Source organism: Lampris incognitus, chromosome 8 (genome assembly GCF_029633865.1).
Source record: "Lampris incognitus isolate fLamInc1 chromosome 8, fLamInc1.hap2, whole genome shotgun sequence".
In the NCBI taxonomy this organism is placed as follows: domain Eukaryota; kingdom Metazoa; phylum Chordata; class Actinopteri; order Lampriformes; family Lampridae; genus Lampris; species Lampris incognitus.
In genome coordinates this window covers 61,488,616-61,630,535 of record NC_079218.1, presented here as the reverse complement: position 1 = coordinate 61,630,535, position 141,920 = coordinate 61,488,616, and the positions used below count along the sequence as shown (strand labels likewise).

The 141,920-nt window shown below is 45.8% G+C and overlaps 2 protein-coding genes across 3 annotated transcripts in view; both read left to right on the top strand.

Moving 5' to 3' along the window:
* Positions 1 to 14,469, top strand: part of ik (IK cytokine) — a 72,034-nt gene extending 57,565 nt beyond the window's left edge. The window contains exons 15-20 of the mRNA XM_056284549.1: positions 2,088 to 2,174; positions 3,927 to 3,984; positions 4,286 to 4,374; positions 7,314 to 7,422; positions 8,890 to 8,924; positions 13,997 to 14,469. Of these exons, the coding sequence (XP_056140524.1) occupies positions 2,088 to 2,174; positions 3,927 to 3,984; positions 4,286 to 4,374; positions 7,314 to 7,422; positions 8,890 to 8,924; positions 13,997 to 14,024 (406 nt within the window). The 3' untranslated portion in view covers positions 14,025 to 14,469. The remainder of the gene's footprint in view (positions 1 to 2,087; positions 2,175 to 3,926; positions 3,985 to 4,285; positions 4,375 to 7,313; positions 7,423 to 8,889; positions 8,925 to 13,996) is intronic.
* A 13,037-nt stretch (positions 14,470 to 27,506) lies between these two features.
* chm (CHM Rab escort protein) lies at positions 27,507 to 134,102 on the top strand. Of its 2 annotated transcripts, none has more exons than XM_056284492.1 (17): positions 27,507 to 27,570; positions 35,211 to 35,277; positions 41,283 to 41,358; positions 43,607 to 43,731; positions 44,062 to 44,162; positions 46,636 to 46,694; positions 46,805 to 46,933; positions 53,053 to 53,169; positions 58,101 to 58,221; positions 59,314 to 59,536; positions 66,459 to 66,536; positions 102,744 to 102,851; positions 109,541 to 109,604; positions 113,660 to 113,756; positions 124,180 to 124,278; positions 130,682 to 130,827; positions 133,648 to 134,102. In XM_056284492.1, exons 1-17 carry the CDS (start codon positions 27,519 to 27,521, stop codon positions 133,894 to 133,896), a joined length of 1,911 nt encoding a protein of 636 aa, XP_056140467.1. In that variant the 5' UTR covers positions 27,507 to 27,518; the 3' UTR covers positions 133,897 to 134,102. The 2 variants fall into 2 exon arrangements, with proteins under 2 accessions (XP_056140467.1, XP_056140466.1); XM_056284491.1 differs by having other exon boundaries at positions 43,604 to 43,731.
* The last annotated feature ends 7,818 nt before the right edge of the window (positions 134,103 to 141,920 follow it).

Genomic DNA, 141,920 nt, shown 5'->3' with positions numbered 1-141,920 from the left:
CTTACTGCAGGTGTCCCCACTCTTATAAACAATACAGTGTCTCACCTTACTGCAGGTGTCCCCACCCTTATAAACAATACAGTGTCTCACCTGACTGCAGGTGTCCCCACCCTTATAAACAATACAGTGGCATAACAACTGAAAACAACAACCCGTTTCATATGCAAATTGCAGTGCCCATTAACTAGAGTTACAGTGGCCATGTGTACTATTCAGAGAGGGTTGGGGAATAGTTGCAGTCAGATGTACAACAGATGTACTCGTAGCCCCCCCTCGGTTCAGGGATGGTTGTTCCTTCACACAGATGGCCTCTTTGTCTCCCTGTTCAAACCAGTGGCGTTCATCCTGATCAAGGATGTGCACATCCTCATCCTTGAAAGAGTGGCCACTGGCCTGTATATGGGTGTAGAATAGAGTCCTGGCCTGACATGTTGGCTCTTTGTTGCTCCATCCTCTTGGCCAGTGTCTGTTTGGTTTCCCGGATGTACAAGTCATGGCAATCCGCCCCGATGTACAAGTCATGGCAATCCGCCCAGCACTTAACAGCGTGCACTATATTGCTCTGTTTGTGCCGGGGAACGTGATCCTTCCGGTGGACCAATTTCTGGCACAGCGTATTTTGGGGTTTGAAAGCAACTGATAGTGCTCGGTCCCCTTCTCTTCTCAATATACACCACCTCACATGGTGCAATCCTCTGTTCCCATGGTTTCTCATACCATTGCTATGCTGACGATACCCAGCTCTTCCTATCATTCCCGCCTGATGACCTCACAGTCTCAGCACGGATATTGTCATGCCTTGCTGATATCTCTGCATGGATGAAAGAACGCCACCTTTAGCTTAACCTATCTAAGACTGAGCTTCTTGTCATCCCAGCCAGGCCATCCTTACAACAACAGATCAATATCCAGCTCGGATCAACCCAACACATAATGTCTGCCTGAAACCTGGGTGTCATGACTGATGACCAACTAACCTTTAAGGTTCACATGGCCTCGATTGCTCGGTTGTGCCGATTTGCCCTGTACAACATCAGGAAAATTAGACCCTACCTGTCTGAACATGCTGCACAACTCCTGGCTCTTGTTATATCACACATTGACTACTGCAACTCCTTACTGGCAGGTCTCCCTGCATGCACTTTCAAACTATGCTAATGATCCAGAATGCGGCGGCGCGTCTGGTCTTCAACCAACCGAAAACACCACGTGTCACTCCACTGTTCATATCCCTCCTCTGGCTCCCAGTTTCTGCCCGCATCAAATTCAAAACCTTGATGCTCGCTTACAAAACAGCAACTAAAACGGCTCCTGCCTACCTGAACTCCCTCATTCAGGTCTACACTCAGTGCCGCTCACTATGCTCTGCCAAGGAAAGGCACCTGGCACTTCCGCCACAGCGGGGCCCTAAGTCACTAGCCAGACTCTTCTCTTCTGTAGTTCCCCAGTGGTGGAACGAGTTACCGAACTCCATTCGATCCGCTGAGTCCCTCTCTATCTTGAAGAAGAAGCTTAACACCCAGCTCTTTCACGAACACCTCCACACCTGATGGTCTCATCTCACCATCCCCGAGGTTGGGTCATGGTGCACCTGATCATATTAATAAAAATACCAAAAAAAAAAAATCTCTTCCATGCACCCTATGCATTGCCTTTGCGCACTGCCTGTTGACACCTACTATGTCCTATCAGACTTGGACCTAGTTTTTTGGCACTTACTTGCGCTGCCATCTCCTGACTAGATCCTTGCTTGTGTTGTATTAACTCCCAGATGTACGTCGCTTTGGATAAAAGTGTGCGAAATGAAACTAGCATTGGAAATTGTAACATTATTTCCAGTACTTGGGGTTGATACCGTGTTTACAGCACATCGCAGTAGGGGCAGTAATAGTACTATGATTACTGCTTACAATTTCTGCAGTGTACTAAAGTAGAGAAAGGTTAGAAGTGGTATTTAATAATTCTGTCAGTAGCAGTGGAACTATTTTGACCTTGGTACTGTAGCCCAGAGGTATTATTGGTATTACTATTATTATTAGCAGTAGTAGTAGTAGTAGTGGGTAGTATGGTTCTTTAACTCTTAGCACTGCAGGGCAGAGGAGAGACGCCGCCAAGGAGCAACTTGGAGATTTCTTTGGAATGTCTAATTCTTATGCTGAGTGCTACCCTGCTACGTAAGACACACACACACACACACACACACACACTCATATACACACACACACTCACTCATGCACACACACATACACATACACACTCTCACACACTCATACACACACACACACACTGACACACACACTCATACACACACACACTTTCATATACACACACACACACCCATACTCACTCACACACACACGCGCACACACACACACACACTCGTTTCACTATCCTTGTGCGGACCCCTCATTGACTACATTCATTTCCTAGCCCTTAACCTCAACCACGCAAACTACATGCCTAACCCTAACCCTTACCCTAACCTTAACCTAACCCTAATTCTAACCCTAACCCTAAAACCAAGCCATAACCCTAAAATAGACCCTTTTACTTGTGATGACCTCGGAAATGTACACACAAGGTAGGTGGTTTCTGGTTTTTCTATCCTAATGAGGACATTTGGTCCACATTAGGATAGTTAAACATGTACACTCACACACACACACACACACACACACTCACACACACTCATACACACAACACACTCATACACACACATACACACACTCGTATACACACACACATACATACACACACACATGGACTCATATGTACACATACACACACACAGTCACAGCAGACAGTATAGTAGAAGACATGTCCAGCTGTATGCTTTCAGAGGGAAGATGGACATGTAAAAACACTAAGGGAAGACTGTACATGTAAAGACAGTATGGGAAGACTGAACATGTAAAGACAGTAAGGGAAGACTGGAAATGTAAAGACAGTAAGGGAAGACTGGAAATGTAAAGACAATAAGGGAAGACTGGAAATGTAAAGACAGTATGGGAAGACTGGAAATGTAAAGACAATAAGGGAAGACTGGAAATGTAAAGACAGTAAGGGAAGACTGGAAATGTAAAGACAATAAGGGAAGACTGGACTTGTAAAGACAATAAGGGAAGACTGGACTTGTAAAGACAGTACGGGAAGACTGGAAATGTAAAGACAATAAGGGAAGACTGGACATGTAAAGACAGTAAGGGAAGACTGGAAATGTAAAGTCAGGAAGGGAAGATGGAAATGTAAAGACAATAAGGGAAGACTGGAAATGTAAAGACAGTATGGGAAGACTGGAAATGTAAAGACAATAAGGGAAGACTGGAAATGTAAAGACAGTAAGGGAAGACTGGAAATGTAAAGACAATAAGGGAAGACTGGACATGTAAAGACAGTAAGGGAAGACTGGAAATGTAAAGTCAGGAAGGGAAGATGGAATTGTAAAGACAGTAAGGGAAGACTGGAAATGTAAAGTCAGGAAGGGAAGATGGAATTGTAAAGACAGTAAGGGAAGACTTGAAATGTAAAGACAGTAAGAGAAGATAGAAATGTAAAGACGGTAAGACTGGAAATGTAAAGACAGTAAGAGAAGATAGAAATGTAAAGACAGTAAGACTGGAAATGTAAAGACAGTAAGGGAAGATGGAAATGTAAAGACAGTAAGAGAAGATGGAAATGTAGAGACAGTATGAGAAGATGGAAATGTAAAGACAGTAAGACTGGAAATGTAAAGACAGTAAGGGAAGATGGAAATGTAAAGACAGTAAGAGAAGATAGAAATGTAAAGACAGTAAGGGAAGATGGAACTGTAAAGGCAGGAAAAGACAGTAAGGGAAGATGGAACTGTAAAGGCAGGAAAAGACAGTAAGGGTTGTAGATGCGGCACGGTGTGTTTCTGTGTTGACCTGTTGTTGTGTTGGTCACAGGATGGATGACCTTGCTGTTGACAGTGATGAGGAGGTGGACTACAGCAAAATGGACCAGGTGACTTCAACCCCCAGCATGCATCATTTCACTCCAGTTTTATTGCATCAACATGCTGTTGTTAGGTCCAGTTGCTCCCTATTTTAATGATCTTTAGATGAGTATTTTAGTTTTGCTGAGTCCGCTTAACAAGGTCTGGACTTAACAAACCCATGACCTTGGTAGAGCTGGCATCTTAGTCACATTCCACTAAACTCTACAGGGAGGTGTGCCAACCTACCTGACTGTCTGTCTGACCTCCTGTCTGTCTGACCTCCTGTCTCTCTCTTGCACTCTCTCATTTCATCTCATATGTTGCCAGGGTAACAAGAAAGGTCCCCTGGGCCGCTGGGACTTTGATACACAGGAAGAATATTCAGACTACATGAACAAGAAGGAAGCCCTGCCCAAGTAAGTACTATGACATCATGATTCTTCTAGAGTCATAATACTACTTGTAGTGGTAATAGAGAATAGTAGAAGTCATGGTAGAAGTAGTGGAGATAGTTGTAGATGTAGTAGAAGTAGTTATAGTATTAACTATAGTTTTTACAATAGTAGTAGTAATATTATAGTAATGCTAGAAGTCAGTATAGTACTTCTAGTAGCGCTATTGGTATAGTAGGTTAATATAATACTTCTAGTAGTCTTATTAGTATAGTAGGTAGCTATAGTACTTCTAGTAGTCTTAGAAGTATAGTAGGTTAGTATAGTACTTCTAGTAGTCTTATTAGTGTAGTAGGTTAGTATAGTACTTCTATTAGTCTTAGAAGTATAGTAGGTTAGTATAGTACTTCTAGTAGTCTTAGTGGTATAGTAGGTTAATATAATACTTCTAGTAGTCTTAGTAGTATAGTCGGTTAGTATAGTACTTCTAGTAGTCTTAATAGTGTAGTAAGTTAGTATAGTACTTCTAGTAGTCTTAGTTGTATAAGAGATTACATTACATTACTTTACAGTAATTTAGCCGACACTTTTATCCGAAGCGACTTACAATAAGTGCATCATTTAACGTAGGAAATCAGAAGAACTACTAGTCATCAGAGGTCATAAGTGCATTTAACAGGAAATCAGAAGAACTACTAGTCATCAGAGGTCATAAGTACATTTAACAGGAAATCAGGAGAACTACTAGTCATCAGAGGTCATAAGTACATTTAACGTAGGAAATCAGAAGAACTACTAGTCATCAGAGGTCCTAAGTACATTTAACGTAGGAAATCAGGAGAACTACTAGTCATCAGAGGTCATAAGTACATTTAACGTAGGAAATCAGGAGAACTACTAGTCATCAGAGGTCATAAGTACATTTAACAGGAAATCAGGAGAACTACTAGTCATCAGAGGTCATAAGTACATTTAACAGGAAATCAGAAGAACTACTAGTCATCAGAGGTCATAAGTACATTTAACAGGAAATCAGTAGAACTACTAGTCATCAGAGGTCATAAGTACATTTAACAGGAAATCAGGAGAACTACTAGTCATCAGAGGTCATAAATACATTTAACAGGAAATCAGGAGAACTACTATGTCTGTGATTGTTCTCATTCATCCAGGTCATGGTTATCCAAAGGAGTTGAATCAAGTGCAACTGGACTTGGTATATATCCGTGAAGACGTTCCGCCTCTCATCCAAGAGGTTTCCTCAGTTCGTGCCTTTCTGACTAGACCAAGCTAGTCTGACTGGCTGGTGATGAGACTAGCTTGGTCTAGTCAGAAAAGCACGAACTGAGGAAGCCTCTTGGATGAGAGGCGAAACGTCATCACAGATATATACCAAGTCCAGTTGCACTTGATTCAACTCCTTTGGAGGAGAACTACTAGTCATCAGAGGTCATAAGTACATCTTCTCTCCAAACAAGCATCTAATAGCAAAACCAGTGCTCAAGTAAAAGCGCAAGAAAGATTTTTTTTTTTTAATGAGTGAATACAATAAGTGCTAAGAGCAAGTAACAGGGTAGTAGTTAGGGTTAGTATAGTGCTTCTAGTAGCCTTAGTAGTATAGTAGGTTAGTATAGTACTTCTAGGCATCCTGGTAGTACAGAGGGTTATTATAGTATTTCTAGTAGTGCTAGTGGTATAGTGGGTTAGCATAGTACTTCTAGGTGTCCTGGTTGTATAGTAGATTAGTATAGTACTTATAGGCGTCCTGGTAGTATAGAGGGTTAGTATAATACCTCTAGGCGTCCTGGTAGTATAGTAAATTATTATAGTACTTCTAGGTGTCCTGGTAGTATACAGGGTTATTATAGTATTTCTAGTAGTGCTAGTGGTATAGTAGGTTATTATAGTACTTCTAGGCGTTCTGGTAGCATAGAGGGTTATTATAGTATTTCTGGTAGTGCTAGTTGTATAGTAGGTTATTATAGTACTTCTAGGCGTCCTGATAGTATAGAAGGTTATTATAGTATTTCTAGTGGTATAGTAGGTTATTATAGTACTTCTAGGCGTCCTGGTAGTATACAGGGTTATTATAGTATTTCTAGTAGTGCTAGTGGTATAGTAGGTTATTATAGTACTTCTAGGCGTTCTGGTAGCATAGAGGGTTATTATAGTATTTATAGTAGTGCTAGTGGGATATTAGGTTCGTATAGTACTTCTAGGCGTCCTGGTAGTATAGAGGGTTATTATAGTATTTCTGGTAGTGCTAGTGGTATAGTAGGTTATTATAGTACTTTTAGGCGTCCTGGTAGTATAGAGGGTTATTATAGTATTTCTGGTAGTGCTAGTGGTATAGTAGGTTGTTATAGTACTTCTAGGCGTCCTGATAGTATAGAAGGTTATTATAGTATTTCTAGTGGTATAGTAGGTTATTATAGTACTTCTAGGCGTCCTGATAGTATAGAGGGTTATTATAGTATTTCTAGTAGTGCTAGAGGTATAGTAGGTTCGTATAGTACTTCTAGGTGTCCTGGTAGTATAGAGGGTTATTATAGTATTTCTGGTAGTGCTAGTGGTATAGTAGGTTATTATAGTACTTTTAGGCGTCCTGGTAGTATAGAGGGTTATTATAGTATTTCTGGTAGTGCTAGTGGTATAGTAGGTTATTATAGTACTTCTAGGCGCCCTGGTAGTAGAGGTGATTATCATAGTATTTCTAGTGGTGCTAGTGGTATAGTAGGTTAGTATTGTACTTGTAGTCATTCTAGTAATAGAAACAGACACACACAGGGTTTGTTAACACTGTTCTATTGTTAAATCAGGTGAATGGCTGAATGACGGCCGTTATTCGCTGACTTGCTGACTGACTGTTTCCCCCATTTGTCCTTAATGTCCGGCGGTTCACCTTCTGCTTTATCAGCTGTAGCTTTTTTACGGAGTTGTGTTTGTCCTTTTTGTCCCTGCAGGGCTGCCTTCCAGTATGGGATTAAGATGTCAGAGGGCAGGAAGACCAGACGCTTCAAAGAGACCAATGAGAAGGCTGAGCTGGACAGGCAGTGGAAGAAGATCAGCGCGGTGAGGGAGCGAGATGGCCCAATAAAGCACTTCCTGCTAGTTATACCCGACAAGCGGGCAGCCTGGCAGGGGTACTGTGTTTGGTCGTGTGGGTTGTATTTTTGGCACAGTTATGACTGTATGATCAAAAACCTCTCGTGGTTTGCTGTGATTCAGAAGCTTTGGAAAAACATTTGTTCTGGCTACCGCCACTCCCTCTCTTCATTCACTCTCTAGCTCAGTCGATCAACGTTGTTCTCTGTCGCTGCTTGACCCCCCCCCTTCTTTTTTTTTCTCCCCAATTGTACTTGGCCAATTACCCCACTCTTCTGAGCCGTCCCGGTCTCTGCTCCACCCCCTCTGCTGATCCGGGGTGGTCTGCAGACTACCACATGCCTCCTCTGATACATGTGGAGTCACCAGCCGCTTCTTTTCACCTGACAGTGAGGAGTTTCATATTGGTCTTGGAGACATGCATGCAAGGGTCCACGTAGGAGGCTGCACATCCACAGACTGACAGGCAAAACCTTTTTACTAGGTAGATTTTTAGCCCGAGCGCTGCAAATTAAAACCTTTTTTTTTCTTCCATATTTGCTGTTCAGTTGACTTGGGCGCTGTGCAAAAGTCTTACAATGGCAGGAACAGCACTGGTTTTCCTGTCCCCATGTGCGTGAATCTGTCTGCTGCTAACCTGGCATACTACTGGGCCTGTCAGCCTGATGGTGTTTGTGCAGTTTTGACTGTAGGATCAAGGACCTCTTGTGGTTGCGGTGATTCAGAATCTTTGAAAAAGCTGTTTTATACTGCAACTGAGTGCTAACTCCTCAGCTGGTTGGTTTACACCTAAGTCCGAGCACCGGAGAAGGAGCAATACGCCTGGTGGGGATCTGCACTCTACTGAGAGCACTCTTCTAGTGTTAATGTAGAAAAACTGCGGACAGGTTTCCTACACGTGGTTCAGACGGGTTCTGATTAGCACTTTGTTCTCTGACAGTGAAGTTATCTTCCACATGAAGTAACAGATGAACTGTGCTGGGGCTTCCTGCCGTCCTCAGTTGTGGTGAGCCCACAGGTGTTTGGTGATGGCTACCATGCAGCAGTTCTTATATCTCTGTCTCCTAACCAGTCGGCTAACGGGTCGGACCCTTTAGTCGACTGGCTAACGTTGTCGCCCGCGGTGCAGGAGATACGAGTTCGCGTCCCGGCTGTAGAATCGGTTCCCAGGCTGCCCCCTTAATTCGCTGCATTGGTCTGTCTCTGACACCGAGAGAGTCTTAAGGACAGGATGAGAGGGTCTAAGGACAGGATGCTGTGTTGCTGTTAAGCCCACTGAGGCAAATTTTTAATTTGTGATATTGGGCTATCCAAATAAAATTGATTTGATTTGTCTAACCCACTATCTGTCCTGCTGTCTGTGTCTGTCTGTCTTTCTCCTGTCTGTCTGTCTGTCTGTCTGTCTGTTGCTTTCTGTCTGTGTCCCTCCCTCAGATAATTGAGAAAAGAAAGAAGATGGAGGCAGATGGGTGAGCATTTCCTTTTCTGACCTTCCTCTATTTACACTTCTTACTTTGTTCCCCTCCTGTCCAACTGACCTCATTATTTAACCAAGTGATATATGAACAGCACGTCACGTGACCAGAACCTGGTTCTGTTGCGCCATACATGTCGTGTCACATACAAGTGATATATGAACAGCCCGTCACATGACCAGAACCTGGTTCTGTTGCGCCATACATGTCATGTAGCATACAAGTGATATATGAACAGCCCGTCATGTGACCAGAACCTGGTTCTGTCACGCTATACATATTTTGTATCACATACAAGTGATATATGAACAGCCCGTCACGTGACCAGAACCTGGTTCTGTCACGCTATACATATGTTGTGTCACATACAAGTGATATATGAACAGCCCGTCACGTGAACAGAGCCTGGTTCTGTCATGCCATACATGTCGTGTCACACACAAGTGATATATGAACAGCACGTCGTGTGACGAGAACCTGGTTCTGTCATGCCATACATGTCGTATCACATACAAGTGATATATGAACAGCACGTCACGTGAACAGAACCTGGTTCTGTCACGCCAAAAATATGTTGTGTCACATACAAGTGATTATATATAAACACCGTGTCACCTGACCAAAACCTGGTTCTGTCACGCTATACATATGTTGTGTCACATAAAAGTGATATATGAACAGCACGTCGTGTGACGAGAACCTGGTTCTGTCATGCCATACATGTCGTATCACATACAAGTGATATATGAACAGCACGTCACGTGAACAGAACCTGGTTCTGTCACGCCAAAAATATGTCGTGTCACATACAAGTGATTATATATAAACACCGTGTCACCTGACCAAAACCTGGTTCTGTCACGCTATACATATGTTGTGTCACATAAAAGTGATATATGAACAGCCCGTCACGTGACCAGAACCTGGTTCTGTCATGCCATACATGTCGTGTCACACACAAGTGATATATGAACAGCACATCGTGTGACCAGAACCTGGTTCTGTCATGCCATACATGTCGTGTCACATACAAGTGATATATGAACAGCACGTCACGTGAACAGAACCTGGTTCTGTCACGCTATCCATATGTTGTGTCACATACAAGTGATATATGAACAGCCCGTCATGTGAACAGAACCTGGTTCTGTTACGCCATACATATGTCGTGTCACATACAAGTGATATATGAACAGCACGTCACGTGAACAGAACCTGGTTCTGTCACGCCATACATGTCATGTCACATACAAGTGATTATATATAAACACTGTGTCACCTGACCAAAACCTGGTTCTGTCATGCCATACATATGTTGTGTCACATACAAGTGATATATGAACAGCCCGTCATGTGAACAGAACCTGGTTCTGTCATGCCATACATGTCGTGTCACACACAAGTTATATATGAACAGCACGTCGTGTGACCAGAACCTGGTTCTGTCATGCCATACATGTCGTGTCACATACAAGTGATATATGAACAGCACGTCACGTGAACAGAACCTGGTTCTGTCACACCATACATATGTCGTGTCACATACAAGTGATATATGAACAGCACGTCACGGAACAGAACCTGGTTCTATCACGCTATCCATATGTTGTGTCACATACAAGTGATATATGAACAGCCCGTCACGTGAACAGAACCTGGTTCTGTCATGCCATACATATGTCATGTCACATACAAGTGATTATATATAAACACCGTGTCACCTGACCAGAACCTGGTTCTGTCACGCCATACATATGTCGTGTCATTATTTAATCACCTGATATATAAACAGTGTCATGTGATCAGCACCTGGTTCTGTCACGCCATACATATGTCGTGTCACATACAAGTGATATATGAACAGCCCGTCACGTGAACAGAACCTGGTTCTGTCATGCCATACATATGTCATGTCACATACAAGTGATTATATATAAACACCGTGTCACGTGAACAGAACCTGGTTCTGTCACGCCATACATATGTCGTGTCATTATTTAATCACCTGATATATAAACAGTGTCATGTGATCAGCACCTGGTTCTGTCACGCCATACATATGTCGTGTCACATACAAGTGATTATATATAAACACCGTGTCACCTGACCAGAACCTGGTTCTGTCACGCCATACATATGTGGTGTCATTATTTAATCATGTGATATAGAAACACTGTGTCATGTGACCAGAACCTGGTTCTGTCACGCCATAGATACATCATGTCACATACATCCCATATGTCACATGTCAGCTATATAACATTCACATACCAGACATGTCATATGTAGGGTTGGGTACCCAGCTTGGTACTTTAGGGTACCGACCGAATTACGTCAGTACTACCAAGTATCGATTCACGTTAAATCAGTCGGTGCCGAATTTGGGTACCTTGAGAGAGGGTTCTGAATTGAAGTAAATATTGATAAGATTCCTTATGAGCCTATCAAAAAATCCCTCTAAGTTTACCGCAAATGCACATGTGGGTGAGAGAGTATACGTTAGAGAGAGAGACTCCGTAAACCTACAGCTTGTTCAAGTCCAACACAGTCAGAGCAACGTTGAGCTGAAAACCGTCACAAGTTTGACTACATTTTTCCAAACTAGTCCCAGACAGCACTCGCTGTTATTTGTGATGCAAAATGCAAAGCTCACAGTGCCACGCCATGGGCGATGCATCGCAAGCTGTGGTCACTCACTCATGGACGACCTGAGAGGGACACTGTAGTAGGTGATAGTAAGGTTTAGTAGGACGCAAACACGTGCTCGTTAGTCTTTGATATATTAACTATATATGTGTTGAAATTCCTCCGAAGAATAATAATCTAACTAAAATGGAAGGAATCTGTGTGTCCTTCCGTTTTCTTGGTTCATCCAACTGTTCATCCAGTTCACTTCACACCTGGCAGGTGCCCCGTGGGTCTGGACAGTTTTGTGCTTGCTTACTTATTTTATAGAACTGAAATTACATGTTTGTTATTACGGAGATAATAAAGTAAAGAACAGAGGTACCATTGAGTACCAGTACCGGTTCAAATGTGAACGGTACCCAACCCAAGTCATATGTCACAGATGTCATGTCAAGATTATATCACACATGTAGTTTCACACAAGTCATGCTAGATGTCCTGTAGCACTATGTCCACGTTCACGCTAACATCAACCAGGAAAATTTAACATGGCAGGAACTTCTCTAGCATGTTCCCTCTCTGTTCCTCAGGAACTTCTCTAACACGTTTCCTCTCTGTTCCTGAGGAACTTCTCTAACACGCCCCCTCTCTGTTCCTGAGGAACTTCTCTAACACGCTTCCTCTCAGTTCCTCAGGAACTTCTCTAACACGCTCCCTCTCTGTTCCTCAAGAACTTCTCTAACACATTCCCTCTCCGTTCCTCAGGAACTTCTCTAACATGTTCCCTTTCTGTTACTGAGGAACTTCTCTAACACGCTGCCTCTCTGTTCCTGAGGAACTTCTCTAACATGCTCCCTCTCTGTTCCTCAGGAATTTCTCTAACGCATTCCCTCTCTGTTCCTGAGGAACTTCTCTAACACTTTCCCTCTCTGTTCCTGAGGAACTTCTCTAACACGCTCCCTCTCTGTCCCTGAGGAACTTCTCTAACACGCTCCCTCTCTGTCCCTGAGGAACTTCTCTAACATGCTCCCTCTCTGTTCCTGAGGAACTTCTCTAACACTTTCCCTCTCTGTTCCTGAGGAACTTCTCTAACACGCTCCCTCTCTGTCCCTGAGGAACTTCTCTAACACGCTCCCTCTCTGTCCCTGAGGAACTTCTCTAACACATTCCCTCTCTGTTCCTGAGGAACTTCTCTAACATGCTCCCTCTCTGTCCCTGAGGAACTTCTCTAACACGCTCTGTCTCAGTTCCTCAGGAACTCCTCTAACACATTCCCTCTCTGTTCCTCAGGAACTTCTCTAACACGCTCCCTCTCTGTTCCTCAGGAACTTCTCTAACACGCTCTGTCTCAGTTCCTCAGGAACTCCTCTAACACATTCCCTCTCTGTTCCTCAGGAACTTCTCTAACATGTTCCCTCTCTGTTCCTGAGGAACTTCTCCTAACAGACTCCTCTCTAACACGCTCCCTCTCTGTTCCTGAGTAACTTCTCTTAACACACTCCTCTCTATCACGCTACCTCTCTGTTCCTGAGTAACTTCTCTTAACACACTCCTCTCTAACACGCTCCCTCTCTGTTCCTCAGGAACTTCTCTAACACGCTCCCTCTCTGTTCCTGAGGAACTTCTCCTAACACACTCCTCTCTAACACGCTCCCTCTCTGTTCCTGAGGAACTTCTCTTAACACACTCCTCTCTATCACGCTCGCTCTCTGTTCCTGAGGAACTTCTCTTAACACACTCCTCTCTAACACGCTCCCTCTCTGTTCCTGAGGAACTTCTCTTAACACACTCCTCTCTATCACGCTCCCTCTCTGTTCCTGAGTAACTTCTCTTAACACACTCCTCTCTAACACGCTCCCTCTCTGTTCCTCAGGAACTTCTCTAACACGCTCCCTCTCTGTTCCTGAGGAACTTCTCCTAACACACTCCTCTCTAACACGCTCCCTCTCTGTTCCTGAGGAACTTCTCCTAACAGACTCCTCTCTAACACGCTCCCTCTCTGTTCCTGAGTAACTTCTCTTAACACACTCCTCTCTATCACGCTACCTCTCTGTTCCTGAGTAACTTCTCTTAACACACTCCTCTCTAACACGCTCCCTCTCTGTTCCTCAGGAACTTCTCTAACACGCTCCCTCTCTGTTCCTGAGGAACTTCTCCTAACACACTCCTCTCTAACACGCTCCCTCTCTGTTCCTGAGGAACTTCTCTTAACACACTCCTCTCTATCACGCTCCCTCTCTGTTCCTGAGGAACTTCTCTTAACACACTCCTCTCTATCACGCTCCCTCTCTGTTCCTGAGTAACTTCTCTTAACACACTCCTCTCTAACACGCTCCCTCTCTGTTCCTGAGGAACTTCTCTTAACACACTCCTCTCTATCACGCTCCCTCTCTGTTCCTGAGGAACTTCTCTTAACACACTCCCTCTCTGTTCCTCAGGATGGACGTGAAAAGGCCGAAGTACTGAAGAGTTCTCCGTCATCTTCTTCCTCTCCTCCTAGGAGATGCTCTCCACCTCACTCTCACCCATCCTGGGCCCTAAGCTCACGCTGTTTTACACACACACACACACACACACACACACACACACACACACACACACACACACACACACACACACACACACACACACACACACACACACACACACACCATCATCATCATCGCAGGAACATGGTTGCCACGTCCCTCCAGACCAGAGTTTTTATCTATATGCATGAAGTGATTGTAAATGAGTCTCATTCAGTTTCAGTCCAGTCCTTTAGAAGAACTAGTGGTTAGTTTTTTCAGACATAGAGCCACCAGTAAAACTGAGCTCATGTTCTTTGTAGATTCTGTGTGAATGTCATAATTTCCACATCAGGTAATATCTTCAAATAATAACACTCAACAATCAATAAATGACTCCAAACTCAAACCAGTGTGGCCTCAAGAGATTTCATCTCGACAACATATGGAAAGATGTATGTTTACTGACATGTGTAAAGGACATACAGATGAATCTTTGACTGACAGTATTTAAAATGTGTCAGATTTGGAGACAAAGCAAGAGAGACAAGATTGAGATGGTTTGGACATGTGTGGAGGAGAGATGCTGGGTATATTGGGAGAAGGATGCTGAATATGGAGCTGCCAGGGAAGAGGAGAAGAGGAAGGCCAAAGAGGAGGTTTATGGATGTGGTGAGAGGACATGCAGGTGGCTGGTTTGACAGGAAGGTGCAGAAGACAGGAAGAAATGGAAATGGATGATCTGCTGTGGCGCCCCCTAACGCTAGCAGCCGAAAAAAGAGGATTGCAAGCAGTTTAGTCAAGTCCAGTACTCGCTGAGTTCCTCATGTTGAGCATATAATGATTTTGAAGTACTGCTGCAGAAGTAGGATCAACATAAATATATGTCCCTGATGAGTTCAAGTTTAAGTGGTTGGACAAAAGAAAATAAGGAAAAAATCAAAGACATCAGTTCAAAGTTCAATCTGAAATAAATGGTCACTACAACAAGAATCACCAGAAATTGTCAGACACTGATTAGTGTTTTTGTTTTTAAACAATACGGCATGTAATTAAAAGATACAATTTGATCACAGGTCTATCCGGTCATAATTCATAATCTGACTTTATTTGCTTACAATTTTACAAAAAAAAAAGATTCTCAATCCATGCCAGTAATTCAATGACATTAAAAGGCATTCCAAAACGCAAGCGGACACAGTTACGAGTTTAAGCAAATTAACTGGAAGACGTTAAAACCTGATGATCTGAATAATGGCTGAAATAACTTCATTGGTACTGTAAAAAACAGATTTGGAAAGCAACCCAGGAAAATGAACTGCCTTGGTTGACAAAGGGCATTAGGTTCTAATGAAAAAGAGACCAGGCGCTAAAAATCTCCCTGAAACCAAAAAGTAACACTGACAACTTTTAAATCTTTAAAGAACACAGTGGTTGAGGAAATGTGAACTGCAAAAGCATGACTCAAAGATACAGCCTAGGATACACTGGGACACATCATCAGTGATGTTTCCTGAGGTCCTCGGCTGTTTTGGGTCTTTCAACATAATACCTCCTCGCTCAAACGGCCCAGCCAGGGTCGATCAGGCCCTGGCTTTTGTCCCAGCAGCATTGGCCCACATATCATTCCTGATCCAAAGCCATCTGGATGCCCTCTCTGCTGCCTCCATGGAAGATGATAATGATGGCTTTCCTTTTTGCAGCCCCAGTGATGCCAAGTAGAGTGCAGACCTTGCACAGTGAGCGGCCAGAAAAGCCTTTACACCCTACTTCAATGGGCTCACAATGTGCCTTCCAGCCTCTCCTCCGTCACTGATCCACCAGCTCCTGGTACTTGGACCCTCTTCGCTCATTTGCCTCTTCCATCCGTTTCTCCCGGGGAACTGTCAGCTCTATAAAGAGCACTTGCTTTGAAGAGGCTTATGATAGCACTACATCTGGCCTCAACAAAGTTGTCATAACGGGGTCCAGGAACCTGAGCTGCCCCCCCAAGTCAACTCGCAAATCCCAGTCTGATGCAGAGGTGAGGAGACCGGCTGCTGATCTGGGCTGTCACTGAGGCTGCTCATCAGCCTGGAGGCAATGTTCCTCTGTCCGTGGGCTTGCTTGTTGTTGGCCAGAGTTTTGGAGATGGCCTCTCCAACTGTCTTCAGCACACGGTCATGTTACCAGCAGTATCGGCCCTCCCCTATGGCTGATGGGCAGCTGCTGAGGATGTGCTTGAGTAAACTTTTCCCAGGGCACAGAGGACATGATGGAGAACCAATCTTGCCCCAGAGATGGAGATTTGCTGGGCTAGGAAAAATATCATACACGGCTTGTACCATGAACTTGATCCGCTGTGGTTCTGCCTGCCAGATATCTGCCCAGGATATCTTCCTCTCCAGCCGACCCTCCCACCGTGTCCATGTTCCCTGCTGCCACATGCCCACCATTCTGCTGGTCCGCCCCTCCGTGACACCTACCTGCACCTCCTCCAGAATTAAAAGGGCATCTGTCCTTGCCATTGGCCTTATCATAGCAAGGTTGTGGGATGGCTCCCAGCCCTGCCCGTCCAGTTACCACTGTGCCCACCAAAGCCCCATGTCTCAGCCAAGACTCTACTATCCCTTGCCTTCCTGGGCTCTCCACTTCCTGCCTGTCCACACCATAATGCCTGCTGATGCCACTCTAGAGTCCATGAGTCCAGATAGAGCAGTGCCTCGCTTGTGCGAGAAACACTGAACTCCTTGTCGACGCTGCTGATAAGGAGCTAGAGTTTGTTGCTCCTCCCGTACAATGCTGCACTACTAAGACTGCACTGCACTGCAGACCCAGCCATTTCCAGAGGTAGCTACTGATCTTCCTTTCCAAGGACTCCACTGTCGACAGGGTTACCTCATAAACCAACAGAGGTCAGAGGACTCTGTCTGCACCTGAGTCTGAATCTCAGGTGGTTCCTGTAGTCTGCCATGTTATGCGCCGTTTGCTCGTACTCACAAGTTTAAGATAATCCTCGCCGAAATGAGTCCAAAATGTCTTTATGCATGCTGAATAATTCCACCTCCACCTTGAACCCATCAGTCACTCCTACTGCACACCTCACCACTGTCACACTTCCCTCATACATATCCTGCACCACTCCTACATACTTCTCTGCAACTCCCGACTTCCTCATACAATACCACACCTCCTCTTTCGGCACCCTGTCGTATGCTTTCTCTAAATCTACAAAGAACCAACATAACTCCTTCTGGCCTTCTCTGTACTTCTCCATCAACATTCTCAAAGCAAACATCACATCTGTGGTGCTCTTTCGTGGTATCAAACCATACTGCTGCTCACTGATCATCACCTCTCCTCTTAACCTAGCTTCTGTTACTCTTTCCCATATCTTCATGCTGTGGCTGATCAACTTTATACCTCTGTAGTTGCTACAGTTCTGCACATCGGCCTTATTACTGAGTGCTGCTGGCGTCGTGTGTGGCTGCCGCTTCTCCCTCTCGTAGCCCGCCCTCCCCATCCACCCCTGTATGTCTGTGTTATGTTTTTCTGTTGTCTTGTTTCACCCAAGCCCCTTTGAGTATTAGTAAAGCGCTATATAAGTTTGATTTATTATTGTTATTATTTAAGTACAGTACAGTACAATTCTTCTTCGCTCCTCAGGCATCATCTAACTTTCCAAGATTGTGTTAAACAATCTAGTTAAAAATCCCACTGCCATCTCTCCTAAACGCCTCCATGCCTCCACAGGTGTGTCATCAGGACCAACTGCCTTTCCACTCTTCATCCTCTTCATAGCTGCCCTCACGTCCTCCTTGTTAATCCACCACACTTTCTGATTCACTATCCCCACATCATCCAACCTTCTCTCTCTCTCTCTCTCTCTCTCTCTCTCTCTCTCTCTCTCTCTCTCTCTCTCTCTCTCTCTCTCTCTCTCTCTCTCTCATTTTCTTCATTCATCAGCCCCTCAAAGTACTCCTTCCACTTTCTCAGCACACTCTCCTCACTTGTCAGCACATTTCCATCTCTATCCTTGATCGCCCTAACTTGCTGCACATCCCTCCCAGCTCGGTCCCTCCTTCTTGACAATTGGTACAAGTCCTTTTCTCCTTCCTTAGTGTCTAACCTGTCATACAAACTTGACATATGCATTACGCCGCATCTCCTTGTACTCCTGTCTACTTTTTCCATCTCTGACTATCCCACTTCTTCTTTGCCAACCTCTTCTGAAAACATTCCTGAACTTCCTCATTCCACCGGTGCCGATATGAACAGCGCGCCTGGCCATCGCTGAGTCCGGCGTGCGCATGTCATTCATGCATGTGAACACCTGCAAAGCGGCCGGCCCGGACAGCATTCCAGGCCGGGTGATCAGAGCGTGCGCAGCACAGCTGGCAGATGTCTTCACTGATATTTTTAACCCCTTCCTTTCTCTGTGTGTAGCCCCCTCCTGCTTTAAATTCATCAGTCATGCCGGTGCTGAAGAAGACCAAGGTTACATGCTTGAATGATTGGCATCCTGTTGCTCTCACTCCCATAGTGAGTAAATCCTTTGAGAAGCTGGTTAAGCCACTAATCTGTAGCATGTTACCGCCCACCCATGACCCCCACCAGTTTGCCTACTGACAAAATTGATCTGCTGATGACGCAATAGTCACTACACTCCATACCGCCTTCACCCACCTGGAGAAAAGGAACGCCTACGTGAGAATGCTGTTTGTAGACTACAGCTCAGCATTCAACACCATAGTCCCCTCAAGACTCTACACCAAGCTCAGAGACTTAGGATTCAACCCCAGCCTGTGCAGCTGGATCCCAAACTTCCTGTCGAGCCGACGCCAGGTGGTGAGGATGGGCTCCAACACCTCTGCCCCTCTGCCCCTCCAACACCTCTGCTCCTGAGTCCCCTCCTCTACTCCCTGTACACCCATGACTGCGTGGCCACACATAGCTCCAACTTGGTGATAAAGTTCACTGACGACACGACAGTGATGGACCTGATCACCAACGATGATGAGACGGCATACAGGAGAGAGGTGAACTATCTAACAAAGTAGTGCCAGGAGAATAACCTCTCTCTCAGCGTCGACAAAACCAAGGAGCTGATTGTCGACTACAGGAAGAGAAGGAGGAGGCTGTATCCCATCACCATCAACAGGACTGCTGTAGAGAGTCAAGAGCTTCAAGTTCTTCGGTGTCCACATTACCGAGGACCTCACCTGGGATGAACACACCAGCCATGTGGTGAAAAAGGCACAGCAACGCCTCTTTCACCTCAGGCGACTGAAGAAGTTCAGCATGGGGCCCAAGATTCTACGGGCCTTCTACAGAGGCACAACCGAGAGCGTCCTGGCTCTCTGGATGGATGGATGAAAGGAGAGAAATAATTACTCTCAATGCCAAAAGGGGGAGACAAAACTTCTGCACTGCAGTTTTGATAATAAATGTACAATTTTATGACTTAGGCCATCTGTCCCTGGTACCCCGGGAAAACTACTCTGGTAAACACTGCAATTTTCACATGACCGGAGAAGGGAGAAATACGAAGGCACCTGTTGTATATTTCTCCCTTCTCCAGTTGTCCGACTTCAGGCTGCCTGAGGAATGCAATCCGTATCGGTTCAGGAAGGAATGCATAATTTCCTTCTAAAATACAGGACGATTCCATATTTTAAGGGACGGGTGGCAATACAGAATTGTCATGGTCGTGTGACCTCGGTCATCAAGGCTCACCTGTCCCCATTTCCTGATTGGCATTTCTGCTCACCTGCGCCTCATTTACCTGATTGTCTCCCCAGCAGTTATATTCCCCCGGGTTGCCCCAACTCTTTGTCGGATCGTCAGATTGACTTTTGGCAGCCCGATGCATCACGTCTTGTCTCGAGCCTTCCTTGCTGTCTGTAAGTTTGTTTGTTTAATTAAATCATTGTTCTAGACTAGCCTGTCTCTGCTGTCTGCATTTGGGTCCCCAGTTACTGCTCCCGGTGTGACAGTATGATCCGACTAAATATGGACCCAGCAGATCTTCTCAGCCTGCCCTTTTACTTGGGAAGATTTCGGTGTGACGAGGGACACTTTCTTGAACAAGGAACCAGGGTTATTTAAAGTCCTTACGGCCATCTGGAGGAGGGACCCTGAGATTACCCAGGGGACAGTTTTTTTTCAGGTGGCGGTTCTTTGGTGTGTTGTGGTTTCACCACTCCGAGCTGCCTCCCCGGCACGTTCAAGCCACTCCCCCAACTCGGACGCGCCGGGAACATCCGAGCGCTCGGTTCGCGCTCTGAGGAGACAAGCGCTGCGCTGCACCAGGTGTTTGCCATCATCCATCAGGCACACCTGCGGCCATCAGGCAGCCCTCTACAAGAAGCCCCCCAGAATGCCTCTCTGTGCTTCGATGTACTGAACCCTGCGGTCCTCCCCCCGCGACTTCCACAGCTCCCTGCGTCTCCTTCGCTCCTCATCCCCAGCGACCATCACGTTTCCCCGGACCTCTCCAGCGATCTCCCTCTGCGTCTCTCTCCCTGGACCCCTCCCTTCGGACTTGACTTCCTGGATCACGGACTCGGACTGCCTCAGATAACCCCTCACTCAACGGATTTGGACTTTGGTAGCCAGGCGCACGCACATCATCACAACACCCCCACCTGAGATTCCCCTGTTATTATTTTGTGACAGTTTGTTTATTTTTTTCCCTGCATTAAAATTGCCTTTGGGTCTCTCTGTTCTCTGTGTCCATCTGCCTTTGGGTTTCGCTACACTGGTCTCTGGTCTTCATTCGAGATTTGTAACATGGTGACCTGGTTCCTGATCCTCTCAAGCCCGGCATCTCGGCCTCCAATGTTTCCCCAGAGTCTCAGCTGCCTAGCATCCCAGAGTCTCAAGCGGCCTGGCCTTCCATGTCTCAAGCAGCCCCGACACATGCACCCCAAGCGATCCAGCCGCCGACACCTAAGCCCCAAACGGCCCCGCCTCTGACGCCCGCGCCCTGAGCAGCTCCGCCTCCAATGCCTGTACCCCGAGGGTTCCGCATCCAATGCCTGTACGCCGAGGGTTCCGCCTCCGATGCCTGTACCTCGAGGGTTCCGCCTCCGATGCCTGTACCCTGAGCGCTTCCACCTCCGATGCCTGCACCCGGAGCGGCCCCGCCGCCGACGCCTGTGCCCCAAATGGTCCGGCCACGACGCCTGCTTACCGAGCGGCCCTGCCTCTGATGCCAGTAACCCGGGCGGCCCCGCCTCCGATGCCGGTACCCCGAGCGGTCCCGCCACCTCCGGTGCCTGTGCCTGGAGTGGTCTCGCCGCTTCCGATGCTTGTGCCCCGAGTGGCCTCGCCGCTTCCGATGCCTGTACCCAAAGCGGCCGCCCTGCCTACGTCGCCGGCCTCCCGAGCGGCCGCCCTGTCTACGTCGCCGGCCTCCCAAGTGGCTGCCCTGTCTATGCCGCCGACGGCGGTCCTATCTGCGTCGCTGACCTCTGGAGCGGCGGTCTAGTCGGCGTCACCGACCTCCCGAGCGGCCGCCCTGCCTACATCGCCGGCCTCCCAAGTGGCTGCCCTGTCTACGCCGCCGCCGGCGGTCCTATCTGCGTCGCTGACCTCTCGAGCGGCGGTCTAGTCGGCGTCACCGACCTCCCGAGCGGCAGCCCTGTCTATGTCGCCGGCCTCCCGAGCGGCGGTCCAGTCTGCGTCGCCAACTTCCCGTGCAGTGATCCTGTTTGTGTCGCCCACCTCCCGAGCACATTTGTTTTAGCGCTCATGCTACCTTTGTGACCCAGGAGAAGTTTGTTTACTTGTTTGCCTTGTTTGCTGAATGTTTGTGTACTGTTAATGCTCAACGTGCATCTTTTTACATTTTTAACTTTTATCACCTTGGAGCTTATGTGGAAGTGTTTTTAATGAGGGGAGTCTACTCAGGGGTCTTTTCTGCACTTTGGACTCTTAAACCGATTTGCCTGTGGACCTCATGATGGAAGCGGCGAGGCTGTCAACAGGATCACCTACAGCCGTGAGTTACACCTTGCCCTTCGATCACTGGCAGTAAGTGACAAGTCTTTACCCATTCACTGATCGCTACGAAGTAGCATCTTAAATGCTGCAGTGAGCAGAATATTGTCCAAAAAGTATCAGAGTAAGAGGAAAGAGGGAAGGCGTTCAGTGCAGACTGAGAAATTATGGACTAAGGGACAGACGCTGGCTCGCACTGCTCCCAACAATTCTTCCCTAGAATGTACAATCCATGTGCAACAAGATGGATAACTGGAGACTTATGAGCATGGTCTTAGAGAAACATGCCTACTGGCTTTTACTAAGATGTGGCTGGGAGATGCTGATCACAACGAAGATCTACACATAAGTGGCTTCGGGTACCCTGTTTGAATGGATCGGTTGCCTCATTGCAAACAAATCCACCGGAGGCGGCATATGCTTTTACATTAATGAGAGGTACTGTAACAGTGTCATGAACCCAGCCACTGAGGATGCACAAGCCAGCGCATTCTTAGTGCTGGTCCCAAGCCCGGATAAAGGGGGGGGGGTGCGTCAGGAAGGGCATCTGGCATAAAATCTTTGCCAAATCAGATACGTGGATCATAAATAAGATTTCCATACCGGATCAGTCGAGGCCCGGGTTACCAACAACCGCCACCGGTACTGTTAACTAGCAGGGTGCCGGTGGAAACTATGCTACTGTTGGGTGAAGGAGAAGGGGAGGAGGAAGGCATGTCCAGAGACGGTGGTAGAGGAGGAAGGGTAGGAGTTGGAGGTGAGAGTTGGAACCTTGAATGTTGGCACTATGACTAGTGAAGGGAGAGATCTGGCTGACATGATGGAAGGAAGAAAGGTAGGCATACTGTGTGTGCAAGAGACCAGGTGGAAGGGGAGTAAGGCCAGGAGTATCGGACGTGGGTTCAAACTCTTCTACCATGGTGCGAATGGGAGGAAGATTTGGTAGGGGTAATTCTGAAGGAAGAGTATGTCAACGGTGTGTTGGAGGCAGAGGTGGGTGTAAGTCACACAGTTGCAAGTCTCACGTCTTAACCTTCAAGTCCAAGCAAGTCCTAAGTTACTGTGGTGAGAATCAAGCAAGTCCCGTTGAGGCCCTGCTGTAAGTCAAGCAAGACAAGTCAAGTCATTGCTCAGGTCAAGCAAGTCACAAGTTCGGTCATACGAAATTCCCATGATCTACCCCAGTTTCCACATTTAAGTCAGTTAAAAGACAGTAGTCATGCAAAGTTGAGTTTTATTTCAGCATTAATAAAAACTGTTTTATTGCAGCCTGCTTCCAGTTGCTCACTGCTGATTTACCCCCTTCAGGAGGGTCACACCATTTCTCCTTGGCCTATTAACGCATCGGTCTAAGATGCTCCTCATATGACTGTCATAGTTTTCCTACTTATCTATCTCTGTGCACAAAAAGTATTGCATCAAAGCCAAACACAACTGAATAATGTATAAGATAAAAACAAGTATATAAAATAAACAAAAAAAAAATAAAAATATATATCCTAAAATATAAACATTACTGACATTACTTCAAACACATGAAAACTTATTCAAACTATTCTAAATACTGACATTACTAAATATTACAGCAATCCATGTCATGAGGGACCTGACAGCTGGGAGGAATGGTGGTGCTGACTCGTTCCTAATCCTGTCCTTCTTCGTCACTCCCAGTGAAAATCTTATCAGCTTCATCTCTACCACTTCCAGCTCCACCTCCTGTCTTTTCATCAGTGCCACTGTCTCCAAACCATATAACATAGCTGGTCTCACCACCATCTTGTAAACCTTCTCTTTAACTCTTGCTGGTACCCTTCTGTCACAAATCACTCCTGACACTCTTCTCCACCCACTCCACCCTGCCTGCACCCGCTTATTCACCTCTCTCCTGCACTCCCTGTTACTCTGGACAGTTGACCCCAAGTATTTAAACTCATATGCCTTCGTCACCTCTAGTCCTTGCATCTTCATCATTCCACTGTCCTCCCTCTCGTTCACACATAGGTATTCCGTCTTGCTCCTACTGACTTTCATTCCTCTTCTCTCCAGTGCATACCTCCACCTCTCCAGGCTCTCCTCCACCTGCACCCTACTCTCGCTACAGATGACAATGTCATCCGCGAACATCATCGTCCATGGAGACTCCTGCCTGATCTCGTCCATCAACCTGTCCATCACCATTGCAAACAAGAAAGGGCTCAGAGCAGATCCTTGATGTAATCCCACCTCCACCTTGACCCCATCTGTCATTCCAACCACACACCTCACCACTGCCACACTTCCCTCATACATATCCTGCACCACTCCTACATAATTCTCTGCAACTCCTGACTTCCTCATACAATAGCACACCTCCTCTCTCGGCACCCTGTCGTATGCTTTCTCTAAATCTACAAAGACACAATGTACCTCCTTCTGGCCTCCTCTATACTTCCCCATCAACACTCTCAAAGCAAACATCACATCTGTGGTGCTCTTTCTGTATCCTTTCACTACTAATACATACACACACACACACACACACACACACACACACATACATACATACATACATACATACATACATACATACATACATATGTGTATATATGTGTTTGTGTGTGTGTGTGTGTATGTATATATATATATGTGTGTGTGTGTATTTACACATACCTATGTGTGTGTGTATATATATATATATATATATATATATATATATATATATATAGCGGTTTTTTCTGAAACGGTCAGTGGTGTTGAGTGCTGAGCTAAGGAGGAGCGGAATATCAGCAGGGCACAGGAAGAGGGGTTTAATACATTGCAGTGCAGGCCTGTTTCGGTTCTCTCCTGCAGGAAGCAGACTGAGTGCCAGTGTGTGTTTGATTTGATCAGTCTGCCACACCTCTACTGCATTTTTGCTGATAATGTTTTTGCGTTTCGTAAATTGTATTTTATACTTTATAGTACTGCTTATATTTCGCACTTATGTGGTTTAGCCTCTGGACTTTCCGTTGCTGCTATTTTACATGATCCCTTGTGTGTGCACCATTCTCAGGTTGACACACCTGCCCCTCTCTTGTGCTTGGCACGACGACAGTGAAGTCCGTCTTCATTCTTCTCTTTCATTTGCCGATGTTGTTCAGCTGTTCTCAGTTGTTATCACTCCGAGAGGCACTCCTTCAACTTGGTTCAGCTGTTCTCAGTCGTTATCACTCCGAGAGGCACTCCTTCAAATTGCTTCAGCTGTTCTCAGTCGTTATCACTCCGAGAGGCACTCCTTCGACTTGGTTCAGCTGTTCTCAGTCGTTATCACTCCGAGAGGCACTCCTTCAAATTGCTTCAGCTGTTCTCAGTCGTTATCACTTCGAGAGGCACTCCTTCAAATTGCTTCAGCTGTTCTCAGTCGTTATCACGCCGAGAGGCACTCCTTCGATGTGGTTCAGCTGTTCTCAGTCGTTATCACGCCGAGAGGCACTCCTTCGACTTGGTTCAGCTGTTCTCAGTCGTTATCACTCCGAGAGGCACTCCTTCAAATTGCTTCAGCTGTTCTCAGTCGTTATCACTTCGAGAGGCACTCCTTCAAATTGCTTCAGCTGTTCTCAGTCGTTATCACGCCGAGAGGCACTCCTTCGATGTGGTTCAGCTGTTCTCAGTCGTTATCACGCCGAGAGGCACTCCTTCGACTTGGTTCAGCTGTTCTCGGTCGTTATCACTCCGAGATGCACTCCTTCGACGTGGTTCAGCTGTTCTCGGTCGTTATCACTCCGAGATGCACTCCTTCGACGTGGTTCAGCTGTTCTCGGTCGTTATCACTCCGAGAGGCACTCCTTCGACTTGGTTCAGCTGTTCTCGGTCGTTATCACTCCGAGAGGCACTCCTTCGACTTGCTTCAGCTGTTCTCAGTCGTTATCACTCCGAGAGGCACTCCTTCGACGTGGTTCAGCTGTTCTCGGTCGTTATTACTCCGAGAGGCACTCCTTCAACTTGGTTGAGCTGTTCTCGGTCCTTATCACTCCGAGAGGCACTCCTTCGACGTGGTTCAGCTGTTCTCGGTCGTTATCACTCCGAGAGGCACTCCTTCAACTTGGTTCAGCTGTTCTCGGTCGTTATCACGCCGAGAGGCACTCCTTCGACTTGCTTCAGCTGTTCTCAGTCGTTATCACGCCGAGAGGCACTCCTTCGACTTGGTTCAGCTGTTCTCAGTCGTTATCACTCCGAGAGGCACTCCTTCGACGTGGTTCAGCTGTTCTCGGTCGTTATTACTCCGAGAGGCACTCCTTCAACTTGGTTCAGCTGTTCTCGGTCCTTATCACTCCGAGAGGCACTCCTTCGACGTGGTTCAGCTGTTCTCGGTCGTTATCACTCCGAGAGGCACTCCTTCAACTTGGTTCAGCTGTTCTCGGTCGTTATCACGCCGAGAGGCACTCCTTCAACTTGGTTCAGCTGTTCTCGGTCGTTATCACGCCGAGAGGCACTCCTTCGACTTGCTTCAGCTGTTCTCAGTCGTTATCACGCCGAGAGGCACTCCTTCGACGTGGTTCAGCTGTTCTCGGTCGTTATCACTCCGAGAGGCACTCCTTCGACTTGGTTCAGCTGTTCTCGGTCGTTATCACGCCGAGAGGCACTCCTTCGACTTGCTTCAGCTGTTCTCAGTCGTTATCACTCCGAGAGGCACGCCTTCGACTTGGTTCAGCTGTTCTCAGTCGTTATCACTCCGAGAGGCACTCCTTCGACTTGGTTCAGCATTTCGAAGTGAGGAAGCTGTTGAGCCGGAGCGCAAAACTCAAATGGTGGGGACACGGACAGGAGCCGCCCCCAGTGGCAAATGGTGGGGACGTGGACAGGAGCCACCCCCAGTGGCAAATGATGGGGGCGTGGACAGGAGCCACCCCCGGGGGTAAATGATGGGGACGTGGACAGGAGCCACCCCCGGTGGCAAATGATGGGGACTCGGACAGGAGCCACCCCCGAGGGCAAATGATGGGGACGTGGACAGGAGCCACCCCCAGTGGCAAATGGTGGGGACGCGGACAGGAGCCACCCCCGGTGGCAAATGATGGGGACTCGGACAGGAGCCACCCTCGGTGGCAAACGATGGGGGCGTGGACAGGAGCCATCCCCGGTGTCAAAAACGTTACACGTGTTCCGTGTACGCGGGGTTATGCTGAACAGGGGCTTCTGCACGCGGAAAACAAGCCAACCCCACACATAACAACCGCGTGTCTGCAACCCTCACTGTCCGCCGCGTGATGCGGGTCCCGTAAGTCTAGCGTTGATAGCAGAACTACCGAGGCCCTCAGGAGCGTTTTGTCTTCCACCTGGATAATGACCCGCCGACGGCAGCGCGACGCACCGCGGTCGGCCGACAGGGCGGTCCTGCCCGGTCCAATACGGCGGACGCGCCTCCGCATCGCCGCGACGGGCGGAGCGGCGTCACGTGTCTGACGGAAGCGCGCACCGGCGCGCCTCGCTGTCACGTGACTTGACCTCCAACATGGCTGCCGAGGCGCTGCCCTCGGAGTTCGACGTTGTCGTCCTCGGAACAGGTAAGCCGTGTTTACCCCGTGGTTAAAACAGGTGTTTCTGTGCGGGCGGTTTGCTGCGCTGACAGAAGCTCTCGCCGGCGCTCGGCGCCAGAGTCCGGTGCCTCCGACTTTCAGCGGGGAGGAGGAGGTGGCGTCCAGCCGCAGCGGAGCGGAGGAGGAGGAGGAGGAGGTGGTGTCCAGCCGCAGGCTGCAGCTCCGCTGCATCACAGCGAGCCTGCAAGACGTGACATAATTACCCATTGAAGGAGTAATTAACGCTCCGTCGCGCGACTCGTTAGCACGGGAAGTTAATGTTAAGCGCTCCCCTCGTCACGTGGCTGTAGCTACAGACGGCTGCCAGATGAACATATAAGCACATGTGAGTGTGTCGCATAACTGCCCTGAGAACAGGGCTTTGAACGCGACATAGCCCCGTTCCTCCGGTATGTACATGGTTACTGTACTTAATGCAGGACAAGAAAGAATAACCTGTAGACGAGGAGCAGCGAGCGTTCTCGTTTCTACGCATGCGCAGTAGTGCAGGTTAGCAAATCAGAAGCTGAATCAGTTCATCTGGACACAGCGTTTCATCATCATCAGCTAAGTGACCTCTTCAGCCTCAGCTGACTGCAGGTACTCCACCCTTATAAACAATACAGTGGCACCATAATGATAATATAATGATACTAATAATAATGTATTTTACTTGTGGGCGCCTTTCAGAGCACTCAAAGACACCTTACAGAACACAGTAAAAACCGGCAGCACTGTATCAGACAGCATACCATCAAAACAAAGCAGGGTAGATGATAAAAAGTGAACACAACAGATAAGTATAAATCAGCATCTGCACAAAACTCAGTGAAGCGTGGATCAGACTGAATATGCCAGTTTGAAAAGGTGCGTTTTGAGGTGGATTTGAAGGTTGAAAGAGAGTCAGTGTTGTGAATGTCTTGTGGGAGAGAGTTCCATAGGCGGGGCGGGGGGGGGGGCAGAATGACTGAAGGCTGTAGACTCCATGGTAGTCAAGGTGGGGGGGAGAATGACTGAAGGCTGTAGAACCCATAGTAGTCAAGGTGGCGGGGGGGAGAATGACTGAAGGCTGTAGACTCCATGGTAGTCAAGGTGGGGGGCAGAATGACTGAAGGTTGTAGACTCCATGGTAGTCACGGTGGGGGGGAGAATGACTGAAGGCTGTAGACTCCATGGTAGTCAAGGTGGGGGGCAGAATGACTGAAGGCTGTAGAGTCCATGGTAGTCAAGGTGGGGGGGAGGAATGACTGAAGGCTGTAGACCCCATAGTAGTCAAGGTGGGGGGGGGAATGACTGAAGGCTGTAGACTCCATGGTAGTCAAGGTGGGGGGCAGAATGACTGAAGGCTGTAGACTCCATGGTAGTCAAGGTGGGGGGCAGAATGACTGAAGGCTGTAGACCCCATAGTAGTCAAGGTGGGGGGGGGAATGACTGAAGGCTGTAGACTCCATGGTAGTCAAGGTGGGGGGGAGAATGACTGAAGGCTGTAGACTCCATGGTAGTCAAGGTGGGGGGGAGAATGACTGAAGGCTGTAGACTCCATGGTAGTCAAGGTGGGGGGGGGGAATGACTGAAGGCTGTAGACTCCATGGTAGTCAAGGTGGGGGGCAGAATGACTGAAGGCGCTAGACTCCATGGTAGTCAAGGTGGGGGGCAGAATGACTGAAGGCTGTAGACTCCATGGTAGTCAAGGTGGGGGGCAGAATGACTGAAGGCTGTAGACTCCATGGTAGTCAAGGTGGGGGGCAGAATGACTGAAGGCTGTGGGCTCCATGGTAGCCAAGGTGGGGGGCAGAATGACTGAAGGCTGTAGACTCCATGGTAGTCAAGGTGGGGGGGTTAGAATGACTGAAGGCTGTAGACTCCATGGTAGTCAAGGTGGGGGGCAGAATGACTGAAGGCTGTAGACTCCATGGTAGTCAAGGTGGGGGGGCAGAATGACTGAAGGCTGTAGACTCCATGGTAGTCAAGGTGGGGGGCAGAATGACTGAAGGCTGTAGACTCCATGGTAGTCAAGGTGGGGGGGGAGAATGACTGAAGGCTGTAGACTCCATGGTAGTCAAGGTGGGGGGGGCAGAATGACTGAAGGCTCTAGACTCCATGGTAGTCAAGGTGGGGGGGGCAGAATGACTGAAGGCTGTAGACTCCATGGTAGTCAAGGTGGGGGGCAGAATGACTGAAGGCTGTAGACTCCATGGTAGTCAAGGTGGGGGGCAGAATGACTGAAGGCTGTAGACCCCATGGTAGTCAAGCGGGCCGATGGTGTAGTGAGTTAGAGAGCAGAAGAAGATCTGAGAGTGCAGGAGGGCGTGTGGATATGAAGGAGTCCAGAAAGATATGAAGGAGCTAGGTTATTAAGGGCCTTAAAGGTGAGCAGCAGGATCTTGAAGTCAATGCGGTATTTAACAGGGAGCCAGTGGAGTTGCTGAAGAACAGGAGTGATGTGATCTATGGAAGGAGTTCAAGGAGTTCTGGTAATGATACGGGCAGCTGTATTCTGGACCAATTGAAGTGTATGAAGGCACTTGAGTGGAAGACCAAAGAGGACAGCATGGCAGTAGTCAATACCAACCGAAAACAACGATTGGTTTCATATTCAAACTGCCATGAACATTAACTAGAGTTACAATGGTCATGTGCACTATTCACAGAACATTGGAGAATAGTTGCAATCACAGCATTGTAAGATGTTGACTGATGTACTCTTACCCCCCCCCCCCCCCCGACACAGTGGCTGGGGAAGGAGAGAAATCCCACATTATGCAAATATGGGTGTGACCACTAACTCGAGTTTCAATGGCCATGTGTACTGTTCACAGAGGATTGGGTAATGTTGCCATCACAGCATTGTAAGATGGTGACAGATGTATAACGACTGAAACCAACGAGCACAAACTAGGAGTCATCAGGACGCTGTACCACTGAGCTGACAAGGTCCCCACCGACACAGCAGCCGGAGAAGGGCAGAAATCCCACATTAAACAGGCCCTGGTTAAGTGTGGTTATCCTAACTGGGCATTTGTCAAAGCCAGGAAGACCCCAACCAGTGCACCAGCCGATGGAAGAGAGGAGGAGGACCACAGCTGCCTAAGCGTAAACCAGTGGTGATTCCGTATGTGGTGGGAGTGTCAGAAAAGCTGATATGTGTATTTTCCAAACACTGCCTCTGAGTTGCTTTCAAACCCCAAAATACGCTGCACCAGAGTGGGTCCACCCCAAGGACCGGGTTCCCCGGCACGAACAGAGCAATATATGCAATATGACCACGTCCCGTCCAGTCAATTCACTGTAATGCCCTCCGGCCGGCGCTATAAAGCGCCCCCTAGGAAAACAAATCGCTATTCTAAGTCCTTCATTCCTTCTGCTGTCAGGCTGTTAAATGCTGAGAGTAGTCATTTTAAATAAATGCTCTATTTTGTTTTAAACCACAGTAGTTGGTTTATACCTTGTGTGTTTGTCACATGGCTTGTGGGCCTGTACGTTCACTGAATGTAGTGGTGGAATGTAACGTGCAATGCATCTTAGGAAGCTTCATTTATTCATTTATTTATTCTAGTCTTTTAAATTCTGCAAATGTTTATACTTCGCCTGGTCCTCATGTGAATCTGCATGCATGGCCACACGAGGGCGCCAGTTTGCATCTCTTGCCCACGTACTGATCGGTCTGTTGTCTCTGACATACTGCTGACTGCTGCTTGTCTGTGAGTTTGTGTATGGTGTCGATAGATTGTGTATGGTGTGGGTAGATTGTGTATGGTGTGGGTAGATTGTGTATGGTGTGGGGTGATTTTGTATGGTGTGGGTAGATTGTGTGTGGTCTGGGTAGATTGTGGAACTGAATTGCCCTTCTGGGATGAATAAAGTCTGAATCTGAATCAACACAGGAGAGCTAACACATCAGTAACGTGTCAGTAACACGTCAGTAACACGCCAATAACACATCAGTAACATATCAGTAACACATCAGTAACACGCCAATAACACATCAGTAACATATCAGTAACATGTCAGTAACACATTAGTAACACATCAGTAACACATTAGTAACACATCAGTAACATATCGGTAACGTATCGGTAACATATCAGTAACACATCAGTAACATATCGGTAACGTATCAGTAACACATCAGTAACATATCGGTAACGTATCAGTAACATGTCAGTAACACATTAGTAACACATCAGTAACATATCAGTAACACATCAGTAGCACGCCAGTAACACATCAGTAACATATCGGTAATGTATCGGTAACATATCAGTAACACATCAATAACATATCAGTAACACATCAGTAACATATCGGTAACATATCAGTAACACGTCAATAACACATCAGTAACATATCAGTAACACATCAGTAACACGTCAGTAACATATCAGTAACATCAGTAACATATTGGTAACATGTCAGTAAGATATTAGTAACATGTCAATAACACATCAGTAACATATCAGTAGCACATCAGTAAACCGTCAGTAACTTATCAGTAACATCAGTAACATATCAGTAACACGTCAATAACACATCAGTAACATATCGGTAACACATCAGTAACACGTCAGTAACATATCAGTAACATCAGTAACATATCGGTAACACGTCAGTAAGATATTAGTAACATGTCAATAACACATCAGTAACATATCAGTAGTACATCAGTAGCACGTCAGTAACACATCAGTTACATATCAGCAACATGTCAGTGACACATCATTAACACATCAACACATCAGTAACACATCGGTAACACGTCAGTAACACATCGGTAACATGTCAGTAACACATCAGTAACATATCAGTAACACATCAGTAGCATGTTGGTAACACATCGGTAACATGTCGGTAACACGTCAATAACACATCAGTTACATGTCAGTAATACGTTAGTAACATATCGGTAACACATCAGTAACACGTCAGTAACATATCAGCAACACATCGGTAACATATCGGTAACACATCAGTAGCACATCGGTAACACGTCAGTAACACATCAGTAACACATCAGTAGCATGTTGGTAACACATCGGTAACATGTCGGTAACACGTCAATAACACATCAGTTACATGTCAGTAATACGTTAGTAACATATCGGTAACACATCGGTAACACATCAGTAGCACGTCGGTAACACGTCAGTAACACATCAGTAGCACGTCGGTAACATGTCAGTAACACGTCAATAACACATCAATAACATGTCAGTAATATGTTAGTAACATATCGGTAACACGTCAGTAACACATCAATAACACATCAGTAACATGTCAGTAATATGTTAGTAACATATCGGTAACATGTCAGTAACACGTCAATAACACATCAGTAACATGTCAGTAATATGTTAGTAACATATCGGTAACACATCGGTAACACATCAGTAGCACGTCGGTAACATGTCAGTAACACGTCAATAACACATCAGTAACATGTCAGTAATACGTTAGTAACACATCGGTAACCCATCAGTAACACGTCAGCAACACATCAATGTTCAATGGTGGGTCAGAATTAGCGGTTAACAAAGACTATAGTTAATTGTCCTGTCTAATCTTTATTTAATTAAATGAAACACGTAAGAAGGACTGTGTGTCATTGATGCGTAGCAACAAACATTCTTGCATATGGGAAATGGTATGACCCTTCCCCCTGTCCACCCATCCACCTTCTCCACAGAGATGGACTCATTAACTGTGAACGAGTGAGCTTAACTGTGTGTGTGTGTGTGTGTGTGTGTGAGTGAGTGAGTGAGTGAGTGAGTGAGTGAGTGAGTGAGAGAACAGCCTGTAGCAGATGTTTCACATCTAAACCCTGATGAACCCATACACATACACCCACGTGCTCTCTGCCCTACTGACAGCCATCTTTGTTCAGCACGCACCGCATTGACATCAGCAGCTGCTGGCCCCTCGGGGTTAACGTACAGCAGCTTCCACAGTGTTTCCGCTGCAAGGTTGCTCCGCCACTCTCTTTTAATGTGCTTCATGCTACTGAAGCCACACCCACAGGCAGCGGTGCATGGTCGCAGCACGAGGATCAGCTCAACCACCATCAGCAGGTTGGGAAGCTCTGCAGCTTATCAGGGTCTGTTGCCCATGGGTGGCCGGGTAGTGTAGCGGTCTATTCCGTTGCCTACCAACATGGGGATCACTGGTTCGAATCCCTGTGTTACCTCCGGCTTGGTCGGACGTCCCTACAGACACAATTGGCTGTGTCTGTTGGTGGGAAGCCGGATGTAGGTATGTGTCCTGGTCGCTGCACTAGCGCCTCCTCTGATCGGTTGGGGTGCCTGTTAGGGAAGGGGTGGGGGAACTGGTTGGAATAGCGTGATCCTCCCACACGCTACGTCCACCTGGTGAAACTGCTCACTGTCAGGTGAAAAGAAGCGATTGGTGACTCCACATGTATTGGAGGAGGCATGTGGTGGTCTGCAGCCCTGCCCGGATCGGCAGAGGGGGTGGAGCAGCAACCGGGACAGCTCAGAAGAATGGGGTGGTTGGCCAAGTACAGTTGGGGAGAAAAAGGGTGAAAAATCCCCCCCCAAAAAAACAGACGCCTGCCCATACCTTGCTCTGTTGGACCCGGGGCAGCGCTCTGATCAGCTTTTATACTTGGCCAGTCCTGGTGCCCTGCCTGACCCCTGTCACAGCCCCCCCCCCTCCCCCCAATCCAGTATGTCAGCAAAGTGGTCTGTGATGACACGGAGATGGTTTGCTCTGTATCTGGCCAGGTCTGCCTCCTCAGCAGGCCACTCCCTCAGGTCCAACAAACTCCCAGCTGCCTGAAGAATCTTGTCACTCTCCAGGGCCTTGAAACAGCTCCTCGTGGTTTTGATGACTGTATCAAGGAGTGGGCTCTTCACTTTATCAACATACAACAAAAAAAATCCTGTCTGTCACTCACATTTAATCAAAATTCATTCAGCCACCTTTGTTTTTAAATAATAGCCGTACAACACTCATAGAATAGTCACCCACCCAAGCAGACACGACCGTGTCTGTAGGGATGCCCGACCAAGCCGGAGATAACGCGGGGATTCGAACCAGTGGTGGTAGGCAATGGAATAGACCGCCACGGCACCCGGATGCCCTGTACTGCACTTTGTAGATGGTTCCTGTGCAGTCATGTCACACCTGCTGTACACAGAGACCAGTGTTCATGTTACAGGAGGGCTCAGTTTGGTGAACAGTGTCTTGTAGCTCGTTGTGTACCTTCATCCAGGAAGTTGAAATCTGTGGATATAGTCCCAACTTTACCCAACTGTGCCTCTGTGCCCCAGCTGTTAGAGACCCCTTCTCCAGCCTCTGGGCCACTCCTCTTCATTTACATACAGCTTGAAATGCCAAATGCCACATGGAAAAGGTGAAATTTAAAAAGCCAAACGTTAATGGGCAAATGCTAAAAAAATGTAGTTTTCCATTTAACCTTTTCCATTTCCCATTCTGAGTGTCATAATCGATGCTTCCTTTTTCTTATCACCATTTTCAATTTCATCTGTTAAGTGTAAGCTTTCAGTTTGAGCATTTCCATTTAAGCGTTTGCATTTTAAATTTGACTTTTTTCCAGTGTCAGTTTACATTTCAGATGATCCCCTGACATTTTAACATGTTGTTGTTGGCAGGTCTGGTAGAGTCTGTGGTTGCAGCAGCTTGTGCCCGAGTTGGACAAAGAGTTCTGCATCTGGACCAGTGAGTAGTTCTATCTTTCTTTACTCCCCTGATAAATATAAACCAGTAAACATACAGGAAGTGTCCATCTCTATGGACATGGTCATCATGAAGAACTCTAGAGAGCTCATGTTACCTCATCACTCACCAGAACAATATCATCCAGTAAATACACATGAAGTGGACATGGTCATCATGAAGAACTCTAGAGAGCTCATGTTACCTCATCACTCACCAGAATAATATAATCCAGTAAATACACAGGAAGTGGACATGGTCATTATGAAGAACTCTAGAGAGCTCATGTTACCTCATCACTCACCAGAATAATATAATCCAGTAAATACACAGGAAGTGGACATTGTCATCATGAAGAACTCTAGATCTCATTTTACCTCATCACGCATCAGAATAATACACAGGAAGTGGACATGGTCATCATGTCTGAAATTCAGATTGGACCAGAAATGTAAAGCGCTTTGAGTGGCAGTTGCAGCTAGAAAAGCGCTGTATAAAATGCAAAATTGATTGATTGATTGATTGATTGATGAAGAACTCTAGAGAGTTCATGTTACCTCATCACTCACCAGAATAATATAATCCAGTAAATACACAGGAAGTGGACATGGTCATCATGAAGAACTCTAGAGAGCTCATCACTCACCAGAATAATATAACCCAGTAAATACACAGGAAGTGGACATAGTCATCATGAAGAACTCTAGAGAGCTCATGTTACCTCATCACTCACCAGAATAATATAAACCAGTAAATACACAGGAAGTGGATATGGTCATCATGAAGAACTCTAGAGAGCTCATCACTCACCAGAATAATATAACCCAGTAAATACACAGGAAGTGGACATAGTCATCATGAAGAACTCTAGAGAGCTCATGTTACCTCATCACTCACCAGAATAATATAAACCAGTAAATACACAGGAAGTGGACATGGTCATCATGAAGCACTCTAGAGAGCCCATGTTACCTCATCACTCACCAGAATAATATATCCAGTAAATACACAGGAAGTGGACATGGTCATCATGAAGCACTCTAGAGAGCTCATCACTCACCAGAATAATATAATCCAGTAAATACACAGGAAGTGGACATGGTCATCATGAAGCACTCTAGAGAGCTCATGTTACCTCATCACTCACCAGAATGATATAAACCAGTAAATACACAGGAAGTGGACATGGTCATCATGAAGAACTCTAGAGAGCTCATGTTACCTCATCACTCACCAGAATAATATAAACCAGTAAATACACAGGAAGTGGACATGGTCATCATGAAGAACTCTAGAGAGCTCATGTTACCTCATCACTCACCAGAATAATATAATCCAGTAAATACACAGGAAGTGGACATGGTCATTATGAAGAACTCTAGAGAGCTCATGTTACCTCATCACTCACCAGAATAATATAATCCAGTAAATACACAGGAAGTGGACATTGTCATCATGAAGAACTCTAGATCTCATTTTACCTCATCACGCATCAGAATAATACACAGGAAGTGGACATGGTCATCATGTCTGAAATTCAGATTGGACCAGAAATGTAAAGCGCTTTGAGTGGCAGTTGCAGCTAGAAAAGCGCTGTATAAAATGCAAATTGATTGATTGATTGATTGATTGATGAAGAACTCTAGAGAGTTCATGTTACCTCATCACTCACCAGAATAATATAATCCAGTAAATACACAGGAAGTGGACATGGTCATCATGAAGAACTCTAGAGAGCTCATCACTCACCAGAATAATATAACCCAGTAAATACACAGGAAGTGGACATAGTCATCATGAAGAACTCTAGAGAGCTCATGTTACCTCATCACTCACCAGAATAATATAAACCAGTAAATACACAGGAAGTGGACATGGTCATCATGAAGAACTCTAGAGAGCTCATCACTCACCAGAATAATATAACCCAGTAAATACACAGGAAGTGGACATAGTCATCATGAAGAACTCTAGAGAGCTCATGTTACCTCATCACTCACCAGAATAATATAAACCAGTAAATACACAGGAAGTGGACATGGTCATCATGAAGCACTCTAGAGAGCCCATGTTACCTCATCACTCACCAGAATAATATATCCAGTAAATACACAGGAAGTGGACATGGTCATCATGAAGCACTCTAGAGAGCTCATCACTCACCAGAATAATATAATCCAGTAAATACACAGGAAGTGGACATGGTCATCATGAAGCACTCTAGAGAGCTCATGTTACCTCATCACTCACCAGAATGATATAAACCAGTAAATACACAGGAAGTGGACATGGTCATCATGAAGAACTCTAGAGAGCTCATGTTACCTCATCACTCACCAGAATAATATAAACCAGTAAATACACAGGAAGTGGACATGGTCATCATGAAGCACTCTAGAGAGCTCATCACTCACCAGAATAATATAATCCAGTAAATACACAGGAAGTGGACATGGTCATCATGAAGAACTCTAGAGAGCTCATGTTACCTCATCACTCACCAGAATAATATAATCCAGTAAATACACAGGAAGTGGACATGGTCATTATGAAGAACTCTAGAGAGCTCATGTTACCTCATCTCTCACCAGAATAATATAATCCAGTAAATACACAGGAAGTGGACATGGTCATCATGAAGCACTCTAGATCTCATGTTACCTCATCACGCATCAGAATAATACACAGGAAGTGGACATGGTCATCATGTCTGAAATTCAGATTGGACCAGAAATGTAAAGCGCTTTTGAGTGGCTGTTGCAGCTAGAAAAGCGCTGTATAAAATGCAAATTGATTGATTGATTGATTGATTGATTGATTGATTGATTGATTGATTGATTGATGAAGAACTCTAGAGAGTTCATGTTACCTCATCACTCACCAGAATAATATAACCCAGTAAATACACAGGAAGTGGACATAGTCATCATGAAGAACTCTAGAGAGCTCATGTTACCTCATCACTCACCAGAACAATATAAACCAGTAAATACACAGGAAGTGGACATGGTCATCATGAAGCACTCTAGAGAGCCCATGTTACCTCATCACTCACCAGAATAATATATCCAGTAAATACACAGGAAGTGGACATGGTCATCATGAAGCACTCTAGAGAGCTCATCACTCACCAGAATAATATAATCCAGTAAATACACAGGAAGTGGACATGGTCATCATGAAGCACTCTAGAGAGCTCATGTTACCTCATCACTCACCAGAATGATATAAACCAGTAAATACACAGGAAGTGGACATGGTCATCATGAAGAACTCTAGAGAGCTCATGTTACCTCATCACTCACCAGAATAATATAAACCAGTAAATACACAGGAAGTGGACATGGTCATCATGAAGCACTCTAGAGAGCTCATCACTCACCAGAATAATATAATCCAGTAAATACACAGGAAGTGGACGTGGTCATCATGAAGAACTCTAGAGAGCTCATGTTACCTCATCACTCACCAGAATAATATAATCCAGTAAATACACAGGAAGTGGACATGGTCATTATGAAGAACTCTAGAGAGCTCATGTTACCTCATCACTCACCAGAATAATATAATCCAGTAAATACACAGGAAGTGGACATGGTCATCATGAAGAACTCTAGATCTCATGTTACCTCATCACGCATCAGAATACACAGGAAGTGGACATGATCATCATGTCTGAAATTCAGATTGGACCAGAAATGTAAAGCGTTTTGAGTGGCTGTTGCAGCTAGAAAAGCGCTGTATAAAATGCAAATTGGTTGATTGATTGATTGATTGATTGATTGATTGATTGATTGATTGATTGATTGATTGATTGATTGATTGATTGATTGATTGATTGATGAAGAACTCTAGACAGGTCATGTTACCTCATCACTCACCAGAATAATATCCAGTAAATACACAGGAAGTGGACATGATCATCATGAAGAACTCTAGAGAGCTCATCACTCACCGGAATAATATAATCCAGTAAATACACAGGAAGTGGACATGGTCATCATGAAGAACTCTAGAGAGCTCATGTTACCTCATCACTCATCAGAATAATATAAACCAGTAAATACACAGGAAGTGGACATGGTCATCATGAAGCACTCTAGAGAGCCCATGTTACCTCATCACTCAACAGAATAATATAATCCAGTAAATACACAGGAAGTGGACATGGTCATCTTGAAGAACTGTAGAGAGCTCATGTTACCTCATTACTTACCGGAATAATATAAACCAGTAAATACACGGGAAGTGGACATGGTCATCATGAAGCACTCTAGAGAGCCCATGTTACCTCATCACTCACCAGAATAATATAATCCAGTAAATACACAGGAAGTCGACATGGTCATCATGAAGCACTCTAGAGGTCATGTTACCTCATCACTCATCAGAATAATCACATTCTGTTTCCAAGGAATCAGACTCATGTTGCTGCCCTTTACAGATGAACTACGTGCTTTCATGTGTTTTTGTGTGAACGTGAAATATGTTTCATTAAGAGAAATCGGTCTTGGGTGAAATCGCAGAATGTGAATATCCACACATCCTGTAACAAATCTGCAGACACCGTTTACCTGAACTCTGTCAGATATGGAATCAGATTCATTTCCATTTTCAAATCAAATAAATGTAGAGAACATGACCTATAGCTGTCATGTCTTACGTACAAGTACAGTAAACTAAACTGCAATACAAATATATTCTTCTACTCTTATTAACTGGAATTTGATTACCAGGTTAGATTGCTTTATTTGTTTAAATGGTAGGCCTATTGTTGAATAACCAGGCTATCAACATTTTAATCACATATGATGAAGTCATATGTGATTAAAATATGTGATTAAAGTAAGTCGCTTTGGATGAAAGCGTCAGCTAAATGACTGTAACGTAACGTAATGTAATGTAATATGCTTCCTGTTATTTGATGTGATATTGTGTTTTAATATTATGGCCCCTGTTATTTGATGTGATATTGTGTTTTAATATTATGGTCTCTGTTATTTGATGTGATGTTGTGTTTTAATATTATGGTCCCTGTTATTTGATGTGATGTTGTGTTTTAATATTATGGTCCCTGTTATTTGATGTGATGTGTGTTTTAATATTATGGTCGGTGTTATTTGATGTGATATTTTGTTTTAATATTATGGTCCCTGTTATTTGATGTGATATTGTGTTTTAATATTATGGTCCCTGTTATTTGATGTGATATTGTGTTTTAATATCATGGTCCCTGTTATTTGATGTGATGTTGTGTTTTAATATCATGGTCCCTGTTATTTGATGTGATATTGTGTTTTAATATTATGGTCCCTGTTATTTGATGTGATATTGTGTTTTAATATCATGGTCCCTGTTATTTGATGTGATATTGTGTTTTAATATTATGGCCCCTGTTATTTGATGTGATGTTGTGTTTTAATATTATGGTCCCTGTTATTTGATGTGATATTGTGTTTTAATATTATGGTCCCTGTTATTTGATGTGATATTGTGTTTTAATATTATGGTCCCTGTTATTTGATGTGATGTTGTGTTTTAATATTATGGTCGGTGTTATTTGATGTGATATTGTGTTTTAATATTATGGTCCCTGTTATTTGATGTGATATTGTGTTTTAATATTATGGTCCCTGTTATTTGATGTGATATTGTGTTTTAATATTATGGTCCCTGTTATTTGATGTGATATTGTGTTTTAATATTATGGTCCCTGTTATTTGATGTGATATTGTGTTTTAATATTATGGTCCCTGTTATTTGATGTGATATTTTGTTTTAATATTATGGTCCCTGTTATTTGATGTGATATTGTGTTTTAATATTATGGTCGGTGTTATTTGATGTGATATTGTGTTTTAATATTATGGTCCCTGTTATTTGATGTGATATTGTGTTTTAATATCATGGTCCCTGTTATTTGATGTGATGTTGTGTTTTAATATTATGGTCCCTGTTATTTGATGAGTGATGTGTTTTCTGAGGCGTTATATCATCATACGTTGTAGGAGGAGTTACTATGCTGGCAAGTGGGCTAGCTTCACTTTCAACGGCTTGCTTTCCTGGATAGAGGACCATAAAAATGTAAGTTCTCTCCTCTCCTCCCCTCTCCTGTCCTCTTCTGTCCTCTTCTGTCCTCTCCTGTCCTGTCCTCTCCTGTCCTCTCCTCTCCTGTCCTCTTCTGTCCTCTTCTGTCCTCTCCTCTCCTTTCCTGTCCTCTCCTCTCCTCTCCTCTCCTCTCCTCTCCTCTCCTCTCCTCTCCTCTCCTCTCCTCTCCTCTCCTGTCCTGTCCTGTCCTGTCCTGTCCTGTCCTGTCCTGTCCTGTCCTCTCCTCTCCTGTCCTGTCCTCTCCTCTCCTGTCCCTTCTCTTCCCTCCGCTCCTCTCTTCTCCTCTCTTCTCCTGTCCCCTCCCTTCTCTTCCCTTCTCTTCTCTCCCCTCCCCTCCCTTCCCTTCCTTTCTCTCCCCTTCTCTCCTCTCCTCTCTGCTCCCCCTCCCCTCAACTCTGCTCCTCTCCTCTCCTTTGCTTCTCTCCTTCGCTTCTCTCCTTCGCTCCGCTCCCCCATCCCCTCCACTCCTCTCCTCCGCTCCGCCCCCTCCTCTCCGCTCTGCTCCCCCTCCCATCTGCTCCGCTCCTCTCCTCTCTGCTCCTCTCCCCTCCCCTCCCTTCCATTCCCTTCCCTTCTCTCCTCTCCTCTTATCTCCTCCCCTCCACTCCACTCCTCTCCTCCCCTCCCCCCCCCTTCCCTCCCCTCCATACGCACCATGTGCTTTTAGCCAGTGACGTTAACACCAATCATCAGCCTTCAAATGTATGTGCGTCAAACGGCGTGAGTGGCTGCCGGGGTGGCGGCACGGTGGCGCAGTGTTTAGCGTGGTCGCCTCACAGCAAGAAGGTCCTGGGTTCGAGCCCCGGGGTAGTCCAACCTTGGTGGATTGTCCCGGGTCGTCCTCTGTGTGGAGTTTGCATGTTCTCCCCGTGTCTGTGTGGGTTTCCTCCGGGGACTCCGGTTTCCTCCCACAGACATGTAGGTCAGGTGATCGGCTGTACTAAATTGTCCCTAGGAATGAATGTGTGTGTGTGTGGGGGGGGGGGGCCCTGTGTGATGGCCTAGTGGCTTGTCCAGGGTGTCTCCCCACCTGCCGCCCAGTGACTGCTGGGATAGTGATCAAATCCTCCTTCTACCACCTTCGCAACATTGCGAAAATAAGATCCTCTCTCAAATGCCCTGCTGCTGAGATACTGATCCATTCCTTCATCTCCTCCCGCCTTCATTACTGCAACTCACTCCTCTGTGGCATCAGTGCTAGCTCTATAAAGAGACTCCAACTGGTCCAGAACGCATCTGCCCGACTTTTAACTTTCACCAAATCCTGGCACCTCATCACCCCAGTCCTAAAAGACCTCCACTGGCTACCCAACCCCCACCGGATCAATTACAAAATCCTGGTTCTTACTTATAAAGCCCTTCACAAACTGCCCCCCCCATACATCACCGACCTCCTCTCCCCCTACCAACCCTCTCGGGCCCTCAGGTCCACCTCAGCCTCCATTCTCTCCACCCCCAGGTCCGACCTCCGCGGCTTTGGTGACTGAGCCTTCTCCAGAGCAGCTCCCAGGCTCTGGAACTCACTTCCCCAAATCATTAGAGACTCAGAATCCCTCCCACTCTTCCAATCCCGTCTCAAGACACACCTTTTCTCCATTGCCTTCTCGTGCCCCCCCCCCCCATCCTCTGGGGACTGAGCGCTCGACCTGCCCCCTCCCTCAACTCCTTCCCAAACTCCCTCCCCAAGCGCATCGAACACTGCTGCGGGCTGCCCACATTCAGGTCATTGGTCGGGACTCACCTCTTCAGACTTCATCTGTGATTTATGTGATTTATGATGTTGGGTTTTCTTCCCCTTCATATCTGTCCAAGTGGGAGAGTACTGCTGGTGTCGTGTGTGGCTGCCGCTTCTCCCTCTCGTAGCCCCCCTTCCCATCCACCCCTGTATGTCTGTGTTCTGTTTATCCGTCGTCTTGTTTCACCCCGTGTATTGTAAAGCCACTTTGAGTATTAGAAAAGCGCTATATAAGATTGATTTATTATTATTATTATTACTATTATAGGCTCCAGCATCCCTGCGACCCTGAGAGCAGGATAAGCGGTTAAGACAATGGATGGATGAATGGATGGATGGATGGATGGCGTGAATGGCAAAAAAACGAACAGAATCATAAAAAAATGTACGCACGGTGCGTACAGGATTACGGCTGCCGGCGCCACTGTGGCCCAGAACAAAGCTCATTGTTAATGTGCTTGAATTAAATTGTTTTGTTTGTGTCAGAAGGCAGACTCCCACCCGGAAGTGGTCCAGGATTGGTCTAATCTTCTAGAGGAAGGAGAAGAATTGATTCGTCTGTCTTCCAAAGACTCTGCCCCAGTCACCAACCTACAAGTCTTCTGCTATGCCAGGTACTGACAAAACTTTGACTTTTTCTTTATTTTAATCACCAGTACACCAAAGTCTGCCACTTTTCATGGGAACATAAACAGTAACGGCAGCACATTGTCCTTTCTGGTAGCATTACAGCAGAGTTCAGCTAAATGGCTAAACATGCTACCAGTCTATCTTTATTAGCAGTCTGTTAGCATTTCAGCTGATTTTCATGCATATGTTGTTTGCTTTTGTTTGGCAAAATTTTTGAAGGGCTCTAAAATAGATAATATAAATAATGATAATGCTTTATATTAATTTTACAAGTTGGATTAACATACATTTTAATATAACTGTTCCATATTTAGTGAGGAAAAAGAGGAGGGCACTGGGAGTGCAGATGCTCCAAACAGCGCAGAATCAGAAAGTGGAGGGGCAGGAGATGGAGCCACTGATCCAGGAAGTACAGGTTCGAATTTCATGCCAACCAGAAACTTCAGTGCACAGTACAGGTTACATGTACAGGTTAACATGTGGATCTGTAGGTTAACATTAACATAGAATGAATCACACCCTGGTCACAACCTGTTCCAACTCATCCCCTCTGGCAGGCGCTACAGAGCACTGTATCCCAAAACACCCAGATATAAAAAGTTTCTTTCCGTGGGCTGTGATTCAAATGAACGCTTAACACTGTCAAGAATAATAAGAATAATAAGAATTTTATTTATATAGTACTTTTCTAAAACAATGTTACAAAGTGTTTCACAAAAAAACCAGACAAGGCAAAAATAAGAGTAAGACCAAATAAGTAAGAGTAAAAATAAAAACAAATATCAAACATTTGTAAAAGCTTTCCTAAAAAGAAAAGTTTTTAAGATGAGATTTAAAAGAAGCTAAAGACTTGGTTTGTCTTAATTCAACAGGAAGAGAGTTCCATAGTGTGGGAGTTCAAACAGCAATAGCCCGATCACCCTTTGTAACAAACTGAGACCTGGGAATAACCAGCAGGGCTCCATCTGCGGATCTTAATGGTTGATGGGGGAATATACCAGGTCAACAAATGGGAAATGTATGTAGGAGCAAGACCATTTAAAGCATTAAAAGTGAGCAATACATTTTTAAAATCAATTCGAAATATAAAAGGGAGCCAGTGTAGGGAGGCAAGCACAGGAGTGATATGGTCATGCCTCCTTGTGCCAATAATGAGCCAAGCAGCGGCGTTTTGTACTAACTGCAGACGGTGGAGGGAGCCCTTGCTGATACCAGAATAAAGTGCATTACAGTTGTCGAGCTGAGAATAGATAAAGGCATGTACAACTTTTTGCATATCGGCAATTGATAAAAATGGCCTAATTTTGGAGATTAGCTTGAGCTGGAGAAATCATGACTGAACAATATGTTTGATGAGACTATCAAAATTGAGGTTAGCATCAACTGTCACCCCTTGATTCCTAGCAGCCTGCTTAAGACTACCTGACAGACCACCAAGATTAGTAACAAAAGGGCTGATGGATGTCTTGGAACTAAACATAATGACCTAAGACTTATCATTAAATTTGAGAAAGTTTTTGGACATCCAGGACTTAATGTCAGAGAGGCAAGTTGTGAGATTTGCTAGGGTGCTAGGATCTGTGGGTTTTAGTGGCATGTATAACTGAGTGTTATCAGCATAAAAATGGTAGAGCAGATCGTGATTTTAAATGACTTGGCCAAGAGAAGGGGGCCAAGAACTGAGCCTTGAGGGACACCACAACTCAAATGAGCCACCGAGGGGATAGCGTTACCCAGAACAACAGAAAAAGTTCTATTGGTGTGGTAAGAGTGTAATAAGCTAAGAGCCGAGCCCTTGATACCAACCCAAGTCTGTAAGCGATGTAAGAGGATGTTGTAATCGACTGTGTCTAAGGCAGCACTTAAGTCTAAAAGAACTAAACTCGAGCAGTCACCTCTGTCGGCAGTCAGCAGTAGATCATTAATGACCTTAACTAGAGCTGTCTCGGTACTATGAAGTGCTCTAAAACTAGACTGGAAACTATTAAAACAGTATTAGTGTTCATAAAAGAAATCAACTGAGAAGAAATTACTCTCTTCGGAATCTTAAAAAAAAACAGTTTGGAGATTGGTCTGTAGTTACTTAGGGACAGAGGATGTAAATTAGGTTTCTTCAGCAATGGGTGAACAGTGGCATGATTAAACTGTCTGAAAAAGAACCAGAGGCCAGAGAATTATTAAGAATTTGCAGAATAATGGGGCTGATAGTTGAAAATACCTCCTTGAGCAGCTTAGTGGGAATGATGTCTAGGATGCAGGAGGAGGAGTTCATATTGGAGGCTGTACTCTCCAACACTGAAACTAATTGGTTGAAACTGGGTAAAAGAGGCAGAATTAACATGGGGAATGGAACAAATGCAAGAGCCTGGCTGGATTTGGGACCTGATATTCTCCATCTTAGTTACAAAATGAGTGAGAAATTTATCGGACAACTCAACATCAGGTTCAAAAAGAGAAGTGGAGGGACCATTAATAACACAATCGATTACCCTGAAGGGAATTTTAGGATTGTGGGTATATCTTGATATTAGCTGAGAGAAGTACGCTCAATAAATCCAACCATTTTTTATATACTGTACTGTACATTGTACGTATACTGGTATGCTCTGTCATGTCCATCTACCTCAGCCATGTATGTAAGTAACCTGCTAACGTGTATTTCAGCATCTCGGATATATTCTCTGCACCATTGCACTTTATCACCTCTTATTACTCCTGTTTAAGTCAATCCTTGTGTATATATGTGAAGATTGTTGTGTTGTAATTCTATGTTAAGTACACTGAGAGAGCCATGAAACCAGAGTCACATTCCATGTATTTGCAAACCTACATGGTCAATAAACATGATTCTGATTCTGAGCTTCTGTGTCTCTATGAAATCTTGTCAGCTGACATGACGTCAGAAGCTGAGTCAGCCCAGGAGGAGACCACAGAACCAAAGGAAGAGGTAACGATAAACAAGTCAGTTTTGTACCTAACAGATGGATGAATGAATGGAGGAACAACAGAGCATTGTATTGATGTGCATTTGTTTTAAATGATGTCTTAATCACACAGGTCATCCAGACAGACAGCCAACCACACCCCTCCGCTACTCAGAGCCAATCGGAGCCAAGCAGGAAGAAGATCAGCTACACTCAGCTGCTCAAGGAAGGACGGAGGTTCAACATTGACTTGGTGTCAAAGGTTAAATAATACAGAACACCTCACAAACAGCAACAGAAAAACACACAAAACAAATAAATCCCACCCCAAAATCAGCAACAGACACTGTAATATGTAGAAGTTATATTGAAAGGAAAAAGCAAATAAATAAATGAAAAATAGCCACAATAATAAGTACGAGTAGACTTCACAAGAACACGACAGGAAGCAAGCAAAGACCACAAACAGAGTAATCAGCCACTACCCTTCAGGGAGAGACAAGAGGGTCAGCGTCCCTGCAGGAAGGAGTGCGAAGGCTTCTAGTCTCCTGCACTTGTCCGATTCACGGTTGAGATCATGAGTAAGTTTCTCCAGATGGAGAAGCACCGATACCAATGATATCCACATGCTGACTGCAGGGACCTGCGATGCGGACCACCGCAGAAAAGATGCACTTTTTAGCCAAAAATAAAAGAACTAGGCAGCAAGGTGGCGCAGTGGTTAGCGCGGTCGCCTCACAGCGAGAAGGTCCTGGGTTTGAGCCCTGGGGTAGTCCAACCTTGGGGGTCATCCCGGGTTGTCCTCTGTGTGGAGTTTGCATGTTCTCCCCATGTCTGCGTGGGTTTCCTCCGGGGGCTCCGGTTTCCTCCCACAGTCCAAAGACATGTAGGTCAGCTGACTCTCCCTTACTAAATTGTCCCCAGATGTGAATGTGTGTGTGTGTGTGTGGACGGGCCCTGTGATGGCCTGGCGACCTGTCCAGGGTGTCTCCCGGCCTGCCGCCCAATGACTGCTGGGATAGGCTCCAGCATCCCCGTGACCCTGGGAGCAGGATAAGCGGTTTGGAGAATGGATGCATAAAAGAACTGTTAAGAGATTTGATATCTGCATCAAACAGATTGTCCGGTGTGTGGTTCAACAAATAAAAAGAAGAAGTCATGTAAATCGTTTACGGGCAACCTATTGGATCACAGAATGGACCTCCTTCCAAAATGTCTGACTTCAGTTACAAGACCAGAACAGATGGATAAAAGGACTTTTGTGTCTTTTACATTTATAGCAGAGGTCTGAGCTGTTGGGGGACATTTTCTGGAGGTGAATAGATGTGAAATAAGTCCTATGGAAAATTTTTAAATTTTGCTCATGATAGGAATTGAAGTACATTTCGGGAAGATCCCGCTGCAAATCTTGATCCAATCTGCAGAACTAAATGTTACTCCCATATCACATTCCCACAGCGGCTTCAGGGAATCATCACCTGAAGTATCAGAGTACCGTAGTAGAGCATAAATCTCCAAAATCATGCCTTTGCGAGATTTGGCTGAGACCATAGTATTTTCCAGTTCTTCAAAGTGGATCACGTTTTTTCTTAAAAGAGATTATATAATGATGAATTTGGAGAAATTTAAAAAAATCTTCATGGGGAATGTTTCAGTCAGTCCTAATTTGCTCAAATTACTTTAAAGAGTCAGCGACCAATAGGTCTGCAAGATCTGATAGGCCCTTAGAATTCCACTCCGATAGACCAATACTGCTAATTTGTGCTGGAAGTTTAGGATTCAATGCTAGGGGAGACCAAATGGAGATAACAGAAGGGATATCCAAATATTTCTTCACATCCCTCCAGACTAGTATTGTGTTATAAACAATTATATTGTTAAGAGAAATCATCTGATCTATATTGTTGATGAAGGGGAGGGATTTAAGCCTTCTGGGATAGCTAAAGGGATGCTAAAGATTCAAACCGAACCCAGAAGGAATCCTGCCAATTTATAAACCAGTTTGTCATCATTCTAGGTTGCGCTGACCAATAGTAGTGTACCAATAGATTTGGCAAGGATAAGCCTCCCAGTTCCTTCGTCTTAATAAGCTTAAAGAACCTAATTCTACTACTACTACTACTACTACTACTACTACTTTCGGCTGCTCCCGTTAGGGGGCGCCACAGCGGATCATCCGTTTCCATCTCTTCCTGTCCTCTGCATCTTCCTCTGTCACACCAACCACCTGCATGTCCTCCCTCACCACATCCATAAACCTCCCCTTTGGCCTTCCTCTTCTCCTCTTCCCTGGCAGCTCCATATTCAGCATCCTTCTCCCAATATACCCAGCATCTCTCCTCCACACATGTCCAAACCATCTCCATCTTGTCTCTCTTACTTTGTCTCCAAACCGTCCAACCTGAGCTGTCCCTCTAATATACTCGTTCCTAATCCTGTCCTTCTTCATCACTCCCAGTGAAAATCTTATCATCTTCAACTCTGCCACCTCCAGCTCTGCTTCCTGTCTTTTCGTCAGTGCCCCTGTCTCCAAACCATACAACATAGCTGGTCTCACTACCATCTTGTAAACCTTCCCTTTAACTCTTGCTGGTACCCTTCTGTCACAAATCACTCCTGACACTCTTCTCCAGCCACTCCACCCTGCCTGTCCTCTCTTCTTCACCTCTCTCCTGCACTCCCCGTTACTTTTTAACAGTTGATCCCAAGTATTTAAACTCATACACCTTCACCACCTCTACTCCTTGCATCTTCACCATTCCACTGTCCTCCCTCTCATTCACGCATAGGTATTCCGTCTTGCTCCTACTGACTTTCATTCCTCTTCTCTCCAGTGCATACCTCCACCTCTCCAGGCTCTCCTCCACCTGCACCCTACTCTTGCTACAGATCACAATGTCATCCGCAAACATCATCGTCCATGGAGACTCCTGCCTGATCTTGTCCGTCAACCTGTCCATCACCATTGCAAACAAGAAAGGGCTCAGAGCCGATCCTTGATGTAATCCCACCTCCACCTTGAACCCATCTGTCATTCCAACCACACACCTCACCACTGTCACACTTCCCTCATACATATCCTGCACCACTCCTACATACTTCTCTGCAACTCCCGACTTCCTCATACAATACCACACCTCCTCTCTCGGCACTCTGTCATATGCTTTCTCTAAATCTACAAAGACACAATGTAACTCCTTCTGACCTCCTCTATACTTCTCCATCAACATTCTCAAAGCAAACATCACATCTGTGGTGCTCTTTCCTGGCATGAAACCATACTGCTGCTCGCTAATCGTCACCCCTCCTCCTCTTAACCTAGCTTCTATTACTCTTTCCCATATCTTCGTGCTGTGGCTGATCAACTTTATACCTCTGTAGTTGTTAGTTCTGCACATCGCCCTTGTTCTTGAAAATCGTTACCAGTATGCGTCTTCTCCACTCCTCAGGCATCCTCTCACTTTCCAAGATTGTGTTAAACAATCTAGTTAAAAACTCCACTGCCATCTCTCCTAAACACCTCCATGCCTCCACAGGTATGTCATCTGGATCAATCGCCTTTCCATTTTTCATCCTCTTCATAGCTGCCCTCACTTCCTTCTTGCTTCCAGTGTCGGAAGATGGCTGCATGAATTCACATTTGCAGCGGCCTCACCCAGTGTGGTCCATGCAGTGTCTTTGTCCACGTCTGTGTCTAAGTTTTGTGTCCTTTTGATGGCTGGGAGAGCTGATGCTGGATCGGCTGGGACAGCGGGGCAGGCTATGCTAACTGCTAGCCCGTGCAGACCAGCAGTTCCGATAACACTGAGGGCGGTCTGGCGGTGATCTCACCTGGCGTTGACTGTGGTGTTTTTGGTGTTGTCATGAGGAATGCGGGGAGGTGTCGAGGGTGTCTGGCTGGGAGAGCTGGCACTGGATTGGCTGGCAGAGCTTGGTCTGCTTTGTCCAGTGGGCCCGGGAACCACGGCCCCTGCCTGGAGCTGTGTCCAAGGAGGAAATGCCGAGGGCGGTCTGACAGGACGCGGAAGTGGGGTGGGCTAGGCTAACTGCTAGCCCATGCAGACTGGCGGTTCCAACAGTCATCCTGACTGGCGTTCATTCCTTTGGACAGTGATTTTTTGTTTAGTTTGGGTATGTGTGTTAATTTGAGTATGTGTGTTAGTTTGGGTGTGTGTGTTCTTATAGTTTTTGCATGTGTTTTTGTCTTGTGTGTTGTACTGCTGTGGGCTGGGGGGAATGGCATTTCGTTTCATTTCATATACACCAGGGTCCGAAATTAACACTCGCCACCCGCCAAATGCAAGTAGATTTTCTGATTGGCGAGTAAATCTCAGAAGCCTACCCGCCACATGGCGAGTAACAAAAAAAGTGAAATCCAGCCACTTAATCCCCCCCATCTCTCTCCCTCTCTCCCTCTCTCCCTCCTTAGCAACAGCAATAACATAGCAACAGCATAACAGAAACTAACGAATCAAAGTGCATTAGGATGCTGCTAGACGCTACTGGCGGGTAACATTACACACACACTCGAGAGGAACAACGACAGCAGCAGCCATCAAACTCGGTACTGGCCTACTCTGTTCTTTTAACTAACGTTAGCGAGCAACACCAGTTACGTGGCGATATTTAGAAGGCACGAAACCACCATCAAAAAGACAACCATGCCCTGAAGAAGAGGAAGAAGCCACCATCACCACCAAACCGAAAAAAAAGGAAGTTTAGTGAAAAGTGGAGGTATGACGATAAAGGAGCTGCGAGAGGCTGGCTGGAGTATAACGCACAGACCGTGATAATGAGTTGCTCCGTCTGACGCCAGTATAATTCATTTGTCACCGGTAACAAGATAATGAAGGTGGAAACCATCAGGGAACATGAGACCTCCAGACGTCACATTACCTGTATGAAGGCCTCTCGGGCTCAGTCGGAGCCTGTCCTCACAGCATCCTCCGTAAAGGCGCTAATAGCCATGTCCGAGCAGACCAGCAGGAGAATGCAGAACATGTTTAGGACTGTGCAGGCCACTGGCAAGAAGGCCAGACCACTCTCCGACTTCGAATGGACGTGCGAGTAAGTGAATTTAGTTGTCATCTCAAAATATCCTTATATAGCGTAAACAACGTGCTGGCTGTAGCTAATGTTAGCCAGCTAGCACTAGTATGCGACACCTAGCTTGCACTAACGTTAGCTGTGTGCGAGCTTCAACACCATGAAACACGTTAAAACTGATTGGCGGCCCAACCTCAACTCAGACACACTCTGGGATCTACTGATGGAGCAGCTGTCATCTCCCGAGATTCGGGAGTATGACCCAACCAGTGCTGCTGATCTGTGGCACCAAGACTCTGTCAGGAGCAGGAGGCCAGACTCCATGGGCGGTGCAGAGAGAGTGGCTGCTGTAGAGTGAGAAGTGGTCCGGGACTAGGGACGGGCATGTGGAGCACTCGAGTAGTTACAATAATACTGCAAACAAAACATGAAGTCACACTTGTAACATTTTATCGTTTAACCACAGACTAATTTTACATGAAAATATTTTTGCTTCAGATCTGCTCTTGTCACATTTTTAAAAGCTTTTATTCAACACAATACCTTATTCTCTCATTGAAATGTATTGAAAACCTATGTATGGCACAAAAAAGGCTACTAATTATTTTGGCTGGTAAAAAATATGCTTGGCCGGTAGATTTTTTCATCTACCAGTCCCCTTGGCCGGTAAGCCAAAAAGTTAATTTCGGACCCTGCTGTACACAAGTGCATGAAATGAAACGACACAGTGTTCCTGATTCCCGATTCCTGTTGGCCAGAGAGTGGACATTGGCTCGGTGAATTGAAAGGAGCATGGTTCTAAATCTCTGCCAGCTTGCTTCCCCCTTCGGAGTCGTCGTTGTAGTCCGCACAGGGCTGTACCGATCAAGACCTCGGCAAGACTTCCATTAAAATGTTCAATTAAAGTCGGTAAAAAGTCTGTTCAGTTTGTCCCGTGGACAGTTGGAGACCTAAAAGTTCCTCCCTGCTGTGTGTCATCCCTATCAAGGAGGCGCTGGGAACTAGACAAATGAACAAAAACAGAGAAAGTACAAGAGTGCGCAGACCTGAGGCTCCCGTCCACAGCGCCATCTTGGTGACATCAACAGATCTTGATGACATCAAGGTGGAGTGTTTGCGGCGAGCTGGAGGAACCCTGCGTTGCTCAACCTTTTGGTGTAACATTTTAAACCTTAAAACTGCATTATATTTGTTGGACTACTACTAGTCCATCTGTGCTACTAATTTATACAACACTTGCCCAGTTGGTGTACGTCCAGAATTTCCAACTTCCAACCTCTGTTATGATCTAATGTTTTTCTGAAAGTTTCCTTTTTCTTCTTCTTATTTCATTAGCTCATGTACTCACGGGGCTCGCTGGTCGACCTGCTCATCAAATCTAATGTCAGTCGCTATGCAGAGTTCAAGAATGTCACCCGCATCCTCACCTATCGCCACGGCAAAGTGGAACAGGTAAGTACATGCACGCACACACACACACATTCTTTTTCTTTTGGCTGCTCCCGTTAGGGGGCGCCACAGCGGATCATCCGTTTCCATTTCTTCCTGTCCTCTGCGTCTTCCTCTGTCACACCAGCCACCTGCATGTCCTCCCTCACCACATCCATAAACCTCCTCTTTGGCCTTCCTCTTCTCCTCTTCCCTGGCAGCTCCATATTCAGCATCCTTCTCCCAGTATACCCAGCATCTCTCCTCCACACATGTCCAAACCATCTCCATCTTGTCTCTCTTGCTTTGTCTCCAAACCGTCCAACCTGAGCTGTCCCTCTAATATACTTGTGCCTAATCCTGTCCTTCTTCATCTGTCCCAGTGAAAATCTTATCATCTTCATCACTGCCACCTCCACCTCCTCCTCCTGTCTTTTCATCAGTGCCACTGTCTCCAAACCATACAACATAGCTGGTCTCACTACCATCTTGTAAACCTCCCCTTTAACTCTTGCTGGTACCCTTCTGTCACACATCACTCCTGACACTCTTCTCCACCCACTCCACCCTGCCTGCACTCTCTTCTTCACCTCTCTTCTGCACTCCCTGTTACTTTGGACAGTTGACCCCAAGTATTTAAATTGATACACCTTCATCACCTCCAGTCCTTGCATCCTGACCATTCCACTGTCCTCCCTCTCATTCACACATATAGGTATTCCGTCTTGCTCCTACTGACTTTCATTCCTCTTCTCTCCAGTGCATACCTCCACCTCTCCAGGCTCTCCTCCACCTGCACCCTACTCTCGCTACAGATCACAATGTCATCCGTGAACATCATCGTCCATGGAGACTCCTGCCTGATCTTGTCCGTCAACCTGTCCATCACCATTGCAAACAAGAAAGGGCTCAGAGCCGATCCTTGATGTAATCCCACCTCCACCTTGAACCCATCTGTCATTCCAACCACACACCTCACCACTGTCACACTTCCCTCATACATATCCTGCACCACTCCTACATACTTCTCTGCAACTCCTGACTTCCTCATACAATACCACACCTCCTCTCTCGGCACCCTGTCATATGCTTTCTCTAAATCTACAAAGACACAATGTACCTCCTTCTGGCCTCCTCTATACTTCTCCATCAACATTCTCAAAGCAAACATCACATCTGTGGTGCTCTTTCATGGCATGAAACCATACTGCTGCTCGCTAATCGTCATCCCTCCTCCTCTTAACCTAGCTTCTATTACTCTTTCCCATATCTTCATGCTGTGGCTGATCAACTTTATACCTCTGTAGTTGCTACAGTTCTGCACATCACCCTTGTTCTTGAAAATCGGTACCAGTATGCTTCTTCTCCACTCCTCAGGCATCCTCTCACTTTCCAAGATTGTGTTAAACAATCTAGTTAAAAACCCCACTGCCATCTCTCCTAAACATCTCCATGCCTCCACAGGTATGTCATCAGGACCAACTGCCTTTCCACTCTTCATCCTCTTCATAGCTGCCCTAACTTCCTCCTTGTTGATCCACTACACTTCCTGATTCACTATCCCTACATCATCCAACCTTCTCTCTCTAGCTCATTTTCTTTATTCGTCAGCCCCTCAAAGTACTCCTTCCACCTTCTCAGCACACTCTCCTCACTTGTCAGCACATTTCCATCTCTATCCTTGATCACCCTAACCTGCTGCACATCCTTTGCAGCTTGGTCCCTCTGTCTAGCCAATCGGTACAAGTCCTTTTCTCCTTCCTTAGTGTCTAATCTGTCATACAACTCACCATACACCTTTTCCTTTTCCTTTGCCACCTCTCTCTTTGCTTTACGCTGCATCTCCTTGTACTCCTGTCTACTTTCTTCATCTCTCTGACTATCCCACTTCTTCTTTGCTAATAATCTCTGTATCATTTCCTGTACTTCCTCATTCCACCACCAAGTCTCCTTGTCTTCCTTCCTCTGTCCTGATGACACACCAAGTACCTTCCTAGCTGTCTCCCTCACTATTTCTGCAGTGGTTGTCCAGCCATCTGGCAACTCTGCACTACCACCCAGTGCCTGTCTTAACTCCTGCCTGAACTCCACACAACAGTCTCCCTTCTTCAACTTCCACCATTTGATCTTTGACTGTGTCTTCACTCTCTTCCTCTTCTTGGTCTCCAAAGTCATCCTACAGACCACCATCCGATGCTGCCTAGCTACGTTCTCCCGTCACCACCTTGCAGTCTCCAATCCCTTTTAGATCACACCTTCTACATAAGATATACTCCACCTGTGTGCACTTTCCTCCACTCTTGTACGTCACCCTGCGTTCCTCCCTCTTCTTGAAATATGTATTCACCACAGCCATTTCCATCCTTCCATCCAACCATCTGTCCTTCCACATTTCTCTCCTTGACACCATACCTACCCATCACCTCTGTTCTCTTCACCAGTATGTCCATTGAAGTCCGCTCCAATCACCACTCTCTCCTCCTTGGGTACCCTCTCCATCACTTCATCCAACTCACTCCAGAATTCTTCTTTCTCTTCCATCTCACACCCAACTTGCGGGGCATATGCGCTGATAACATTCATCAATACACCTTCGATTTCCAGCTTCATACTCATCACTTTGTCTGACACTCTGTTCACCCCCAACACACTCTTGACATACTCTTCCTTCAGAATTACCCCTACCCCATTTCTCCTCCCATTCACACCATAGTAGAAGAGTTTGAACCCACCTCCGATACTCCTGGCCTTAGTCCCCTTCTGTTCATCTTATCAGCCAGCTCTCTCCCTTTACCAGTCATAGTGCCAACATTCAAAGTTCTGACTCTCACCTCCACACTCCTACCCTTCCTCCTCTCCTGCTGCCTCTGGACATGCCTTCCCCCCTCCTTCTCCTTCGCCCAACAGTAACGTATCAAAGAAGGTTGAATCAGTTCACCTGGATACAACGTTTATTGACAGATATGTTTCATCACTCAACTAATTGACCTCTTCACTCTAAACTGATTGCAGGTGTCCCCACCCTTATAAACAATACAGTGACTGCAGGTGTCCCCACCCTTATAAACAATACATTGACTGCAGGTGTCCCCACCCTTATAAACAATACAGTGGCATAACGACCCAAACCAGCGACCAGTTTCATTTGCACATATGGGTGTGACCATTAACTAGAGTTACAATGGTCATGTGTACTATTCACAGAGGGTTGGGGAATGTTTGCAGTCACAGCATTGTAAGATGGTGACAGATGTACTCTTAGGTCCCCCCTCGGTTCAGGGATGGTCGTTCCCTCTTCACATAGATGGACTCTTTGACTCCCCGTTCAAACCAGTGTTCCTCCCTATCGAGGAGGTTCATATCCTCATCCCTGAAAGCATGGCCACTGGTCTGTAGATGGTGTAGACTGGAGTCCTGGCCTGTAATGGTGTAGACTGTGGAGTCCTGGTCTGACATGTTGGCTCTCCTGTGTTGTGCCATCCTCTTGGCCAGCATCTGTTTAGTTTCCCCAGTGTACAAGTCACAGCAATTATCCAGGCACTTAACAGCTACACTATATTGCTCTGTTTGTGCCGGGTGACCCGATCCATGGGATGGACCAACTTCTGGCGCAGCGTGTGTTGGTGTTTGAAAAGCAAATGAGACACGGTGTTTGGAAAATACGCGTCTCAATTGTTGCAACACTCCCGCCACATACAGAATCACCACTGGTTTGCACTTAGACAGCTGTTTTCCTTCTCCTCTTTTTGATTGGCTGGTGATTGACTGTTTGATTGACTGTTTGGGGTCTTTCTGGCTTTGACAAACGCCCATTTAGGATAACCACACTTAACCAGAGCCTGTTTAATGTGGGAGTTCTCCCCTTCCCCGGCCGCTGTGTCAGTGGGGATGTTGTCAGTGGTCCAGCGTCCTGATGACTCCTAGTTTGTGCTCCAGTGGATGATGAGAGTCAAACCTTAAGTACTGATCAGTATGTGTTGGTTTACGGTAAACATCAACAATCAAATGTCCCCCATCACCAACTGTAATTTCACAGTCTAAGAAGGCTAACCTGTCATTTTTCACATCCTCCCTGGTGAACTTGATGTGGTGTCCACAGGGTTCATGTGGTTGGTGAAATGTGCTACGTCCTGAGATTTAACTTTAACCCAGGTGTCATCCACAAATCTGAACCAATGGCCAGGTGGTGACCCTGGATAGGACATCAGAGCCTTTTCCACTTCCTCCATATACAAGTTGGCCACTACAGGTGAGACTGGGGAACGCATAGCACCCCCGTGCCTCTGCCTATAGTACTGCCCCCTGTATGTGAAGTATGTGGGGTGAAGACACAGCTTCAGGAGCAGACACACTTGGTCGATGTTGTGTTCTGTCACCATCTTACAATGCTGTAATTGCAAACATTCCCAAATCATCTGAATAGTACACATGACCATTGTAATGCTAGTTAAAGATCACACCCATATTTGCATATGAAACTGGTTGTTGGTTTGGGCCGTTATGCCACTGTATTGTGTATAAGGGTGGGGTACCTGCAGTCAGGTGAGACTGAAGAGGTCACTTAGGTGAGGATGAAATGTATCTGTCAGTAAACGTTGTGTCCAGATGAACTGATTAAACCTTCTTTGATGTTCTTACCTGGATTATTGAGCATGCATCCAGACAACAGTAGCCTAGTTTCCACCGGCACCCTGCTGGTCAACAGTACTGGTGGCGGTTGTTGGTAACCTGGGCCTCCACCGATCCGCTATGGAAATCTGATCCGCATATTTGATTTGGCAAAAGTTTTACGCCAGGTGCCCTTCCTGACACGGCTATCGCCATTTATCCAGGCTTGGGGCCGGCACTAAGAATGCACTGGCTTGTGCATCCTCAGTGGCTGGGTTACACACTGTGTGTGTGTGTGTGTGTGTGTGTGTGTGTGTGTGTGTGTGTGTGTGTGTGTGTGTGTGTAGGTTCCTTGTAGCAGGGCTGATGTGTTTGCTAGCAGACAGCTGACTGTGGTGGAGAAAAGAATGTTGATGAAGTTTCTGACTTCCTGCTTGGATGATGAAAGCTCGGCTCAGGAGCACGAGGGTAGGCATGCACTCAGACCCTCCTGTTTTAGTGTGTGGTAGCAGTCCTCTTCCTCTAACAGTTTCATGTAATAGACAATTTATTATCATTTCTAATCATCAGGGGGTATAAATGCTCTCTAGGTAATGTTACTTCTTGTTAAACTCACCCAGATGGGGTTGTTTTACATGTCTCCAGACCATTATTGTATCATATAAGTGTATTACAACAGTCTTATTTTCTAGATTTCCAGTTTAAGGTGATTACCATTCAACTTTTTAACTGTGCAGCATTTTTACACCTAGATATTTAACTTGGGTAAAAAAATTAATCTCAATGATAGAATGTTTGGAGGCTCTTTAATTGGAGAGAACTGATGATGTTCAACATCACATAAGGCTTTTCATTGACCTAAACTAATTTTACTGTTCAGCTAAAGCAAGCACACTCATTTTTCTCGGGTAGTTTAGCATTTTTGGTTTAGAGAATGATTTGTTTCATGAACCTACTGTTGTACTTGCAGCTAAGCAGTCATGCCTGCAAGTGTGGCAGAGTTATAGTTTATCAGAGCAGCTAGCCAGTCTGCTAGCTAGCTATTCAGAGGTAGTCTTTCAGAGCAGCTAGCCAGTCGGCTAGCTAGCTATCCAGTGTTTACTACTAACAGAGGTAGTCTGTCAGAGCAGCTAGCCAGTCTGCTCACTAGCTATCCAGTATTTCCTACTAACAGAGGTAGTCTATCAGAGCAGCTAGCCAGTCTGCTAGCTAGCTATCCAGTGTTTACTACTAACAGAGGTAGTCTATCAGAGCAGCTAGCCAGTCTGCTAGCTAGCTATCCAGTGTTTACTACTAACAGAGGTAGTCTATCAGAGCAGCTAGCCAGTCTGCTAGCTAGCTATCCAGTGTTTACTACTAACAGATGTAGTCTATCAGAGCAGCTAGACAGTCTGCTAGCCAGCTATCCAGAGGTAAGCCTTTATTCAGCATTTAGTTTTCAGGAGTAGAACGCTTCCTTTAGGGTTTTAGTTGTTTTTTACATGCCTTTTTTATCTTGTTCTTTGAGGAGTTTATATTAGAGAAAATAACTGTCTCTTCTCCGCTCTAATCTCATTCTAGCCTTTGCTGGTCGGCCATATTTGGAGTTCCTCCGCTCCCAGAAGTTAACAGACAACCTCCAGCACTTCCTGCTTCACTCTATTGCCATGGTGACGGAGGACACACCCACAGAGGAGGGATTGGCATCCACACGACATTTCTTGCGTTGCCTAGGCCGCTATGGCAACACCCCCTTTTTGTTTCCCTTGTATGGCCTGGGAGAGATCCCTCAGTGTTTCTGTAGGTGAGAACCTGTGTTTTTCTTTACTTGTCCATGTGTCTTTCTGTCTGTCAGTCATTTGATCTGTCTGACTCTCAGAGTTGTTACCAGTCTCTCTCCTGCAGTGTTGTCTCAATTAGCAAATAACTTCTGCCTTCCCCTATTACCTGTAGCTTATAGCCTGTGGCTAGCATTTTACCTAGCTTACAGCCTGATAGTTTACCTAGCTTGCCGCCTGATAGTTTGATCCCGCTGCTCACAGCTTATTTACCTTTTAGCCCATTATTTTGTGGCACCATTGACAACACCATGGTGACGCCAACTCGGACTGTGAGGAATCTGGGTGTGATCCTGGACGACCAACTGTCGTTTGCTGAAAATGTTGTATCGGTTGCTCGCTCCTGCAGATTTCTCCTCTATAACATCAGGAGGATTCGCCCATTCCTCACCGAGGAGATGGCACAGGTGCTCATCCAGGCTCTGGTCATCTCCCGGCTGGACTACGGCAACTTCCTCCTTGCTGGCATCCCGGCATAGGCCATCAGACCTCTGGGGCTTGTTCAGAAAGCTGCAACTAGTCTGGTGTTCAACCGCCCTAAGTTCTCCCACACAGCTCCCCTTCTCATGTCCCTACACTGGCTCCTAGTTGCTGCTCACATCCAGTTTAAGACTCTGGTGCTAGTCTACAGGGCAGTGAAAGGAACAGCTCCTTCCTATCTCCAGGACATGGTCAAGTCCTACACCCCCACCCCACCGCTTCGCTCTGTTGCCTCGGGACGCCTGGTTGCCCCGTCACTCAGAGGCCCTTGCTGCTGATCGACCCGGTCCCGGCTCGGTTCTGTCCTACCCCACAGTGGTGGAATGAACTCCCCACTGATGTCAGGACAGCGGAGTCGCTGCCCATCTTTCGGCGCAGGTTGAAAACTCACCTCTTGAAGAACTACTTCCCTGTTACTTGTTCTTAGCACTTATTGTATTCACTCATTTAAAACACAAATCTCTTTCTTGCGCTTTTACTTTAGCACTGGTTTTGCTCTTAGATGCTTGTTTAGATGCACTTATGACCTCTGATGACTAGTAGTTCTCCTGATCTCCTACGTTAAATGATGCACTTATTGTAAGTCGCTTTGGATAAAAGCGTCGGCTAAATGACTGGAATGTAATGTAATGTAATGGCTAACATCTCATGGCTAGCATTTTATTTAGCTGTTAGCTGTAGTTTATTTACTATTGGATTGACCTGCCAGTCAGTAGCCAGGCTCACTAACAAGCAGACTGGTGATACATGCTCCTGATGCTGTAGAATATCTTATGAATTCTAATAAAGAAGGTGTCGCCTCAGGCTTAGCTCATTTACATATTTGGTGATATTCAGCAGATATTGTCACAGCTCAAATGCACACACACACACACACACACTCATAAGACTGCCCGGCATAATTTACTTTGTTTTAACACTTTCATTTTTACTTTAATTACATTATTTTATTAAAAAAAAGAAAGTCTATATCAGTAGAAATTATTTAAAAATGCATTTTTATATGTGAACACCTCATGAACCTGGCTTCTAACCCTCTCACAGTGTAGTCTCATGTTTAGCTGCACCGTCTTGGTAGACTGTGTGTATGTGTGTGAGCGTGTGTGTGTGTGTGTCTTTGGGGGGGACACCCGACTCCAAAAATGTTTGTGTGTGAGTGCATCTAATAATATATATTGTAAGACATTAAAACTTTTGTGCTTTTTTAATTAACATTATAATCGTCATTGATTAGAAAATTGTCAAAATCTCTTTTTTTTTTCTGTACCACCATGATTCTTCTATCTTAGTCCCTGTCTTCAGATTCATCACTTGGTATTGTCCATGTGGTTTCAGTCTCAGACCATCAGTCTTCTCTCTTAGTCCCTCCCTTCAGATTCATCACTTGGTATTGTCCATGTGGTTTCAGTCCCAGACCATCTGTCTTCTCTCGTAGTCCCTCCCTTCAGATTCATCACTTGGTATTGTCCATGTGGTTTCAGTCCCAGACCATCAGTCTTCTATCTTAGTCCCTCCCTTCAGATTCATCACTTGGTATTGTCCCTGTAGTTTCAGTCTCAGACCATCAGTCTTCTATCTTAGTCCCTCCCTTCAGATTCATCACTTGGTATTGTCCCTGTGGTTTCAGTCTCAGACCATCAGTCTTCTATCTTAGTCCCTCCCTTCAGATTCATCACTTGGTATTGTCCCTGTAGTTTCAGTCTCAGACCATCAGTCTTCTCTCTTAGTCCCTCCCTTCAGATTCATCACTTGGTATTGTCCCTGTGGTTTCAGTCTCAGACCATCACTCTTCTCTCTTAGTCCCTCCCTTCAGATTCATCACTTGGTATTGTCCATGTGGTTTCAGTCTCAGACCATCAGTCTTCTCTCTTAGTCCCTCCCTTCAGATTCATCACTTGATATTGTCCATGTGGTTTCAGTCCCAGACCATCAGTCTTCTCTCTTAGTCCCTGTCTTCAGATTCATCACTTGGTATTGTCCATGTGGTTTCATTCACAGACCATCACTCTTCTCTCTTAGTCTCTGTCTTCAGATTCATCACTTGATATTGTCCCTGCGGTTTCATTCACAGACCATCAGTCTTCTCTCTTAGTCCCTGTCTTCAGATTCATCACTTGGTATTGTCCATGTGGTTTCAGTCCCAAACCATCACTCTTCTGTCTTAGTCCCTGTCTTCAGATTCATCACTTGGTATTGTCCCTGTGGTTTCATTCACAGACCATCACTCTTCTCTCTTAGTCCCTGTCTTCAGATTCATCACTTGGTATTGTCCATGTGGTTTCAGTCCCAGACCATCAGTCTTCTGTCTTAGTCCCTCCCTTCAGATTCATCACTTGGTATTGTCCATGTGGTTTCAGTCCCAGACCATCAGTCTTCTGTCTTAGTCCCTCCCTTCAGATTCATCACTTGGTATTGTCCATGTGGTTTCAGTCCCAGACCATCACTCTTCTCTCTTCGTCCCTGTCTTCAGATTCATCACTTGATATTGTCCCTGCGGTTTCATTCACAGACCATCACTCTTCTCTCTTAGTCTCTGTCTTCAGATTCATCACTTGATATTGTCCCTGCGGTTTCATTCACAGACCATCAGTCTTCTCTCTTAGTCCCTGTCTTCAGATTCATCACTTGGTATTGTCCATGTGGTTTCAGTCCCAAACCATCAGTCTTCTCTCTTAGTCCCTCCCTTCAGATTCATCACTTGGTATTGTCCATGTGGTTTCATTCACAGACCATCATTCTACTGTCTTTGTCCCTGTCTTCAGATTCATCACTTGGTACTGTACTGTCCATGTGGTTTCATTCACACAAACGCCAACCTGCATGAGGTGCAAGTAAGATGTTCTCTGTCACCTTTAATATGTTCAAACAAACCAGTCCTTAGCTAGAACTTGTCCAGTGTTTCTGATGTGTCAGCGGCTGTTCTTGTTGTCGGTTAGCTTGTTGTCGGGTTAGCTGAAAAGGGGATTCAGATGAGTTAACGTTAGCTTTGTTGAACCTCTGTTAAAACATCTACTATTTCACAATGTTAATGTTAATGGTCCAATCAGGATCAGATGTAAATAATATCTCATTTTAGATTCTCCAGTTACAGATTGAAGACAATGATCCAGTATCATTGTGTTCCCAACAAAGACGATTATAATGTCTATCTCTGCCACTGTGCTCTTGTTAAGAAGTGGTTCTAAATAATTTAGTAAATAATTTGAACTTAAAAAGTTGAGATAATACCTGCTGCACATGATGGTTCAGTATCAGACTAGAGTTTTTATATTTGTAGTTTGATGTCATAGCAACATTCTCCATGGATACTTTCCCGTTAAATACAGGTAATGTGTGTGTCACATATTGACAGGTGACAGATTAAAGGACAAACCAACATTAAGTGTGTTAGTAAGATGTTGGGCCACCACGAGCCTCCAGAACCGCTCCAGTGCTCCTTGTCATAGATTCTACAAGTCTCTGAACTCTACTGGACGGTTGACACCATTCTTCCAGAAGATATCCCCTCAGGTGGTGTTTTGATGATGGTGGTGGAGAGCTGTGTCTAACACATCAGTCAGAAATCTCTCATAGGTGTTCCACTAGGCTGAGGTCTGGTGGCTGTGAAGGCCACAGCATATGAGTTATATCATCTTCATCCTCATCAAACCATCCAGTGACCCCTTGTGTCCTGTGGATGGGGGCATTGTCATCCTGGAAGAGACCCCTCCCATCAGGGTAGACATCTCTCATCATAGGATGAAGGTGGTCACTCAGAATAACTTGGTATTGATCTGCACTGACCCTTCCCTTAAGGCAAGGTTCCCCAATTTGTTTTCTCCAACGGCCAAATTATGTCATGCATGCCAAGCCAAGAGCCAAAACGTCCGTTTTTTCCATTGTGCCAGTAGAAGTTGTTTTATGTGCAGATGTTGTTGTTGCTGCTATTACGATTATTGTTATCATTATTATTTTTAATATAAGTGACCGCCATACATACAACATAACATCAGTAGACTGGACATACATACATACAACATAACATCAGTAGATATGAGACACATATAATATAACCTCAGTAGATATGAGATACATACATATAATATAACATCAGTAGATATGAGATACATACATACAATATAACATCAGTAGATATGAGATACATATGATATAACATCAGTAGATATGAGATACATACATATAATATAACATCAGTAGATATGAGATACATACATACAATATAACATCAGTAGATATGAGATACATATGATATAACATCAGTAGATATGAGATACATACATAATATAACATCAGTAGATATGAGATACATACATATAATATAACATCAGTAGATATGAAATACATACATATAATGTAACATCAGTAGATATGAGATACATACATATAATATAACAACAGTAGATATGAGATACATATAATATAACATCAGTAGATATGAGATACATACATATAATATAACAACAGTAGATATGAGATACATATAATATAACATCAGTAGATATGAGATACATACATATAATATAACAACAGTAGATATGAGATACATATAATATAACATCAGTAGATATGAGATACATACATATAATATAACATCAGTAGATATGAGATACATATAATATAACATCAGTAGATATGAAATAACATCAGTAGATATGAGATACATACATATAATATAACATCAGTAGATATGAGATGCATATAATGTAACATCAGTAGATCTGAGATACATATGATATAACATCAGTAGATATGAGATACATACATACAATATAACATCAGTAGATATGAGATACATATGATATAACATCAGTAGATATGAGATACATATGATATAACATCAGTAGATATGAGATACATACATATGAAATAACATCAGTAGATATGAGATACATACATATAATATAACATCAGTAGATATGAGATACATATAATGTAACATCAGTAGATCTGAGATACATATAATATAACATCAGTAGATATGAGATACATACATATAATATAACATCAGTAGATATGAGATACATATAATATAACATCAGTAGATATGAGATACATATAATATAACATCAGTAGATCTGAGATACATATGATATAACATCAGTCGATATGAGATACATATAATATAACATCAGTCGATATGAGATACATACATATAATATAACATCAGTAGATATGAGATACATATAATGTAACATCAGTAGATCTGAGATACATATGATATAACATCAGTAGATATGAGTTACATACATACAATATAACATCAGTAGATATGAGATACATATGATATAACATCAGTAGATCTGAGATACATATGATATAACATCAGTAGATATGAGATACATATAATATAACATCAGTAGATATGAGATACATATAATATAACATCAGTAGATATGAGATACATATAATATAACATCAGTAGATATGAGATACATATAATATAACATCAGTAGATATGAGATACATATAATATAACATCAGTAGATATGAGATACATATGATATAACATCAGTAGATATGAGATACATACATACAATATAACATCAGTAGATATGAGATACATATGATATAACATCAGTAGATCTGAGATACATATGATATAACATCAGTAGATCTGAGATACATATGATATAACATCAGTAGATATGAGATACATATGATATAACATCAGTAGATATGAGGTGTGGGCTGGGGGTTGTCAGGTGTAAGGGATCTGTCAGATATAACGGATTTATGTCAGGAGGTATCGGTGGCTGGAGGGGCAAGAGGGAGGGGTAAGTGTGAGGGGTGTGAAGGAAGGAGACAGGTGGTAATTGTGGTACTGAATCAAGAGGGGGGGACAGGCTTGTTGTGGAGCCGATTGTTGGTGGTACAAAACACTGACCGAGACGTTTTGTGCTTTGCCGGGGGGCAGTGTGTCTGACTGAATGAGCTCCCCCTCCCCATTAGCTCCTCGTGGAGGGGATGGGAGGGATTCATCAAGATGGCGTCCATCTTCCTTCTCATCCTCACCTCTGCCACTACCTCCAGGTCATCCAGGACAACCCCAGAGGTTGACCTGGATGTGGTACGTACTGATGTAGTACTATGTGTTGGTGAAGGTCTTTTACCAGCTTATTCTGCCATATCTGCTGGTGAGACACAACACCTTCACTTCTTCTTCAGACTCAACACTACCTGCCTTACTCTTCTTCATCTGGCTACCATGATGAAGATGAAAATACTCTGCACCCTATAATATTTTCTGGCAATGTCCCACCAGGCAGGACATCTTCAGCAGATCTTCAGTATGGTTGCTGTAAGGTGTCGTTGACAGGAAGTGTTCAGTTAACAGACGAAGTAACCATGAGAAGCAGGGTGGAGTGTAGCACATCATGAACTTGATTTGTGTATTCTTGTGTGTTTCAGGATGTGTGCTGTGTTTGGAGGAATCTACTGTCTCCGTCATTCGGTCAACTGTCTAGTGGTTGACAAAGACAGCAACAAGTAAGTTTTGTTTCACTGATACTACAACTGCTACTAATACCACTAGTACTGGAAGAACTATCCTAGTACTAATGATAATATTGTTGCTGCTACTACTATCAACTACTCTTATAGATGTTGCTACTATTACCTACTAATACTATTGTTATTACTGTTGCTACTGTTACCACTACTAATACTATTGTTATTACTGTTGCATTAAACAGGTGATTGTAGTGAAGTGACATGGTAAAGCTTTGCTCTGGTGGTTGTTGTTTCATCATTGTGGAGATCATGGAACAGATGGTTGTAGTGAAGTGACATGGTAAAGCTTGGCTGTGGTTGTTTCATCATTGTGGAGATCATGGAACAGATGGCTGTAGTGAAGTGACATGGTAAAGCTTGGCTGTGGTTGTTTCATCATTGTGGAGATCATTGAACAGATGGTTGTATTGAAGTGACATGGTAAAGCTTGGCTGTGGTTGTTTCATCATTGTGGAGATCATGGAACAGATGGTTGTAGTGAAGTGACATGGTAAAGCTTGGCTGTGGTTGTTTCATCATCTTGGAGATCATGGAACAGATGGTTGTAGTGAAGTGACATGGTAAAGCTTGGCTGTGGTTGTCTCATCATTGTGGAGATCATGGAACAGATGGTTGTAGTGAAGTGACATGGTAAAGCTTGGCTGTGGTTGTTTCATCATCGTGGAGATCATGGAACAGGTGGTTCTAGTGAAGTGACATGGTAAAGCTTGGCTGTGGTTGTTTCATCCTCCTGGAGATCATGGAACAGATGGTTGTAGTGAAGTGACATGGTAAAGCTTGGCTGTGGTTGTTTCATCATCTTGGAGATCATGGAACAGATGGTTCTAGTGAAGTGACATGGTAAAGCTTGGCTGTGGTTGTTTCATCATTGTGGAGATCATGGAACAGATGGTTGTAGTGAAGTGACATGGTAAAGCTTGGCTGTGGTTGTTTCATCATTGTGGAGATCATGGAACAGATGGTTCTAGTGAAGTGACATGGTAAAGCTTGGCTGTGGTTGTTTCATCATCGTGGAGATCATGGAACAGATGGTTCTAGTGAAGTGACATGGTAAAGCTTGGCTGTGGTTGTTTCATCATCCTGGAGATCATGGAACAGATGGTTGTAGTGAAGTGACATGATAAAGCTTGGCTGTGGTTGTTTCATCATTGTGGAGATCATGGAACAGATGGTTGTAGTGAAGTGACATGTTAAAGCTTGGCTGTGGTGGCTGTTGTTTCATCATCTTGGAGATCATTGAACAGGTGGTTCTAGTGAAGTGACATGGTAAAGCTTGGCTGTGGTTGTTTCATCATTGTGGAGATCATGGAACAGATGGTTCTAGTGAAGTGACATGGTAAAGCTTGGCTGTGGTTGTTTCATCATTGTGGAGATCATGGAACAGATGGTTGTAGTGAAGTGACATGGTAAAGCTTGGCTGTGGTTGTTTCATCATCTTGGAGATCATGGAACAGGTGGTTCTAGTGAAGTGACATGGTAAAGCTTGGCTGTGGTTGTTTCATCATTGTGGAGATCATGGAACAGATGGTTGTAGTTTAAGTGACATGGTAAAGCTTGGCTGTGGTTGTTTCATCATCTTGGAGATCATTGAACAGATGGTTGTAGTGAAGTGACATGGTAAAGCTTGGCTGTGGTTGTTTCATCATTGTGGAGATCATGGAACAGATGGTTCTAGTGAAGTGACATGGTAAAGCTTGGCTGTGGTTGTTTCATCATTGTGGAGATCATGGAACAGATGGTTGTAGTGAAGTGACATGGTAAAGCTTGGCTGTGGTTGTTTCATCATTGTGGAGATCATGGAACAGATGGTTGTAGTGAAGTGACATGGTAAAGCTTGGCTGTGGTTGTTTCATCATCTTGGAGATCATGGAACAGGTGGTTCTAGTGAAGTGACATGGTAAAGCTTGGCTGTGGTTGTTTCATCATCTTGGAGATCATGGAACAGATGGTTGTAGTGAAGTGACATGGTAAAGCTTGGCTGTGGTTGTTTCATCATCGTGGAGATCATTGAACAGATGGTTGTAGTGAAGTGACATGGTAAAGCTTGGCTGTGGTTGTTTCATCATCCTGGAGATCATGGAACAGATGGTTGTAGTGAAGTGACATGGTAAAGCTTGGCTGTGGTTGTTTCATCATCTTGGAGATCATGGAACAGGTGGTTCTAGTGAAATGACATGGTAAAGCTTGGCTGTGGTTGTTTCATCATTGTGGAGATCATTGAACAGATGGTTGTATTGAAGTAACATGGTAAAGCTTGGCTGTGGTTGTTTCATCATTGTGGAGATCATGGAACAGATGGTTGTAGTGAAGTGACATGGTAAAGCTTGGCTGTGGTTGTTTCATCATCTTGGAGATCATGGAACAGATGGTTGTAGTGAAGTGACATGGTAAAGCTTGGCTGTGGTTGTTTCATAATTGTGGAGATCATGGAACAGATGGTTGTAGTGAAGTGACATGGTAAAGCTTGGCTGTGGTTGTTTCATCATTGTGGAGATCATGGAACAGATGGTTGTAGTGAAGTGACATGGTAAAGCTTGGCTGTGGTTGTTTCATCATCGTGGAGATCATGGAACAGGTGGTTCTAGTGAAGTGACATGGTAAAGCTTGGCTGTGGTTGTTTCATCATTGTGGAGATCATGGAACAGATGGTTGTAGTGAAGTGACATGGTAAAGCTTGGCTGTGGTTGTTTCATCATCGTGGAGATCATGGAACAGATGGTTCTAGTGAAGTGACATGGTAAAGCTTGGCTGTGGTTGTTTCATCATTGTGGAGATCATGGAACAGATGGTTGTAGTGAAGTGACATGGTAAAGCTTGGCTGTGGTTGTTTCATCATCGTGGAGATCATGGAACAGATGGTTCTAGTGAAGTGACATGGTAAAGCTTGGCTGTGGTTGTTTCATCATTGTGGAGATCATGGAACAGATGGTTGTAGTGAAGTGACATGGTAAAGCTTGGCTGTGGTTGTTTCATCATTGTGGAGATGATGGAACAGATGGTTCTAGTGAAGTGACATGGTAAAGCTTGGCTGTGGTTGTTTCATCATTGTGGAGATCATGGAACAGATGGTTGTAGTGAAGTGACATGGTAAAGCTTGGCTGTGGTGGCTGTTGTTTCATCATCTTGGAGATCATTGAACAGGTGGTTCTAGTGAAGTGACATGGTAAAGCTTGGCTGTGGTTGTTTCATCATCGTGGAGATCATGGAACAGATGGTTCTAGTGAAGTGACATGGTAAAGCTTGGCTGTGGTTGTTTCATCATCTTGGAGATCATGGAACAGGTGGTTCTAGTGAAGTGACATGGTAAAGCTTGGCTGTGGTTGTTTCATCATTGTGGAGATCATGGAACAGATGGTTCTAGTGAAGTGACATGGTAAAGCTTGGCTGTGGTTGTTTCATCATCTTGGAGATCATGGAACAGGTGGTTCTAGTGAAGTGACATGGTAAAGCTTGGCTGTGGTTGTTTCATCATTGTGGAGATCATGGAACAGATGGTTGTAGTTTAAGTGACATGGTAAAGCTTGGCTGTGGTTGTTTCATAATCTTGGAGATCATTGAACAGATGGTTGTAGTGAAGTGACATGGTAAAGCTTGGCTGTGGTTGTTTCATCATTGTGGAGATCATGAAACAGATGGTTCTAGTGAAGTGACATGGTAAAGCTTGGCTGTGGTTGTTTCATCATTGTGGAGATCATGGAACAGATGGTTGTAGTGAAGTGACATGGTAAAGCTTGGCTGTGGTTGTTTCATCATTGTGGAGATCATGGAACAGATGGTTGTAGTGAAGTGACATGGTAAAGCTTGGCTGTGGTTGTTTCATCATTTTGGAGATCATGGAACAGATGGTTGTAGTGAAGTGACATGGTAAAGCTTGGCTGTGGTTGTTTCATCATCTTGGAGATCATGGAACAGGTGGTTCTAGTGAAGTGACATGGTAAAGCTTGGCTGTGGTTGTTTCATCATCTTGGAGATCATGGAACAGATGGTTGTAGTGAAGTGACATGGTAAAGCTTGGCTGTGGTTGTTTCATCATCGTGGAGATCATTGAACAGATGGTTGTAGTGAAGTGACATGGTAAAGCTTGGCTGTGGTTGTTTCATCATCCTGGAGATCATGGAACAGATGGTTGTAGTGAAGTGACATGGTAAAGCTTGGCTGTGGTTGTTTCATCATCTTGGAGATCATGGAACAGGTGGTTCTAGTGAAGTGACATGGTAAAGCTTGGCTGTGGTTGTTTCATCATCTTCGAGATCATTGAACAGATGGTTCTAGTGAAGTGACATGGTAAAGCTTGGCTGTGGTTGTTTCATCATCGTGGAGATCATGGAACAGGTGGTTGTAGTGAAGTGACATGGTAAAGCTTGGCTGTGGTTGGTGTTGTTTCATCATCTTGGAGATCATGGATCAGGTGGTTGTAGTGAAGTGACATGGTAAAGCTTGGCTGTGGTTGTTTCATCATCATTGTGGAGATCATGGAACAGATGGTTCTAGTGAAGTGACATGGTAAAGCTTGGCTGTGGTTGTTTCATCATCTTGGAGATCATGGAACAGATGGTTGTAGTGAAGTGACATGGTAAAGCTTGGCTGTGGTTGTTTCATCATCTTGGAGATCATGGAACAGATGGTTGTAGTGAAGTGACATGGTAAAGCTTGGCTGTGGTTGTTTCATCATCTTGGAGATCATGGAACAGATGGTTGTAGTGAAGTGACATGGTAAAGCTTGGCTGTGGTTGTTTCATCATCGTGGAGATCATGGAACAGATGGTTCTAGTGAAGTGACATGGTAAAGCTTGGCTGTGGTTGTTTCATCATTGTGGAGATCATGGAACAGATGGTTGTAGTGAAGTGACATGGTAAAGCTTGGCTGTGGTTGTTTCATCATTGTGGAGATGATGGAACAGATGGTTCTAGTGAAGTGACATGGTAAAGCTTGGCTGTGGTTGTTTCATCATTGTGGAGATCATGGAACAGATGGTTGTAGTGAAGTGACATGGTAAAGCTTGGCTGTGGTGGCTGTTGTTTCATCATCTTGGAGATCATTGAACAGGTGGTTCTAGTGAAGTGACATGGTAAAGCTTAGCTGTGGTTGTTTCATCATCGTGGAGATCATGGAACAGATGGTTCTAGTGAAGTGACATGGTAAAGCTTGGCTGTGGTTGTTTCATCATCTTGGAGATCATGGAACAGGTGGTTCTAGTGAAGTGACATGGTAAAGCTTGGCTGTGGTTGTTTCATCATTGTGGAGATCATGGAACAGATGGTTCTAGTGAAGTGACATGGTAAAGCTTGGCTGTGGTTGTTTCATCATCTTGGAGATCATGGAACAGGTGGTTCTAGTGAAGTGACATGGTAAAGATTGGCTGTGGTTGTTTCATCATTGTGGAGATCATGGAACAGATGGTTGTAGTTTAAGTGACATGGTAAAGCTTGGCTGTGGTTGTTTCATCATCTTGGAGATCATTGAACAGATGGTTGTAGTGAAGTGACATGGTAAAGCTTGGCTGTGGTTGTTTCATCATTGTGGAGATCATGAAACAGATGGTTCTAGTGAAGTGACATGGTAAAGCTTGGCTGTGGTTGTTTCATCATTGTGGAGATCATGGAACAGATGGTTGTAGTGAAGTGACATGGTAAAGCTTGGCTGTGGTTGTTTCATCATTGTGGAGATCATGGAACAGATGGTTGTAGTGAAGTGACATGGTAAAGCTTGGCTGTGGTTGTTTCATCATTGTGGAGATCATGGAACAGATGGTTGTAGTGAAGTGACATGGTAAAGCTTGGCTGTGGTTGTTTCATCATCTTGGAGATCATGGAACAGGTGGTTCTAGTGAAGTGACATGGTAAAGCTTGGCTGTGGTTGTTTCATCATCTTGGAGATCATGGAACAGATGGTTGTAGTGAAGTGACATGGTAAAGCTTGGCTGTGGTTGTTTCATCATTGTGGAGATCATTGAACAGATGGTTGTAGTGAAGTGACATGGTAAAGCTTGGCTGTGGTTGTTTCATCATCCTGGAGATCATGGAACAGATGGTTGTAGTGAAGTGACATGGTAAAGCTTGGCTGTGGTTGTTTCATCATCTTGGAGATCATGGAACAGGTGGTTCTAGTGAAGTGACATGGTAAAGCTTGGCTGTGGTTGTTTCATCATCTTCGAGATCATTGAACAGATGGTTCTAGTGAAGTGACATGGTAAAGCTTGGCTGTGGTTGTTTCATCATCGTGGAGATCATGGAACAGGTGGTTGTAGTGAAGTGACATGGTAAAGCTTGGCTGTGGTTGGTGTTGTTTCATCATCTTGGAGATCATGGATCAGGTGGTTGTAGTGAAGTGACATGGTAAAGCTTGGCTGTGGTTGTTTCATCATCATTGTGGAGATCATGGAACAGATGGTTCTAGTGAAGTGACATGGTAAAGCTTGGCTGTGGTTGTTTCATCATCTTGGAGATCATGGAACAGATGGTTGTAGTGAAGTGACATGGTAAAGCTTGGCTGTGGTTGTTTCATCATCTTGGAGATCATGGAACAGATGGTTGTAGTGAAGTGACATGGTAAAGCTTGGCTGTGGTTGTTTCATCATTGTGGAGATCATGGAACAGATGGTTGTAGTGAAGTGACATGGTAAAGCTTGGCTGTGGGGCTGCTGTTCGTCTACCTGGACATCATTGAGCAGGTGGTTGTAGTGAAGTGACATGGTAAAGCTTGGCTGTGGTTGTTTCATCATCGTGGAGATCATGGAACAGATGGTTGTAGTGAAGTGACATGGTAAAGCTTGGCTGTGGTTGGTGTTGTTTCATCATCTTGGAGATCATGGATCAGGTGGTTGTAGTGAAGTGACATGGTAAAGCTTGGCTGTGGTTGTTTCATCATTGTGGAGATCATGGAACAGATGGTTCTAGTGAAGTGACATGGTAAAGCTTGGCTGTGGTTGTTTCATCATCTTGGAGATCATGGAACAGATGGTTGTAGTGAAGTGACATGGTAAAGCTTGGCTGTGGTTGTTTCATCATCTTGGAGATCATGGAACAGATGGTTGTAGTGAAGTGACATGGTAAAGCTTGGCTGTGGTTGTTTCATCATTGTGGAGATCATGGAACAGATGGTTGTAGTGAAGTGACATGGTAAAGCTTGGCTGTGGGGCTGCTGTTCGTCTACCTGGACATCATTGAGCAGGTGGTTGTAGTGAAGTGACATGGTAAAGCTTGGCTGTGGTTGTTTCATCATTGTGGAGATCATGGAACAGATGGTTGTAGTGAAGTGACATGGTAAAGCTTGGCTGTGGTTGTTTCATCATCGTGGAGATCATTGAACAGATGGTTGTAGTGAAGTGACATGGTAAAGCTTGGCTGTGGTTGTTTCATCATCCTGGAGATCATGGAACAGATGGTTGTAGTGAAGTGACATGGTAAAGCTTGGCTGTAGTTGTTTCATCATCTTGGAGATCATGGAACAGGTGGTTCTAGTGAAGTGACATGGTAAAGCTTGGCTGTGGTTGTTTCATCATCTTGGAGATCATTGAACAGATGGTTCTAGTGAAGTGACATGGTAAAGCTTGGCTGTGGGGCTGCTGTTCGTCTACCTGGAGATCATTGAGCAGGTGGTTTTAGTGAAGTGACATGGTAAAGCTTGGCTGTGGTTGTTTCATCATCGTGGAGATCATGGAACAGATGGTTGTAGTGAAGTGACATGGTAAAGCTTGGCTGTGGTTGCTGTTGTTTCATCATCTTGGAGATCATGGATCAGGTGGTTGTAGTGAAGTGACATGGTAAAGCTTGGCTGTGGTTGTTTCATCATCTTGGAGATCATGGAACAGATGGTTGTAGTGAAGTGACATGGTAAAGCTTGGCTGTGGTTGTTTCATCATCTTGGAGATCATGGAACAGATGGTTGTAGTGAGGTGACATGGTAAAGCTTGGCTGTGGTTGTTTCATCATTGTGGAGATCATTGAACAGATGGTTGTAGTGAAGTGACATGGTAAAGCTTGGCTGTGGTTGTTTCATCATTGTGGAGCTCATGGAACAGATGGTTCTAGTGAAGTGACATGGTAAAGCTTGGCTGTGGTTGTTTCATCATTGTGGAGATCATGGAACAGATGGTTGCAGTGAAGTGACATGGTAAAGCTTGGCTGTGGTGGCTGTTGTTTCATCATCTTGGAGATCATTGAACAGGTGGTTCTAGTGAAGTGACATGGTAAAGCTTGGCTGTGGTTGTTTCATCATCGTGGAGATCATGGAACAGATGGTTCTAGTGAAGTGACATGGTAAAGCTTGGCTGTGGTTGTTTCATCATTGTGGAGATCATGGAACAGATGGTTCTAGTGAAGTGACATGGTAAAGCTTGGCTGTGCTTGTTTCATCATCTTGGAGATCATGGAACAGATGGTTCTAGTGAAGTGACATGGTAAAGCTTGGCTGTGGTTGTTTCATCATTGTGGAGATCATGGAACAGATGGTTGTAGTTTAAGTGACATGGTAAAGCTTGGCTGTGGTTGTTTCATCATCTTGGAGATCATTGAACAGATGGTTTTAGTGAAGTGACATGGTAAAGCTTGGCTGTGGTTGTTTCATCATTGTGGAGATCATGGAACAGATGGTTGTAGTGAAGTGACATGGTAAAGCTTGGCTGTGGTTGTTTCATCATTGTGGAGATCATGGAACAGATGGTTGTAGTGAAGTGACATGGTAAAGCTTGGCTGTGGTTGTTTCATCATCTTGGAGATCATGGAACAGGTGGTTCTAGTGAAGTGACATGGTAAAGCTTGGCTGTGGTTGTTTCATCATCTTGGAGATCATGGAACAGATGGTTGTAGTGAAGTGACATGGTAAAGCTTAGCTGTGGTTGTTTCATCATCGTGGAGATCATTGAACAGATGGTTGTAGTGAAGTGACATGGTAAAGCTTGGCTTTGGTTGTTTCATCATCCTGGAGATCATGGAACAGATGGTTGTAGTGAAGTGACATGGTAAAGCTTGGCTGTGGTTGTTTCATCATCTTGGAGATCATCGAACGGGTGGTTCTAGTGAAGTGACATGGTAAAGCTTGACTGTGGTTGTTTCATCATTGTGGAGATCATGGAACAGATGGTTGTAGTGAAGTGACATGGTAAAGCTTGGCTGTGGTTGTTTCATCATTGTGGAGATCATGGAACAGATGGTTGTAGTGAAGTGACATGGTAAAGCTTGGCTGTGGTTGTTTCATCATCTTGGAGATCATGGAACAGATGGTTCTAGTGAAGTGACATGGTAAAGCTTGGCTGTGGTTGTTTCATCATTGTGGAGATCATGGAACAGATGGTTGTAGTTTAAGTGACATGGTAAAGCTTGGCTGTGGTTGTTTCATCATCTTGGAGATCATTGAACAGATGGTTGTAGTGAAGTGACATGGTAAAGCTTGGCTGTGGTTGTTTCATCATTGTGGAGATCATGGAACAGATGGTTGTAGTGAAGTGACATGGTAAAGCTTGGCTGTGGTTGTTTCATCATTGTGGAGATCATGGAACAGATGGTTGTAGTGAAGTGACATGGTAAAGCTTGGCTGTGGTTGTTTCATCATCTTGGAGATCATGGAACAGGTGGTTCTAGTGAAGTGACATGGTAAAGCTTGGCTGTGGTTGTTTCATCATCTTGGAGATCATGGAACAGATGGTTGTAGTGAAGTGACATGGTAAAGCTTAGCTGTGGTTGTTTCATCATCGTGGAGATCATTGAACAGATGGTTGTAGTGAAGTGACATGGTAAAGCTTGGCTGTGGTTGTTTCATCATTGTGGAGATCATTGAACAGATGGTTGTAGTGAAGTGACATGGTAAAGCTTGGCTGTGGTTGTTTCATCATTGTGGAGCTCATGGAACAGATGGTTCTAGTGAAGTGACATGGTAAAGCTTGGCTGTGGTTGTTTCATCATTGTGGAGATCATGGAACAGATGGTTGCAGTGAAGTGACATGGTAAAGCTTGGCTGTGGTGGCTGTTGTTTCATCATCTTGGAGATCATTGAACAGGTGGTTCTAGTGAAGTGACATGGTAAAGCTTGGCTGTGGTTGTTTCATCATCGTGGAGATCATGGAACAGATGGTTCTAGTGAAGTGACATGGTAAAGCTTGGCTGTGGTTGTTTCATCATTGTGGAGATCATGGAACAGATGGTTCTAGTGAAGTGACATGGTAAAGCTTGGCTGTGCTTGTTTCATCATCTTGGAGATCATGGAACAGATGGTTCTAGTGAAGTGACATGGTAAAGCTTGGCTGTGGTTGTTTCATCATTGTGGAGATCATGGAACAGATGGTTGTAGTTTAAGTGACATGGTAAAGCTTGGCTGTGGTTGTTTCATCATCTTGGAGATCATTGAACAGATGGTTTTAGTGAAGTGACATGGTAAAGCTTGGCTGTGGTTGTTTCATCATTGTGGAGATCATGGAACAGATGGTTGTAGTGAAGTGACATGGTAAAGCTTGGCTGTGGTTGTTTCATCATTGTGGAGATCATGGAACAGATGGTTGTAGTGAAGTGACATGGTAAAGCTTGGCTGTGGTTGTTTCATCATCTTGGAGATCATGGAACAGGTGGTTCTAGTGAAGTGACATGGTAAAGCTTGGCTGTGGTTGTTTCATCATCTTGGAGATCATGGAACAGATGGTTGTAGTGAAGTGACATGGTAAAGCTTAGCTGTGGTTGTTTCATCATCGTGGAGATCATTGAACAGATGGTTGTAGTGAAGTGACATGGTAAAGCTTGGCTTTGGTTGTTTCATCATCCTGGAGATCATGGAACAGATGGTTGTAGTGAAGTGACATGGTAAAGCTTGGCTGTGGTTGTTTCATCATCTTGGAGATCATCGAACAGGTGGTTCTAGTGAAGTGACATGGTAAGCTTGACTGTGGTTGTTTCATCATTGTGGAGATCATGGAACAGATGGTTGTAGTGAAGTGACATGGTAAAGCTTGGCTGTGGTTGTTTCATCATTGTGGAGATCATGGAACAGATGGTTGTAGTGAAGTGACATGGTAAAGCTTGGCTGTGGTTGTTTCATCATCTTGGAGATCATGGAACAGATGGTTCTAGTGAAGTGACATGGTAAAGCTTGGCTGTGGTTGTTTCATCATTGTGGAGATCATGGAACAGATGGTTGTAGTTTAAGTGACATGGTAAAGCTTGGCTGTGGTTGTTTCATCATCTTGGAGATCATTGAACAGATGGTTGTAGTGAAGTGACATGGTAAAGCTTGGCTGTGGTTGTTTCATCATTGTGGAGATCATGGAACAGATGGTTGTAGTGAAGTGACATGGTAAAGCTTGGCTGTGGTTGTTTCATCATTGTGGAGATCATGGAACAGATGGTTGTAGTGAAGTGACATGGTAAAGCTTGGCTGTGGTTGTTTCATCATCTTGGAGATCATGGAACAGGTGGTTCTAGTGAAGTGACATGGTAAAGCTTGGCTGTGGTTGTTTCATCATCTTGGAGATCATGGAACAGATGGTTGTAGTGAAGTGACATGGTAAAGCTTAGCTGTGGTTGTTTCATCATCGTGGAGATCATTGAACAGATGGTTGTAGTGAAGTGACATGGTAAAGCTTGGCTTTGGTTGTTTCATCATCCTGGAGATCATGGAACAGATGGTTGTAGTGAAGTGACATGGTAAAGCTTGGCTGTGGTTGTTTCATCATCTTGGAGATCATGGAACAGGTGGTTCTAGTGAAGTGACATGGTAAAGCTTGGCTGTGGTTGTTTCATCATTGTGGAGATCATGGAACAGATGGTTGTAGTGAAGTGACATGGTAAAGCTTGGCTGTGGTTGTTTCATCATTGTGGAGATCATGGAACAGATGGTTGTAGTGAAGTGACATGGTAAAGCTTGGCTGTGGTTGTTTCATCATCTTGGAGATCATGGAACAGGTGGTTCTAGTGAAGTGACATGGTAAAGCTTGGCTGTGGTTGTTTCATCATCTTGGAGATCATGGAACAGATGGTTGTAGTGAAGTGACATGGTAAAGCTTAGCTGTGGTTGTTTCATCATCGTGGAGATCATTGAACAGATGGTTGTAGTGAAGTGACATGGTAAAGCTTGGCTTTGGTTGTTTCATCATCCTGGAGATCATGGAACAGATGGTTGTAGTGAAGTGACATGGTAAAGCTTGGCTGTGGTTGTTTCATCATCTTGGAGATCATCGAACAGGTGGTTCTAGTGAAGTGACATGGTAAAGCTTGACTGTGGTTGTTTCATCATTGTGGAGATCATGGAACAGATGGTTGTAGTGAAGTGACATGGTAAAGCTTGGCTGTGGTTGTTTCATCATTGTGGAGATCATGGAACAGATGGTTGTAGTGAAGTGACATGGTAAAGCTTGGCTGTGGTTGTTTCATCATCTTGGAGATCATGGAACAGATGGTTCTAGTGAAGTGACATGGTAAAGCTTGGCTGTGGTTGTTTCATCATTGTGGAGATCATGGAACAGATGGTTGTAGTTTAAGTGACATGGTAAAGCTTGGCTGTGGTTGTTTCATCATCTTGGAGATCATTGAACAGATGGTTGTAGTGAAGTGACATGGTAAAGCTTGGCTGTGGTTGTTTCATCATTGTGGAGATCATGGAACAGATGGTTGTAGTGAAGTGACATGGTAAAGCTTGGCTGTGGTTGTTTCATCATTGTGGAGATCATGGAACAGATGGTTGTAGTGAAGTGACATGGTAAAGCTTGGCTGTGGTTGTTTCATCATCTTGGAGATCATGGAACAGGTGGTTCTAGTGAAGTGACATGGTAAAGCTTGGCTGTGGTTGTTTCATCATCTTGGAGATCATGGAACAGATGGTTGTAGTGAAGTGACATGGTAAAGCTTAGCTGTGGTTGTTTCATCATCGTGGAGATCATTGAACAGATGGTTGTAGTGAAGTGACATGGTAAAGCTTGGCTTTGGTTGTTTCATCATCCTGGAGATCATGGAACAGATGGTTGTAGTGAAGTGACATGGTAAAGCTTGGCTGTGGTTGTTTCATCATCTTGGAGATCATGGAACAGGTGGTTCTAGTGAAGTGACATGGTAAAGCTTGGCTGTGGTTGTTTCATCATTGTGGAGATCATGGAACAGATGGTTGTAGTGAAGTGACATGGTAAAGCTTGGCTGTGGTTGTTTCATCATTGTGGAGATCATGGAACAGATGGTTGTAGTGAAGTGACATGGTAAAGCTTGGCTGTGGTTGTTTCATCATCTTGGAGATCATGGAACAGATGGTTCTAGTGAAGTGACATGGTAAAGCTTGGCTGTGGTTGTTTCATCATCTTGGAGATCATGGAACAGATGGTTGTAGTGAAGTGACATGGTAAAGCTTGGCTGTGGTTGTTTCATCATTTTGGAGATCATGGAACAGATGGTTGTAGTGAAGTGACATGGTAAAGCTTGGCTGTGGTTGTTTCATCATCTTGGAGATCATGGAACAGATGGTTGTAGTGAAGTGACATGGTAAAGCTTGGCTGTGGTTGTTTCATCATTGTGGAGATCATGGAACAGATGGTTGTAGTGAAGTGACATGGTAAAGCTTGGCTGTGGTTGTTTCATCATCGTGGAGATCATGGAACAGATGGTTCTAGTGAAGTGACATGGTAAAGCTTGGCTGTGGTTGTTTCATCATTGAGGAGATCATGGAACAGATGGTTGTAGTGAAGTGACATGGTAAAGCTTGGCTGTGGTTGTTTCATCATTGTGGAGATCATGGAACAGATGGTTCTAGTGAAGTGACATGGTAAAGCTTGGCTGTGGTTGTTTCATCATTATGGAGATCATGGAACAGATGGTTGTAGTGAAGTGACATGGTAAAGCTTGGCTGTGGTGGCTGTTGTTTCATCATCTTGGAGATCATTGAACAGGTGGTTCTAGTGAAGTGACATGGTAAAGCTTGGCTGTGGTTGTTTCATCATCGTGGAGATCATGGAACAGATGGTTCTAGTGAAGTGACATGGTAAAGCTTGGCTGTGGTTGTTTCATCATTGTGGAGATCATGGAACAGATGGTTCTAGTGAAGTGACATGGTAAAGCTTGGCTGTGGTTGTTTCATCATCTTGGAGATCATGGAACAGGTGGTTCTAGTGAAGTGACATGGTAAAGCTTGGCTGTGGTTGTTTCATCATTGTGGAGATCATGGAACAGATGGTTGTAGTTTAAGTGACATGGTAAAGCTTGGCTGTGGTTGTTTCATCATCTTGGAGATCATTGAACAGATGGTTCTAGTGAAGTGACATGGTAAAGCTTGGCTGTGGTTGTTTCATCATTGTGGAGATCATGGAACAGATGGTTCTAGTGAAGTGACATGGTAAAGCTTGGCTGTGGTTGTTTCATCATTGTGGAGATCATGGAACAGATGGTTGTAGTGAAGTGACATGGTAAAGCTTGGCTGTGGTTGTTTCATCATTGTGGAGATCATGGAACAGATGGTTGTAGTGAAGTGACATGGTAAAGCTTGGCTGTGGTTGTTTCATCATTGTGGAGATCATGGAACAGGTGGTTGTAGTGAAGTGACATGGTAAAGCTTGGCTGTGGTTGTTTCATCATTGTGGAGATCATGGAACAGATGGTTGTAGTGAAGTAACATGGTAAAGCTTGGCTGTGGTTGTTTCATCATCTTGGAGATCATGGAACAGGTGGTTCTAGTGAAGTGACATGGTAAAGCTTGGCTGTGGTTGTTTCATCATCTTGGAGATCATGGAACAGATGGTTGTAGTGAAGTGACATGGTAAAGCTTGGCTGTGGTTGTTTCATCATCGTGGAGATCATTGAACAGATGGTTGTAGTGAAGTGACATGGTAAAGCTTGGCTGTGGTTGTTTCATCCTCCTGGAGATCATGGAACAGATGGTTGTAGTGAAGTGACATGGTAAAGCTTGGCTGTGGTTGTTTCATCATCTTGGAGATCATGGAACAGGTGGTTGTAGTGAAGTGACATGGTAAAGCTTGGCTGTGGTTGTTTCATCATTGTCGAGATCATTGAACAGATGGTTCTAGTGAAGTGACATGGTAAAGCTTGGCTGTGGGGCTGCTGTTCGTCTACCTGGAGATCATTGAGCAGGTGGTTGTAGTGAAGTGACATGGTAAAGCTTGGCTGTGGGGCTGCTGTTCGTCTACCTGGAGATCATGGAACAGATGGTTGTAGTGAAGTGACATGGTAAAGCTTGGCTGTGGGGCTGCTGTTCGTCTACCTGGAGATCATTGAGCAGGTGGTTGTAGTGAAGTGACATGGTAAAGCTTGGCTGTGGTTGTTTCATCATTGTGGAGATCATGGAACAGATGGTTGTAGTGAAGTGACATGGTAAAGCTTGGCTGTGGTTGTTTCATCATCGTGGAGATCATTGAACAGATGATTGTAGTGAAGTGACATGGTAAAGCTTGGCTGTGGTTGTTTCATCATCCTGGAGATCATGGAACAGATGGTTGTAGTGAAGTGACATGGTAAAGCTTGGCTGTGGTTGTTTCATCATCTTGGAGATCATGGAACAGGTGGTTCTAGTGAAGTGACATGGTAAAGCTTGGCTGTGGTTGTTTCATCATCTTGGAGATCATTGAACAGATGGTTGTAGTGAAGTGACATGGTAAAGCTTGGCTGTGGGGCTGCTGTTCGTCTACCTGGAGATCATTGAGCAGGTGGTTGTAGTGAAGTGACATGGTAAAGCTTGGCTGTGGTTGTTTCATCATCTTGGAGATCATGGAACAGGTGGTTCTAGTGAAGTGACATGGTAAAGCTTGGCTGTGGTTGTTTCATCATTGTGGAGATCATGGAACAGATGGTTGTAGTTTAAGTGACATGGTAAAGCTTGGCTGTGGTTGTTTCATCATCTTGGAGATCATTGAACAGATGGTTCTAGTGAAGTGACATGGTAAAGCTTGGCTGTGGTTGTTTCATCATTGTGGAGATCATGGAACAGATGGTTCTAGTGAAGTGACATGGTAAAGCTTGGCTGTGGTTGTTTCATCATTGTGGAGATCATGGAACAGATGGTTGTAGTGAAGTGACATGGTAAAGCTTGGCTGTGGTGGCTGTTGTTTCATCATCTTGGAGATCATTGAACAGGTGGTTCTAGTGAAGTGACATGGTAAAGCTTGGCTGTGGTTGTTTCATCATCGTGGAGATCATGGAACAGATGGTTCTAGTGAAGTGACATGGTAAAGCTTGGCTGTGGTTGTTTCATCATTGTGGAGATCATGGAACAGATGGTTCTAGTGAAGTGACATGGTAAAGCTTGGCTGTGGTTGTTTCATCATTGTGGAGATCATGGAACAAATGGTTGTAGTTTAAGTGACATGGTAAAGCTTGGCTGTGGTTGTTTCATCATCTTGGAGATCATTGAACAGATGGTTGTAGTGAAGTGACATGGTAAAGCTTGGCTGTGGTTGTTTCATCATTGTGGAGATCATGGAACAGATGGTTGTAGTGAAGTGACATGGTAAAGCTTGGCTGTGGTTGTTTCATCATTGTGGAGATCATGGAACAGATGGTTGTAGTGAAGTGACATGGTAAAGCTTGGCTGTGGTTGTTTCATCATCTTGGAGATCATGGAACAGGTGGTTCTAGTGAAGTGACATGGTAAAGCTTGGCTGTGGTTTATTCATCATCTTGGAGATCATGGAACAGATGGTTGTAGTGAAGTGACATGGTAAAGCTTAGCTGTGGTTGTTTCATCATCGTGGAGATCATTGAACAGATGGTTGTAGTGAAGTGACATGGTAAAGCTTGGCTTTGGTTGTTTCATCATCCTGGAGATCATGGAACAGATGGTGTTAGTGAAGTGACATGGTAAAGCTTGGCTGTGGTTGTTTCTTCATCTTGGAGATCATGGAACAGGTGGTTCTAGTGAAGTGACATGGTAAAGCTTGACTGTGGTTGTTTCATCATTGTGGAGATCATGGAACAGATGGTTGTAGTGAAGTGACATGGTAAAGCTTGGCTGTGGTTGTTTCATCATTGTGGAGATCATGGAACAGATGGTTGTAGTGAAGTGACATGGTAAAGCTTGGCTGTGGTTGTTTCATCATCTTGGAGATCATGGAACAGATGGTTCTAGTGAAGTGACATGGTAAAGCTTGGCTGTGGTTGTTTCATCATTTTGGAGATCATGGAACAGATGGTTGTAGTTTAAGTGACATGGTAAAGCTTGGCTGTGGTTGTTTCATCATCTTGGAGATCATTGAACAGATGGTTGTAGTGAAGTGACATGGTAAAGCTTGGCTGTGGTTGTTTCATCATTGTGGAGATCATGGAACAGATGGTTGTAGTGAAGTGACATGGTAAAGCTTGGCTGTGGTTGTTTCATCATCTTGGAGATCATTGAACAGATGGTTTTAGTGAAGTGACATGGTAAAGCTTGGCTGTGGTTGTTTCATCATTGTGGAGATCATGGAACAGATGGTTGTAGTGAAGTGACATGGTAAAGCTTGGCTGTGGTTGTTTCATCATTGTGGAGATCATGGAACAGATGGTTGTAGTGAAGTGACATGGTAAAGCTTGGCTGTGGTTGTTTCATCATCTTGGAGATCATGGAACAGGTGGTTCTAGTGAAGTGACATGGTAAAGCTTGGCTGTGGTTGTTTCATCATCTTGGAGATCATGGAACAGATGGTTGTAGTGAAGTGACATGGTAAAGCTTAGCTGTGGTTGTTTCATCATCGTGGAGATCATTGAACAGATGGTTGTAGTGAAGTGACATGGTAAAGCTTGGCTTTGGTTGTTTCATCATCCTGGAGATCATGGAACAGATGGTTGTAGTGAAGTGACATGGTAAAGCTTGGCTGTGGTTGTTTCATCATCTTGGAGATCATCGAACAGGTGGTTCTAGTGAAGTGACATGGTAAAGCTTGACTGTGGTTGTTTCATCATTGTGGAGATCATGGAACAGATGGTTGTAGTGAAGTGACATGGTAAAGCTTGGCTGTGGTTGTTTCATCATTGTGGAGATCATGGAACAGATGGTTGTAGTGAAGTGACATGGTAAAGCTTGGCTGTGGTGGTTTCATCATCTTGGAGATCATGGAACAGATGGTTCTAGTGAAGTGACATGGTAAAGCTTGGCTGTGGTTGTTTCATCATTGTGGAGATCATGGAACAGATGGTTGTAGTTTAAGTGACATGGTAAAGCTTGGCTGTGGTTGTTTCATCATCTTGGAGATCATTGAACAGATGGTTGTAGTGAAGTGACATGGTAAAGCTTGGCTGTGGTTGTTTCATCATTGTGGAGATCATGGAACAGATGGTTGTAGTGAAGTGACATGGTAAAGCTTGGCTGTGGTTGTTTCATCATTGTGGAGATCATGGAACAGATGGTTGTAGTGAAGTGACATGGTAAAGCTTGGCTGTGGTTGTTTCATCATCTTGGAGATCATGGAACAGGTGGTTCTAGTGAAGTGACATGGTAAAGCTTGGCTGTGGTTGTTTCATCATCTTGGAGATCATGGAACAGATGGTTGTAGTGAAGTGACATGGTAAAGCTTAGCTGTGGTTGTTTCATCATCGTGGAGATCATTGAACAGATGGTTGTAGTGAAGTGACATGGTAAAGCTTGGCTTTGGTTGTTTCATCATCCTGGAGATCATGGAACAGATGGTTGTAGTGAAGTGACATGGTAAAGCTTGGCTGTGGTTGTTTCATCATCTTGGAGATCATGGAACAGGTGGTTCTAGTGAAGTGACATGGTAAAGCTTGGCTGTGGTTGTTTCATCATTGTGGAGATCATGGAACAGATGGTTGTAGTGAAGTGACATGGTAAAGCTTGGCTGTGGTTGTTTCATCATCTTGGAGATCATGGAACAGATGGTTGTAGTGAAGTGACATGGTAAAGCTTGGCTGTGGTTGTTTCATCATTGTGGAGATCATGGAACAGATGGTTGTAGTGAAGTGACATGGTAAAGCTTGGCTGTGGTTGTTTCATCATTGAGGAGATCATGGAACAGATGGTTGTAGTGAAGTGACATGGTAAAGCTTGGCTGTGGTTGTTTCATCATTGTGGAGATCATGGAACAGATGGTTCTAGTGAAGTGACATGGTAAAGCTTGGCTGTGGTTGTTTCATCATTATGGAGATCATGGAACAGATGGTTGTAGTGAAGTGACATGGTAAAGCTTGGCTGTGGTGGCTGTTGTTTCATCATCTTGGAGATCATTGAACAGGTGGTTCTAGTGAAGTGACATGGTAAAGCTTGGCTGTGGTTGTTTCATCATCGTGGAGATCATGGAACAGATGGTTCTAGTGAAGTGACATGGTAAAGCTTGGCTGTGGTTGTTTCATCATTGTGGAGATCATGGAACAGATGGTTCTAGTGAAGTGACATGGTAAAGCTTGGCTGTGGTTGTTTCATCATCTTGGAGATCATGGAACAGGTGGTTCTAGTGAAGTGACATGGTAAAGCTTGGCTGTGGTTGTTTCATCATTGTGGAGATCATGGAACAGATGGTTGTAGTTTAAGTGACATGGTAAAGCTTGGCTGTGGTTGTTTCATCATCTTGGAGATCATTGAACAGATGGTTCTAGTGAAGTGACATGGTAAAGCTTGGCTGTGGTTGTTTCATCATTGTGGAGATCATGGAACAGATGGTTCTAGTGAAGTGACATGGTAAAGCTTGGCTGTGGTTGTTTCATCATTGTGGAGATCATGGAACAGATGGTTGTAGTGAAGTGACATGGTAAAGCTTGGCTGTGGTTGTTTCATCATTGTGGAGATCATGGAACAGATGGTTGTAGTGAAGTGACATGGTAAAGCTTGGCTGTGGTTGTTTCATCATTGTGGAGATCATGGAACAGGTGGTTGTAGTGAAGTGACATGGTAAAGCTTGGCTGTGGTTGTTTCATCATTGTGGAGATCATGGAACAGATGGTTGTAGTGAAGTAACATGGTAAAGCTTGGCTGTGGTTGTTTCATCATCTTGGAGATCATGGAACAGGTGGTTCTAGTGAAGTGACATGGTAAAGCTTGGCTGTGGTTGTTTCATCATCTTGGAGATCATGGAACAGATGGTTGTAGTGAAGTGACATGGTAAAGCTTGGCTGTGGTTGTTTCATCATCGTGGAGATCATTGAACAGATGGTTGTAGTGAAGTGACATGGTAAAGCTTGGCTGTGGTTGTTTCATCCTCCTGGAGATCATGGAACAGATGGTTGTAGTGAAGTGACATGGTAAAGCTTGGCTGTGGTTGTTTCATCCTCTTGGAGATCATGGAACAGGTGGTTGTAGTGAAGTGACATGGTAAAGCTTGGCTGTGGTTGTTTCATCATTGTCGAGATCATTGAACAGATGGTTCTAGTGAAGTGACATGGTAAAGCTTGGCTGTGGGGCTGCTGTTCGTCTACCTGGAGATCATTGAGCAGGTGGTTGTAGTGAAGTGACATGGTAAAGCTTGGCTGTGGGGCTGCTGTTCGTCTACCTGGAGATCATGGAACAGATGGTTGTAGTGAAGTGACATGGTAAAGCTTGGCTGTGGGGCTGCTGTTCGTCTACCTGGAGATCATTGAGCAGGTGGTTGTAGTGAAGTGACATGGTAAAGCTTGGCTGTGGTTGTTTCATCATTGTGGAGATCATGGAACAGATGGTTGTAGTGAAGTGACATGGTAAAGCTTGGCTGTGGTTGTTTCATCATCGTGGAGATCATTGAACAGATGATTGTAGTGAAGTGACATGGTAAAGCTTGGCTGTGGTTGTTTCATCATCCTGGAGATCATGGAACAGATGGTTGTAGTGAAGTGACATGGTAAAGCTTGGCTGTGGTTGTTTCATCATCTTGGAGATCATGGAACAGGTGGTTCTAGTGAAGTGACATGGTAAAGCTTGGCTGTGGTTGTTTCATCATCTTGGAGATCATTGAACAGATGGTTGTAGTGAAGTGACATGGTAAAGCTTGGCTGTGGGGCTGCTGTTCGTCTACCTGGAGATCATTGAGCAGGTGGTTGTAGTGAAGTGACATGGTAAAGCTTGGCTGTGGTTGTTTCATCATCTTGGAGATCATGGAACAGGTGGTTCTAGTGAAGTGACATGGTAAAGCTTGGCTGTGGTTGTTTCATCATCTTGGAGATCATGGAACAGATGGTTGTAGTGAAGTGACATGGTAAAGCTTAGCTGTGGTTGTTTCATCATCGTGGAGATCATTGAACAGATGGTTGTAGTGAAGTGACATGGTAAAGCTTGGCTTTGGTTGTTTCATCATCCTGGAGATCATGGAACAGATGGTTGTAGTGAAGTGACATGGTAAAGCTTGGCTGTGGTTGTTTCATCATCTTGGAGATCATCGAACAGGTGGTTCTAGTGAAGTGACATGGTAAAGCTTGACTGTGGTTGTTTCATCATTGTGGAGATCATGGAACAGATGGTTGTAGTGAAGTGACATGGTAAAGCTTGGCTGTGGTTGTTTCATCATTGTGGAGATCATGGAACAGATGGTTCTAGTGAAGTGACATGGTAAAGCTTGGCTGTGGTTGTTTCATCATTGTGGAGATCATGGAACAGATGGTTGTAGTGAAGTGACATGGTAAAGCTTGGCTGTGGTGGCTGTTGTTTCATCATCTTGGAGATCATTGAACAGGTGGTTCTAGTGAAGTGACATGGTAAAGCTTGGCTGTGGTTGTTTCATCATCGTGGAGATCATGGAACAGATGGTTCTAGTGAAGTGACATGGTAAAGCTTGGCTGTGGTTGTTTCATCATTGTGGAGATCATGGAACAGATGGTTCTAGTGAAGTGACATGGTAAAGCTTGGCTGTGGTTGTTTCATCATTGTGGAGATCATGGAACAAATGGTTGTAGTTTAAGTGACATGGTAAAGCTTGGCTGTGGTTGTTTCATCATCTTGGAGATCATTGAACAGATGGTTGTAGTGAAGTGACATGGTAAAGCTTGGCTGTGGTTGTTTCATCATTGTGGAGATCATGGAACAGATGGTTGTAGTGAAGTGACATGGTAAAGCTTGGCTGTGGTTGTTTCATCATTGTGGAGATCATGGAACAGATGGTTGTAGTGAAGTGACATGGTAAAGCTTGGCTGTGGTTGTTTCATCATCTTGGAGATCATGGAACAGGTGGTTCTAGTGAAGTGACATGGTAAAGCTTGGCTGTGGTTGTTTCATCATCTTGGAGATCATGGAACAGATGGTTGTAGTGAAGTGACATGGTAAAGCTTAGCTGTGGTTGTTTCATCATCGTGGAGATCATTGAACAGATGGTTGTAGTGAAGTGACATGGTAAAGCTTGGCTTTGGTTGTTTCATCATCCTGGAGATCATGGAACAGATGGTTTTAGTGAAGTGACATGGTAAAGCTTGGCTGTGGTTGTTTCTTCATCTTGGAGATCATGGAACAGGTGGTTCTAGTGAAGTGACATGGTAAAGCTTGACTGTGGTTGTTTCATCATTGTGGAGATCATGGAACAGATGGTTGTAGTGAAGTGACATGGTAAAGCTTGGCTGTGGTTGTTTCATCATTGTGGAGATCATGGAACAGATGGTTGTAGTGAAGTGACATGGTAAAGCTTGGCTGTGGTTGTTTCATCATCTTGGAGATCATGGAACAGATGGTTCTAGTGAAGTGACATGGTAAAGCTTGGCTGTGGTTGTTTCATCATTTTGGAGATCATGGAACAGATGGTTGTAGTTTAAGTGACATGGTAAAGCTTGGCTGTGGTTGTTTCATCATCTTGGAGATCATTGAACAGATGGTTGTAGTGAAGTGACATGGTAAAGCTTGGCTGTGGTTGTTTCATCATTGTGGAGATCATGGAACAGATGGTTGTAGTGAAGTGACATGGTAAAGCTTGGCTGTGGTTGTTTCATCATTGTGGAGATCATGGAACAGATGGTTGTAGTGAAGTGACATGGTAAAGCTTGGCTGTGGTTGTTTCATCATCTTGGAGATCATGGAACAGGTGGTTCTAGTGAAGTGACATGGTAAAGCTTGGCTGTGGTTGTTTCATCATCTTGGAGATCATGGAACAGATGGTTGTAGTGAAGTGACATGGTAAAGCTTAGCTGTGGTTGTTTCATCATCGTGGAGATCATTGAACAGATGGTTGTAGTGAAGTGACATGGTAAAGCTTGGCTTTGGTTGTTTCATCATCCTGGAGATCATGGAACAGATGGTTGTAGTGAAGTGACATGGTAAAGCTTGGCTGTGGTTGTTTCATCATCTTGGAGATCATGGAACAGGTGGTTCTAGTGAAGTGACATGGTAAAGCTTGGCTGTGGTTGTTTCATCATTGTGGAGATCATGGAACAGATGGTTGTAGTGAAGTGACATGGTAAAGCTTGGCTGTGGTTGTTTCATCATTGTGGAGATCATGGAACAGATGGTTGTAGTGAAGTGACATGGTAAAGCTTGGCTGTGGTTGTTTCATCATCTTGGAGATCATGGAACAGATGGTTGTAGTGAAGTGACATGGTAAAGCTTGGCTGTGGTTGTTTCATCATCTTGGAGATCATGGAACAGATGGTTGTAGTGAAGTGACATGGTAAAGCTTGGCTGTGGTTGTTTCATCATTGTGGAGATCATGGAACAGATGGTTGTAGTGAAGTGACATGGTAAAGCTTGGCTGTGGTTGTTTCATCATCTTGGAGATCATGGAACAGGTGGTTCTAGTGAAGTGACATGGTAAAGCTTGGCTGTGGTTGTTTCATCATTGTGGAGATCATGGAACAGATGGTTGTAGTGAAGTGACATGGTAAAGCTTGGCTGTGGTTGTTTCATCATCGTGGAGATCATGGAACAGATGGTTCTAGTGAAGTGACATGGTAAAGCTTGGCTGTGGTTGTTTCATCATTGAGGAGATCATGGAACAGATGGTTGTAGTGAAGTGACATGGTAAAGCTTGGCTGTGGTTGTTTCATCATTGTGGAGATCATGGAACAGATGGTTCTAGTGAAGTGACATGGTAAAGCTTGGCTGTGGTTGTTTCATCATTGTGGAGATCATGGAACAGATGGTTGTAGTGAAGTGACATGGTAAAGCTTGGCTGTGGTGGCTGTTGTTTCATCATCTTGGAGATCATTGAACAGGTGGTTCTAGTGAAGTGACATGGTAAAGCTTGGCTGTGGTTGTTTCATCATCGTGGAGATCATGGAACAGATGGTTCTAGTGAAGTGACATGGTAAAGCTTGGCTGTGGTTGTTTCATCATTGTGGAGATCATGGAACAGATGGTTCTAGTGAAGTGACATGGTAAAGCTTGGCTGTGGTTGTTTCATCATTGTGGAGATCATGGAACAGATGGTTGTAGTGAAGTGACATGGTAAAGCTTGGCTGTGGTTGTTTCATCATTGTGGAGATCATGGAACAGATGGTTGTAGTGAAGTGACATGGTAAAGCTTGGCTGTGGTTGTTTCATCATTGTGGAGATCATGGAACAGGTGGTTGTAGTGAAGTGACATGGTAAAGCTTGGCTGTGGTTGTTTCATCATCTTGGAGATCATGGAACAGATGGTTGTAGTGAAGTAACATGGTAAAGCTTGGCTGTGGTTGTTTCATCATCTTGGAGATCATGGAACAGGTGGTTCTAGTGAAGTGACATGGTAAAGCTTGGCTGTGGTTGTTTCATCATCTTGGAGATCATGGAACAGATGGTTGTAGTGAAGTGACATGGTAAAGCTTGGCTGTGGTTGTTTCATCATCGTGGAGATCATTGAACAGGTGGTTGTAGTGAAGTGACATGGTAAAGCTTGGCTGTGGTTGTTTCATCCTCCTGGAGATCATGGAACAGATGGTTGTAGTGAAGTGACATGGTAAAGCTTGGCTGTGGTTGTTTCATCATCTTGGAGATCATGGAACAGGTGGTTGTAGTGAAGTGACATGGTAAAGCTTGGCTGTGGTTGTTTCATCATTGTCGAGATCATTGAACAGATGGTTCTAGTGAAGTGACATGGTAAAGCTTGGCTGTGGGGCTGCTGTTCGTCTACCTGGAGATCATTGAGCAGGTGGTTGTAGTGAAGTGACATGGTAAAGCTTGGCTGTGGGGCTGCTGTTCGTCTACCTGGAGATCATGGAACAGATGGTTGTAGTGAAGTGACATGGTAAAGCTTGGCTGTGGGGCTGCTGTTCGTCTACCTGGAGATCATTGAGCAGGTGGTTGTAGTGAAGTGACATGGTAAAGCTTGGCTGTGGTTGTTTCATCATTGTGGAGATCATGGAACAGATGGTTGTAGTGAAGTGACATGGTAAAGCTTGGCTGTGGTTGTTTCATCATCGTGGAGATCATTGAACAGATGATTGTAGTGAAGCGACATGGTAAAGCTTGGCTGTGGTTGTTTCATCATCCTGGAGATCATGGAACAGATGGTTGTAGTGAAGTGACATGGTAAAGCTTGGCTGTGGTTGTTTCATCATCTTGGAGATCATGGAACAGGTGGTTCTAGTGAAGTGACATGGTAAAGCTTGGCTGTGGTTGTTTCATCATCTTGGAGATCATTGAACAGATGGTTGTAGTGAAGTGACATGGTAAAGCTTGGCTGTGGGGCTGCTGTTCGTCTACCTGGAGATCATTGAGCAGGTGGTTGTAGTGAAGTGACATGGTAAAGCTTGGCTGTGGTTGTTTCATCATCTTGGAGATCATGGAACAGGTGGTTCTAGTGAAGTGACATGGTAAAGCTTGGCTGTGGTTGTTTCATCATTGTGGAGATCATGGAACAGATGGTTGTAGTTTAAGTGACATGGTAAAGCTTGGCTGTGGTTGTTTCATCATCTTGGAGATCATTGAACAGATGGTTCTAGTGAAGTGACATGGTAAAGCTTGGCTGTGGTTGTTTCATCATTGTGGAGATCATGGAACAGATGGTTCTAGTGAAGTGACATGGTAAAGCTTGGCTGTGGTTGTTTCATCATTGTGGAGATCATGGAACAGATGGTTGTAGTGAAGTGACATGGTAAAGCTTGGCTGTGGTTGTTTCATCATTGTGGAGATCATGGAACAGATGGTTGTAGTGAAGTGACATGGTAAAGCTTGGCTTTGGTTGTTTCATCATTGTGGAGATCATGGAACAGGTGGTTGTAGTGAAGTGACATGGTAAAGCTTGGCTGTGGTTGTTTCATCATTGTGGAGATCATGGAACAGATGGTTGTAGTGAAGTAACATGGTAAAGCTTGCCTGTGGTTGTTTCATCATCTTGGAGATCATGGAACAGGTGGTTGTAGTGAAGTGACATGGTAAAGCTTGGCTGTGGTTGTTTCATCATCTTGGAGATCATGGAACAGATGGTTGTAGTGAAGTGACATGGTAAAGCTTGGCTGTGGTTGTTTCATCATCGTGGAGATCATTGAACAGATGGTTGTAGTGAAGTGACATGGTAAAGCTTGGCTGTGGTTGTTTCATCCTCCTGGAGATCATGGAACAGATGGTTGTAGTGAAGTGACATGGTAAAGCTTGGCTGTGGTTGTTTCATCATCATGGAGATCATGGATCAGGTGGTTGTAGTGAAGTGACATGGTAAAGCTTGGCTGTGGTTGTTTCATCATCTTGGAGATCATGGAACAGGTGGTTCTAGTGAAGTGACATGGTAAAGCTTGGCTGTGGTTGTGTCATCATTGTGGAGATCATGGAATAGATGGTTGTAGTGAAGTGACATGGTAAAGCTTGGCTGTGGGGCTGCTGTTCGTCTACCTGGAGATCATTGAGCAGGTGGTTGTAGTGAAGTGACATGGTAAAGCTTGGCTGTGGTTGTTTCATCATCTTGGAGATCATGGAACAGATGGTTGTAGTGAAGTGACATGGTAAAGCTTGGCTGTGGTTGTTTCATCATTGTGGAGATCATGGAATAGATGGTTGTAGTGAAGTGACATGGTAAAGCTTGGCTGTGGTTGTTTCATCATCTTGGTGATCATGGAACAGGTGGTTGTAGTGAAGTGACATGGTAAAGCTTGGCTGTGGTTGTTTCATCATTGTGGAGATCATGGAATAGATGGTTGTAGTGAAGTGACATGGTAAAGCTTGGCTGTGGTTGTTTCATCATTGTGGAGATCATGGAATAGATGGTTGTAGTGAAGTGACATGGTAAAGCTTGGCTGTGGTTGTTTCATCATCTTGGTGATCATGGAACAGGTGGTTGTAGTGAAGTGACATGGTAAAGCTTGGCTGTGGTTGTTTCATCATTGTGGAGATCATGGAATAGATGGTTGTAGTGAAGTGACATGGTAAAGCTTGGCTGTGGTTGTTTCATCATTGTGGAGATCATGGAATAGATGGTTGTAGTGAAGTGACATGGTAAAGCTTGGCTGTGGGGCTGCTGTTCGTCTACCTGGAGATCATTGAGCAGGTGGTTGTAGTGAAGTGACATGGTAAAGCTTGGCTGTGGTTGTTTCATCATCCTGGAGATCAAAGCTGAGTCTGAACTGCTGTGATATAATGTTTCAGTTTTGGCAGGAAGAGGTGGGCTGCCATCATACATTGTCACAATGTTGACAGTCAGTTCTCTCAGTGAATACTATGCATGAAGGTCCTGTATCCACACATGTCATTAAAATCAAACTAACATGTAGCTTGATGTTATTTTTACTCTGGAATTTGCTCAGGCTGGACCGAGTATTCAGATAGTCATTCGTTGGGTAGGTATTTGGTTTCAGTTTTGGGATTGGGATATTCGGGTTTTTTTTGTTTGTTTGTTTTTTTTATCAATAAAGGCAAACTGCCCATTCTGTGTAAATATGAACTGTCTGAGCTGCAGCGCCTGACATCCCTCTCACTCTCAGTAGTGACGACGTCACGCTTCAGTTCAGCTTGGCTGTTGAAGGGAAACACAATGCTGAAGACCTCAGCTGTGTGGCCACACTTTAAATTGAGCGATGACAAGGCAGTGTGACAGATATGTAGTATGAAACTGGCCTACCATGGTGGCACAACAAGCATGACAGATCACCTGAATGCTGTAAGTAGTGTGCTATTTTTATACAGTGTAAAAAACCGAGACTATCCTGCTAGCTAGCTTAGCTTAGCTCATATCTGTTTTCCAGTCGCCATATCAAGCTGCGTTCATCCGCCGTTTGAACAGTAACGGTACACATGATAAAAACACATGACACGTGGCGTTGTAACTGATCCGAATAGTTAGAATAAAACATGAGGAGTCAGGGGTGTAACTAATCAGTACCAGGCCCTAATGCAAGATGATCAAAGCGGGCCCTATAGTAATAGGTCGGATCACCATAACGCGCACCTCTGAACAGGGATGCAATGGTAGCAGCGCTAGGCTCCGGCTCCGGGATGTCCGGCACACGGTCCCGGCTCTCACGCTCACCAGCTCCTGGGATGTCCGATGGTGCACTGTCGTTATGCTACTGCAGCAGCAGGTGCAGTGGCTCTTGCTCAGCCGAATTAGTCCTGCCTTTTACCTCCTCATCTTTCTTTCTTTTTTTAAAAAACACAATTTTTGGGAGCTTAGCTTTTTCCTTCTGTGCTGCTTCTTTTAATTTTCTTGTTTGAAACCCACTTTTTTGTCTGTACTCCACGCTACTTGCTGTCAGTTTAGTTACCGTTAGTGGTCTAATTTAAACTAGCTGTAGGCTATCATATAGTCTCGTCACATGATCGAATTGAGACTTGACATTGGACAACAGCAACATGCATGCAGTATTACCCAGCAATCATTGCATACTATGTGTAAAATTATGACAAATAAATCAAAATAAGAAGCACTCATTCATTTAATTGAATAGTTTTAGTTTATTTATGGTGTTTCATAGTTTATAGATTGCTGCAGACTACTTTCTGTAAAAACCATAACGGAGAATGCCTTTATGCGGGTATATATGGCTCGCTCCACGGGCCCATTTAACTCCGTGGGTGGGGCCCAGTGCAGCCGCGCTGCCTGCCTTGGCCATATTCAGCCGTGCAGGACGGGCCCCAAATCATCGCTGGCCCCCATGCAGCTGCATACCCTGCATATATGGTAGTTACGCCCCTGTAAGCAGTACTGTAGGAACATCTGGAGCTACGGCAATTATTGTGTAAAAAAGCCTAATAATAACTTGTTTGAGATTTTTGATTTTGAGATACTTTATTGATCCCCGTAGGGAAATTACGCTCTGCATTTAACCCATCCTAGCTGTCATCCTGTCTGGCTCGGGCATGTGTGGAGGAGAGATGCTGGGTATATTGGGGGAAGGACGCTGAATATGGAGCTGCCAGGGAAGAGGAGAAGAGGAGGTTTACGGTTGCAGTGAAGGAGGATATGCAAGTGGCTGGTGTGACAGAGGAAGATGCAGAGGACAGGAAGAGATGGAAGCAGATGATCCGCCGTGGCGACCCCTAACGGGAGCAGCCGAAAGTAGTCGTAAATTTAACCCATCCTAGCTGTGTAGCTAGGAGCAGTGGACAGCTGCCATGCAGCACCCGGGGACCAACTCCAGTTGGTCTCGCCATGCCTCGGTCAGGGGCACAGACAGGAGCATGAACCCTAACATGCATGTCTTTCTGATGGTGGGGGAAACGGGAGCACCCGGAGAAAACCCACCGCAGACACGGGGAGAACATGCAAACTCCACACAGAGGACGACCTAGGATGAACCCACGGTTGGACAACCCCGGGGTTCGAACCCAGGACCTTCTTGCTGTGAGGCACAGCGCTAACCACTGCACCACCGTGCCGTCCGAGGTTCATCACAATACCTTGCAGCCATCAATATCCTCATCCACACCCAAAACCACACAGCAGACCCTACAGTTCCAAAAACGAAAAACCAATAACGGCGAAAAGAAAGACACATAATAGATGTCGTAGTAGAGTTTATCGCTATGGATATGAGACCCATTAGCCTAGTAGAAGACGTCCAGGTAGCGTAGTAGTCTATTCCATTGTCTGCCAGCACAGGGATCGCCGGTTCGAATCCTCGTGTTACCTCCGGCTTGGTCGGGCGTCCCTACACTCACAATTGGCCGTATCTGTAGGTGGGAAGCCGGATGTGGGTTTGTGTCCTAGTCTCTGCACTAGCGCCTCCTCTGGTCGGTCGGGGTGCTTGTTCAGGGGATAGGGGGGATCCTCCCATGTGCTACATCCCCTTGGTTAAACGCCTCACTGTCAGGTGAAAAGAAGCGGCTGGCGACTCCACATGTATCGGAGGAGACGTGGTAGTCTGCAGCCCTCCCCGGATCGGTAGAGGGCTTGGAGCAGTGACGGGGACGGCTCGGAAGAGTGGGGTAATTGGCCAAGTACAATTGGGGGAAAAGGGGGGGGGGACGTAGTCGAAGGCGAATGCTTCAGAAAATTAATGATGAAGATTGAGCCCGACTACACTGTACCCAAACGCTCCAGTATTTCACACGCCCTGTCTCTGAAGTGCAGCAATGTGCCAGACCAAGTTTTAACTCGTTGAAAACTCAACTGCCTTAAGTTTCACAACGGACATTTGGACCTCGCTGAGTATGGAAGCATACATGGCTGTCCCCTGTCACTTTATAACTCAGGAGAGGGAACTCTGCTGGAAACCAAAGTAATAGAGGTGAGCCCTATGGGAATCAACATTGCACAACAGCTTGGAGAAGTGGCGGACGCCTTCACCATCCCAAATTACAAGCGAGTAGCTTTTTATTTATTTATTTTTACTTGAACTTTTGGTAAGAAATTGTTTATTAAAATGTGTGCTGTACTGCTGTTATCGTAACTGCGCCAATTGTGCTACCTACCTACCTTGTTCTATTCATTACAGTTCATTTTATTCTACATAAGGCCATTCATTTTTCATTTAAATTGTTCATTTATTGAAATGTGTGCTGCTGTTATTATAATTGTGCTACCTTGTTCTATTTAGTACAGTTCCTTCATTGTCAGAAAAATGTTGGCGTGTTACACTGTGAAGCCTACTTTTACGACTATCTCATTAAAAGTGTTGTTATAACAGAAATAAGTGTGTTATGTATGTCTGTTTGACTCTTGTTGGGTTTAGGTAGTAAAACATTATACAGTTAGGCTAACAGCTGATGGAACCTGGAACTGGAGTTGGCCCCGCCCACAGCTCCTAGTGTGTCATCATCATCATCAGTTCCGTAGCCTTTGGATGTCGTAGGAGCACAGCTGATGCCTCAACATTGGTTGAGTCATCATTGTGTTTCAGTGGGGGGGATACCTGGTGGTCCCTATCTCCTCTCCTAGTGTATAGGAAGGGTTGAATTGAATGTGGAACTGGAGTTGGCCCCGCCCACTGCTCCCAGTGTATAGGAAGGGTTAAATGGAACGTGGAACTGGAGTTGGCCCCGTCCACTACTCCTAGTGTATAGGAAGGGTTGAATTGAATGTGGAACTTGAGTTGGCCCCGCCCACTGCTCCTAGTGTATAGGAAGGGTTGAATTGAATGTGGAACTGGAGTTGGCCCCGCCCCCTGCTCCCAGTGTATAGGAAGGGTTAAATTGAATGTGGAACTGGAGTTGGCCCCGCCCACTGCCCCTAGTGTATAGAAAGGGTTAAATGGAATGTAGAACTGGAGTTGGCCCCGCCCACTGCTCCTAGTGTATAGGAATGGTTGAATTGAATGTGGAACTGGAGTTGGCCCCGCCCATTGCTCCTAGTGTATAGGAAGGGTTAAATGGAACGTGGAACTGGAGTTGGCCCCGCCCACTGCTCCCAGTGTATAGGAAGGGTTAAATTGAATGTGGAACTGGAGTTGGCCCCGCCCACTGCTCCTAGTGTATAGGAAGGGTTAAATGGAATGTGGAACTGGAGTTGGCCCCGCCCACGGCTCCTAGTGTATAGGAAGGGTTAAATTGAATGTGGAACTGGAGTTGGCCCCGCCCACTGCTCCTAGTGTATAGGAAGGGTTAAATGGAATGTGGAACTGGAGTTGGCCCCGCCCACTGCTCCCAGTGTATAGGAAGGGTTAAATGGAATGTGGAACTGGAGTTGGCCCCGCCCACTGCTCCCAGTGTATAGGAAGGGTTAAATTGAATGTGGAACTGGAGTTGGCCCCGTCCACTGCTCCTAGTGTATAGGAAGGGTTAACTGGAATGTGGAACTGGAGTTGGCCCCGCCCACGGCTCCTGGTGTATAGGAAGGGTTAAATTGAATGTGGAACTGGAGTTTGCCCCGCCCACTGCTCCCAGTGTATAGGAAGGGTTAAATTGAATGTGGAACTGGAGTTGGCCCCGTCCACTGCTCCTAGTGTATAGGAAGGGTTAACTGGAATGTGGAACTGGAGTTGGCCCCGCCCACGGCTCCTAGTGTATAGGAAGGGTTAAATTGAATGTGGAACTGGAGTTTGCCCCGCCCACTGCTCCTAGTGTATAGGAAGGGTTAAATGGAATGTGGAACTGGAGTTGGCCCCGCCCACTGCTCCCAGTGTATAGGAAGGGTTAAATGGAATGTGGAACTGGAGTTGGCCCCGCCCACTGCTCCTATTGTATAGGAAGGGTTAAATGGAATGTGGAACTGGAGTTGGCCCCGCCCACTGCTCCTAGTGTATAGGAAGGGTTAAATGGAATGTGGAACTGGAGTTGGCCCCGCCCACTGCTCCCAGTGTATAGGTAGGGTTAAATGGAACGTGGAACTGGAGTTGGCCCCACCCACTGCTCGTGGTGTATAGGAAGGGTTAAATGCAGAGGACATATTTCAACATAGAGTACTGAGAAATGACAAAGAAATTATAAATAAATATAAATCTTATAAATATAAATCTCAAATCTTGAATTTGTCGGAGCTAGTATGCCCTTTCTGTGCTTTTGTTTCACAGCTTTTTGTCGGTGTTGTCTCGGATTCAGAGCCTATTATGATGAGCATTTGTGTAGATCTATAATTTATCCATGGTAAAAAACACTTGTCACAAGCTGTTATGTCACAAAAGGTGCATAGCTAGGACCTCGTTCAACCAAATTTCCTTGGGATTACAAACAAGCATAAAACACACCAAACCTCTAGGAAAATGTAACAATACAAACAACAATACTGTAGAATAACCGAATCCTTAACAATTAATATCTTTAATTAAACCAAAATACACATGTTGTGCTGGTATGCTGTCCATCTCAGCCAACAATGGAGAAATGTCTGGCTGACTCCTTCCCAAGTCATGCACCCCCCACCCCTCCGCCGAAGCTCAGAGTATTCCCTGTTGTTCAATACTGAAGCTTCGGAGCCTAGAACATGGTACTCGGGGCAGTCCTAGAAGTTGCACAGCTGGTAGTAAGTGGTCCGCATTTGCATGGTCAGGTAATAGGTGGTCCAGTCATTGAAGGACACTTCTTTAATTAACTAAAACAAAAATTATCCTTTGACCAAAAAAAAACAAAAACAATGTAGGATGTGTGCGTGAGTGTGAGTGACCTTCCGCCAAGGAGCTTAAAACAGCGATCGCTCAGATGCGCAACAACGCATCTGCGCCCCTACAGAATCCCTGCAGAACTGTACAAGTATGGAGGACTACCTCTTCGGAAGTGACTGTACAAAATCATCCTGCAGACCGGGGAATCTCGGACCGCCCCAGCTGATTTCGGAGACGCAAACATCGTTACCATTTTCAAAAAAGGGGACCGAGGAGTGTGTGGCAATTACAGAGGAATTTCCCTCCTCTCAATGGCTGGGAAAATTCTGTCACAGAACCTTCTGAATCGTCTCACCACCGTGGCCGAAGAAGTGCTCCCCGAATCCCAAAGTGGTTTTCGATCCGACAGAGGAACCACCGATATGATCTTTGCGGCACAACAGCTCATGGAGAAGGCAAGAGAACAACAGAAGACAATGTTTTTCATCTTTTTCGACCTCAAGAAAGCGTTTGATTCTCTTCCGAGAGCCATTTTGTGGGATGTGCTCTCCATATTTGGGTGCCCTTACCACTTCATCCAGATGATTCACGCCCTCCATGATGACATGAAAAGCTGTGTCTGTTTCCGTGGAACCCTTTCCGAGCCCTCCCTCATGGATTGTGGAGTAAAGCAAGGCTGTGTTCTAGCGCCTACATTATTTTCCATGTACCTTGCTACTCTCTTACAGAAGACAGATCGGTCACTCGACGGTAAAGTCAACATCCCTTACCGCTTCGATGGCAGCCTGTTCAATCTCCAGTGCTTGAAGTCTAAGAACAAGACATCCACCAACGTCATCATCGAGCTTCAATATGCCGATGATAATGCTGCTCCTGCCATGACTCCAGAAGGTCTTCAGTCGATCACCAACTCCTTTGTTCAGGCCTACGAAACATTTGGCTTTTCTGTGAACATCAAGAAAACCAAAACGCTTGCTGTTGTGCCTCAGGATACTCCTGGAGTTCCACTTCAAATCACCATCCGTGGCCAATCTATAGAACAACTTCAATCCTTTCAGTACCTTGGAAGCATCCTTGAAGAAATGTGCAGTCTAGAACCGGATATCACCAACAGACTGAAAGCTGCCCACACTGCCTTTGGCCGACTTTCTCACCGTGTTTTCTATGATTGTGCTCTCAAGACATCAACCAAAATCATGGTTTACCGTGCAGTGGATCTTTCAACCCTCCTGTACGGCTATGAAGCCCGGACCCTGTACAAGTACCAAATCCGTAAACTAGAACGCTTCCACCAGCAAAAACTGAGAAGTGTTCTGGGAATTTCCTGTCAAGAATGGATCACCAAACAATCAAGTTCTCGAAAGAGCCGATCTCCTTTCCATCGAGATGACAATTGAACATCATCAGCTATGGTGGCTTGACCACATCCAGAGGATGCCAAACGACAGACTCCCGAAACAAATCCTATACTCCGAACTGACTGAAGGTCAAAGAAAAAGAGGAGCTCCCAAAAAATGCTACAAGGACTGTATCAAGGGAACGCTGATCACCTTCAACATCGACCCTAAGAACTGGGGAAAGTAGCGGAAAATCGAAAGCACTGGAGAGCTGCCTGCCTGGCTAGTTCCATCAAGGCCGAAACTGACAAACGAACACATGCGGAAGAAAAGCGCCGCCGCCGAAATATCCGCCAACAGAGAGCCGCAGGAACGGGTCCACCCCCTACTATTCTTCTATTCTCACCTTGGACTGTCAAGCCATCTTCGTTTCAAGCACACACCTTAATCTCTTGGAATGGATCCTCGGATACGAGAGACGCCGATGACGAATATCTTTAATTAAACCAAAATACACGTGTTGCGCTGGTATGCCGTCCATCCCAGCCAACAACGGAGAAATGTCTGGCTGAGTCCTTGCCAAGTCATGCCCCCCGCTGAAGCTCCGAGTATTCCCTGTTGTTTACTGCCGAAGCTTCGGAGCCTAGAACATGGTACTCGGGGCAGTCTTACAAGTTGCACAGCTGGTAGTAGGTGGTCCGCATTTGCATGGTCAGGTAATAGGTGGTCCGGTCGTTGAAGGACACTTCTTTAATTAACTAAAGCAAAAATTATTCTTTGACCAAAAAAAAAACCCCAACCTAAGATGTGTGTGTGTGTGTGTGTGTGTGTGTGTGTGTGTGTGTGTGTGTGTGTGTGTGTGTGTGTGTGTGTGTGAGAGAGAGAGAGGGACCTTGAAGTGTGTTAGCAGCAGTAATGTTTGGGTAATTTATTATGGATCAAATATTCAATTTATGGGGAGGAAATTAAATTCACAATTTAACCTCCTCCTCCTCCTCCACATCTCAGCTCCTCTTTTCGTCTCCTCTCTTCTCTGATGGATGTTTTACCTCGAGTGTGTTGGTCCCGGAGAACTCTCTGTCAGACACACCGTCTTTCTCTCCCTCTCTCTCCCTCTTTCTCCCCTCTCTTCCTCTCCCTCTCTTTCTCTCCCTCTTTTTCTCCCTCTCTTTCTCTCTTCTTCCTCTCCCTTTTTTCGTCCCTCTTTCTTTTTCTTTCCCTCTCTTCCTCTCGCTCTCCTTCTCTCCCACTTTTTCTCCCTCTTTTTCTCCCTCTTCCTCTCCTTCTTCCTCTCCCTCTTTTGCTCCCTCGCTTTCTCTCCCTCTTACTCTCCCTCGCTTTCTCTCCCTCTTCCTCTCCTTCTTCCTCTCCCTCTTTTGCTCCCTCGCTTGCTCTCCCTCTCCCTCGCTTTCTCTCCCTCTTACTCTCCTTCTTTCGCCCCCTCTCTCTCTCCCTCTCATCCCCCCCCTCTCAGAAAGCTCATCCATAACCTTCTGAGACACACACACACACACACACACAACAAACAAACATACGCTGTCATGTCTGCCATCTTCTGCTCTCCTCTCTCTTTTTTCTCTCCTCTCCCCTCCATATTTTTTCCTTTTTTGACAGTCTCAGTATTTGAAAGTTAATTTCGACCTGCTGCCAATCATCTATGTTCTCCTTCTTCTTTCAGGTGCAAGGCAGTGATCGACACCCAGGGGCAGCGAATCAGCTGCAGTCATTTTGTGGTGGAGGAAGGCTACATTGCAGAGGGGTGGGGCCAGAGGATCACGCCCACGAGGTCAGCAGGACACACACTGTCCAGTCCTGTCCTGTAGTTTGATTCCAGTGCAGCCTAGCCAGGGCTGTGTGTGTCTGTCCTGAGAACCTTCATGTTGTATAAATACTCACATCTGATAAGCAGAATAGATGTCTTCACAACTGATGAGTAGACTAGATGTCTTCACAGCTGATGAGTAGACTAGATGTCTTCACATCTGATAAGCAGAATAGATGTCTTCACAACTGATGAGTAGACTAGATGTCTTCACAACTGATGAGTAGACTAGATGTCTTCACAGCTGATGAGTAGACTAGATGTCTTCACATCTGATGAGTAGACTAGATGTCTTCACATCTGATAAGCAGACTAGATGTCTTCACATCTGATAAGCAGACTAGATGTCTTCACATCTGGTAAGTAGACTGGATGTCTTCACATCTGATAAGCAGACTAGATGTCTTCACATCTGATGAGCAGACTAGATGTCTTCACACCTGATAAGTAGACTAGATGTCTTCACATCTGATAAGTAGACTAGATGTCTTCACATCTGATAAGTAGACTAGATGTCTTCACATCTGATAAGTAGACTGGATGTCCTCACATCTGATAAGCAGACTAGATGTCTTCACATCTGATAAGTAGACTAGATGTCTGTGAATGTTCTCATTCATCCAGGTCATGGTTATCCAAAGGAGTTGAATCAAGTGCATCTGGACTTGGTATATATCCGTGAAGACGTTCCGCCTCTCATCCAAGAGGCTTCCTCAGTTCGTGCCTTTCTGACTAGACCAAGCTAGTCTGACTGGCTGCTGATGACACTCAGAATTTATCCTCTAGGAGTCGTCTAGTCAGAGCTAATAGCTCTGACAACGACTCCTAGAGGAACTCCATCAATTGAAATCCCATAAGTGCCAGCTCGAAAGACTCTGCAAGAAAACTGGTTTACCAGTGCATCTCCAAGCCTACTCAGACGACCTTCAACAATAGAGAGACACTCTCATTACAGCCCGGTCCACCTATTACTCTCATACACTCTGGCTCCACCAACCTCAAGGCTGTCTCTTCTACAATAAACAAACCAAAACTGTCACCATCGACAGCAACCTGACCATCTCCCCACCAGTCCCCACCCCCCTTTTCCACTCAGCCCCTGTCAAAGTTCTCCCCTGTGTTCCAAATGGACCTGTCCCACCTTATAGTAGGAATGAAGAGCTCCACTGGTCTTCTGGATCCCATCCAGTCTTGTTAGGGACTGTCTCCCAGCTATCTCCTCACTCATCACAGGCATCAGTAACTCCTCCTTCTGCTCCAGTTCAGTCCCCCATACACTTAAACTGGCTGCTGTCACTCCCATCCTTAAAAAACCTGGACTCAACCTTGATATCATGGGCAAATTCCAGCCCATCTCAAATCTCCCTTCCGTCAAAAATAGTGGAACGTGTTGTCTTCCCCCAATTCCAAGCTCTCCTCACCTCCAACGACCTGTTCCAACCATTTCAATCTGGCTTCCACTCACAGAACAGCAAGTCAAGTCAAGTCAGTTTTATTTGTATAGCCCAATATCATAAATTACAAATGTGCCTCAAGGGGCTTTACAGCAACACAACATCCTGTCCTTAGACCCTCACATCGGATAAGGAACAACTCCCTAAAAACCCTTTTAACAGGGGGAAAAAATATGAAGAAACCTCAGGGGACAGCAACAGAGGAGGAGCTCTCTCCCAAGACAGGCAATGTGCAATCGATGTTGTGTTCACACAATTTACATAACATAAATAAAATAAAAAGAAAACCAGATCTTCATCAACTCCCACTAAGCACACTACCACTCCCAAGTTCTGGAAAAAAGGCCATGTCTGTGTGGATGCTCTGCTCCCCTGTCGTAGGCCTTCATCATCCTCAGCTCATCTTCAGACAGTTTTAATCTGTAGCTTTAAAGTCCATTGTGCGGCATGTAGACCTCATGTTGAGCAGCCAAGTTACCGCCTTGGTGTTGTCGAGTCCCAATCCTGCTGCAGCCACTATGCGCTGTAGGGTGATGGGCGTGGCAGAAACCAGTTTCTGGTAAAATCCTGGAGAGCGCCAGTCGTGGACATCCTGCCTGGCTCCATGAATCAGTGGCTCCTCCAGCAGCAGTAAGAGGAAGATCGCCCAGTGCAACACACTCATCAACCAAACTCGTCTTAAGCATCACCAAAGAGTTGCAATTTTACTTTCTGCACAAGTTTTCTCAGTCTAAAGATTTTCTAGTCAGTAAATGAGTTTACCTCCAAATCTCCTGTGTTTTTCATAAAACGTTTGACTGAGTCAACAAAAAGCTGCAAGTCTGGAAAGTAATTTTCCCACTTTGAATCCCCTCAAACCCTTGGTGATCTGTAAAAACCTCCTGATTTCCAGGAGAGCATAGCTCCCTTCAGTGTCCAGCTGAGTATGAGGAGTGGAAACTAACTCACAGTCACTTTCTTCTGTGTCCTCCTCAGATGAAGAACAGGATGGCTTCTTATCTTTTGAAACCCACCTTGCTTTTAACTTTTCCTGTCTACCCTCTGTGGGCTTCCTTTTAATAGACTTTTTTGGTTTTATTTCATCATCCAATAGCATCTCTTCCTCAAGTACAGACTCTGCCACTCTAACAGCAGTCTGCTGTATTCGCTTCTCCCGACCACAATTCACATCTCGCCCAGCCAGTTTGCTACATTCACCGTTCTCACTGTTTCATTTCCATCAGCTTCCACCTGTTCAAGTCCTGTCACCTTCTCATCGTGGTTGCCTATTTTAACTTGCTCAACCTGCCCACCTTCCTCTCCTTTCTACTCAGTCTATCGATTTTCTTTGTGTTCTCCAGCCTTGGTCTCTTTCTGTTTTACCACCTGGTCTATTTCTCCTGCCCCTCGCTCCCCGGCCTCCTGTCTGCCCTGTACCGACTCGGCAGCGCCATCTTCAGCTGGAGAAGCGCCGCTCATGGCGGCATCGGAAGATGAAGGCGGCCCTTGAGGTTCAGACCTGCCCTCACTCCTGTCGGGACAAGACCTTATTAAATGCCCCTCAGACCCACAGCCAAAACATTTCATCATGCCGGATGTAACAAACACAATGTAGTTAAAACCGTCGATCCTGAACTTAAGCTTCAGATCCAAGTCCTCCACATTATCTCTCAGAATCATGAAGCCTTGTCTCCTATGGGACACAACGTGTCTCAAGTGAGGAGACTTTCAACCCGAACAGACCATTTTTATTGGGGACACTAGCTGTCTTTACCTTGCAAGCTCCTTCTCCAATGCTGCATTCCTCATGACCGGGGGAGCATTAGAAATGGTGCTTCTCGTGGCAGGATGAGCCAGCGGCAGAACGGGAGTCAACGTGTCCTTAATCACCACACTGCTGTCCTCCACCTGACTGACTTTATCAACCCTATCGATAAACATGACCACAGCACGGTTCATCCTGGATGCTGATTTGATGCTTCCATATCCCACATGTTCCCCTACCGTGAGGCAGCACTCCTCCACCAAGCACGTGACCACCAAAGCCGCTTTAATCACATGCCGGCGTGTCAGCTTTTCAAACGCCGCACCTCCACCTCCCACAGTGGCCATATTGCCCCGCTGAGGGCGGTAGCACTGCGTCTGGAAAGAAACCCCCCAACTCCATTTAGACCTGTCACTGAAAAAACTAAAAGAAAACAAAAAAGCATATGAAAAAGGCCAAGACAGGTAGAAAAAAAGCTTGTTTTAGAAACTCGTTTATACCGAAGCAACATGCTGCTACTCCGTCCTCACTTGCACTTTGCTCCGCTTCGAGAGAGTCAGAGAGAGAGAGAGAGAGAGCGAGACAGAGAGACCTTTAACCAAGCCTTTAATGGTCCAATTCTTCATTCACATCAAGATAACAACATTAACACAAATACTCATATACATAGTGAAGAACACAACCATTGCCATACACAGTAAAAACACAAGGATACACACCTTCCCCTGTTTTGTTCTTCAGAAATTAAGAAGAGGCACTTGGGTTTCTACCGTGCACAGCTCAGCCCCATGTCCCCAAGTAGAAATAAGTCCTTCCAAGTTTGAAAAACATGAACTCAAGTTTCAGCCGAGCAGCCAGAGACAGAAAGAGAGAGACAGAGACAGATAGGGACAGAGACAGAGAGACAGCGACAGAGAGAGAGACAGGGACAGAGAGAGAGACAGAGAGAGACAGAGACAGAGTGGGACAGACAGAGACAGAGAGGGACAGAGAGAGACTTACAACAACACTTTAATAAAAATGACAAAAGAGTTACAACACAAAGAGCAACATGGTCAGTAACACAAGACTGACAGAATGTAAATCATCTCAGGACACTCCCCAAGACCTCAGGACACTCCCCAAGATCTCAGGACACTCCCCAAGACCTCAGGACACCCCCCAAGATCTCAGGACACTCCCCAAGACCTCAGGACACTCCCCAAGATCTCGGGACACTCCCCAAGACCTCATGACAATCCCCATGATCTCAGGACACTCCCCAAGACCTCAGGACACCCCCAAGACCTTAGGACACTCCCCAAGATCTCAGGACACTCCCCAAGACCTCAGGACACCCCCAAGACCTTAGGACACTCCCCAAGATCTCAGGACACTCCCCAAGACCTCAGGACACTCCCCAAGACCTCAGGACACTCCCCAAGACCTCAGGACACTCCCCAAGACCTTAGGACACTCCCCAAGATCTCAGGACACTCCCCAAGACCTCAGGACACTCCCCAAGACCTCAGGACACTCCCCAAGACCTATGACACTCCCCAAGACCTCAGGACACTCCCCAAGATCTCAGGACACTCCCCAAGACCTTAGGACACTCCCCAAGACCTCAGGACACTCCCCAAGATCTCAGGACACTCCCCAAGACCTCAGGACACTCCCCAAGATCTCAGGACACTCCCCAAGACCTCAGGACACTCCCCAAGACCTTAGGACACCCCCCAAGACCTCATGACACTCCCCAAGATCTCAGGACACTCCCCAAGACCTCAGGACAGTCCCCAAGACCTCAGGACACTCCCCAAGACCTCAGGACACTCCCCAAGACCCGCTCACCATCCACAACACAGCAAAGCACATCTTTACTACACCACACACTGCCAATACTTCCCACATCCTCCATCCATTTAAATGAGCACAAATCTACTTTTAATGAGCTCTTAACATTTTTATAAACACAAAGACAGCAGCATCATCATCCTCATCATCATCCTCAGCTTCCTCCATCCTGTTTCTTCTGCTCAGGTACACGGCCATCTTTGCACTCCACAGAACGACATTAAGAAGCTGCATGTGGCCTTGTTTTTCTGAAAGTACCTGTAGCCCAGAATGAACATGGGTTTGGAAAAGACCTCCCCAAACAACCCAAAACCTTTTCCAGTAATGTAAACAGTGGCAGCAGTCGACAACATTCCATGAAGCAATGAAAGACACTTTCACCATTAGACCAAAATGGACACTCATGGCTAACCTCAGAATTAATACAGAGACAAAAGCATTAACGAAACACAAACATTTAACAAGTGAAACATGACAGTAGTATGCAGCATGCATGTGTTGATGACTGTAAACCACAGGGTGGGCTGCAGGCTGGTAGTGTGAGACCCTGCTCTACATACTCCCATCCTCTCATGTTTTCTGCAGTAAACACAGCGTCCTGTTCTGAGTCTGATGCCTTCCTCTAACGTAGGGAAGTGTTGGCTAATGAAACATGTGAGCTGCTGAACACTGGCATTGTCGGAAATGATTCAACTTGTGACATTTCCTACACCTTCTTAATTCGATTCTTTTGTTCTTTCTGTCGAACTGTCTGACTGTCCACATGTCTTTCTTCCTATCTGTCTCTCTGCAAGTCTTATCTCGAGAGCAGTTCTGATAACTGTCCACGTGTTCTTCTTCCTGTCTGTGTGTCCACAGGTCTGTCTCCAGAGCAGTTCTGATAACTGTCCACATGTCTTTCTTCCTGTCTGTGTGTCTGCAGGTCTGTCTCCAGAGCAGTTCTGATAACTGTCCATGTGTTCGTCTTCCTGTCTGTGTGTCCACAGGTCTGTCTCCAGAGCAGTTCTGATAACTGTCCACGTGTTCTTCTTCCTATCTGTGTGTCTGCAGGTCTGTCTTCAGAGCAGTTCTGATAACTGTCCATGTGTTTGTCTTCCTGTCTGTGTTCGCAGGTCTGTGTCCAGAGCAGTTCTGATAACTGTCCACGTGTTCTTCTTCCTATCTGTGTGTCTGCAGGTCTGTCTCCAGAGCAGTTCTGATAACTGTCCATGTGTTCGTCTTCCTGTCTGTGTTCGCAGGTCTGTCTCCAGAGCAGTTCTGATAACTGTCACGTGTTCGTCTTCCTGTCTGTGTGTCCACAGGTCTGTCTCCAGAGCAGTTCTGATAACTGTCCACGCGTTCTTCTTCCTATCTGTGTGTCTGCAGGTCTGTCTCCAGAGCAGTTCTGATAACTGTCCATGTGTTCGTCTTCCTGTCTGTGTTCGCAGGTCAGTCTCCAGAGCAGTTCTGATAACTGTCCACGTGTTCGTCTTCCTGTCTGTGTGTCCACAGGTCTGTCTCCAGAGCAGTTCCGATAACTGTCCACATGTCTTTCTTCCTGTCTGTGTGTCTGCAGGTCTGTCTCCAGAGCAGTTCTGATAACTGTCCACGTGTCTTTCTTCCTGTCTGTCTCTCTGCAGGTCTATTTCCAGAGCAGTTCTGATAACTGATGGTTCTCTCCTACACAGTGACTCAGATCAGCAGGTAACAACAACAACACAAGCAGCTGTGCTGTGAAGTCAAAATGATCATCAGCTTAACTATGCTGGCTTTGTCGTGAGAAACAAACTAGTCAAGACGCCCACAAATGACCAGCGGGGCTTCGCCGTGAGGGGGTACTATCTGCAGTGGAAAACCAAATCCCCAAAAGTAAAGCGAGTAGAGTCGAATGAAGTAGAGTCAAGTTGAGCTAGTACCCTGCAGTGGAAAAGGGGCATAGGGACCTCTTCAGTCTCACCTGACTGCAGGTATCCCACCCTTATAAACAATACAGTGGTATGATGACCCAAACCAACCACCAGTTTCATATGCAGATATTGGTGTGACCATTAACTAGAGTTACAATGGCCATGTGTACTATTCACATAGGTACTATTCACACAGGACTAGGGAATAGTTGCAATCACAGCATTGTAAGATGGTGACAGATGCACTCTTAGCTCCCCCCCCTTCGGTTCAGGGATGGTCGTTCCCTCTTCACATAGATGGCCTCTTTGACTCCCCATTCAAACAAGCGTTCCTCCCTATCAAGGATGTGCACATCCTCGTCCCTGAAATAGTGGCCACTGGCCTGTAGATGGTGTAGACTGTGGAGTCCTGGTCTGTAGATGGTGTAGACTGGAGTCCTGGTCTGTAGATGGTGTAGACTGTGGAGTCCTGGTCTGTAGATGGTGTAGACTGTGGAGTCCTGGTCTGTAGATGGTGTAGACTGTGGAGTCCTGGTCTGTAGATGGTGTAGACTGGAGTCCTGGTCTGTAGATGGTGTAGACTGTGGAGTCCTGGTCTGTAGATGGTGTAGACTGGAGTCCTGGTCTGTAGATGGTGTAGACTGTGGAGTCCTGGTCTGTAGATGGTGTGGACTGTGGAGTCCTGGTCTGTAGATGGTGTAGACTGTGGAGTCCTGGTCTGACGTGTCAGCTCTCCTGTGTTGTGTCATCCTCTTGGCCAGCGTCAGTTTAGTTTCCCCAGTGTACAAGTCACAGCAATCCTCCTGGTGCTTAACAGCTACACTATATTGCTCTGTTTGTGCCGGGGGACCTGATCCTTGAGGTGGACCAACTTCTGGTGCAGTGTGTTTTGGGGTTTGAAAGCAACTGAGACGCGGTGTTTGGAAAATACGCGTCTCAACTGTTCTGACACTCCTGCCACATACAGAATCACCACTGGTTTACACTTAGACAGCTGTTGACCTTCTCCTCTCTTGGATTGGCTGGTGCACCGTTTGGGGTCTTCCTGGCTTTGACAAATGCCCAGTTAGGATAACCACACTTACCCAGGGCTTGTTTAATGTGGGATTTCTGCCCTTCCCCGGCCGCTGTGTCGGTGAGAACGTCAGCTGGGTGGTACAGCGTCCTGATGACTCTTAGTTTGTGCTGCAATGGATGATGAGAGTATTTCTAGAGCAGTTTTCCAAAACCATATTACAAAGTACTTTACAAAGAAATAAATCCAGATAAGGCAAAAATAGGAATAAGAACAAATAAGTAAGAGTAAAAATGAAAACAGTATGAATAAAAACAAATATCAAACATTTGTAAAAGCTTTCCTAAAAAGAAAAGGGTTTAAGATGAGAATTAAAAGAAGCTAGAGACTTGTCTTAGCTCAACAGGAAGAGAGCTCCATAGTGTGGGCCTCTAACAGCAAAAGGCCTATCACCCTTTGTGACAAACACAGACCTGGCAATAACCAGCAGACATGGCAATAACCAGCAGACCTGGCAATAACCAGCAGACCTGGGAATAACCATCAGACCTGGCAATAACCATCAGACCTGGGAATAACCATCAGACCTGGCAATAACCATCAGACCTGGCAATAACCAGCAGACCTGGGAATAACCAGCAGACCTGGAAATAACCATCAGACCTGGGAATAACCATCAGACCTGGGAATAACCAGTAGACATTGGAATTACCAGCAGGCCTGGGAACAACCAGCAGACCTGGGAATAACCATAAGACCTGGGAATAACCAGAAGACCTGGGAATAACCATCAGACCTGGGAATAACCAACAGACCTGGCAATAACCATCAGACCTGGCAATAACCAGCAGGCCTGGGAATAACCATAAAACCTGGGAATAACCATCAGACCTGGCAATAACCATCAGACCTGGCAATAACCATCAGACCTGGGAATAACCATCAGACCTGGCAATAACCATCAGACCTGGGAATAACCAGCAGACCTGGGAATAACCAGCAGACCTGGAAATAACCATCAGACCTGGGAATAACCAGTAGACATGGGAATAACCAGCAGGCCTGGGAATAAACAGCAGACCTGGGAATAACCATAAGACCTGGGAATAACCAGCAGACCTGGGAATAACCATCAGACCTGGCAATAACCAGCCGACCTGGGAATAACCAACAGACCTGGCAATAACCATCAGACCTGGCAATAACCAGCAGGCCTGGGAATAACCAGCAGACCTGGGAATAACCATAAGACCTGGGAATAACCAGCAGACCTGGGAATAACCATAAGACCTGGGAATAACCAGCAGGCCTGGGAATAACCAGCAGACATGGCAATAACCAGCGGACCTGGGAATAACCAGCAGACCTGGGAATAACCAGCAGGGCTCCACCTGCACACCTTCACGGTGTAGAGGGCGTATACCAGGTCAATAAATCACACATGTATGTAGGAGCAAGACCATTTAAAGCCTTAAAAGTGAGCAATAACATTTGTTTTTTGTTTTTTGGGGGGGGATTTTCCCCCCCTTTTCTCCCCAATTGTACCCGGCCAATCACCCCACTCTGCCGAGCTGTCCCGGTTGCTGCTGCACCCCCTCTGCTGATCCGAGGAGGGCTGCAGACTACCACATGTCTCCTCCGATACATGTGGAGTCACCAGCCGCTTCTTTTCACCTGACAGTGAGGAGTTTCACCAGGGGCATGTAGCGCATGGGATGATCATGCTATTACCCCAGTTCCCCCTCCCCCATGAACAGGCGCCCTCACCGACCAGAGGAGGTGCTAGTACAGCGACTAGGACACATACCCACATCTGGCTTCCCACCCACAGACACGGCCAATTGTGTCTGTAGGGACGCTCGACCAAGCCAGAGGTAACACAGGGATTCGAGCCGGCGATCCCCGTGTTGGTAGGAAACGGAATAGACCTCCACACCACCCGGACGCCGAGTAGTAAAATTCCCAAGACAGACAATGTGCAATGATGTTGTGTTTAAACAGTTTACCTAACAAACAAACAAACAAGCAAGCAAACAAGCAAATAAATAAATAAATAAAACAAAAGCCAATAATACAGCCAGGACTTTCCCTTGTTACACAAATTAGAAAAAAGAAAACCACATCTTCATCATCCCCCACTGAGCACAGTACTCCCCCAAGTTCTGGAAAAAAGGTCATTTCTGTGTGGATGCTCTGCTCTCCTGTCATAGTCCCTCATCATCTTCAGCTCCTCTCCAGACAGTTTTTTAATCCATAACTTTACAAAGTCTCTCGTGTGGCATGTTGACATCATGTGCTGTCGAGTCCTGATCCTGCTGCAGCCACTACGCACTGTAGGGTGATGTTCCTGGTGGAAACCAGTTTCTGGGAAAGTCCTGTAGAGCACCAGTTGTGGACGTCCAGCTTGGCTCCATGAATCAGTGGCTCCTCCAGCAGCAGTAAGAGGAAACTGCAGGCTCCAGCCTTTCTCACATATCGTATCCAGGCAGCGGTTTGTGTAGAAACTCAGCTCCTCATGCATGACCATCTCGATGATGAGCTCTTCATCCTTGGCCAGATAGAAAACTGACCCGCTTGGTGTAAAGGTGTAACAACACAAAAAACACATGATCCGATCTGCTGGACGGTGTCCCTGAGCAAGACCCTGAACTCCACAATGCTCCCAATGAGCAGTTGTTATCTTGCATGCCTTGCATAGTTGACATGCCATCGGTGTGTGTGTGTGTGTGTGTGTGTGTGTGTGTGTGTGTGTGTGTGTGTGTGTGTCAACCTGGAGCGTCTGATGCTAAGATGGAACAAATGTGGTCATAACAATTTGTTTCTCTCTGTCTCTCCAGGTTTCCATAGTAACAGTCCCCTCAGTAGAAACAGGAGGTCCAGCAGTGAGACTGGTAGAACTCTGCCCATCTAGTATGACCTGTATACCTGGAACATGTAAGACACACACACACACACACACACACACACACACACACACACGCTTGCTTGCTGGTTGTCCATCGTATCCGATGATGACCATCTTCTCCTATTTGTGAGTCCTTTGTTGGCTGAACAGTCCGATCCTGGATGCACAGTTGTAAAAGTGGTGCTGGGGGGGGGGGGGGACAGGGGTAGCTTTGCGAGCATATCTCTTCGCACGCTTTGCTACACGGTGTTTTGTGCACTGGTTTTCCATATACTTCACTCCCTCTGAGACGTGAGAGCACAAGGTGGTGCAGCAAGGGGCAAGTTCCTCCAAAGAAGAGGGGTTGAGCCGGCGTCTTTTCAGTGTGGTCTTCATTTGGTCTTTGAACCACTTCTTCTGCCCACCAGCAGTGCGTTGACCAAGGTATAGTTGTAGAGGACTTTACGTGTGAGTCGTTCGCTGGGCATGCGAATGACATGCCCAAGCCACCTGAGTTGATGGTGGTTTAGGGTAGACTCCACGCTGCAGCTGCCTGCCTGCTCCAAAACCTCTGTGTGTGGCACTCTGTCCTCCCAAGTCCTGCTGAGGATCCTCTGGAGACATCTCACATGGAAGGTCTCCAGGTTTCTGAGATGGTGGCTATAGATGGTCCATGCCTCACGTCCATAGAGTAGTGTGGAGACGCACACTGCTGTGTAAACAAGCACTCTGGTGTGGAGACTGAGGTTGCTGTCCTGGAAAACCCTTCTCCTTAGACGGCCAAAAGATGTTGAGGCTTGTTTGAGGCGGTGCTGAATCTCATCATCCGTTGTGCAGGTGTCAGATAGCATACTTCCCAGATATTTGAAGGCAGGAACAGTGGCCAGCTGTTGACATTCTGCTGTGACGATTGTTGGGTCTAGCGCACACACACACACACACCTGCTTCCTTCTGTGTTCCTTTCAACTCCCTCTGAACATGCCTGACCTCCTGTAGGTCCTCCTGTTTAAGAGTTTTTTAATGTTATAATTTCATTTAGCAGACACTTTTCTCATCTGAGAGTTAATACAACACAAGCAAGGATCTAGTCAGGAGACAACAATACAACACAAGCAAGGATCTAGTCAAGAGACAACAATACAACACAAGCAAGGATATAGTCAAGAGACAACAATACAACACAAGCAAGGATCTAGTCAGGAGACAACAGTACAACACAAGCAAGGATCTAGTCAAGAGACAACAGTACAACACAAGCAAGGATATAGTCAGGAGACAACAATATAACACAAGCAAGGATATAGTCCGGAGACAACAGTACAACACAAGCAAGGATATAGTCCGGAGACAACAATATAACACAAGCAAGGATCTAGTCAAGAGACAACAATACAACACAAGCAAGGATCTAGTCAGGAGACAACAATACAACACAAGCAAGGATATAGTCAGGAGACAACAATACAACACAAGTAAGGATATAGTCAGGAGACAACAATATAACACAAGCAAGGATATAGTCCGGAGACAACAATACAACACAAGCAAGGATCTAGTCAGGAGACAACAATACAACACAAGCAAGGATCTAGTCAGGAGACAACAATACAACACAAGCAAGGATCTAGTCAGGAGACAACAATATAACACAAGCAAGGATCTAGTCAGGAGACAACAATATAACACAAGCAAGGATCCAGTGAGGAGACAACAATATAACACAAGCAAGGATCTAGTGAGGAGACAACAATATAACACAAGCAAGGATCTAGTCAGGAGACAACAATATAACACAAGCAAGGATCTAGTGAGGAGACAACAATATAACACAAGCAAGGATCCAGTGAGGAGACAACAATATAACACAAGCAAGGATCTAGTGAGGAGACAACAATACAACACAAGCAAGGATCTAGTCAGGAGACAACAATATAACACAAGCAAGGATCTAGTCTGGAGACAACAACACAAGTAAGTACCAAAAACCTAGGTTCAAGTCCCATTGGACATAGGTGGGGTGAGTTGTGGGCATGAGTTGGGTTGATCCGAGCTGGATATTGATCTGTTGTATGGGTGGACTGGCTGGAATGACGAGGAGCTCAGTCGTAGATAGGTTAAACTGAAGGTGGTGTTTTGTATGAAATTTTATTTGTAATTTGTAGAATGAATGTGAAATTGTATCGTATTTTTTTTTATAAGTTCCTTTATTAATCCTCTTGGGGAAATTCAGTTACTGCAAATGAACTTATCCTAGCTGTGATCTTTGTAGCTAGGAGCAGTGGGCTGCACCCGGGGACCAACTCCAGTTCTTTTCCCATTGCCTTGCTCAGGGGCACAGACAGGAGTATGAACCCTAACATGCATGTTTCTTTTGATGATGGGGGGAAACTGGAGCACCCGGAGAAACCCCATGCAGACACGGGGAGAACATGCAGCTCCACACAGAGGACAACCTGGGATGAATCCCAAGGTTGGACTACCCCGGGGTTCGAACGCAGGACCTTCTTGCTATGAGGCGACAGTGCTAACCACTGGGCCACTGTGCTGCCCACTAATGTTCCCTTGCATAATAGAGTCACATACTGTTATGGGATGTGTTACTTTGTTTGTGATTGCAAACACCTGAGGGGAGCTTTAAAAACCTGCAGCTACCCCAGTTGGACCTTTGTGAAAACTGCAACACGTTCCAAAAAGACCCAACCGGGTGAGCAACGAGGAGAAAAGGAACAGAAGGAAGAGCACAGTCATCCTGTATGTTTCTGGGGTCTCCGAGAAACTCAGGAGAATTTTTAGCAAACACCGCATCCCGGTATACTTCAAACCCAGCAACACACTCCGACAAAGACTGGTTCATCCCAAAGACCATGTACCACACACCCGGAAAAGCAATCTGATGTATGCTGTACAATGCAATGAGGATTGCACTGACCTATACATAGGAGAAACCAAACAACCACTACACAAACGGATGGCCCAACTCAGAAGGCCAAACTCCTCAGGACAAGACTCAGCAGTCTATCTACACCTAAAGGAGAAGACACACTCCTTCGAGGACAGCAACGTACACATTTTGGACAGAGAAGATAGATGGTTTGAAAGAGGGGTGAAGGAAGCCATCTATGTGAAACTGGAAAAACCATCCCTCAACAGAGGAGGTCTGTGACACCACCTATCTCCCACTTACAATGCCGTCCTTTCATCTCTACCCAGGAGACTCAAGAAGCCTAGCCTCCAAGAACAACAGTCGCTCACTAACGGCTCCAACCACTCTCATGACCACTGAATGGAGCACTAACGAAGTCGAAACTAACACCCCCAACGACCGTCGCTGCTTAACATTGGATCACAAAGAGCCACGCATATCAATAGCTCTGATAACGACAGGCGTTGCTACACATCAGAACACAGAGAGCCATGGACATCAATAGCTCTGATAACGACTCCAAAGAGGATAAATATCTTGAGTCTCATCACCAGCCAGTCAGACTAGCTTGGTCTAGTCAGAAATGCACGAACTGATGAAGCCTCTTGGATGAGAGGCGAAACGTCTTCACGGATATATACCAAGTCCAGTTGCACTTGATTCAATTTCTTTGGATTCTCCAGGCAGTACGCCACAGGAAACATTCTCCAGGCAACACGTTACAGGAAACAATCACAGCAGTGCGTGTCATGTTAACCAATGTCTTCTCTGGGCACCCACTGATACAGACACAGACAAAGAACTCCCAGATAGTGTGAAGAAAAAGGTTTAATAATGGAGGCTGGTCTTGCCGGTCTGAAGGAGTCTCACTGGCATGTGGAAATCCAAAATGGAGGCTGGGAATTGGAGAGACACCAGGTAGGACGAGGCAGGGGGACGGGAGGCTGGTCGAGCAGGGCAGAGCTGGGCTTGGGACTGGACGGCTGGGGACAGAGCAGGAGCAGGAATGGAAGCTGGAGCTGATGGTCACAACACAGAAAGGGAGTACGAAGAGCACACGGCTGGCAGAGAGACAAACGCAAAATACAGAGCCAATGCAACTATACCAAAAGGCAAGCAGACGATCTGGCGACGAGTGGTAGAATGAACCAGATTTTATGGACCAGGAGAGTAGGTGAATGATGAGGCTTGATAGGAGACAGGTGTGCAGGTGATTAGCTCCAGCCCCGCCCAGCTCCCAGCCAACCTCCAGACAGACAGAAGGGGGAGGGACCAGCAGCACAGACAACAAGGAGGAAAACAGGGAGAAAAGACTAGGAACCCTTGTGGCAGGATGAGGAAAAACACAGGAGACGAAGGTGAGTTTGAACTTTATTCCTCAGCTCCAAAAACCAAACTACAACAGGAACAACCCTGCACCAGAGAGCCCGGGAACATAAACCACGCCCCCAGCTCACAGCCCTGCTGGGTGAGAGGCATAGCCCCTAGTGTCCGCCACACAGCCCCCCCGCCCCCGAACACCCAGAAGGGATTCCTGGAAAGAAAATCAGTGTCTCACTGGAGGCTTAAGCAGCCTGCCATAACGGCTGCGCCGTCCCTCAGCCGAAACAGTAAGTGAAACACAGTCCAATGCCGGCTGAGAAGCCGAATGCTGAACCCGTGAAGACACTGCCGGGGTCCTGGAAGGAGGGCGACCCCGACGGGGAACCTGGGCCGGAAACACAACTTCGCCTGCCATCCTGTGCGCCGGCTTAAGCCTATTAAGCGTGACACGCTCCCTACGCCCACCCATATCCAGCACAAAACCCTTAGGACCCATCTCAAGAACCCGAAATGGGCCGTCGTATGGGGGTTGGAGGGGCGAGCGGTGAGCATCATGCCGTACAAAAACAAAACGAGCCCACATGAGCTCCGCAGGCACGAACGACCGCGGAAAACAGTGGTTAACGGGGCCTGGAACCCGAGTGCTGTCGGGCAGAAAAGGATAAACGGCCGGACGGGGTCGAGGAGCGGAGCGGAACTCCCAGGCAAAAATTCCCCAGGGACGCAGAGCGGCTGACCGAGCACCAGCTCAGCGGGTGACGCGTCGAGGTCCTCCTTAGGAGCCGAACGCAACCTGAGCATAACCCAAGGTAAACGATCCACCCAGTTACCATCCGAGAGCGCAGCGCTGCCTTGAGCAACCGGTGAAAACGTTCACACAAGCCGTTAGCCTGCGGGTGGTACGCGGTAGTGCGGTGTACCTGCACACCCAAGGATCGCGCAAGTGCCGACCAGAGCTCTGACACGAACTGGGGGCCCCTGTCTGAGGTGGTATCTGACGGAGTGCCGAAACGGGCGACCCAGGAGGAAAGAAACGCGCGTGCAACATCCGAGGATGTTGGGGAGGACAGAGGGACAGCCTCTGGCCACCTGGTGGTCCGATCTACCATTGTGAGCAGGTGCGTAAAACCCTGTGAAGAAGGTAGAGGGCCCACCAGGTCCACATGCACGTGGTCGAAACGTCTGGCCGGGATCGGAAACGGTTCGAGGGGCGATTTAGTGTGCTGGTGGACCTTAGCGCGCTGGCACGCTACACATGCAGCTGCCCACCCCTTGACGTCCTTGCGGAGGCCAGGCCAGACGAACTTGGAACCGACCAACTTCACCGACGCCCGAACTCCAGGGTGCGAGAGGGAGTGAATCGATTCGAAAACTCGACGGCGCCAGGCCACTGGAACAACAGGGCAGGGACAGCCGGTGGAGACATCGCAGAGGAGGGCAGGACTGCCTTCCTGCATCACGGCGTCCTCTAGCTTGAGACCGGTATGCGTTGACCTAAGGGCAAGGACGTCCGGGTCACTGGGCTGGTCGGCAGCCATAGCGGAGAAATCCACACTGAGGTGCACAGGACACACAAGCACACGCGACAGACAATCAGCAACAGGGTTGGACGTCCCGGCCACATGCTGAACGTCTGTTGTGAACTCGGAGATGGCCGCCAGGTGGCGCTGCTGACGAGCAGACCACAGCTCAGTCACCTTGGACATGGCGAAAGTCAGCGGTTTATGATCCACATAAGCTGTGAAGGAGCCAATTTTACCACGTCAAGGCGCCGCGCACGCGCAAAAACTGGCGGTCCCAGAGTGGGAATGAAATGTTCTACCCCGTGTTTAGTAAGCGCGGTGTAAAAGACAGGTGTAGTCACCGATGGAAAATCCGCCAGCAAACGTTGAAAAACATCACCTAATGCTAAAAAGTTAGCCTGTGTTAACGGCCCGGCTCCCCCTGTCTCGCACGGAAAAGTGGCGAAAGACACAGCATCAATTAAACGGCGGTTTGCAACATCAACCAGCAGACCATTAGCACACAGAAAATCCACGCCGATAATAGGAACAGTAATGGCGGCGACTACAAAGTCCCACTCAAAATGGCGCTCGTGGAAACAAACAGTCACCAACCTTGTGCCAAACGTCGCAATGGATGAACCGTTAGCTGTACTTAACTGTGGGCCGCCGCCTTCGGCCGACCTGTCTGTCTTAGCAGGAGGGAGTAGGCTCTTTTGCGAGCCTGAGTCCACCAGAAACCGTCTTCCTGACATCGTGTCCTTAATGAAGAGCAGCTCACTACGTCCACCAGCACCCACAGCTGCTACTGAGCGCTGCCCTGGAGTTTCCCGGCGCCTCAAACGTGCACGGAGGGACGCAGCGCCTCGCCTTGCCGCCGAACCGCCGGTGGAAGAAACAGAGGCCGCTCCCGCGCCGTCTCCGGGCAGTCACTCCAGCCACCACTGCCAGGTCCGCGTCCTCCGACGCTGGTTGCAGAGGCTCCGATGCCACACTGCACAGAGAACCGTCTGGTAGCCAGCAGGACCCGATCGGCCTCCTCAGCCAAACCTCGGGAGTCACCAGCGGCCAGACACGGGGAGTTAGCCAAAGCCGCGTGCACAGGAGACGGGAGCTGGCGCAGGAAAACGTGCGGGAAAAGGAACCCACCTTCGTCTGAGCCTAGCAGCGACAGCATATTGTCCATGAGATCCACAGCCGTCCCGTCACCCAAACCGGATAGGGAAAGGATTCCCTCTGCCCTCTCTGCGGCAGATAGGCTGTACCTCTGGAGCAGAAGATGTTTGAGGGCGACGTATTTATCGTGTTGCGGAGGGGCGCGCAATAGCTGCATGGCCCGGCGTGTGGACCACTGGTCCAGCGCAGCGACGACCAAATAGTATCTGGAGTCGTCCGCGGAGATTCCACGCAGGTGGAACAGCGCCTCGACATGCTGGAACCACGAGGCCGGGTCGCTCTGCCAGAACTCTGGGAGCTTAACAGCCGCGGCAAGAACGGCCGGCTGTGAGAGTTGGGGCGGCGTGGCCGAAGTGGATTCACACTCTTCTTCTGCTCCAAACATGTTCAATTCGGGGTCACCATGTGGCAGGATGAGGAAAAACACAGGAGACGAAGGCGAGTTTTAACTTTTTTCCTCAGCTCAAAAAACCAAACTACAACAGGAACAACCCTGCACCAGAGAGCCCGGGAACGTAAACCACGCCCCCAGCTCACAGTCCTGCTGGGTGAGAGGCATAGTTCCTAGTGTCCGCCACACCCTGACAGTTTGGTATGATGCACAACTTGTATGTTTCTATCAGTAATAGACCACTGCACTTCCACGTTCGAACGTTAGATCGGGGGGAGCTAGAGGGGGATAGAAGCCGGCAACTCAGGGATGGATTCAACCGCAGCTTAAGCAAACACAGGATGAGCTGGTCTTCTGTTGACAGTCGTAGATGTTTGGACTCGGAGGATGTAACGAATGGACTGAGGTACTGATGAAGAGCACTGAACTTCTTCCAAGTGAGGCCAGTCATGCCCATGCACTTGGTGTCATTCCCTCGGAGAGCATCTGCAGACAGTCGCTCTTTAGACCAGTTCTCCAGCGCAGCATCTCGCTCTCTCCTTGCCTTGTCTCGCTCTCTCCTGGCCTCGTCTCGCTCTCCCCTGGCCTCGTCTCTCTCTCTCCTGAGATTTACCATCTCAACGACCTCCACATTCTCCTCCTGGCTGGGCACGGGTGCTTGCTCTTCAGGAGAAACTGTGTACGAATGGTCATGTTTAACAGTGCTGTCTGGTGGTGTGATGGTGTCTCTTTTTTTGGCACTGTGAAACCGCCTGATCTTCTCTGCCCCCGCTGAACTATGGCGATGGGGGAATATAGAGGGACAGTAGTCCGGGTGCACGTAACCTATTATTAGCTAGTTAAACTAGCTAACATTACCAGTGATGAAGTGTAGACCACAGACGTAAACATGTTTGCTGTCAGGATCCCAAAGTTGTCCATCCTTGTCTTTCCTTCTGATCGCCTGGAGCCATTTCAATCGTTTTTCTCCCTCCTTCTGCCTTTTAGGCAATACAAAAAAAACGAATATTTGGGTTGTTTTTCTTGTTAACAGTACAGTCCACCACACAGCAACTTTTGGGCATCGTAGCTACGGCTAGGCTGCGTATCTAATACAGTGCGGCTTGGCGGCACAGCAAGAGATGGAGACACAGTTCAGCACAGCACCCGACAACAATGTACCCCATAAACACCCATATATATATATATATATATATATATATATATATATATATATATATATATATATATATATATATATAAAATCCAGTTAGTCAGTTATTTTGCTCCTTATTTGTTTAGCTGGCTCAACAAATAAAGCAGGCTATTTTAAGGGCACCTTTTCTAGCCCCTTCCCCAGGTGGGGTTAGCAGAGTGGACCCTGAAATAGGGCTGCTCAGTCATAGGTGCAGCTACGAAGGGCTCTTTCTACCTCATTACAAGAACAAGAACTTTGCTGGGATCAGAGTTAATATGCTACGTCTAGCTACTTGGTGCTGGTTCTCTGTTTCCTGTGTCTTTAAGCAAATAATCAAGTACCAAATGAAAGAAACAGTGAAATGTGGAAACATTGCTGAAAAGTATTAAAGTATGTTTTTCCTGGCTGGAGGTGAGAAATTTAACGTGATGATAAGTGAAAACTAAAGCTTTTTCTTTTGAAAAGGAAGATTGTTGATTCACATAAAACCAGAATGAGATGCTTTTCAAGGTTTGTTATTTTTATTTTTCAAAAGTTTCCTCAAAATTTGCTTCAAATTTGGATGGAAACATAGCATGTGTCTGTCTATTGTGTTAGTCTTTCTCCGTCTGTCTAGTGGCACCATAACTTTCAGTATAGGAATGTGAGTCCAGCCACAACAGTAATAATCCATAGAAACCACGGTAACACTTTAGTATGGGGAACATAAAAAAACTTAATTACTAGTGAATTAGTAATGATCAAGATGTCACTTTAGTATGGGGAACATATTCTAAGTAACAAAAACGTAATTTACAGTAATTTAACACTATTAACACTTGTAGTTTTGTGTTTTGTTATGTAAGAACAGACCATATTCATTAAGTGTTAGTAAGGGAGAATAACTCTTCTTGTGGTACTACCACCTTATAAAGTCCATACTAAGCAAGCATATTGAGATGGTACTACTAATAAGCAATACTTCTGAGGTTATAGAGGGAAAACTCATAGTTAATGGCTTACTGGTTGTATAATAAGGCCATCCAGAATAAGGTATTAATGAGTATGTAATAATGACCAATTAAGAGCCAATATGTTGCTAATTTGCATGCTAATAAGCACCTAATTAAGGTGACTACGTTCCCCATACTAAAGTGTTACCGAAACCACATATTAAAGTGACCTGCTATCTGAACAAGTCAATCAGTATGGTGTAGGTGTATGATTTAGGTGTATGGTGTATGGTTTAGGTATAAGGTTTAGGTGTATGGTGTAGGTAGGTTTAGGTGTATGGTGTAAGTATGGTGTAGGTGTATGGTGTAGGTGTAGGTGTATGGTATAGGTGTAGGCATGTGGTGTAGGCATATGGTGTATGATGTAGGCATATGGTGTAGGTGTATAGTGTAGGTGTATGGCGTAGACGTATGGTGTAGTAGGTGTAGGTGTATGGTGTAGACATATGGTGTGAGTGTATGATGTAGGTGTGGTGTAGGTGTAGGCGTGTGGTGTAGGCATAAGGTGTAGATGTATGGTGTGTGGTATAGGCATATAGCATAGGTGTATGGTGTAGGTGTATGGTGTAGGCGTATGGTGTAGGTGTATGGTGTAGGTGTATGTGTATGCTGTATGGTGTGTGGTGTAGGCGTATGGTGTAAGTGTAGGCATATGGTGTAGGTGTAGGTGTATGGTGTAGGCATAAGCTGTAGGCGTATGGTGTAGGCGTATGGTGTACGGTGTAGGCGTATGGTGTAGGTGTATGGTGTAGGCATATGCTGTATGGTGTAAGTGTAGACATATGGTGTAGGCGTATGGTGTAGGTTTATGGTGTAGGCATTAGGTGTAGGTGTATGTTGTAGGCCATTTCAAATGATTAAGTAGCAAGTGCAACTGTCAAACATAAATGGTTAAAACATATTACACAGGATAAACTCCTTAGATGGTTCATGCAGTCTGTCTGTTGCCATGGAGATTATTTTATTGAATGTGTTTGTTTCTGTCTAGATCTGGTTCACCTCACCTGTCAGTCAATTGGCTCCGCCCACCAGGACCTGTCTCCTATAGTTTCCAGTTTATTCCAAACAAATGACTCGGCTGACAAAGGTAATCCAGCACACCTTCCAGCTGTGTGTGCTCTGTTGTCTGTCCCTCTGTACAGAACTAGTGCTCATCTTCCACTGAAGACCCTGAAACAGCTTGTCCGTCAAAACATCCATGACAGTGCAGCATGTGAGTTGAGAGAGGGAGCGTCTCAAATTACTGACAGAATGTGTGTATCATGATTCATAATCAAGGGACACATCTGCAAATGTTTCACTGTCCACAAGCAAATCTCTCTCACATTGTCTTTTAACTCGTCATTGAAATGGGTGAGAACTGATTTGTACAAAGGGATACACATATTTGTGAGTACAGGTTTTTCTTTCTGTACAAATATCTCTTACTTTGAATGTGAAACAATTACATATAATTCCAGTGTCCTTATATATTTCTTGCAACAAGACGTTCTCAACTGTCAAATTGGCTTGTGAACTGAAGAATTTGCTCTGTGAATCAACCTACATGCATGCATTCCATGACATGATGTTGAGACTCCTTTTCTGATTTGAGGCGTTATTTTTCACCGTGCGATCCACTTACATAACATGGCTAACATTCAGTCGTTCCTGTCCATGGCTGACACAGAGACTACATGCATTCGTTTCATCCAGACTTGGTTACTGTAATGTTGTTTTCAGGTCTGCCACATGCTAGTACTAAAAGTCTTCAGATGGTTCAGAATGCTGCTGCTAGAATCCTAACTAAATCTAGGATCCAAACCAAATCTAGAACCCTAAGTAAATCTAAAATCCTAAGTAAGTCTAGACTCTGACTAAATCTAGAATCCCAATTAAATCTGGAATCTGACTAAATCTAGGAAATTTGATCCATATTACACCAATTCTTGCCTCCCTTCATTGGCTTCCTATCCATGTTAGATCAGACTTCAAGGTGCTTCTGCTGACTTATAAAATCCTAAATGGGCTGGCCCAATCTTACCTGTCTGATCTCCTTAAACCATACACCGTACATTCCATCTCAAGCACTTCACTCTCAAAATACAGACAGTCAGAGAGACAATCAGACAGTCAGAGTCTGTTGAGTCCTTTAAATCAAACTTAAAACTCATCTTTGTGTCTTAGCTTACAATTAGTTGCCTTTAAGTTGAGTGCTTCACAACCTGTACTGCATGGCTCTGCATCTTCCTCTGTCACACTCGCCACCTGCATGTCCTTTCTCACCACATCCGTAAACCTCCTCTTTGGCCTTCCTCTTCTCCTCTTCCCTGGCAGCCCCATATTCAGCATCCTTCTCCCAATATACCCAGCATCTCTCCTCCACACATGTCCAAGCCATCTCAGTCTTGTCTCTCTTGCTTTGTCTCCAAACCGTCCAACCTGAGCTGTCCCTCTAATATACTTGTTCCTAATCCTGTCCTTCTTCGTCACTCCCAACGAAAATCTTGTCATCTTAAGCTCTGTCACCTCCAGCTCCACCTCCTGTCTTTTCATCAGTGCCACTGTCTCCAAACCATATAACATAACTGGTCTCACAACCATCTTGTAAACCTCCCCTTTAACTCTTGGTGGTACCCTTCTGTCACAAATCATATATGTGTCACAAATCATATATCGTTCCAGGTGTCACTGTGCCAGGCTGTGTTCCATTTTACAGGGCTCCAGGTAAAACAAAATATCTAGGAGCCATTGGCTTCTAAATCCAAACTATTTAGGATCCAAATCAAATTTTCAATAGACAAAACATAGTGATGTCATATGCTACGTTTTTAAAGGGCTGCCTCGCACTGCCTTTTCTTTCCCATTTGTACGGTCTACCTTTGTTTGCTCTGTCTTCCATACTCTACTCAATGTGTTCTTTACATACACAATACTTGCAATGTTCAATATACTGCAGTCATAAATACTTAGATGTCCAGTCTCCCCCCCCCCCGCCCCCCACTATTTTATTCAACTATCTTCAACTGAATCAGGCTGGGATGCCACAAATGTCACTTGAGAACTTGTCCAGTTGGTGTCGACATCATTGGCATCTGATGTAGAAGCTGGGTTTGGATGGGCAAGGAGTGAGAAAAGCCAGATATTTGTTAGCTAACTACACAGTTAGCTAACAAGCAGTTAGCCACATCAAGGGTTCAAATTACATAGTGGCTTTCAGGGGAGCCCTATTTTCTGGTGCGCTACTGCACATGTCACATGCACATACATACATTGACATGTGCGGTCAATTGCAGGGTTACTGAAAAAAAACATTCTGCTGTTACTACATACAGTTCACTGTCAATAACATTTCACTTCTTATAGCGGAACTCTAGCCATGCAGGGAACACGGAGACTGAACAGCTATAGGAACTCTAGCCATGCAGGGAACACAGAGACAGAACAACTATAGGAAACTTAGCCATGCAGGAAACACGGAGACAGAACAACGATAGGAACTCTAGCCATCCAGGGAACACGGAGACAGAACAACTATAGGAACTCAAGCCATGCAGGGAACACAGAGACAGAACAACTATAGGAACTCAAGCCATGCAGGGAACACGGAGACAGAACAACTATAGGAACCCTAGCCATCCAGGGAACACGGAGACAGAACAACTATAGGAACTCAAGCCATGCAGGGAACACGGAGACAGAACAACTATAGGAACCCTAGCCATCCAGGGAACACGGAGACAGAATGACTATAGGAACTCTAGCCATCCAGGGAACACGGAGACAGAACAACTATAGGAACTCTAGCCATGCAGGGAACACGGAGACAGAACAACTGTAGGAACTCTAGCCATGCAGGGAACACGGAGACAAAACAACTATAGGAACTCTAGCCATGCAGGGAACACGGAGACAGAACAACTATAGGAACTCTAGCCATGCAGGGAACACGGAGACAGAACAACTATAGGAACTTTAGCCATGCAGGAAACACGGAGACAGAACAACAATAGGAACTCTAGCCATGCAGGGAACACGGAGACAGAACAACTATAGGAACTTTAGCCATCCAGGGAACACAGAGACAGAACAACTATAGGAACTCTAGCCATGCAGGGAACACGGAGACAGAACAACTATAGGAAGTCTAGCCATGCAGGGAACACGGAGACAGAACAACTATAGGAACTCTAGCCATGCAGGGAACACGGAGACAGAACAACTATAGGAACTTTAGCCATGCAGGAAACACGGAGACAGAACAACAATAGGAACTCTAGCCATCCAGGGAACACGGAGACAGAACAACTATAGGAACTCAAGCCATGCAGGGAACACGGAGACAGAACAACTATAGGAACCCTAGCCATCCAGGGAACACGGAGACAGAACAACTATAGGAACTCTAGCCATCCAGGGAACACGGAGACAGAACAACTATAGGAACTCTAGCCATGCAGGGAACACGGAGACAGAACAACTATAGGAACTCTAGCCATGCAGGGAACACGGAGACAGAACAACTATAGGAACTTTAGCCATGCAGGGAACACGGAGACAGAACAACTATAGGAACTCTAGCCATGCAGGGAACACGGAGACAGAACAACTATAGGAACTCAAGCCATGCAGGGAACACGGAGACAGAACAACTATAGAAACTCTAGCCATGCAGGGAACACGGAGACAGAACAACTATAGGAACTCTAGCCATCCAGGGAACACGGAGACAGAACAACTATAGGAACTCTAGCCATGCAGGGAACACGGAGACAGAACAACTATTGGAACTCTAGCCATGCAGGGAACACGGAGACAGAACAACTATAGGAACTCTAGCCATGCAGGGAACACGGAGACAGAACAACTATAGGAACTCTAGCCATGCAGGGAACACGGAGACAGAACAACTATAGGAACTTTAGCCATGCAGGGAACACGGAGACAGAACAACTATAGGAACTCTAGCCATGCAGGGAACACAGAGACAGAACATCTGTAGGAACCCTAGCCATCCAGGGAACACAGAGACAGAACAACTATAGGAACTCTAGCCATGCAGGGAACACGGAGACAGAACAACTATTGGAACTCTAGCCATGCAGGGAACACGGAGACAGAACAACTATAGGAACTCTAGCCATGCAGGGAACACGGAGACAGAACAACTGGAGGAACTCTAGCCATGCAGGGAACACGGAGACTGAACAACTATTCACTGTTGCAATGTTTTTATATCAGTCGAGCAACAACAGTAAAAAATCCACACAGTGAATCAGCCAATGGTTTACGCTATGCTTCCACACAAACCACACCAGCTGACATCACATGACAACATCAGAACTTGCTCAAAGCCTACTGCATAATAAAAGATCCTGACTGTAACGTTATGATGATAATACACCATGATACAGTACCCATCACTATGATAATACACCAAGATACAGTACCCATCACTCTGATAATACACCATGATACAGTACCCTGATCACTATGATAATACACTATGGTACAGTACCCATCACTATAATAATACACCACGATACAGTACCCATCGCTACGATAATACACCATGGTACAGTACCCATCACTATAATAATACACCACGGTACAGTACCCAACACTATGATAATACACCATGACACAGTACCCATCGCTATGATGATACACCATGATACAGTACCCATCACTATGATAATACATCATGATACAGTACCCATCACTGTGATGATACAGCATGATACAGTACCCATCACTATGATAATACACCGTGGTACAGTACCCATCACTATGATGATATACCATTGTACAGTACCCATCACTACGATAACATACCATGGTACAGTACCCATCACTATGATAATACACCGTGGTACAGTACCCATCACTATGATGATATACCATTGTACAGTACCCATCACTATGATAATACACCATGATACAGTACCCATCCTTTCTTTCTCTGGCTCATTTTCACAGTTCACTATGCCAACAAAAAATGTCTCACTTAGATCAGTGTTATCCACAATATTTACAGACATTCCTTTATTCCCTTTTCTTTTTGAGAAGCACTGTTTAGCAAAATGATTCTTTCCCTGGCAGTAAGAGCATTGCTTACCAGAGGCTGGACACTGTCTTGGCTTGTGCTGTGAACCACAGCGTTTGAAGCTGAACATCCTGTTGCCTGTCCGCGGTGCAGGTCGGATCTGTGTGTGTCTTCTTCCTTGGCTTGAGACCACACCAACAGCCACGCAGTCACTCATGGTCACTGTGCCTGCTGCCATCTCGCTGAACTTCCTCACATGCATTTGGGACAGTTCACTCGCCTGGCAGATCTTAATAGCGCCCTTTAGCGTTAGCTCTGTTTCCCTCAGTAGCCTTTCTCTGACCTTTTTATCCTCCGCTCCAGAAACTCTCTGGTCCCGGATCATGGAGTCTTTTATCCTCCACTCCAGAAACTCCCTGGTCCCGTATCATGGAGTCTTTCATCCTCCACTCCAGAAACTCTCTGGTCCCGGATCATGGAGTCTTTTATCCTTCACTCCAGAAACTCTCTGGTCCCGGATCATGGAGTCTTTTATCCTTCACTCCAGAAACTCTCTGGTCCTGGATCATGGAGTCTTTCAGTGAAGCAAAGTTACATGACTGTGTTTGCAGCTTCAGGTCAGTCAGAAAGCTATCAAAAGGCTCACGTTGTTGCTGCACACATGAAGGAAATACGTGTCTCACGTATGTTTTTTCTTTGGAGAGCAACGAGCATCACATTTATCAAACACTTTATCGAGTTTCTCTTCATCTTCATACACCAACGTATCGTACACTTCAGTGGCATGTGGGCCTGCTATTGTTAGCAGTAATGCTACCTTCCTAGCATCTGGCTGTCCATGGCCACCTTGTACAGTTGAATCTGCTGCTTGAAGGTGCGCCTGTTGCGGTCGACATTCCCAGTAAGTTTCAAACTCTCCGGTGGGTTTAAGAAATCCATGTGGCTCGTCACAGTGCTACACTGTAATTTTACTACAGTGCTATGCTGTAGTAAAACTACACCTCCCTGTAGTTTTTTGCCCCGTACCATATTTTGTTTGTTTTAAAATGATGGACCGAGACCTTTTCCAAGTTTACGCCGAAGCTTTTATTATCCCACCTGCCAGACTCCATGTTCCAACATCCCAACCTCTCAGCTCAGCACGTCACTAGCCTGCATCATAACACATAGGATTCTGGGTAACGCAGGTCCCAACAAAGGCTTATAGCAACACAATTTCTTTTTTCTTTTTCTTTTTTTTGGCTTGTGGGTAATGGTGGCGACTGGAAGAAAAAATGGTGGCAAAATTAAAAGGTTAGTCGCATTGGCGACCATTTTAGTCGCCATATGGAGCTCTGTTTTAATGACAGATGTTGACATCGTCATGTTCAACATCTGTCATTAAAATGGAGCCTGACCCTTGACCTTCAAGACCTAATCTCTAATCTATCTGTTTCTGTGTGTGTGTGTGTGTGTGTGTTTTCAGAGGACTGTGCACATGTATTGTGGTGTGTGTATTTCAACATGGCTGACAGTTCAGGGATGGAGGTTGAAGGACACGATCTGCCGTCGAATATTTACATCTGCAGAGGACCAGACAGCCAGTTAGGACACCAGCAGGTCATCAGTCAGGTGAGTACTGACACTCTGTGTGTGTGTGTGTGTGTGTGTGTGTGTTTGATAGAGTAGAATACACTTTATTTGTCATTTTGTACATACGCACAATGAAATTCACACTCTGCATTTAACCCATCCTAGCTGTGTAGCTTGGAGCAGTGGGAAGCTGCCGTACAGCACCTGGGAACCAACTCCAGTTATTTCTTCCTATTGCCTTGCTCAGGGGCACAGACAGGCAAGAATTGGTGTAATATGGTCAAATTTCCTAGATTTAGTTGGGATTCTAGCCGCAGCATTCTAAACCATCTAGCATGCATGGTTTAGCAGTGGCTGCAGGGGTAGAAGAGGGAGACTGACCAACAAGGCTACCAATAGGACTACCAACAGGGCTGCCAACAGGACTATCAACAGGACTACCAACAGAGCTACCAAGCACAGAAAAAGATTTGCTGTCGGGAGGGGTGACTGCCGGGCCATGCAGTTGGTGGCCTGCTAATGGATGCACTATTTCCCTGTGGGACAAAAATAAAGTCTGCATCATCTAGTAGGCCCACTAGAGGCCTGGGGTCTGAGCTGTGTGGAGTGCCATAACGTAAAGAGTGCTCTAGCTCATAGACACATCTGTCTGACATGACAGCACAGTTGGCACAAGCCATGTTGCCACAGCAGGTGTATTAGCTTCTTCGTCTTTGGCAGTCCATCGAAACAGTGATGACTGTGATGCAGTTTAAGCTCGGCAGCACACGTGGGCCATCAGGCCCACATTAGAGCCACAATATCCGTCCACATTTGTCACAGATCAATGTTGTGTGAGTTGGTCTGTTGTGTCTTGCATGATGGGCCTTATCATATGTGTGATGTTACTTTATTAGAATGTGAGAAGGGTACTTTTATTTTGAAGTGTATTTGCTCCCTCTAGCCTCCCTCACGTGACTTTAATTCAGGGGATAGTTTGCTGCCTGGTAGTCGTGGGAACGGTACAGTCCAGCTTTCCATGCGGAGTTTCATATGTTTGCCCAGCTCCTGTGTTTATTGCTTCTATCTACGTTTGTGCCTTGGAGAGCATCGTCTGTAAGTTCAGTTGTGACATTATTTAAGTGATTGATGATGTCTGTTATAAGAACTTCGTTGTATTCATGTTAATATGAAAATAGCTATGTGTAACGTTAGCTTCTCCCATTTTCTGTTAGCTAGTTAGCCAGCCAGGCTTTCGGTTGCTAGTTAGCTGTGTCAGCTCCGTGGTAGAAATGTCACGTTATTCTTTCTGCCCGTATTCCGCCTATATTATAGCATATTGATCTATGTTATATGTACATTATTTACAATTGGTTCATAAGTCATTCATAATTCATGTGTGATTTCGTCATTCCTAGGTTACGTACAGCTATTTACATGCAGTTATGTAGCCTACAATTATTATTTACATGCAGTCATGTGCAGTTATTTACATGTGTTATGTAGTTATGTCATAGACATGTGATAACATTTTATAATTTATGCAATGTTTATTGAAACATTCTTTCTCTGTATTGCCCCCCTATACAGTTTTACAAAAAAGGTTGAATTCTCAAAGTTCTTCAGTAAAGTTCCTCAACTTGGACCGGGACTCTGTATTTCTTTGGGATTCTTCATGTTGGCTATCTGTCGGCCTGTTTATACATGGACACAAACACGTAGGACAGAATAATAGGCTTCTTGTCTCTTTTGTTCAACAGCTGTTCTCATTTGCGTTACTGTAAAGCGCCATCTCTGTCCGTCCAGGGCCACTGTCTCCCAGCTGGAGTCATCTACTGTATGCCGCAGATCTTCATGTGGCGCTTGAGCACGTTTTGAAGCGTAGCTTCTGGCCTCCCTGCTTCCTTTTCCCCTGGCACTGCTCCCCGTAGAAAACCTCCTTTGATAGGCGGTTGTCTGGCGTTCTTCTCACATGGCCGGCCCATCGGAGCTGGGAGGCTGTTGTTAGGGCTTCAACACTGACAGTACCAGCACGGCTCAATACTTGACGGTATAGATGGGAAGACAAGGTGCCCACATCGGGCACCTTGTCTTCCCATCTGATTCGCAGCAGCCTTCGCAGATGACGAAGCTGAATGCTGGTTAGCTTCCTGGTGTGCTTGTGATACAGGGTTATGCATTCAGTGGAGTATAGTAGAGATGGGAGAACAGCTGTGTTGTACACCTTGATTTGACACCTTGTCTTCCCATCTGATTCGCAGCAGCCTTCGCAGATGAGGAAGCTGAATGCTGGTGAGCTTCCTGGTGTGCTTGTGATACAGGGACATGCATTCAGTGGAGTATAGTAGAGACGGGAGAACAGCTGTGTTGTAGACCTTGATCCTTGTTGTCAGCTGATGTCATGGTGGGACCAAAGTCGTTTGTGGAGGGCACCAAAGGCTTTTGTGGCCGCTTGGATTCTTCTGTCCACTTCTAAGTCAGAGGAGTTTGTATCTGTCACAACACTGCCCAGATAGGTGGCTAAAGGCTACCGCTGGCGGTCATTAGCAAAAGCAAGAACCAAGCAGTCTACAAGGTATCAGCAATTTATTCACATTTGAATTCATTAGGATGCAAACATTGGCAGGAAGAAGGTACCCAGCAGTATGAATACAGCAGAACAACTAACAAGATGTGAGCTTAGCTGAGGCAGGGAGTAACAGACAATAAAGATAAAGAAGATGCAGCAGAACAGAGCTGAGGAGTCCTGGTATAATATGTAATATACATTAGTTTTACCTTTCACCACATTGTTGGGTCATTGCTGGTTTTTAACCTTTGTTTCCATCTCTCTGTCACTCTTTTTTCCCTCCCTCCCTCCCTCTCTCCATCCCACCCCAGGCAGAGCAGATGTTTCAAAAGATTGTACCTGCGGAGGAGTTTTGTCCTCCCGCTCCAAACCCTGAAGACATCCTCTATGAGGGAGAAACAGCAGATGCCAGCCCTTCCCCCCTAGAGGAGGAGGAAACAGGAGACACCAGCCCCTCCCCCCCAGAGGAGGAGGAGGAGAGAGAAGAAGAGAGAGGGAGGGAGCAAGAAGAAGAGAGGGAGAGAGAGGGAGATGAGAGAAAGACTCAAGAAGAAGAGTGACAACATACACACACACACACACAACAAACAAGAACTTGATACATTCTGCATTTGGTCTTTAAATCTGAACACATTAAACAGCCCCAGTGTATTATGGGTAAAATGTTGATGTTGCCTCTCTGTCTTTCAGTTTCAAACACAGTCAGTTCTCCTGAATTCTGTTATATTCTGTTGTCAGCATTTCAAATAAAGCTTCCACAGATGGACTTATTTGGCCTCTGGAAGAGTTTTTTGTTTTTAGTTCTCAGACATCATCGGGTTTATTTTATTTATCAGCACCTCCAAGTGTGAGGCCATGGTTCTCCACCGGAAAATGGTGGATTGCTGGTTGGGGATGAGTTGCTGGATTGCTGGATTGCTGGTTGGGGATGAGTTGTTGCCTCAAGTGAAGGAGTTCAAGTATCTCGGGGTCTTGTTCACGAGTGAGGGTAGGATGGAGCGGGAGATTGACAGGCGGATTGGTGCAGCATCAGCAGTAATGTGGACGTTTTACCAGACCATTGTGGTGAAGAGGGAGCTGAGCAGAAAGGCAAAGCTCTCAATTTACCAGTCAATCTTTATTCCAACCCTCAGCTACGGTTATGAGCTTTGGGTAGTGACCGAAAGGGTGAGATCATGGATACAAGCGGCTGAAATTATATATATATATATATATATATTGTGGCGGCCACTAGGGGCCATGCCTCTCACCCAGCAGGACTGTGAGCTGGGGCGTGGTTTACGTTCCCGGGCTCGCCGGGGCAGGGTTGTTCCTGCTGCAGTTGGTTTTTGGAGTTGAGGAATAAACATCCAACTCGCCTTGGTCTCCTGTGTTTTTCCTCATCCTGCCACATTGGTGACCCCGAATTGAACATGTTTGGAGCAGAAGAGGAGTGTGAATCCACTTCGGCCACGCCGCCCCACCTCTCACAGCCGGCCGTTCTCGCCGCGGCTGTGAAGCTCCCAGAGTTCTGGAAGAGCGACCCGGCCTCGTGGTTCCAGCATGTCGAGGCGCTGTTCCACCTGCGTGGAATCTCCGCGGACGACTCCAGATACTATCTGGTCGTCGCTGCGCTGGACCAGCGGTCCACACGCCGGGCCATGCAGCTGTTGCGCCCCCCCCCCCGCAACACGATAAATACGTCGCCCTCAACCATCTTCTGCTCCGGAGGTACAGCCTATCTGCCGCAGAGAGGGCAGATATAATCCTTTCCCTATCGGGTTTGGGCGACGGGACGGCTGTGGATCTCATGGACAATATGCTGTCGCTGCTAGGCTCGGACGAAGGTGGATTCCTTTTCCCGCACGTTTCCCTGCGCCAGCTTCCGTCTCCTGTGCACGCGGCTTTGGCTAACTCCCCGTGTCTGGCCGCTGGTGACTGCCGAGGTTTGGCTGAGGAGGCCGATCGGGTCCTGCTGGCTACCAGACGGTTCTCTGTGCAGAGTGTGGCATCGGAGCCTCTGCAGCCGGCGTCGGAGGACGCGGACCCGGCGGTGGTGGCTGAAGTGACTGCCCGGAGACGGCGCGGGAGAGGCCTCTGTTTCTTCCACCGGCGGTTCGGCGGCAAGGCGAGGCGCTGCGTCCCTCCGTGCACGTTTGAGGCGGCGGGAAACTCCAGGGCCAGCACCCAGTAGCAGCTGTGGGTGCTGGTGGACGTAGTGAGCTGCTCTTCATTAAGGACACGATGTCAGGAAGACGGTTTCTGGTGGACTCAGGCTCGCAAAAGAGCCTACTCCCTCCTGCTAAGACAGACAGGTCGGCCGAAGGCAGCGGCCCAGTTAAGTGCAGCTAACGGTTCGTCCATTGCGACGTTTGGCACAAGGTTGGTGACTGTTTGCTTCCACGGGCGCCATTTTGAGCGGGACTTTGTAGTGGCCGCCATTACTGTTCCTATTATCGGCGCGGATGTTCTGTGTGCTAATGGTCTGCTGGTTGATGCTGCAAACCGCCGTTTAATTGATGCTGTGTCTTTCGCCACTGTTCCGTGCGAGACAGGGGGAGCCGGGCCGTTAACACACGCTAACTTTTTAGCATCAGGGGATGTTTTTCAGCGTTTGCTGGCGGATTTTCCATCGGTGACTCCACCTGCCTTTTCCATCGCGGTTACTAAACACGGGGTACAACATTTCATTCCCACTCTGGGACCGCCAGTTTTGGCGCGCGCGCGGCGCCTCGACGCGGTAAAATGGGCTCCAGCTAAGGAGGAGTTCGCCATCATGGAGCGTCTGGGTATAGTGAGGCGTTCCAACAGCCCGTGGGCCTCGCCGCTTCACATGGTGCCCAAGGCGGATGGGTCGTGGCGGCCTTGCGGCGACTTTCGCCGCCTGAACAACGTCACCGCCAATGACCGCTATCCCATCCCACACATACAGGACTTTTCCATACGCCTGGCAGGTGCCACTATCTTCTCTAAGGTGGACCTGGTGCGCGGCTATCATCAGGTTCCCGTGCGCGCAGAGGACGTGGCCAAGACCGCAGTGATCACCCCGTTTGGGCTTTTTGAGTTCATGCGATGCCTTTTGGCTTGAAGGGGGCAGCGCAAACCTTTTAGAGGCTGATGGACTCGGTGTTGCGTGACCTTGATTTCGTGTTCGTTTATCTCGACGACATATTAGTGGCCAGTCCGTCAGCTGAAGAGCACCTGGCGCACCTGAAACAGGTTTTCTGTCGTTTGGACGAACACGGCCTGATAGTCAACCCGGCCAAGTGTCAGTTTGGACTGCCGGTGATTGACTTCTTGGGTCACCGCATTTCGCCGCAAGGCGCGGTCCCGTTGCCTTCTAAGGTGCAAGCGGTGGCGGAATTTCCCCGCCCGGTCTCTGTTAAGGCATTGCAGGAATTCTTGGGAATGGTAAATTTCTATAACCGTTTCCTCCCTCGCGCTGCCCACCTCCTTCAGCCACTTTACGAAGCCCTGTGGCTTAAGAAGGCTAACGACCCTGTCGACTGGACTCCCGCACAGGTCCAGGCCTTTGACGGAGTTAAGTGCGCCCTGGCTAACGCTGCCCTCCTCGCCCATCCCACACCCACGGCGTCCATAGCTTTAACAACCGATGCGTCTGACATAGTCATGGGGGCTGTGGTTGAACAGCGTGTGGTGAATGCGTGGCAGCCACTCGCATTTTTTAGCCGCAAACTGCGAGATAGCGAGCGCAAGTACAGCGTTTTTGACCGGGAGTTGCTGGCACTGCACCTTGCAACCCGGCATTTCCGCTTCCTGCTGGAGGGTCGCCCATTCACGGCTTATGTGGCTCATAAGCCGCTGACTTTTGCCATGTCCAAGGTGACTGAGCCGTGGTCTGCTCGTCAACAGCGCCACCTAGCGGCGATCTCCGAGTTCACAACGGACATTCAGCATGTGGCCGGGAAGTCCAACCCTGTTGCTGATTGTCTGTCGCGTGTGCTTGTGTGTCCTGTGCACCTCGGTGTGGATTTCTCCGCTATGGCTGCCAACCAGCCCAGTGACCCGGACGTCCTTGCCCTTAGGTCAACGCGTACCGGTCTCAAGCTAGAGAACGCTGTGATGCAGGAAGGCAGTCCTGCCCTCCTCTGCGATGTCTCCACCGGCCGTCCCCGCCCCGTTGTTCCAGTGGCCTGGCGCCGTCGAGTTTTCGATTCGATTCAGTCCCTCTCGCACCCTGGAGTTCGGGCATCGGTGAAGTTGGTCGGTTCCAAGTTCGTCTGGCCTGGCCTCCGCAAGGACGTCAAGGGGTGGGCAGCTGCATGTGTAGCGTACCAGCGCGCTAAGGTCCACCAGCACACTAAATCGCCCCTCGAACCGTTTCCGATCCCGGCCAGACGTTTCGACCACGTGCATGTGGACCTGGTGGGCCCTCTACCTTCTTCACAGGGTTTTACGCACCTGCTCACAATGGTGGATCGAACCACCAGGTGACCAGAGGCTGTCCCTCTGTCCTCCACAACATCCTCGGATGTTGCACGCGCGTTTCTTTCCTCCTGGGTCGCCCGTTTCGGCACTCCGTCAGATATCACCTCAGACAGGGGCCCCCAGTTCGTGTCAGAGCTCTGGTCGGCACTTGCGCGATCCTTGGGTGTGCAGGTACACCGCACTACCGCGTATCACCCTCAGGCTAACGGCTTGTGTGAACGTTTTCACCGGTCGCTCAAGGCAGCGCTGTGCGCTGCGCTCTCGGATGGTAACTGGGTGGACCGTTTACCTTGGGTTATGCTCGGGTTGCGTTCGGCTCCTAAGGAGGACCTCGACGCGTCACTCGCTGAGCTGGTGCTCGGTCAGCCACTCCGCGTCCCTGGGGACTTTTTGCCTGGGAGTTCCGCTCCTCGACCCCGTCCGGCCGTTTATCCTTGTTTGTCCGACAGCACTCGGGTTCCAGGCCCCGTTCACCACTGTTTTCCGCGGTCGTTCGTGCCTGCGGAGCTCATGTCGGCTCGTTTTGTTTTTGTACGGCATGATGCTCACCGCTCACCCCTCCAACCCCCATACGATGGCCCATTTCGGGTTCTTGAGACGGGTCCTAAGGGTTTTGTGCTGGATATTGGTGGGCGTAGGGAGCGTGTCACGCTTGATAGGCTCAAACCGGCGCACAGGGTGGCAGGCGAAGTTGTGTTTCCGGCCCAGGTTCCCCGTCGGGGTCGTCCTCCTTCCAGGACCCCGGTAGTCTCTTCACGGGTTCAGCGTTCTGCTTCTCAGCCGGCATTGGACTGTGTTTCACCTACTGTTTCTGCTGAGGGACGGCGCAGCCGTTATGGCAGGCTGCTTAAGCCTCCAGTGAGACACTGATTTTCTTTCCAGGAGTCCCTTCTGGGTGTTCGGGGGGGGGGGGGGCTGTGTGGCGGACACTAGGGTCTATGCCTCTCACCCAGCAGGACTGTGAGCTGGGGGCGTGGTTTACGTTCCCAGGCTCGCCGGGGCAGGGTTGTTCCTGCTGCAGTTGGTTTTTGGAGTTGAGGAATAAACATCAAACTCGCCTTGGTCTCCTGTGTTTTTCCTCATTCCTGCCACTATATATGTATACACACACACACACACACACACACACACATATATATATATATATATGATGGCTGTTAGCGGGTTTTTGGGCAGTGTGAAAGGGGTATAATGTTGCAAACTAGGTTATCTATATTTTTGCTTAGGTAGTATTGCGTGTATACTTAGGGCAATGCAATTCCTAATTGCAAAATGGCCTCCTGCATATGTAGAATGACTTGTGATGATACATTTAAGATTTAAAGACTGTCGAGACGTCATCTCCGTGCAGGATTTACCATTAAAGAGGGGAATGGAAAAACTAGATCCAAAATACATGACAGTACTAACTCTAATTCCTCACATCTGTGCAGTGCAGCATCAGTTAAAACAACCAAAGCTCCATTTAAATAAACATTTTTATTAATACTGACATTTAAAGCATCTTTACAACATTAATAGGAAAGGCACCAAACTTCTACATGATGTTTTCATTCATGTTCAACGAGACACCGAATAAAGGTTCGAAGAGGAAGGAGGTCAGATTAATAACAGTGGTAGTACCAGGCTTAACAAAACAACATTACATTTAATGAAAATTCTAAATTATCAGCTGAAAACAGACAGGCCCTCTTCATCGTGACATCTTCCCAACTCCCAAATCCAGCTGCTAATAAACTACAAGTCACAGTCGGTCATTTAGAAAAAGTCAGTCAGAAACGTGTTTGACCTCTGCCAGAATGCTGCTCAGCGTCTGTACCGCTTACTGACTGGCACCAGTGTCAGAGATGACGTTAAGCTAGCGGTCTGTACCGCTTACTGACTGGCACCAGTATCAGAGATGACGTTAAGCTAGCGGTCTGTACCGCTTACTGACTGGCACCAGTGTCAGAGATGACGTTAAGCTAGCGGTCTGTACCGCTTACTGACTGGCACCAGTGTCAGAGATGACGTTAAGCTAGCGGTCTGTACCGCTTACTGACTGGCACCAGTATCAGAGATGACGTTAAGATAGCGGTCTGTACCGCTTACTGACCGGCACCAGTGTCAGAGATGGCGTTAAGCTAGCGGTCTGTACCGCTTACTGACTGGCACCAGTGTCAGAGATGACATTAAGCTAGCCGTCTGTACCGCTTACTGACTGGCACCAGTATCAGAGATGACGTTAAGATAGCGGTCTGTACCGCTTACTGACTGGCACCAGTATCAGAGATGACGTTAAGATAGCGGTCTGTACCGCTTACTGACTGGCACCAGTGTCAGAGATGGCGTTAAGCTAGCGGTCTGTACCGCTTACTGACTGGCACCAGTGTCAGAGATGACATTAAGCTAGCCGTCTGTACCGCTTACTGACTGGCACCAGTATCAGAGATGACGTTAAGCTAGCGGTCTGTACCGCTTACTGACTGGCACCAGTATCAGAGATAACATTAATATAGCGGTCTGTACCGCTTACTGACTGGCACCAGTATCAGAGATGACGTTAAGCTAGCGGTCTGTACCGCTTACTGACCGGCACCAGTGTCAGAGATGACGTTAAGCTAGCGGTCTGTACCGCTTACTGACCGGCACCAGTGTCAGAGATGACATTAAGCTAGCCGTCTGTACCGCTTACTGACCGGCACCAGTGTCAGAGATGACGTTAAGCTAGCCGTCTGTACCGCTTACTGACCGGCACCAGTGTCAGAGATGACGTTAAGCTAGCGGTCTGTACCGCTTACTGACTGGCACCAGTGTCAGAGATGACGTTAAGCTAGCAGTCTTAGCAACATTCTGAAAACCAGTGTGGCTCTGAACCATCTGTTTGGATGAGAGGTAACACATGTTTTCACTGGGAACTGCAATTACGCTGAACATTTTATGCAAAGATTCCTCAACAGAGATCAGGAAAGAATACTACCAACCCAGGAACGATGAGAAGACAGTCTTGGAGAGTGGTTCTCAATTAGGTCCTCGGGTAAGCGCAGTGGTACTGGGTTTGCCTCCATTCAGGGAGGTTTTACACCATGAACTACCAATGAATTACCTGTAGAAAGAAACAAAACAGCAGTACTGCTGCTACCTGAGGACCCGATTGAGAACCACTGGTCTAGGCTATTCCTTAAACATTTGTAGAGACAACTGCATGTCCTTTGTTGGTGCTGTAAGTTTTCTTGTGGCAAATCAAACCTAAGCCACAGTGCATGATGGGAATGAAGGGGTTAGCTCTGTGCAGGTGGTGGATAGAGGCAAAAGTTTAAAGTTCAGGTGAACATCAGGTGAACATGTCCCAAAGGCAGCAGCAGCAGAGAGCGGTCCAACATGCTCCAAGGCACGCCTCCATTCCGCTGACTCCACCCACTCTTCTCCCGTCTCCATGACTGCCATCTTGAACCAAATACACTGAGAGAGATCAACCAGTCCGATTAGAAAGAGATCGACATGAGATTCAGAAGACTGACAGGTTAAAGAGAGCTCAACGCAACACATTAAAATGACTGATGTGGTTAAAAAGATCTCCATGACATATTTACAAGATCATTAAAAAGACAGGTTGCCATAGAAACTGATTAAAGTATCTATCTACATGATAAATCTGTTACTGTTGTGTGTTCTTTCCATTCAACAGCTATTGCATGTGTGTGTGTCCTGGAAGAGGGACCGCTCCTCTTCCTCCTCTTCCTGAGGTTTCCCCACTTTGGATATAGGTTGTCATATTATTGTATATTGGGCTGATTGTGAAGCCCTTCAGAACCACCTTGTGATTTTGGGCTGTAGTACAAATAAACCTGACTTAACTTGATATGAGAGATTAAAAATATTTTCATGTGACAAATTAACGAGAGATTGATGTGAAACATAATAGAAAGACACTGATATCAGAAAGATGTAAAAGAAATCAATATTAAACAGCTAACAGATGCACATGCAGTTAAAAAGGCCAGGTCTGTATGAGACACATTAAAGAGATCAATTTGAGATTAACAGATCAACATGAGAGTAAACAGATCATGAGATTAAAGAGATCAACATGAGATTAAAGAGATCACGGCATTAAGGAGATCAACAGATTAAACAGATCAATGTAAGATTAAAGAGCTCAGCATGAGATTAAAGA

Coding starts and splice junctions, on each gene's coding strand:
- chm (XM_056284491.1), top strand. CDS start 27,519: ATGGCTGCCGAGGCGCTGCCCTCGGAGTTCGACGTTGTCGTCCTCGGA. Junction 46,695..46,804: donor CCACAGAACCAAAGGAAGAG/GTAACGATAAAC, acceptor TTAATCACACAG/GTCATCCAGACAGACAGCCA. Junction 124,279..130,681: donor AAATGACTCGGCTGACAAAG/GTAATCCAGCAC, acceptor GTGTGTTTTCAG/AGGACTGTGCACATGTATTG.